At 42.2% G+C, this 121,896-nt stretch overlaps 1 protein-coding gene across 1 annotated transcript; it reads right to left on the bottom strand.

Annotated features, from left to right (window-relative positions):
- Positions 1–5,340: 5,340 nt before the first annotated feature.
- Positions 5,341–94,258, bottom strand: LOC124789283 (carboxylesterase 5A-like). Its single transcript, XM_047256589.1, has 10 exons — positions 94,103–94,258; positions 89,127–89,261; positions 73,421–73,697; positions 64,344–64,529; positions 34,940–35,139; positions 30,778–30,928; positions 23,630–23,811; positions 12,411–12,540; positions 7,297–7,429; positions 5,341–5,774 (listed from the first exon to the last, which is right to left on the bottom strand). The coding sequence occupies exons 1-10, from the start codon at positions 94,166–94,168 to the stop codon at positions 5,594–5,596; spliced, it is 1,641 nt and encodes a 546-aa protein (XP_047112545.1). The 5' UTR covers positions 94,169–94,258; the 3' UTR covers positions 5,341–5,593.
- Between the last annotated feature and the right edge of the window lie 27,638 nt (positions 94,259–121,896).

Here is a 121,896-nt window from a genome sequence, read left to right as displayed (position 1 = left end):
TTCCCCTGGGTCTCCGCCATAATCATCAACGATGGTCACCGCAGATAGTGAACAACTGCAATTCAGAATCGTTGAACGCAGTGCGACGCCATTCATAAACAGTCCACTCTTCTCTGTCACAGCACCTCTACAACACAGCCATTTCTGTTGTGGGGTTACTGGTAGTTACCTAGTGTGGCTGCTGCTAGTCTCTGACCAGCAATATGAGGTGACATTGAATGTTGCATGGAGTCATTCTCTGCTTCCGGATGGCTGGTGCAGATGTGGAGGGACTATGATGTGCTTGGTGCCCTATACGTCGATCTTACCTTGTGGTGGTCAGACATGGTGAATCAGAGCCTTCGCTACAAGTATGCAGGTCTCAAGCTCCCATGCCGTCCACTGGGTCACTGTCACGTCTGAATACCACACACATTTTGATACTGCACGATTCGACCAGCCAGTTAAATGGAGGCCCACAATGAGCTTCCTTTCAGACTTCGACAGGGCCGGCCGGAGTGGCTGAGCTGTTCTAGGCGCTACAGCCTGGAACCGCGCGACCGCTAGGGTCGCAGGTTCGAATCCTGCCTCGGGCGTGGATGTGTGTGATGTCCTTAGGTTAGTTAGGTTTAAGTAGTTCTAAGTTCTAGGGGACGGATGACCTCAGAAGTTGTCCCATAGTGCTCAGAGCCACTTCGACAGGTGTTGATAACGCTGTCTCACTGGAGACTGCGGCATCTTCGTGTTCTTCACTGAGATCACTCAGTGTCTGACGCTGTTCACTCGCTTTACTCTAGCTGTCCCAGGAGAAACAGGGACATGACAGTACAACTCATTTGAAGCAACGAACTTCATTTGGACGTATGCCCCATTCCGAATGTTTACATAGAACACATTCAGTGTACATTTTTTTCAGCTAGTGGCGCGCACTTCTATGTCTTACCTACCTAAACTCACTGACGTTTTATTGTAGCCAAACTCACCTCGTTGATCTCAACCTCTTTGCTCGGGATATTGTTATGGTGTTAGACTAGCCCGTTGAACACACAGTTGTCCGTTGCGTGTTCTGAGGGAAGTAGTGCGGGGGACTAAGTGTGTGTCAGCGAGAAGCATCGGCGAACTGCGTTTGTAAACTCGCTGGCTGAAATCCAAACATCTGCAGCAACGAAGAATATGCAGATACCGTGTATGTCTACGGCTTCTGGGACGGTTGTGCTATTGCTGCTGTCCAAAGCATGCTGTTGGCGCTTTGCGAGTATTTACCAGAGATTTCAGCACACTGGGTGAAACAGGTATTCTTACAAGTTCCCTGTTTACTTTTAATAACCTGTCCAGGAACAGCAGCTCATTGTTGAAATGGTGCAGCGCAGTTCTACTACCAGCACAGGGCAACTATGTGCACGTGTCAGTGTCCCATGAATAAATTTATTTTGAACCTTAAATGAGGAAAACTTGTACCCATTTCACGTACAGCATGTTTACAATCTTTATTGGCGACAATGCCACATGACTTGAATTTGGTCACTGGTTAAATGACAGTGGTCACTTCCTCAATTAACGTTATTCACTGACGAAGTCACGTTTACAAGGAATGGAATCAATAACACACGCAACGGTCGCAAGAAAATCCACACACTACATGGAAACCAATTTCCGAATTCGTTTTTCAATCGGTATTACAGGACTGGGGAGAGTGGAGGGTAAAAATCCTACAGGGAGACCAAGACATGAGAACACTAAGCAGATTCAGAAGGTTTTCGGCTGCGGTAGTTACTTGGAGGTGAAGAAGCTTGCACAGGATAGAGTAGCATGGAAAGCTGCATCAAACCAGCCTCTGGACTGAAGACCACCACAACATTATAGGGCTGCCTTTTTTTACGTTTGTCAAGTTTTGGTTTTGGATTTCTGTATATGGTTGTGCGCTGAATTAAAAAGTGACCTCTGTTCCTACGACCTTGTCAGAATTTTTTTCAAATCACAATTTGTCAAAATCACAAATGTACGAGTAGTACGTACTGAAAGATTTAAATACGTAGTAAATGCTTCTATCTGTCGGTTTATGACGAAAACGAAGCCTTAACATCACAAACTGGCAGATGGCAGCACTTTCGTCATTACTCGTGATGTACATCTCATCTGCCCGTGTTAGCATAACCGTTCGTACGTATCCTCTGTGATCCAATGCGTTTTGTCGAGAGACATACGCTAAAAAGCAAACATACACTGTTCCAAATGGCGTCAAGACGCTATAAAAATTCTGCAGATTGCTTTTGATGCATTTACGGCAAGTTAATGGTGGCAAGGCAAAACTTGTGGTGTCACCGCCAGACACCACACTTGCTAGGTGGTAGCCTTTAAATCGCCCGCGGTCCGGTAGTATACGTCGGACCCGCGTGTCGCCACTATCAGTGATTGCAGACCGTGCACCGCCACACGGCAGGTCTAGAGAGACGTTCTAGCACTCGCCCCAGTTGTACAGCCGACCTTGCTAGCGATGGTTCACTGACAAATTACGCTCTCATTTGCCGAGACGATAGTTAGCATAGCCTTCAGCTACGTCATTTGCTACGACCTAGCAAGGCGCCATTATCATTTGCTATTTATCTTGTGATGCATGTACCGTCAGACCGATGTTCACCAATTATGGATTAAAGTTAAGTATTCCAGAAGCTACGTACTGTTTTTGCTACTATAAAGACCTTGTCCTGTTCCAGACCTCACGCCATCCTGCATGAGCTTAAACGCGTGCCTTTCGGCTACCTGTCATAGTGGATTGGCTGTCTTGCCAGTCCACAACAAAACTGATGTATAAAATCGTTCGTATGGCAAGTGTATTCGCGTATTTAGGTGTAAAATTGGGAGAGGAAGACAAGAATTGAGCACACCACTACGTTTCCTATACGTGTGTTGAAGACACACAGTGGTCAAACGGCGTAAAATATACCTTCAGATTTGGCATTCGTTTGGTCTGATGAGAGCCACAGAATCATAATGTTGATTCTTTTCTTCAATCAGTCATCTTTGGGTTGAAGCTAATGTTCACGGTTTCTGTGTCAAAAACAAACAGAACATTGTCTATCCAGATCTGCTATGGACTTTACATTGTGCCTCTCATGGTCTAGACGTACCGTTGTCTATCCAAGCAGGTCATTTACCTGAAGTAGATGGTATTGAATCACGTGAAGAATCCTAAGGTAACGAAGAGAAGTAGAAACCTTGCAAATCTGCACCACAACCAAACGCATCATGTGTGGCGATCTTGAAGTACTACAGATGGTCCTTGGACAGCAAGGCGGCCAAACGAAGTTTTCTTCTTTCGTATGTGCGTAGGACACAAAAAGATGAAAGATGGTAAATGTTTCCAGTATATTTGCAACAAATTTCCAACCTTATTAACCGGAAAACTAAAAGAGGTTGTCTTTACGAGTTCAGACATTCCAAAACTTTGCAGTATTCTAAATTTTGAAAATAAAAATGAAATCAGGAAGAACTCATCGAGCCATGTTCGGAGCGCATTTTCTTTCGGAAAGAGAGTTCCTTGAAGGCTGTTCGAGACAGAGAGTGGAAAAAGTTAAAATCTGAGAGCGCAAGATCAGGTTAATAAGGTGGGTGCGGAATGACTTCCCATCCTAGCTCCTGTATAGCTTTTTTCTTCAGTCTAGTAGATCGCGTGCTTGCGTTATCATCGCGTAGCATCACTTCCTGGTCGTTGTTGTTGGTATGCTGTGAAAATGTGGTCGGTAAGTTGCTCCCCATGCCTCTCCTGCCTGTGACGTTAGTCCTGATGAAAATGTAAGGAGAGTCCCTGCGAGGATGCAGCTGGTCTGTGGCATCCTTATTGTGTTCATGACAGCAATTACCGTAAGATAGTCCTCTCAGATGACTACTGCCACCTAGGTGCTGTGTGTTTGCGCCTCATTGCGTAGCATCACTTCCTGGTCGTTGTTGTTGGTCTGTGTTTGCAAGGCGTCTCAGTTGTTGACAATGAATGTCAGCAGTGATGGGTACACCTTCTGGAAGCAATTTGCATACACTACGTCGTTCCTGTTCCAACAGATCCATAATATTATCCATTATCTATTATGGACGCGCGCAAGTGTTTCTAATGGTTGCTGCTATGTTTGGGCTCACCCATTCCTTTCTTTTTCTTAAGTCTTGAGAGACGAACCCTTCATCGTAGGTCTGATCAACAGAATGGAGGATTCTGTCCAGATACAACCCAATACATGAGTCAGACGTGTCAGCTGTATGTACATGATATCGGCTGCGGCGCGCGCGGCATGTGTGGGACGTATATTGGTACCTGGCTGCCTCCACATCCTTCTCCGACGATCAACAAGTGTCGTATATGTACTGCGCTTTCCAGTGAACTGGTGCCATTGTTTCAGGCTCCATTCCAGGTGTTCCCTTGTCCATCTTCTTCGCGCACCTCGGTGATGAGGAGTTTGTGGTATTTCTGGTAATGGATGCCTAGAGATCATTCTCTCTTGTAGCGTGAAGTGTGCGTCGACGCAGCCGTCCGAGCTACCTACAAGAAGACACCGCGGTTGCGATGCATTCTGCTGTGGGTGCAGCTGATGAAGGTGACAGCCAGCGACCATTATAAGACAGATCTTTCCATGTCTTACGTCTCACATCGTAGGACACTGCTCGGAAGACATCACTCTGGTTTACGCCGAGTCGGTGGACAACTTCGTGTGACAAAAGGAAAAAAAGAGCTTTTAGTGACGCTTCGAGGAATATTGACAGATAATAGACCTCAGAACCTGCTTTTTACCGTTGACGAATGGAGGCACAACACGCTCCCTTCAGCTGCACTTGGAATTCAGCTTTACGTTTACCTCTATTACACAGTTTTCCTAGCACATAAACACTATACAAGGCACAAGACTGGTGTAAAGCTTCAGCTGAGTGACACTTATTTTCATCTTTTAGTGAAAGTCGGGTAATTAGGTCTAACATGTTCAGAATACGGTTTTTTCATATTACAGTGGACAGTAGCATGAAACTTGATTTATATAGCCGCTATTCATCGATTTATTACAAACATTGAACATGTGGGTGACATCACTGTTTCACGCGTCGACTGCAGAGAGTTAATACTGTTGTTGATGCAGTGTTCAATACAAAACTTAAAGTTTCTTATGCATTTATGTATACTAATGGGGAAGCCGATTTATGTCGCTGATTCTACCGTCAAACAGAAAGAACATGTCGTGCACATGTCTAACTCAGTTCACTACCTTGTTAGCTATACGATTCTGTTTAAGAAAATGGATTTCAAGACAATCGTTAAATATGTTGATTACTGTGGTCGATGTTAGTGACATGCACAAAAGAATGCACAATAATCATTAAGCATAGGCTCCATCATAAAGATGATTTTACCGAATTTTTGTTGTCTTTACAGGGTTGTCTTATGCTAACTTAATCTGTATGGAAAAATGGAAACTTATTCGTCGCGTTACAGTTCATTCTTATGTATTAGGAACATAAAACTAGATAAGCAAACGACACTATATAATGAAGATATTTCATTTTTGTACACGTTATAGCATGATTAAGAAGGCAGTTATTTCTTCTTGAAGCTCAGGAAGCCTTATGTTGTGAGGCTTTACACGTATCTCCAGAAGTTATCAGCGTAAGGTTGTAGCGGAACGTTCTCGTGCCAGAAGTCCATCCGCTCTGCGTCTTTGTTGTGAGCGAGGGAGAAGTTGGATTGCATCAGCATGTAGCTGCGGGTCACATTGTTGTATGGCTCCCAGATAACTGGATCAGCTTCCGGGGTTGGATTTCTGCTTAGACACAAGAATGTGTGTGAATATGCTGATCCTCTGAAAGGGTTAAGCTCAGCCAAGAAATTACTTGTTTCTTCACTTTGAAATTTTTCACATTGACAAAATGGAAAGAGCGACCTGCAATTACTTGAAAAAACATTTTATGGACAAGATTTTATTACTTAGGATTTATTACTGACGACCAGTTTCGACAGTTGAAACTGTCATCAGATGATCCTCGTGAAAATATTTGTTTATAAATCGTGCAAATGGCTCTGAGCACTATGGGACTCAACTGCTGTGGTCATAAGTCCCCTAGAACTTAGAACTACTTAAACCTAACCAACCTAAGGACATCACACACATCCATGCCCGAGGCAGGATTCAAACCTGCGACCGTAGCGGTCGTGCGGTTCCAGACTGTAGCGCCTTTAACCGCTCGGCCACTCCGGCCGGCATAAATCGTGCACCATTATGAGTTTGTCACTCATGTCATGTCGTCATTATAGTTGAGAATCTACAGCGCATTACGCATAGGTTTGTGTAAGGGAAAACCTCATAGAGATAAAAAGCACCTCTGCAAACTGACATGTTTACACATGTTGTACTAACAAGCCGCATTAGAGTACATCTACAGGTAACGAGCACCTTTTAAAAATGAACATATTCACATAATAGTAACAAGCCTCAGAGGACTGCTACGTGTGTGAACATCCCCATTTACACAAGGTACTTTTTAAGAGTATATGGTTTTACTTTTGACAAACATATGCATAAAGTGCCATATATTCTCCAGAATAATGATGAGCTGGCATAAGTGATAAACGCGTAACGGAACACGATTTATAACCAAAGTCTTTTTTGAGATCAGAAGATGATAGGATAACAAAAAAAATTTTTGATATCATAAGCAGAACGAAATAATTAACTGTAAAATAACAGTAAAATAATATTCGTACACAGGTAACCTAATCAGCAATACCTCAATATACGGAGAGGCGAATTACGTATGTACTGTATACAAAATGAATGGTGTAAAAACACTTGCCTCTTTATTGTACGCGCTAATGCATTACGAAATGAGGGTGACAAACACGTTTCATCGCAACGAACAGAATGTCGATTTTGGTGACGAGAACATGCGACAAATGTAGTATATATTTATTTGTTTCTAAACCGTTGTATAAATACACCAGTTCCGGTATGACCATTATACGACAACCTCACGGCGTTTAATATAATATCTTTCAGCGTTTGTTAGCCATTTCAGTCGACAACTAAGTTTGTATGATGCCGAAAGGTGTCTCACTGAAGTACTTCGGAGCGATTCTATTCCCCCAAAATTTTAATTTGGAAACCGACTTTGAGGGGCTAGCGTTTACGCCATGTAGAAGTTGCTACAATGTTTGGTCAAGAACCGGAACTTGATTTAATTACCTACTGCAGACCGTTTAACTAACGTGCAATGGTGAAACATAGATTTCATAAATAATTAATTTAATGTGATGACAGAAAAAGTACTATTCGTAACTGTACATACCCATACTTAGCAAAGTTGGTCCAGTATCTAACCATATTCCTGCGGACTTGATCTTCCTCTGATTCTGGATCCAGGTTACACACCGTATCATCTCTCACAAAAAGCACGAATATATCACCGGCGTGATTTACACCTGAAAGAGCAGGTGTATATTAAAACAGTCGATAGTATATCGTTAACCTCATGTTAAATGTAAGTGGGAAATTGTTGATGTGTACTAAGGTGGTTTATGATTTTAATTATTTCAGTAAAAAGTGAAAGTATCTCGCCATATTTCTGTTTCTGCTATGACATTGTGTTATTGTTGTTTGGTACATGAGAGTGTGTATTCATACAGTCGCTTTCGTTAGTCCATCAGCTCATACAAAGTGGTTACTGATATTACATCGTTATATCTTTGAAACCAAGATAGTATATATTTGTGTTCATAAACACGGATTATATCGAAGAATAGTCTCCCAATGTCAATAGGTCTTCCGAATAAAACGCTCTCGATTTTGAAGCCGCGTCAATTCGAATAAAATCCAAGAGCTTTCGATGACCATCTCCGCCAGTTCAGTGAACTCCTGACGACGATGGCAGAAAGTCGATGATTTTATTCGAATTGACGCGGCTTGAAAACCACCGTCGGGAAAGACTCCGAGGATAATAGGCCTTCTGTTTTCCCTTGATGGTGAATTATTCGTGTGATACTTTTAGGAAACATAAAAAGCGACCCAAGTGATTTGAAAGTTACTAATTATCAGTTTATTTTACTGCCTGACTAAAGCATAATCATGGAAAATTCTTAAGAATTTTTAAAAAATTCTTGTAAGTTAGTAGAGATCCATGAAAATACGCGAATCACAGTGGTTTCGTATGCACCAACAGATGCCTTGGGAACACCACAACGATAGAGATGGGAGGTTAACTGAAAACTGACTTAGAGTGTGTTGCGACCCTTCTTCAGTACCATACAGAATGTCACCCTGAAGTGGCATCACGATGCACACAGCATGGCCTGCTGTAATGGCTCCCAATGGTTAACATGCGTCCTGCATCTGTTTTTAGGGAAGTAGTTCAAATGTGTGCGTATTCCTAATGGACCAAACTGCTTAGGTCAACGGTCTCTTGACTTACACACTACTTAAATTAACTTAAACTAACTTATGCTAAGACAAACACACACACCCATGCCCAAGGGAGGACTCGAACCTCCGGCGGAAGAGGCCGCGCAGTCCATGACATGATGCCTCAAACCCCGCTCCTTTCCGCGCGGCTGAAGTAGTTCTTCGGCCTAGAGCCTTCCGTACATTTTTCATCAGATATGACTGGCAAAGTTGTCGATTCTTTGAGGTGTAACGTCCTTATGTTGTAGGCACTAGTCCACCATGTCAACCTGTCCATCAGACGGAAATGTTGTATGAATAGCAGCACGTTCTATTGCGGTATTTCGATCCCGAGCACACAGCACGAAAACGATTCTGCACCAAAGTGGAACACTGACAGAACCATTTATCTCATACCTAACTGTCAATGTTGCTAGGCTCACTCAGAGCGGCGAAGATCGCACATTCGCCGTACATTCACAGTCTTTGCGCTGCTGACAAGCATCAGGCGCACATGCATTTCCAAAAGCAATAGTTCACAGTCTAGTAGTAGACCAAGGGGTTGCTGCGAGCTCTATTGAAGGGATACATGAACTCCTGCTTGGTCTTTCTCAGGCACCTCAGATAAGATAAAAATACTGGTTATGGATTGTAGCACGTATCCAGCCGTTGAATTTTTCCTACTTGCTAGATAAATGTCAGACAGTGCGCTGAGCCACTCGTCACTCGCCTCCTTTTAGAGTGGCGGTCACAGAGTTGTGCTCTTCCTGCAGTAAGGGTAATAACCCCGTCACGAACTTGTGCCAAAGACTGTATCTTTAATACTATACTCACTATGCTATCGACTGGACAAAGGAAGGGCTACGGATGTAATGGTCTTCATTTTCGGACGCTCTTCAGAGGCTTATTGTTAGCTTTTCGCAATTCTTGAGTGACTTTATCTCAAAGCATTCTTATCGTTGGGTCAGACACTCAGCATATAATTTGTTTCTTGCTTTTATAGCCGTATGTGTTCCTTAAATATCTGAACAATGGCATCATATTTCAAAGCACCCACAAGAGCAGCTTGGTTTAAGTGGTAAGATTTACTGACAGCCGTATTTGTCGCTATAAAAGGATGCTTTCAACAAACCACCAACGTAAATATGGAAAAATATGCTGGATCTGAAATGAATGATGTCGCATAGCGATTTGTAACGGACATGTCACAACAGAATTGATGAGGAGTGCTATACTTAACGTTGTGCAAGATCTCAATAACCCTACACAAGTAGTGCCCGAGGGGATACACATGTGGTTCTCTCGCACTTGCAGGGTCGCACAACCAAGTAATTTAACTTCAGTCAGGAAAAGGTTTTCTTCGCAGCAAATCAAGCATCCGTAAGATCAGTTCGACGACGTGTGGCACACCACGAACTAATAGAACATCGACGATTGGTGCAGCTCCATCTGACGTCCCAGCGAAGAGAGACAGAGGTGTGTCGGACAACACCGTAGACGAGTGGTGCCAAATCGTATATTCACATGAGACTCAGTTCTGCGTACAGCATCACTATTGGCGCATACATGTGTGGAGCGTCAAAGGCGAAGGAACACTGTCAGATTCCATTTCTGCCATCTTAATAGGGATCCAACACATGGCTTGGTGGGACCGGGTACCACTAGGTAAAAATTCCACGTTCTGGCCGCGTACGGCCCTACAGGGCCTGACCGATCACTGTGTCATCCTCTGCGAATGACGTCATTGTATGTGGTATTGAGGGGCATCTGATCAGCACAGAACTCTTCGGAATTTGTTGGATTTCTTGACCTTGGAACCGCTACTAATCGGTCCGATAGCTACTCAGGCTAATGAGCTTGAGAACAACCCATACAACTCCTCCCTCAAACTCTCTGGCAGTACTGGGAATCGAGTCCGAGTGCTCCACATGGCAGTCAGCGGTTTTGACCACTCAGCTACAGAGAGCGACATACCACTGGGTATATAACACTTCTGGCTCGCGTAACAGGTAATTCTGACAGCAGCCGTTACTCTTTTGACGTGTTAAAGCTGGTGGCTGTACTATAGTTTCGAAGACTATGACGTCATGTTTCAACGAGAATATCTCTACGGAGACGGTTGTCGGCTGGCACTCTGTTCATCATTCTCCAGACCTCACGTCCAAAGAAAATGTATTTTCTTGGCTGGGTGAGATACTGACACGCCTCCACTCGCCAGCCATGGCAGTTAATGACCTTCGGCGTAAAATTGAAGCGCCACGGAATGAGATTCTGAGATACCCACATCTGTCATATACGGTTAGTGTGACTCGATACAACTCCGGTCTGTAGTTACTACCAGATGTAGCAGCATTTCATGCGTCACGAGTACTCAGACTGAGTGTATTATCGAGACGATTGAGGGATATTTCAAAATTATGTTGCGTTTCGTTTTATTCTCATGACTACTGCTAATGCATCATGCATTGGAATAGTGGCTGGGCCTGGATCAGTGGAGCACCGGATATTTCTAAATACGAAATTAGCTGTGCTTAGTTCTCTTGGCACCATTCCTACATGTGGTGCTGCTGAGCAGGGGACGCTAGTGCAAAGGCACTCCTGACGGACACGTTGTAGTGCACATCTACCAGCCAATTGGACGGCTAGAAGCTGTGACGGAGGATACAGAGTGAGCTGACTAGTATCGCGGTGTCACTCTCTTTGCCTACCAGCATTCCTCCCAACCAGACGCATTTTCTAGCTCCTCTTCTCTGGCAACAGGCCCTTATTCTGGCTGTCACATCATCGCTGTATCCATTAGCGGTAAGACTTGAAGCCAACAAACTCCTGCGACACAAATTCTTCTGGTTATGGACTTCTTTTAAGAAATTTCGTGACAAACCTGTGTGCCCACTTCTCCCCTTCATCCTAACTCAACCGTACCTCTACAATAGTGTACTAATTTTTTTCACTCTGTATAACTCCAGTGATCTACAAATTTAATTATGCATGCCACCACAATCATTAAAATTTCTTTATTTCATATCGATGCAGTTATAATGACCAGAAGTATGTGTAGGTCCAGTCTGCATAAATTTAAACGTTAGTGGGTTTTAAAGTAGTGATCTGCTGGTGTAAATTGCTCCCACACCTCCACCACCCGCACTCTCAGTAACTAGCAGCACTCGTTTTTGGACTTGAGACTACCACCGACGCTATGAAAACCTCCACAGAAGTCAGTCCGATGTGTGGGCGAGCAGCTATAATCTCACCGAGCAGTATCATCAGCGCCGCGCGGGATTAGCCGAGCTGTCTTACGCGCTACATTCATGGGCTGTGCCGCCGGTCCCGGCGGAGGTTCGAGTCCTTCCTCGGGCATAGGTATGTGTGTTTGTCCTTAGGATAATTTAGGTTAAGTAATGTATAAGCTTAGGGACTGATGACCTTAACAGTTAAGTCCCATAAGAATTCACACACATTTGAACATTTAGTATCATCATCTGGTTGTAACTGCTGATTTAGAGCAGCTGGCTACGCCTGATAGTTTCTGTTCTCGAACAAATACCACTGAGAGAAGACCATTCCCTAGGTTTCAGGGTATGAAACCTAGGGAGACCTAGGTTTCAGGGTATGAAACCTAGGGAGAGGTTCTTCCCTAGAAACTCCGGCCAGTTACACATCTCTGTCAGCTATTCAGGCTGCGTGCACTTTACACCACTCAACAGTCTCAACACGCCACTGCGAAGTGGCAGCTGTTCTGTATTCTTAAAAAAGATCATTATTGTACACTGAGTGGTATTACCAGCCCACAGCATGGGTAAAGGTCATTCTGGGTCAGAAATGGCCGTCCTGATTAATAGTGGTGTCGGCAATGTTTGCGCTAGCCTTGGAGCGTCATCTAACGATGAGTGTGACTATTCTCGCTCTTACCAAATGTCTTGTTTCGATGACACTATGTTAATTTGGGAACGTGGCACAGTCTCAACACGCCGCTGCGACAGCAATCAGATATGTTTATGTTACATGAGGTAATATCTTTGTACTCACCCCAATTCGTAGATTGGACTATCTTCCCGCGATAGTCGAATTCATAATAGAACACTGGTGTGTCACTTAGCTCGGACACTTTCCTCACCAGCGCGTCCGTTGGCTCGAAAAATATCATGTCGTTGTTGAACTATAATAAGAAAAATTAATGTTATTAATGCTGCAGTAGTCTCACAATGGACGTATCAAGTTGTGATAAATCGAATTCTGTCTACAAAGACTAGACTCATCGTTATACAAGTGTGATTCAATACAGTAACGAAATTACCAACTTTCATGAAGTATGATCTTTCCTCTTTCAAATTTGTTACATTTCAGTTCTAATTTTCGGACACAATTTGACAGTTAAATTTGTTTTCTAAAGGTCTTCTGTATTCCTTTATAAGTAACGATCTTCTCTTTACTTGATCCCTAAAGTAGATGGATAACGGTATTTGCCACCAACAGACGTCACCCCTTGACACGTTTCCCGATTAAACATTCATCCATCTATTAATTTTAATAATTATTTACAGTGTTATCTACTACTAGATCGAAAGACCCTTCTCCAATGCTGCATCTTTCTTTCCAACTTTTTTCGTTCCATCGCCTTACTGAAATAAAAACTTCGCTTCCCAAATATCTTAAATTACAGACGCTGTAAAGTTTTTGTCCGAAGGGCCTTGAAATCTTCTCTGTTCTCCTCTAAAGGAGTGTACTAAATAAAACTGCATCCTTTATTTCTATGCGACAGTAAGCTTGTCTTTTCAAAAATTTATTACTCATACTTATATTGTGCAGACCTTGTGTTTATCGTCACTCTCTCTCTCTCCCTCTCTCTCTGGATTACATTTCCATACGACACCATAATGCGAAACAATGTTAATTTAAGAGGCTCTTTTAAATTCCATTCAGGTCGACTGTTGCTTTTTCTTTTCTTAATAGGAAAAATCCGAATTCCTTCATGGCTGTGTTTCTGTTTTGTAACTAGTTTGGCACTCTTTCTTTACTCTCTTTGATACTGCCGCACGCTGTGCTGCACGCAGCGTGGCGTAGCGGTTAGCGTCGCTCAATGATGTACAGCTGATCGCCAGTTCAGTCCCGGTCATCAGTTCTTTGTTATTAAGTGCTTAACATTTCTGGAAATTTCCCGCAACCTCTCATGTTTCTATATTCTGGAAAATTCAATGTTTATATAAATATTAGCAGTCTCCGTCCAGGAGATTAGGTCCGTTCTGGCTGTACGTTGGTGTTCGTAATAACCATGCCTTCAGTGTTACGTGGTCTACATCAATTGCGACCCTTCTTTCGATATGCTGGTGTTTCAGAAATGGGACTGTTTGTTGGAGAAGACGGTTACTTCAAAATAATTAAATCACCGTGGCAATGTAAAAGCTATCACCAACATGAACAGCAACCGGAACACAGGCAGTTCGTCATTCCCATGCTATATTCAGGAGATAATTGGATTCCAAAACCAGCTGCACTGAAGGGATTATTGGTCGCTCCGGCCGGTCACGGACAAATTTTCAATTTGCCCCATTAGTGTAAATCAGTGTCCACTGCAAGTTAACTTCTCTAATTCCTTTCTATCTTGATTCATGGCGGTTGCAGGACCAGAACGTTGTCCTTTCAGACGGGTCCAGAATAACAGACTCGACATACTTCATTAGGGCGATGATGGCCAGTGATCCCTTCAGTGCAGATACACATGAAGCTCGAACTCTTTCGGGAATCGGTGAGATGCCGCGTGTAATGAGGCTAATCATCAGGGGCACTTCATCAGTAGTGTGTGGAATAATTTGAGAATTTGGGTTTGACTGGAGGTGTGCTAGGGTAGTCCATGCTATTACCCTCTCCTCTGTGTCCAGATGGTGTAGGTTCAGCGCATCTGCGGAGTAAGCGGAAGACCCAGGTTCGAATTCCAGTCCGACACAAATTTTGCATTGCCCATTTGTACAAATCAATACCCACTGCCAGATAATTTCTTTAATTCCTTTGTGTCTTGATTCATAGTGGCTGCAGGATTAAAATAGTGTGTGTTCTTTCAGACATGTCTGGAGAGGACACAATATATATATCCCAGAAAAGGTGCACATAACACACACTGGTCAGCCAGAACATTATGACTACTGACCTCCTACTGATATAAACCCGTCCAGGGATAGCAGGGTCACCTGCTGTGTAGTGACTGCTAGTCGGACACACGCACACTGCGTGTAGAATCAGGAGCGTGCTGTCTGTGTGTACAATGGGGAAGGCGCGCGATCTATCTGAGTCTGACCAATGGCCAGTTGAGGCTCAACACAAGCGTTTCAGAAACTGCACGTCTTTCCTAGTATTCCAGAAGTGCTGTCGTGAATGTCTTCGACACGTGGCGACCCCAAGGTGAAACCCCATCAAGACATCATGGGTTTGGGCGGCCAACACCCATTACAGATGTCGGACATCGAAGGGTGGACAAACTGGTAAAAAAGGACAACTGGTGAACTGTGGTGGTACTAACATCAGACTTTAATGCTTGGCAGGCTGCAAATGTGTCTGAACACGCAGGGCACAGGAAACTCTTTACGATGGGACTCCATAGCCGACGACTCATGCATGCGCCAATGTTAACTCAACGATAACTGCAACTATTGGCATGTGGCAATTGGCACTGGTCTTTGGCACTCTGGCAGTGCATTGCACGGCCTGATGAATCACGACACCTTCTTCATGATGCTGATGGGAGGGTGCGAATCCGCCGTCTTCCAGGTGAACAGTTCCTGAACACCTGTACTGTGGAAAGGAGGGGAGCTGGCGGCGGCTCCATTGTCTTCTGAGGAACATTCATGTGGGCATCCGTGGGCCCAGTGGAGCTCGTGCGAGGCAGCATGACGCCCACAGAGTATTGTACACTTATAACCTGTTTCCCGACAGCAGTGGCATTTTTCAAAAGGATAATGACCATGTCACAGGGCCAGGAGGGTGACGGAGTCGTTCGAGAAACATAGTGGCCAGTTCCAATTGATAGGCTGGCGTCCCAGCGCCAGATCTGAACCTGATATGGCGAGTTGGGAGGCTAGCACATCAATTGGCACATTTGGGTGTGATTGAACGTGGTGTCAGAGCTCATCGCACCCCTCCCCGAAATTTACAGGAATTAGGTGACTTGTGTGTGCACAAGTGGTGCTAATTCCCTCGAACGCCATATCAAGGCCTCACTGCTTCCATGGCAAGACGCGCCGCCGCTGTTATCCGTGCCGAAGGTGACGTACCGTCTATTATGTAGGTATCATAATGTTCTGGCTGACAACTGTATACTGCTCTGGACGGTTGCTATCCATTAAAGGTGTTGTTTTCCCGCCGCTATCAACAAGACTAGTTCCAGTCGTCAATCGAGATGCTCAATTGAACTGTAAAGATTTTGTCGGTTACAAAAATCTACTCAGGCTCACAAAATAAATCTACATGCTAGCGGTGATCGTATGCACTGCAATTTGGAACACTAACTGTCACTAAGAGTCACAACTCAACCCCAGAGATATGTGAGTGGCTGCATTCGAACCAGTCCAGGACGGGTAGCTTGATGCCATCAAAGAAGAATCGTGCTCCGCTACCACTAGAGTCGACAGAGTGGAAGAGGCCGCCAATGAACTGTCAATAGGAACTGATCTGACCAAGATACGACGACCGTTCTGGGAAAGGTTTCAAATGATTTTAGAATCAAAGTGGTGGAAAGATAAGACGAGTACACCATATCAAGACTGGGGATCATCCACCAATTATACAACGCTTTAACAGTGCGTCGCCGACTGGTGTACGACACAAATAAAATACGAAAATTCGGGAGAAAGTGGATAAAATGCTGCACGATGACATCACTGAACTTTCAGGGGTCTTTCGTCCTGTCTTGTGATCCTTGTGAAGAAGAAGGATGACATGTGGCTTTTCTGTGTCTACTACCGCTGTCTGAAAAAAATAACAAAAAAGATACCTATTCGTTCCGGCACATTGAATTCACCCTAGACTTCCTGAGAGGATCAAAGTATTTATTAGTTTCGGACATGCAGACAAGGTACTGGCAGATCGAAGTGGGCGAGGGTGATCGGGAAAAGACTGTATTCATAACGCCTTACAACATCTAACGGTACAAAATTATGCCGTTTAGACTACGTTAAACCTCTAGGCACTTTTGAACGTATGATGGACAGTCAGCTTCGATGCCTTAAATGAAAGACATATTTTTGCTGTATGGATGGCATTGTCGTTAATTTGGAATAATTTGAAGAACATCTAAGTTGGCAGTCAACATTGCTGAAATGTGTTCAGGCTGAAGTTCTCGGCCTCTATACGGAAAAACAGCTCTTTAATGTCTAAGAAAAATATCTTGGGGCACATGGCGATGGAGTCCCACCCGATCCAGAGGATATAAAAACAGCCATTGATGTCCTGGCTCCTTGGCACATTGGTGATGTGAAGAGTTTTTTGAGATATGCTCTTACTACTGGCGACTGAGAAAGGACTCATGCATCAAGAGAAATCCCTTGCAAGAGCTCCTGCAAGATGAAGTCAGTCTTATCTGAAATGAGGTGCAAGAAAGATGTTTCCTTGTGCTTAAGAAGGCACTAACATCTCCTGCAGTTCTAGCATTGTATGATAAAAATAATAACAACGTTAATGGTTATGGGATAGCTAAGTTCTAGTACACATTCAAGAAGGTTTTGAGAAAGTGATAGCTTATGTTTCCAGAGTAGGGTTCAAATCCGAGATGAACTACTCAACAACCGACGAAGTATGTCTGCCATTGCCTGCCGGAGTGGCCGAGCGGTTCTAGGTGCTTCAGTCTGGAGCCGCGAGACCGCTACGGTCGCAAGTTCGAATCCGGCCTCTGGCATGGATGCGTGTGATGTTCTTAGGTTAGTTAGGTTTAAGTAGTTCTAAGGGCTAGGGGACTGATGACCTGATATGTTAAGTCCCATAGTGTTCAGAGCCATTTGAACCATTTGTCTTCCATTAGTCTGGCCCACTAACAAGTTCCGACTGTATTTATTTGGCAAACGATTGACCGCTGTGACGGTGTACAATTCTCTAGGTTAGCTGACTAGCCTGGAGGAACCACCGGGTCGTCTGGTAAGATGGGCTTCAGGAACACTACGTCACAATGCTGTACAACAACGGACGCTAAGAACGCCGACTTTCTATAAAGGAATAATCTACTGGAACACAGCAACGTATACGAAATCTGAGTAATCACTACATTAAATAGAATTGCTTTGGAACGGAGGGAAGCTCCAGCATTGCTGAAAACCATACAAGCCCTGAAGAATGAACAACAGGTCAAAGAGGAATTCCAGTTAAAGAACGAAACATTGTGTAAGAAATCAGATGGGCGGGAAGGGGCTGCTCATCATCCCAGCTCTTCTGCGGACGGCTGTCCAGAAGTTTTTCTACTTGTAATCTCGGCTTCATGAAGACTCAAGGGAGATACAGACTCGGGTATCACTGGCCAAGTCTCCATCTATGAGTTAAGACGCTTTGTGTGTCGCTACAGTGAATGACAAGGGTGGAAGCATATGCCAAATTTATCTCTGGGGAATCTGCTGCCCCATTCCATTAGAATGGAATAGAGTTTTTGGCGGATGTTCTCGAAGCCGACGATCGAGATTAGATGGCTATTAGTCTGCCACTACTAACATATCTGCGTACCCACCATAAAAGCTGTGCCACTGTCCGGAAATTACAAGGTTTCTTGTAGTAGACATCATTTTGAAGCAAGGTGTATCCCGTGAGACGATGTTCTGAGAGTGGAAAAGTTCTCCAGTGGAGACTAGTATCAGAGATAATTAGAAGTTGTGACGTCATCCCCAGGATGAAAACTGACTACCATCCGCCGATGAATGGTCTCACTGAACTCTTTAATAAGATGTTGGCAGCTAAGCTTTCGATGTGTGTTGATGTCGAACAAGCAGATTGGGATACAATACTGCCCACTGTGGCATTCAATTCGCACATTACACAACAAAGCAAGACACTATAGGCTTCACAACGTTCTTTCTCCTCTGTGATCGTGAGCCAAAAACGACAATGGACACACTGCACCCATTTTAACCGAACGACACTCAGGATGACTACATGAAATATCTCATCAGCAGGACCGAAGAAGCAAGGCAGCCGGCTATCAGACCCTGGAGGCACAGGAGCAACACAGAGAGCGCTGTAACGCCAAGAACAGAAATATACCAAGAGACTTGGTATGGAATTTCACGCCTGCTCGGAAGTGGGATTTTAGGAAAATATACTAAAGCACTACTCTAGGCTGTTTCGAATGCTTACCGCTTGTCGGATATTATATACTAACTCACATCAAGAAGATAAAAGCTCAGAGACGTCGCCCATCTCCTCCGTATGAGGAGCAGATCGACGATGGGGCTTCTCGTTCAAAGATTTTGAATACTCACTCGACGATCGCGCAGCTTCCATGTGCGGGGCTACTTTTGATGCTCGTCATAGTGAGGAGGAGGTGACAAAACAATCACAATACAAGGATCCAGCTAGCGCTACCACACAGAGGATCAATGAGAAGATCTAGACCGAGGTTACTGTAGTCAGCTCCCACGACAAATTTTGGAACTTCGGTTGGTAAACAGTGCCGAGCGTGGCTTGGCAGTTAGTATCGCTATCTGGAACGTGGCTGTTCGCCAGTTCAAATATGACAATCACCAATTGCTTGTTTGTTAGTAATCTTATTTGTCGTTCCTGCAAGGTTCTCGAAATTTCTTTTGATTATAATGTTCGTGCATTTTGGAATATTTCGTTTATCAATAGCAGCAGAGCAGAGCAGAGCAGGCAGGGATGCAGTCGTTTGCCCCTACTGCTCAATCTGTACATCGAAGAAGCAATGACGGAAATAAATGTTCAGGAGTGGAATCAAAATTCAAGGTGAAAGGATATCAATGATACGATTTGCTGATGGCATTGCTATCTTGACTGAAAGTAGAGAAGAATTAAATGATCTGCTGAAGGTAATGAACAGTCTAATGAGTACAGAATATAGATTGGGAGTAAATCCAAGAAACACGCAACTGATGAGAAATAGCAGAAATGAGAACATCCAGAATCTAACCACCAGGATTGATGGTCACGAAGAAGATGAAGTTAAGGAATTCTGCTACCTAGGCAGGAAAGTAACTAATGACGGACGGGTCAAGGAGGACATCGAAAGCAGACTAGCACTGGAAAAATTGGCATTCCTGAGCAAAAGAAGTTTGGTAGCATCAAACACATGCCTTAATTCGAGGATGAAATTTCTGAGAAGATACGTTTGAAGCACAGTATTGTATGGCAGTGAAATGATAAGGTTAGGAATAAGGAGGTTCGGCGCATAATCAGAGAGGAGAGGAATATGTGGAAAACACTGACCAGGAGAAGCGACAGAATGATAGGACATCTGTTAGGACATCAGGGAATGACATCCATGGTGCTAGAGTCAGCTGTAGAGGACAGAAACTGTAGAAGAAGACGGAGATTGGAATAGCTCCAGCAAATAACTGAGGACGTAGGTTGCAAGTGCTTAGAGGTCGGCACAAGAGAGTAATTGGTGCGGGCTGCAGCAAAACAATCAGAGGACTGATTACGCAAAGAAAAACAATTAGACTTTTGGGTGGTCGACAACTACAGTTTATTGTCGCTTAGGTATAAAATTTTATTCCCATTTGATATGTTTATATGTTGAGTTTCTAGATATTTGTATCTACTCTCTACCATAAGCATGCTAACATTAGATGTTCCTTCCGTTATTACCAAAGAAATTAATTTGATGTTTGTGAAGCCCAAGTAGAGTGAAGTCTGAAGTTGCGATACGGTCCAGAAAAGAAACGTAATGTATATGAGTTTTGATATTATCCAGAGAGTTATGGATTGGAGTTGACATGAAGATACGGAACAGAACATACTGTGACAATACAAGGCAAAATAGCGTAAAATTTACCCTAGTAAAAGGCAACAGTCATGACAGCGTAACTAATCACAATCCTTGTAGATCTTCTTTCTATTAAATACATTACCAAGGAAGGATTATTCTACCAGATTCCAAATCAGTCTTTGCCTTGCTAGGAAACAACAACGCAGAGAAAATGAATGTTCCCATAACACACGAAAAGTAGATGCAATACTGATTCGGCCTCTATTGGTGTTAAAAGGTTCGTCTAAACAATTGAATTCGCATTTCATCAGCGCCTTCTCCCGTTTTGGTTAATTTCAGAGTGGCTGTCAGTTATTTAAGCAGCGAGAAGCAAGACAAAAGAGGAAACCAGAATCTGCTCGGAAAAATTTTTCTCAAACTGTCTATCTGCAGGTTCCTCGAATGAAAATAGCTATTTGAGCTCTAATGGGGTAGGACTTAGTCTCCACCTGACCGGTGTTTATGTTTCGTAATTTTGATGTTTTAAGTTGCATCAAAACAAATCAAATTTCTGTACCCAGGAGATATATAGTGAATTAAAATACGTTTACACAATTGCCGTAGGCATAATATGACATTTCTTGCAGTTCTCTGGTCCTATTTTATTTCCACTTTACTAGCAAATCAAACATTAATAGCCTAGCAAAATACTGAAGTTATTTTTTTCGTCTTGCTAAAGAAATTTGGCTTTTATTAACCAACTAAAATGTACTGTTCTTGGCGGCTGAATAACAGTTAATTTAGATTCTACATTGCTGCTTAGTTTCAACTGTTGCTCAATTTTAAGTGCTCATTTTCATTTCCTCGTAAATATAGTCCTAACAGATTACATGTTATTACCTAATAAAGAACAAAATGACAGAGAATAGTCCAAGAAAAACTGGCATCTAGAAAACCACACTGAAAAGCTTAATACCAGTACTTTAGTGTGAATTTTTAGACTACACATTCCAGGAGTTATTTCGGTACTGTTGCTGCTGTGCCTAACTGACAGACATTAAATAGGAGTAACAAAAATTTAATAAGGCAGCAGATTAGTTTCAACTTGAAGCTGAGCAGAAAGAGTGATTTAGTGTATAATATAAGACTAGAGACTGACACGCTTCTGTCTCTGATTTAAAAGCGCAATATGTGTTCTGGTTACCTTCTTCACCAAGTTCAGGCATTATTCTCATGCATAAAACAGCAGTTAACAGCACAAAGCTAAGCAATGTAAGTAGAAGACATCTTCTTCCAATATTCACCAATTTTACATCTTATCAAAGGTCGCGTACTAAGATCATCTAAGTTTGTTGGAAGTAAAGACACAGAATTAATCACTATGCTCTTACAACAAAAGCCTTGGCTTTATAAAAATAGCCCTTTACTTTAAGGAATTCTAATATAAAAGTTGACAAAGTAAAACACATGCAATATTTTCCGCTATGCTAGAGCAGTGTGCTTGTTCTATGTGCCTTTTTGGAAGTACTTTATGACTGTTGCATAAGTGCAAGCATAGGATTCATGATCTAAAAGATTAAAAAAGTAACTTGTTTCGGGACTGTAAACAGAGATATACTGAAGATAACGCCTTTATACACTACCGTCGCATTTGTGGATTTTAAGTACATCGAGTAACCAAAAGAAAAAAGAAAAAGAAATCCAACGATATTTGAAGCATTCACGTAACTAAGCATCTCAATTTCCTTAGCGGGAAAATTGTAATACGACAACTACCAAACTCACATTATTTAGAATGACGGAATATAGCGTGTGGTAAAAATAAAATGGTTGTTGACAACTAGTGCCACAGATGACCAAGCACCGATATACCAAGGGTTACAACTAGAAATGATACGAGAAGCGTTTCAGCAGCGCAGACACCAGGCACAGGGATCATACACCATTGTAGCTGCGCATCCACAGTAACGTCTTTTCTCTGACACATGGAAGTAGTTCTCTGGTAGCTACTTAAACGAACCTAAAATGTTCTTATCAAACGTCTGTGATGACACTAAAAGGTACATATGGCATTCATTCTCCTCCTGTGTGCAGAAGAATTAAAAATTTATATATATCTAGTAGGTACATGCAATAAGATGAATCACTGTTAAATTGAGAAAGGAGAAACTCGCAAATCTGAATTTACCTGTTGATTTAACTGAGTTAATGTGGTTAACTATGACTGATTTTTATAGGTTCTCAGTGATAAGTATGTTGGTAGAATTTCTGTCAGTACTTTACATCTTTTTATTATCTAATTACGTAGGCCGTAGCTACCATTGCGTTTTAAACTATCTATAGTATTCTAATTTAACTTACATAGTACATTATTAGATACTGTTTAGCTCTGAACATTCGTTCCTAACAAGTTATAGCTCTCACTTTACTTAACCAAAAATATTATTTTCTTCCTACTTAAGACAGTTAAAAATATGCTAATAAATTTTACAAATTAACAACTGTAGACTAGAAACTGTACATAGATGGCTATTTGTGTAGGGACGTAAAAGCCAACACAAACAGCAAAGACAGGCGTGACACGTCATTAGCTGTTTGTACTGAGACTTTAGTCAGTAGTCATGATGATGTAAATCTGTTCAAGAAACAACCGGGCAATACACAAATGCTGAAAGACGCGAGGAGGACTTGTAGGCTAGTGCAAGGTTGGGTATGTTTTAAAGATAGTTGCATGGTCCCCTTTAGTGTTACAGAAATGTTGTTGGAGGACATCTTGAAATGATTAGAGTACGACAGTAGATAGGAGAGACTAAAGGTAAATACACAAGCTGGACAATTAAGACTCCTGTATAGGATGGATGTGAATGACAATGACCATTCACTTGACAACTTATCCATCGAAAGGCTTTTTCTTATACAACATCAAAATGTTCGCTTATATCTAAAGAAAACGCAATCTGAAAATTTAAAAGATATGCAGAAGAATATATATAGGTTTTCTGTCTCCAACGTGAATTTCGGTGGCAGCTCGTAAAAGAAATTAATGTAGTATGTTTCATAATGTTAAAATGCGGAAGAAATTTGAGGTGGAGCATAAGATCAACCACAAAATTAATTGTAATTATACATTTCAAAACTGTTACATGTTATAACATTTTCATCAGTGCATGATATTGCCGATCTCTAGTGAATACAAGAAATAAAACCTTCCGCAATATCAAATAAATGTGGATTGGTACTAGTAGAAGGAACCGTAATAGACCATATACCAAGTAGGGAAGGTGACCTTTCTCAATAAACTAGCACTCCGGTTGGCAGACTTGCCTATAGACTGAGAAAAAGCTTCTGGTTTACTTACGTCCACAACAGGGTCAGGATTGTCCACAGAGACAGTGCCATTACCGAAGTAGAACTCCCTCATTTTGAGAGCTGCCTCCTGCTGCTGCTGTGCAGTAGCAAGGTGCAAACAGGGTGCCACCGACTTGACAAATTGGTTGTTGAGTATCTCCACTTTCTCTGTGTCGTTAACCATTTTGTAACCTGCCAGATAACAATAGTTAAGTGATGCCCTTTAGACTATCGGTGCGATATAACTCTACTAGATCTACTAAAAAGGAAATACGAGTTATTAAATTTCAAGGGGCAGTGTCATCACGTGTTATGAGACTGGTTTCTGCAGAGTTCTTTTAGTGTGACAAGTTTAATAAATATCGATTCATTCAGTGGTAGCTAACAAATAGTTTTATTTCAGAGATTCATACAGTTCTACAACAGGACTATTGCCTGTACATGAATGAAAATAGAAATTTTGGATGAATTTGATCTTAGGCATGGTACTACAGCATTTTTATTTTCAAAAGAATTATCAAGTTCTTCAAAGGTAAACCTTTTACATATAAATTTTATACACATACAGCAGAGTGTGTGTCTATGTGAGTGTACGTGTGCGTGTCTGGCATCTCATCCCAAAACCCTGCGTTAATATCAATCAGATCTGGCAAAAAAGTCACAGATCTCAGACATATCAGCACTGTAGGGTCCCTGCATGACAGTGTGTTGTGTGGGAACAGTATCAGCCTGCCCAATCATCCTGCTCTGCATGGCAGCCTACATGACAGTGCAAGAGACGGTTTTATGAGGCCCAATATGTAGGCTGCCCTTCATGACAGGTCTCTTATATTGGAGTAGTATCATCACATTTTATTGAAGTGTGCTTTAGGAGCTACATATGCTATTGAGCTTGGATAGGGACGAGACAAATATGGGGATGAGTAGAGTGAGGTGGAGGAGGAAGTGGATACATCTACATCTACATGACTACTCTGCAACTCACATTTAAGTGCTTGGCAGAGGGTTCATCGAACCACAATCATACTATCTCTCTACCATTCCACTCCCGAACAGCGCGCGGGAAAAACGAACACCTAAACCTTTCTGTTCGAGCTCTGATTTCTCTCATTTTATTTTGATAATAATTGCTACCTATGTAGGTTGAGCTCAACAAAATATTTTCGCATTCTGAAGAGAAAGTTGGCCGCTGAAATTTCGTAAATAGATTTCGCCGCGATGAAAAAGTCTTTGCTTTAATGACTTCCATCCCAACTCGCGTATCATATCTGCCACACTCTCTCCCCTATTACGTGATAATACAAAACGAGCTGCCCTTTTCTGCACCCTTTCGATGTCCTCCGTCAATCACATCTGGTAAGGATCCCAAACCGCGCAGCAATATTCTAACAGAGGACGAACGAGTGTAGTGTAAGCTGTCTCTTTAGTGGACTTGTTGCATCTTCCAAGTGTCCTGCCAATGAAAGGCAACCTTCGTCTTCCCCACAACATTATCTATATGGTCTTTCCAACTGAAGCTGTTCGTAATTTTAACACCCAGGTACTTAGTTGAATTGACAGCCTTGAGAATTGTACTATTTATCGAGTAATCTAATTTCAACGGATTTCTTTTGGAACTCATGTTCATCACCTCACACTTTTCGTTATTTAGCGTCAACTGCCACCTGCCACACCATACAGCAATCTCTTCTACTGGTCTTCGGATGACCTTACTAGACGGTAAATTACAGCATCATCTGCGAACAACCTAAGAGAACTGCTCAGATTGTCACCCAGGTCATTTATATAGATCAGGAACAGCAGAGGTCCCAGGACGCTTGCCTGGGGAACACCTGATATCACTTCACTTTTACTCGATGATTTGCCGTCTATTACTACGAACTACGACCTTTCTGACAGGAAATCACGAATCCAGTCGCACAATTGAGACGATACCCTATAGGCCCGCAGCTTGATTAGAAGTCGCTTGTGAGGAACGGTGTCAAAAGCTTTCCGGAAATCTAGAAATACGGAATCAACTTGAGATCCCCTGTCGATAGTGGCCATTACTTCGTGCGAATAAAGAGCTAGCTGCGTTGCACAAGAATGATGTTTTCTGAAACCATGCTGATTACCTATCAATAGATGGTTCCCTTCGAGGTGATTCATAATGTTTGAATACAGTATATGCTCCAAAACCCTACAGCAAACCGACGTCAATGATATAGGTCTGCAGTTCGATGGATTACTCCTACTACCCATCTTAAACACTGGTGCGACCTGCGCAATTTTCCAATCTGTAGGTACAGATCTATCGGTGAGCAAGCGGTTGTATATGATTGCTAAGTAGGGAGCTATCCTATCAGCGTAATCTGAAAGGAACCTAATCGGTATACAATCTGGACCTGAAGACTTGCCCGTATCAAGCGATTTAAGTTGCTTCGCAACCCTTAAGGTATCTACTTCTAAGAAACTCATGCTAGCAGCTGTTCGTGTTTCAAATTCTGGAATAGTCCATTCGTCTTCCCTGGTGAAGGAATTTCGGAAAACTGCGTTCAATAACTCCGCTTTAGCGGCACAGTCGTCGGTAACAGTACCATCGGCACTGCGCAGCGAAGGTATTGACTGCGTCTTGCCGCTTGTGTACTTTACATACGACCAGAATTTCTTCGGATTTTCTACCAAATTTCGAGACAATGTTTCGGTTTGGAACCTATTAAAGGCATCTCGCATTGAAGTCCGTGCCAAATTTCCCGCGTCTGTAAATTTTAGCCAATCTTCGGGATTTCTCGTTCTTCTGAACTTCGTATGCCTTTTCCGTTCCCTCTGCAACAGCGTTCGCACCTGTTTTGTGTACCATGGGGGATCAGTTCCATCTCTTACCAATTTATGAGGTATGAATCTCTCAATTGCTGTTGCTGCTATATCTTTGAATTTGCTCCACATCTCGTCTACATTTGCATAGTCAGTTCGGAAGGAATGGAGATTGTCTCGTAGGAAGGTTTCTAGTGACACTTTATTCGCTTTTTTAATTAAAAATATGTTGCGTTTGTTTCTGGTGGATTTGGAAGAAACGGTATTGAGCCTAGCTACAACGACCTTGTGATCACTAATTCCAGTATCAGTCATGATGGTCCCTATTAGCTCTGGATTGTTTGTGGCTAAGAGGTCAAGTGTGTTTTCGCAACCATTTACAATTCGCGTGGGTTCGTGGACTAACTGCTCGAAATACTCGTAATTTTCGGAGAAAGCATTTAGGACAATCTCGGAAGATGTTTTCTGCCTACCACCGGTTTTGAACAAGTATTTTTGCCAACATATCGAGGGATGGTTGAAGTCCCCACCAACTATAACCGTATGAGTGGGGTATTTATTTGTTACGAGACTCAAATGTACTCTGAACTGTTCAGCAACTATATCATCGGAGTCTGGGGGTCGGTAGAAGGAGCCAATTACTCACTTAGTTCGGCTGTTAAGTGTAACGTCCACCCATACCAATTCGCACGGAGTATCTACTTCGACTTCACTACACCATAACCACTGCACCACCAGTTCTGCCTAATCTATCTTTCCTGAACACCATCTGAGACTTCGTAAAAATTTCTGCAGAACTTATTTCAGGCTTTAGCAAGCTTTCTGTACCTATAACGATTTCAGCTTCTGTGCTTTCTACTAGCACTTGAAGCTCAGGGACTTTCCCTGCACAACTACAACAATTTATTTTATTTATTTATTTATACATTTATTTTACCTGGCAAGATTAGGGCCTCCAGGCACTCTCTTACACCTAACCAGGCATACTCAGATTCAACAAATTTCAGTTTCTACAGAGCATTAAGGACATATAACATGTTATACAGTATTAAGCAAAACGAGGATAATGGAATGTAGTCAAATTAAATCGGGTGATGCTGAAGGAATTAGATTAGGAAATGAGACACTTAAAGTAGTAAAGAAGTTTTGCTATTTGGGGAGCAAAATAACTGATGATGGTCGAAGTAGAGAGGATATAAAATGTATACTGGCAATGGCAAGGAAATCGTTTCTGAAGAAGAGAAATTTGTTAACATCGAGTATTGATTTAAGTGTCAGGAAGTCGTTTCTGAAAGTATTCGTATGGAGTGTAGCCATGTATGGAAGTGAAACATGGACGATAACTAGTTTGGACAAGAAGAGAATAGAAGCTTTCGAAATGTGGTGCTACAGAAGAATGCTGAAGATAAGGTGGGTAGATCACGTAACTAATGAGGAGGTATTGAATGGGATTGGGGAGAAGAGAAGTTTGTGGCACAACTTGACTAGAAGAAGGGATCGGTTGGTAGGACATGTTTTGAGGCATCAAGGGATCACAAATTTAGCATTGTAGGGCAGCGTGGAGGGTACAAATCGTAGAGGGAGACCAAGAGATGAATACACTAAGCAGATTCAGAAGGATGTAGGTTGCAGTAGGTACTGGGAGATGAAGGAGCTTGCACAGGATAGAGTAGCATGGAGAGCTGCATCAAACCAGTCCCAGGACTGAAGACCACAACAACAACAACAACAACAACAGTATTAATGTTAAAGAAAAAAAATAGAGATTATAAAAGTAGCACAATGATAATTATAACAATCAAGAATAGTAATAATAATAATAGTAATGACTATGTATATGAAAGTAAACATATTTTTCTTTTATGAATGTCAGTCCTATTGCTAGTTGGGAATTTTCTTGTTATATTCTTGCAGCTTGTGAGTTATTCTCACCAAGCAGAGACATAAGACGATAGAATGGGGTGAATGAGATATAGAAGAGGTAGATAGGTTAGAGGAAGAGAAATAGAATGGTAAAATTCGAAGCTATGATGGAGAGGAGAAAGAAAGAGATAAGAGTGGCACAACAATGGTGGCTATACCGTCCCTAATAAGTAAGTCTTGAGTTCCCTCTTGAATGTTGAGTGGTTCTGGATAAGACGCAGATCACAGGGGAGCGCGTTCCATAGTCGTATGGCTGAGATGGAGAATGACAAGGAGAAAGATTTTGTGTTATGTAAAGGTACAGCCAAGATGCTAGACGTATCCGATCTGGTATTGCGGTTGTGGAATGATGATAGGTGTTTAATGTGAGAAGATAAGTATTGGGGGCACCAGTGACTAAGAAATCGATGAAGTAAGCACATCGTGTGGAGATCGCGTGCCTTATGTGGGCGTATCCAACCTAGCTGGGAGTATGAAGGACTGATATGATCATACAACCGTATATTGCATACGTATCTAACGCAAGCATTCATCACTAGCTCGAGGCATCTCGAATTTTCACTATTTGTGCCGTGTTGAACTACATCACAGTACTAAGATTAGGCAAGACTAGTGTTTGGACTAATTTTTGTTTAACATGGGTTGGAAATATTTTTCTAAATTTTTGAATTGCATGTAGGGAGGAGAGCGATTTCCGGCAAGCTGTGACTGTTTGTTCCTCCCAGTTTAGGTTTCATCCAAGATTATTCCAAGGTCTTTTACTGATTTTTGGTGTGGTAGTTGGGTACCATTGAGCAACTACAATTCCGACTGTTCCTTGATCCAAGCACGTCCTGTATTTGCCATGCACCCTTTGAGGTTGCAGCCCACCCCGTACTTTCCCGAGGCCTTCTAACCTAAAAAACCGTCCAGTCCACGCCACACAGCCTGCGCTACCCGTGTAGCAGCTAGCTGAGTGTACTGAACTCCTGACCTATTCAGCGGAACCCGAAACTCCACCACCCTACGGCGCAAGTCAAGGAATCTGCAGCCAACACGGTCGCAAAACCGTCTGAGCCTCTGATTCAGACCCTCCACCCGGCTCTGCGCCAAAGGTCCGCAGTCGGTTCTGTCAACGATGGCAGGAGGGAGGAGCCGCTTGAGGCAGGTGTAGGTGTACAGGGGTGGTAAGAATGTGGACAAGGAACAGGGGGATGTAGGGACAGTAAGAGAGAAGGGATAGGATATCATCCAAAGGAGGGGGAGAGGCAGATAAGGTCAGGGTGTGTGGTGGAGGAAATGGACAAAGAGTGGGGAAGGAGAATGAAGACAGAGAGTGAGCGGATGAGATGGACACAGAGACGAGGAGGAGCTGGAGGAGCAGGAGGTGTGTTCAATATATACGTCAAACACATAACAGGTGAAACTATGAGGAAAAGTTTTAAACACAAGACATTGAGGAACCCTTCACAATTACGTTTAAAATGAAATCTTACACTCATCTTTCATAAATGTTCAACATATACTCCAGCGAGTGTATCACAAGCATCCAGTCCACAGTGAATCTCGTGAGCAGGTCTGGAATTATTGCATTTACTTCTACTATACGGTATTGTAGCTCATCTAAAGTTGTTCCAATTGGAGGCACATGGACATAATAATTCACAACCCACCACAACAAATTAAACAAAGTGAAAGACGGGAGACCTGGAGTTCTATGGTGCAATTTGAGATATGTTTTCCCCTTGTCACTAAGCCTTCATTGAGGCTACGCTCCCGATATAGATGTAAAGTTTTTGTTCCTGTTTTATCGCCATCTCGAATCATCGCACATTGGCTTATGAAGGATCTAGCTGCACCAGAAGGACAACTAATGGGAATCACATTAATTGGCAAATTACAACTGGTGCCAAGAGAAACTTTTGTTTCGATGTGTAAGTTAAAATTCGCCCCAAATACCATCTAAATTAATGTAGAATGTAGAAGATACAGATTTGTGAAAACTGACATTTTGTAACATGCTGTATTGAGTAATCGCACAAAGTCACGGCGAGTGACATTCCATACACATTTTACGACACGGTCCAAGGACATGTCTGCAGTAAGCTGCTCATCTGTTGACACTTATTAATACAAGGTGGCCGATAGTTCCTTGGCAAGGCGATCGGTGTAATTTTTTTTCTTGCAGACGTTGTATGTGCGAAACTTAACTCTTGTAATGGCACAAATGTTTCTGCAATAGGATATACAGCCTCAGATCAGCGACATGGAAAATCAGTTATTCTTCAACCTACAATGCAACGTATCTGCAATAGCATATACAGCCTCAGATCAGCGACATGGAAAATCAGTTATTCTTCAACCTACAATGCAATGTTCACTACCTCAGCGAGGAGTGATAATCTATGGAATTGATTCACGTGGTAATAATTAACACTGAAATTGTAACACCAAAGTACTCACCCAGCTCTCCGGAAGTGACTCCTGTCATGATGGGTACTCTGTGGAAACGGCCGTCGATGAGCGTCTGAATTGATGACTCCGTGAGGAAGGCACCGTCGAGATCTGGTTCGACGTGTGGTGACCACACTTCATAGATGTATAAGACCTTCAGCTGGGATCAAACAGCAAGTATTCTTTAATTTCACTTTAAAAGTATCCTTTATTGATTACATTAGATATTATGTGTCTTATTTAATGGGATAAAATTTGCTGTCTGAAACATGTATACGAAAAAGGAACACACATTTGGTAGGTTAACTTTCTGGAGTGACAGCCCAAGTGCACATACAAAGAACAGCCTCACTTCGCTTTTTTTCGGTCTGAAGGTCTCATCTTCGTTTTACCTCATATGATTTCCATATAAATGAGTTATTCACTCTAGGAATGTGTAGATGGTTAGTTACTCATTGACAAGGATTTCATGATGGTATAAGATTGATAAGACTGTACAGTACTAATACCTGCCTTGCTATGTGACATAAAGGACCTTCTGGCAACAAAGGTAAGGTCCTGCAGTGCGGAGTGGCCGCCTGGTTTGAGGTGCCATGTCACGGACTGCGCGGCCTCTCCCGCCGGAGGTTCGAGTCCTCCATCGGGCATGGATGTGTGTGTTTTCTTAACATATGTTAGTTTAAGCAGTGTGTAAGTCTGAGGACCAATGACCTCGGTAGTTCATCCCCTAACAAATCCACACACATTTGAACATAAGATCCTGAAGCAACTTCAGAGTGTCTTCTACATAAGTTTTGATATGGCATTTCAAAAACTTTTCTCAGTTGTATGTACATCCTAGTGGACACCAAAAACATCTTAAATATCAGAAAATGTAGTACATTCATTTAGTAAGTGTACCAGCATTGTTGGGGAGATCCAGTTCCAATAAGTGTACTGCTGCTGACCTCACTTAAGTCAAAACTACCTTCCGAGGTGAGCAGTTAGCTGCAGTCTTCACACAGCGTTCCACTGTCACCATGGCGGATGCAATGGTTCTGTGTCACATTAGTGGGATAATATCAGACCTTGCAGCAGGGGACCAAGGATATATGTGTCCTCTGGCGTCCGTCAAACTACGTTACACTCAGGTATTACGAGGTCCTGCGACCATCCCCATTAGGGAGAGAGTTACTATTTCACACCAGTGTAATAATTCTTAATTATTGCGCACTTAAATACATGAAATCTCTCAATAACATATGCCAAAGATAAGAGACATTCATTTTCCGTGGGCCCTGGACAGAGTCGATGTCAAGGTGTATAATGGGTTCAAATGGCTCTGAGCAGTATGGGACTTAACAGCGGAGGTCATCAGCCCCCTAGAACTTAGAACTACTTAAACCTAACTAACCTAAGGACATCACACACATCCATGCCCGAGGCAGTATTCAAACCTGCGACCGTAGCGGTCGCGCGGTTCCAGACTGTAGCGCCTAGAACCGCTCGGCCACTCTGGCCGGCATATATAATGGGTAAGGCTACTAATGTGATGTTAAAAGTTCTTTGTGGGGCCTTTATTTATTATGGGCCCAGATATAATAGCAGCAGCTGCATCAATAGAAATAGTAGTAGAAGCAGTAGTAGTAATAATTTTATTCAGTTCATCAGTGAATCAGTCTTATAAGCATGCTCGACACGTCATGTTATTATACACACATCAAAAAAGGGGTTTTGCATCACCTCAGTTACGAGAGTTCCAGAACCTGTACAGAAAATCGGAATGTAGATCAACATCATTTCCGCCCTTTTTATTGCTCATGAAAACCGCATATTGCATGTTGTACCACCATACAGCGAGACCTTCAGAGCTGGTGGTCCAGATTGTTGTACATACCGGTACCTCTAATGCCCAGTAGCACGTCCTCTGGCATTGATGCATGCCTGTATTCGTTCTGGCATACTATCCATAATTTCATCAAGGCACTATTAGTCCGGATTGGCCCACTCTTCAACGACGATCCGGCGTAGATCCCTCAGAGCGGTTAATGGATCACGTTGTCCATAAACAGCCGTTTTCAATCTATCCCAGGTGTTTTCGATAGGGTTCATGTCTGGAGAACATTCTGGCCACTCTAGTAGAGCGATGTCGTTATCCTGAAGGAAGTCATTCACAAGATGTGCACAATGGAAGCGCGATTTGTCGTCCATGATGACCAATGGCTTGCCAATATGCTGCCGATATGGTTGCACTATAGGTCGGAGGATGGCGTTCACGTATCGTACAGCCGTTACGGCGCCGTCCATGACAACCAGCGGCGTACGTCGGCCCCACATAATGCCACCCCAAAACAGCATAGAACCTCCACCTTGCAGCACTCGCTGGACAGTGTGTCTAGGGCGTTCAGCCTGACCGGGTGGCCTTCAATCACGTCCCCGACGATTGTCTGGTTGAAGGAATATGCGACACTCATCGGTGTAGAGAAGGTGATGCCAATCCTGAGCGGTCCATTCGGCATGTTGTTGGACACATCCGTACCGCGCTGCACGGGGTCGTGGTTGCAAAGTTGGACCTCGCCATGGACGTCGGGAGTGAAGTCGCGCATTATGCTGCCTGTTGCGCACAGTTTGAGTCGTAGCACGACGTCCTGTGGCTGCACGAAAAGTGTTATTCAGCATGGTGGCGTTGTTGTCATGGTTCCTTTAAGTCATAATCCGTAGGCAGCTGTCATCCACTGCAGTAGTAGCCCCTGGGCAGCCTGAGAGAGGCATGTCATCGACAGTATCTCCTACATGCCCGAACAACATCGCTTTGGTTCACTGCGAAACGCCTGGACACTTTCCTGGTTGAGAGCCCTCCTGGAGCAAAGTAATCATGCAGACGTTATCAAACCGCGCTATTGACTGTCTAGGCATGGCAACTACAGACAACACGATCCGTTTACCTCCTTCCTGGTGGAATGATTGGAACTGATCGACTGGCGGACTCACTCCGTCTAATAAGCGCTAGTCATGCATGGTTGTTTACGTCTTTGGGACTGTGTCTGTGATACAATATCCACAGTCAACGCCTTTCTTCAGGAGTTCTGGGAACCGGGGTGATACAAAACTTTTCTTGATGTGTTTATTTTAAATGAAAATGAAAAAGTAATTCATTCTTACTTACCTTTTAGTCTGGTAAAGATGCGGCATGTTGTCGAAATGGCCTTCTGTTAGGTAATATCTTCACATACGTCTGAAGTAATTTATAGAAGCCAATGGAAACCTAAGTGAGGATGGAGGGATGGAGACTGTAGACTCCATTCCCGAATGAAAGACCAGCCTGTTTAAAACAACATATTTTGCCTGTGTCAGAAACGAGTGTAGATTGGGCAAGACGAGCGATACCAGTACATTTGATGCCACCCAAATGTTACGTGGGCACTTCATGAGACATACTCTGTCTCAGGTACCAGTTGTGTAGGTATGAGGACTTCACATGCTCCTGTGAAGAGTTATCAACAGGAACAATGTGATGAAAAGTTTCGCTGTCGATGACTGCAGGTTTTAACAGTGGATAGACAGGTCACGAAAATATGTGCCAGTTCACTATTGGACAGCAACAATTCGCCCAACAGCTGCACATTGGAGAACAAATTCCCGTTTCTGAGGTACGGAAGATGCCATCATTCATATGTACCTCTGCTCACTGAATGTGATGCTCGAAATATCAAAGAAAATCACTTGAGGAGTCGCGGGACACTTTAGCATCTGCTGTGACAGCATACGTGTATGCCGGAAACCAAGCCGGCCGAGGTGCCCGAGCGGTTCTAGGCGCTACAGTCTGGAACCGCGCGACCGCTACGGTGGCAGGTTTGAATACTGCTTCGGGCATGGATGTGTGTGATGTCCTTGGGTTAGTTAGGTTTAAGTACTTCTAAGTTCTAGGGGACAGATGACCACAGATGTTAAGTCCCATAGGGCTCAGAGCCATTTGAACCATTTTTGAACCGGAAACCAACTGAAACAAGAGTGAATCTGTTGTGGTACCTAGTTAGCATTTTGTAGGAGACTTTCAGCGTTCACTGCATCTGACGAAGGTGGTACGTGTGTGTGTGTGTGTGTGTGTGTGTGTGTGTGTGTGTGTGCGTGTGCGTGTGAGTGTGTGTATGTGTGTGAGTGTGTTTATCGCTGCTGGCAACAAGAAACATACCTCATCTGTCAGGATGACTGAGTTGTCCACGACAAGATCCGCCGTGTCGCGAGAACGGAGGAATTCAACCAGCTCCTGTGAGTTATTTGTTTCTAAACCAAGGATGGAACCCAGTCGGAAGGAGTTCCAGCGAGCGTACTCCAAGGGGTTTGGGTGTCCAATGAAGTTGCCGCTCTGGATGATGACCCTTGAGAAGAGTCCTGTACAAATTAGGATGTATGTCAACAGGAAACATAAAATGTCTAAACATGAGATTCACGAGGCAGCTATAACTATTTCTTGCAGTTACAGTGTCCATATCTAACATTTGAAATTCAGGATAAAGGATACAGTAAAATTTGTTTTATTTTGTGTACATCTGAGACAGTTTACTCAATACAGCACCAAAGAACTGTGATCAGCTGGCTGACAGCCTGTAGCTTTCTCACTTAGCAGTTGATACGAAAGACTTACTACAATATGGGCTTATGGTAATTCTCCCTTTCAGACACATGCTCATGCCGAGTTTGAGCGATAACCGATCGTTCTTGTATCATACCTTATTAATTTTTTTCATACGATGTATCAAAGATAATAATGATAGCAGTGCTCTGTAAACATTAATTTTTAGTAAATTCCTGATCACCCAGAAAACGTCGTACACAGATCGTATAAGACATTCATTACCACGGGATTCTCAGAGAACCAAATTTTAGAATAACTATTGTACCTGTTTCCCGAGATGTGAGCAAATGTTGAAGGCGCTGAAAGACACGAGCGTTCAGTTGACTGTAACGTGTGAAAAGTTCTTATATGACGACATCGGAGCTCATTGTAGTTTGTTGCTATTGCAATGTATGCAGGATTGCGCTCCTGGACATTCGGCCACCAGACCAGTGCATACGTTTGCAGGCTACGTACGATCATACCTCACCTCAGAGCAATGTACAGGTTACACTATACTGCGCTGTACTCGTAGGCATCTCTTCGCTACAGCGTGGTGACATGTCCACGTGACATGTACTTAATACGCCGCTTCGCACATTGACAGCCAGTTATGCGCTGGGCCCCGACCAATCATTAGCCACTATGAGTCTACATTACAGACCAACTGCGTGCCACAGCTACTGCCATCAAGGCGACGTCTCACCCTCGCCGTGAGGCCCGTACGATGCTGAAGTTCCGCCAGCCACTACAGAGGATGTCGCTTTGCTGAATCTACGTCCTGACTGCTTATGTGCCATCATCTCATGGGAATGTATCCTAATGGTACCTAGCTGCTCATCAGCCAAGTCCCAAGAACTCCCAGCGTAGTGAGACTGTGTCGTTACTTATCTTCTCTACTCTTCGCCACTTCGACGTTGATGGAGTTCGTCTTAATGGGCACCTGCTAGAAATCGTCAAGGATCGGCATTTCAGTTGTTATCAAGCTTCCTTAGTAGCTCTACTTAGTTTTCTTTTCATGTTAATAAACAGACAGCTGTTATTTGCAAAGTATGTAGCTCAATACTCTCTGATACACCCCTTGGCTAGGGACATACCAAATATGTTTCGTTCACAGAATGAATCCAATTTGTACCCCCTTGCTAAAAGGATGCGGCTACAGGATGTCATGTGGGCAAATCTGACCTGTCCTCTCTAAGTATAACTGCATCTCCCATTTTATGATGCCTGTATGCATCGCCAAGGTGAATAGATTATAACACAGCACTTTGACAGTGTATGAGTTGAGTTACTAACAATTGTTGTTGTTGTTGTTGTGGTCATCCGTCCTGAGACTGGTTTGATGCAGTTCTCCATGCTACTCTATCCTGTGCAAGCTTCTTCATCTCCCAGTACCTACTGCAACCTACATCCTTCTGAATCTGCTTAGTGTATTCATCTCTTGGTCTCCCTCTACGATTTTTACCCTCCACACTGCCCTCCAATGCTAAATTTGTGATCCCTTGATGCCTCAAAACATGTCCTACCAACCGATCCCTTCTTCTAGTCAAGTTTTGCCACAAACTTCTCTTCTCCCCAATCCTATTCAATACCTCCTCATTAGTTATGTGATCTACCCACCTTATCTTCAGCGTTCTTCTGTAGCACCACATTTCGAAAGATTCTATTCTCTTCTTCTCCAAACTGGTTATCGTCCATGTTTCACTTCTATACATGGCTACACTCCAAACAAATACTTTCAGAAACGACTTCCTGACACTTAAATCAATACTCGATGTTAACAAATTTCTCTTCTTCAGAAACGATTTCCTTGCCATTGCCAGTCTACATTTTATATCCTCTCTACTTCGACCATCATCAGTTATTTTACTCCCTAAATATCAAAACTCCTTTACTACTTTAAGTGTCTCATTTCCTAATCTAATCCCCTCAGCATCACCCGATTTAATTTGACTACATTCCATTATCCTCGTTTTGCTTTTGTTGATGTTCATCTTATATCCTCCTTTCAAGACACTGTCCATTCCGTTCAACTGCTCTCCCAAGTCCTTTGCTGTCTCTGACAGAATTACAATGTCATCGGCGAACCTCAAAGTTTTTACTTCTTCTCCATGAATTTTAATACCTACTCCGAATTTTTCTTTTGTTTCCTTTACTGCTTGTTCAATATACAGATTGAATAACATCGGGGAGAGGCTACAACCCTGTCTCACTCCTTTCCCAACCACTGCTTCTCTTTCATGCCCCTCGACTCTTATAACTGCCATCTGGTTTCTGTACACATTGTAAATAGCCTTTCGCTCCCTGTATTTTACCCCTGCCACCTTCAGAATTTGAAAGAGAGTATTCCAGTCAACATTGTCAAAAGCTTTCTCTAAGTCTACAAATGCTAGAAACATATGTTTGCCTTTTCTTAATCTTTCTTCTAAGGTAAGTCGTAAGGTTAGTATTGCCTCACGTGTTCCAACATTTCTACGGAATCCAAACTGATCTTCCCCGAGGTCCGCTTCTACCAGTTTTTCCATTCGTCTGTAAAGAATTCGCGTTAGTATTTTGCAGCTGTGACTTATTAAACTGATAGTTCGGTAATTTTCACATCTGTCAGCACCTGCTTTCTTTGGGATTGGAATTATTATATTCTTCTTGAAGTCTGTTGGTATTTCGCCTGTCTCATACATCTTGCTCACCAGATGGTAGAGTTTTGTCATGACTGGCTCTCCCAAGGCCATCAGTAGTTCTAATGGAATGTTGTCTACTCCCGGGGCCTTGTTTCGACTCAGGTCTTTCAGTGCTCTGTCAAACTCTTCACGCAGTATCTTATCTCCCATTTCATCTTAATCTCCATCCTCTTCCATTTCCATAATATTGTCCTCAAGTACATCGCCCTTGTATAAACCCTCTATATACTCCTTCCACCTTTCTGCCTTCCCTTCTTTGCTTAGAACTAGGTTGGCATCTGAGCTCTTGATGTTCATACAAGTGGTTCTCTTGTCTCCAAAGGTCTCTTTAATTTTCCTGTAGGCATTATCTATCTTACCCCTAGTGAGACAAGCCACTACATCCTTACATTTGTGCTCTAGCCATCCCTGCTTAGTCATTTGCACTTCCTGTTGATCTCATTTTTGAGACGTTTGTATTCCTTTTTGCCTGCTTCGTTTACTACATTTTTATATTTTCTCCTTTCATCAATTAAATTCAATATTTCTTCTGTTACCCAAGGATTTATATTAGCCCTCGTTTTTTTACCTACTTGATCCTCTGCTGCCTTCACTACTTCATCCCTCAGAGCTACCCATTCTTCTACTACTGTATTTCTTTCCCCCATTCCTGTCAATTGTTCCCTTATGCTCTCCCTGAAAATCTCTACAACCTCTGGTTCTTTCAATTTATCCAGGTCACATCTCCTTAAATTCCCGCCTTTTTGCAGTTTCTTCAGTTTCAATCTGCAGTTCATAACCAATAGATTGTGGTCAGAATCCACATCTGCCCCTGGAAATGTCTTACAATTTAAAACCTGGTTCCTAAATCTCTGTCTTACCATTATGTAATCTATCTGATACCTTTTAGTATCTCCAGGATTCTTCCAGGTATACAACCTTCTTTCATGATTCTTGAACCAAGTGCTCTGTGCAAAATTCTACAAGGCGGTTTCCTCTCTAATTTCTTAGCCCCAATCCATATTCACCTACTATGTTTCCTTCTCTCCCTTTTCCTACTGACGAATTCCAGTCACCCATGACTATTAAATTTTCGTCTCCCTTCACTACCTGAATAATTTCTTTTATCTCGTCATACATTTCATCAATTTTTCCATCATCCGCAGAGCTAGTTGGCATATAAATTTGTACTACTGTAGTAGGCATGGGCTTTGTGTCTATCTTGGCCACAATAATGCGTTCACTATGCTGTTTGTAGTAGCTAACTCGCACTCCTATCTTTTTATTCATTATTAAACTTACTCCTGCATTACCCCTATTTGATTTTGTATTTATAACCCTGTAATCACCTGACCAAAAGTCTTGTTCCTCCTGCCACCGAACTTCACTAATTCCCACTATATCTAACTTTAACCTATCCATTTCCCTTTTTAAATTTTCTAACCTACCTGCCCCATTAAGGGATCTGACATTCCACGCTCCGATCCGTAGAATGCCAGTTTTCTTTCTCCTGATAACGACGTCCTCTTGAGTAGTCCCCGCCCGGAGATCCGAATGGGGGACTATTTTACCTCCGGAATATTTTACCCAAGAGGACGCCATCATCATTTAATCATACAGTAAAGCTGCATGTCCTCGGGAAAAATTACGGCTGTAGTTTCCCCTTGCTTTCAGCCGTTCGCAGTACCAGCACAGCAAGGCCGTTTTGGTTAATGTTACAAGGCCAGATCAGTCAATCATCCAGTCTGTTGCCCCTGCAACTATTGAAAAGGCTGCTGCCCCTCTTCAGGAACCACATGTTTGTCTGGCCTCTCAACAGATATCCCTCCGTTGTGGTTGCACCTACGGTACGGCCATCTGTATCGCTGAGGCACGCAAGCCTCCCCACCAACGGCAAGGTCCATGGTTCATGGGGGGAGGTTACTAACAATAATGCTTGACTATTACTGTCATCTGAGATCAGCAATACCTCCTTTGTTTTAACTTGGACTAGCTTTCCAAAGGTTTCCCACTATAACTGTGCTCACTCATTGTTAACTAGAAATCGGATTTATACGTACAATCGTACTAGATCCGTTTAATCTCAGCAGTTGCTATGTTGCAACACAGTGACAGGTTTGAGTCGTTTGGTTCGATGATAAATTTATCTGCAACTCCTTCTGTACTTTCCACAGGTCTATCAGCAACTGATCCAGCGTTAACAAAGGTGGACTCAGCTGTCCTGGCACAACATGTAAAACTGCATCCTGCAACTTTGTCACCACCACGTGTGCATCCCATAAGTTATTTGTTAAGGACTGCATCTATCTTTCTATCGCCTTTCTGCACATATCTAGTGTATCCATCCAGGCCAGTATAACTTTCAGTTCCCACTTGACAATATCTGTGTGTGTGTGTGTGTGTGTGTGTGTGTGTGTGTGTGTGTGTGTGAGTGCGTGTGTGTGTGTGTGTGTGTGAGTGTGTATATGTGTGGATGCAAGTATGTGTGCGTGTGCGTGCGTGTGTGTTTTATCCAGTAGCCCTTGCTCCAGACTGGTTGACTGTGTGATGTGCCATTCCATGGTAAATTTATTCCCATTCAACACAATATTACCTCTCTCTGTTGTGACATTTAATTCCTCGATTTCACCGACATCCTCAGATCCAAAACCGTTTTCAGTCTTCTTCCACCTGTGTCTAACCAACCTCTTTCTCATTGACACACCATGTGCTGTACCACTTCCATCATCTACTGCATGTGCCTTCACAATTACTCATGGACAGGTGCATCTTACTTCATTTCTTTCAGTATATCTTTCCCTTATATCTCTTGCCATGATTAAACAAAAATATCCTCTAATCGTCTCAACTCACTGTACACTTTATAAGCATTCAGGGTGAACTGCAGACTGCCCTGATGCCTTGTGAATATCACATCTTCCTGTCCCATGAAAATTACTCCAGCTTCCACTGGAAGCACCCAAATCACCACAACTTCGCTCTTGGTGAAGAGGTGGAGCACTACCGAGACTCTTCTAACCTGCACCCTGACAGACAGCAAGCTGGGAACATGCATTTCCCATCATTCCCATCCCCCATTTGAAAGGTCTTCCAGAGTGTAGATACAGAAACGAAAATAACCATAAAATATCTAACTTACGTACAAATGAACACACAATCTTCCGGCTTGTAGATATATAAGACAAAACAAGCCTAAAATACCTAACTTACATATACTAAACACTGCACACTAAGTATAAAATGAGGCACAACTCATTCTCCCAGTTTTCAGAACCACTTCATCTTTTAATCACCTATGCTCCCCTAAATATCACTAAGTCCAACATAACTTTGGAACTGTGTACACGCTAACACAAAGTGTAAGCCATTCTCTGTTATACGTCTGCTTGCGTCGCCGTCTTCCGCAGCAGCTGTTAACATCTGTTACTATAGGTTATCGGTCTTGATCTGACTGCAACGTAATTAAAAAGAATTACACTAGATGCATTTCGCTTTTATTTATAAAGCATCTTCCGTGGTTATTGGTGTTTCTTTACATATTCTGCTCCTTCCCTCCTTACTAGCAGCTGTTGGTGTCGAAAGGCATCATTTCACATCTGCACTTGGCAGCTTTTGGCATTCTGTAGTATTTGGTGCGCTGCACTGCAGTACATTTCCTTAAACTGTTTCTCATTCTGCACTATTCCCGTATTCACTTATGTACGACAGATAAACTTAAAGGAGGTCAATCCGATTCTTTTTTTTTACTTTTTCCTACTTTGACGTTGCATGTTTTGTAAAGCTTCCTTCACCGAACTTGTCACTTCACTGTAGGCGTTTTTTTGATTGTGCCTTTTTCGTATCGTTCGTTAAGTATGTTTTTTGCTAAGCCACTTGTCTATTTACATCCACCTACTAAGGTCTCACGTGCATCTGTGATACGTATATACACTGAAGAGCCAGAAAAATTGGTACACCTACCTAATATCGTGTAGGACCCTCGTGAACACGCAGAAGTACCACGACACGACGTGACATGGACTCGAATAACGTCTGAAATAGAGTTGGTGGGAATTGACACTATGAATCTTGCAGGGCTATCCATAAACCCATAAGAGTACGAGGCGTTTGAGATCTCTTCTGAACAGCACGTTGCAAGGCATCCCAGATATGCTCAATAATGTTCATGTCTGCGGAGTTTGGTGGACAGCAGAAGTGTTTAAACTTCGAAGGGTGTCCTGGAGCCACTCTGTAGCAATTCTGGACTTGTGGAGTGCCGCATTGTTCTGCTGGAATTGCCCAAGACCGTCGGAGTGCACAATGGCCATGAATGGATGCAGGTGATCAGACATGATGCTTACGTACGTGTCACCTGTCGGAGTCGTATCTACACGTATTAAGTGTCCCACATCATTCGATGCAGCAGTCTAAGCGATAAGCTTTTTCCGTTCCTTCGTTTTGCAGGGTGCGTCAGCGACATAAAGATTCGTACAGGTTTGAAGTTACCTGTAAAGTCTGTTGGAAACTACTAAGTGCTTTCATTCTTCAATTCTGGGTGAGTGTATTCTGGGTAATTTTCGCGGCGTGACTTAGGATGGCTCAAGACATATACACTACTGGCCACTAAAATTGCTACACCACGAAGATGACGTGCTACATACGCGAAATTTAACCGACAGGAAGAAGATGCTGTGATATGCAAAAGGTTAGCTTTTCAGAGCATTCACACAAGGTTGGCGCCGGTGGCGACATCTACAACGTGCTGATATGAGGAAAGTTTCCAACCGATTTCTCATACACAAACAGCAGTTGACCGGCGTTGCCTGGTGAAAAACGTTGTTGTGATGCCTCGTGTAAGGAGGAGAAATGTGTACCATCACGTTTCCGACTTTAATAAAGATCGGATTGTAGCCTATCGCGATTGCGGTTTATCGTATCGCGACATTGCTGCTCGCGTTGGTCGAGATCCAATGACTGTTAGCAGAATATGGAATCGGTGGGTTCAGGTGGGTAATACGGAACGCCGAGCTGGATGCCAACGGCCTCGTATCACTAGCAGTCGAGATGACAGGCATCTTACCCGCATGGCTGTAACGGATCGTGCAGCCACGTCTCGATCCCTTAGTCAACAGATGGGGACGTTTGTAAGACAACAACAATCTGCACGAACAGTTCGACGACGTTTGCAGCAGCATGGACTATCAGCTCGGAGACCATGGCTGCGGTTACCCTTGACGCTGCGTCACAGACAGGAGCGCCTACGATGGTGTACTCAACGACGAACCTGGGTGTACGAATGGCAAAACGTCAATTTTTCGGATGAATCCAGGTTCTGTTTACATCATCATGATGGTCGCATCCGTGTTTGGCGGCATCGCGGTGAACGTACATTGGAAGTGTGTATTCGTCATCGTCATACTGGCGTATTACCCAGCGTGATGGTATAGGGAGCCATTGGCTACACGTCTCGGTCACCTCTTGTTCGCATTGACGACACTTTGAACAGTGGACGTTACATTTCAGATGTGTTACGACCCGTGGCTCTACCCTTCATTCGATCCCTGCGAAACCCTACATTTCAGCAGGATAATGCACGACCGCACGTTGCAGGTCATGTACAGGACATTCTGGATACAGAAAATGTTGGACTGCTGCCCTGGCCAGCACATTCTCCAGATCTCTCACCAACTGAAAACGTCTGGTCAATGGTGGCCGAGCAACTGGCTCGTCACAATACACCTGTCACTACTCTTGATGAACTGTGATATCGTGTTGAAGCTGCATGGGCAGCTGTACCTGTACACGCCATCCAAGCTCTGTTTGACTCAATGCCCAGGCGTATCAAGGCCGTTATTACGGTCAGAGGTGGTTGTTCTGGGTACTGATTTCTCAGGATCTATGACCCAAATTGCGTGAAAATGTAATCACATGTCAGTTCTAGTATAATATATTTGTCCAATGAATACCCGTTTATCAACTGCATTTCTTCTTGGTGAAGCAATTACGAGTATAATGGCCAGCAGTGTACAAAATTTCTGATTGTAGTGTCTGGGTTACGTGTTACAACTTTGACATTAAATTATACCTTTTAATGAGCAACTTATGACAGGATTTTAAATTTTTCAGTTGGATCAATAACACATGACACTCATGATATACAGTGAAAAGCAGTTTTTGTTGGCCTTGGAAACCGTTAGACAAGCAACCTGCAATTGCGGCTGTGCATTATGATACGTGAACAGCGATAGTCGTTTAGTGATATAGGTGTGTGAATTATTGGTTAAGATATTGTTTACATATATTTTAAATGGCACATGCTGCACTTTGTGGAAAGGAAGTATGCCTGCGACATTATGTAGAAGACCAATTAGCCTTGTATCTTGTTACAAGGCACATCAGAACATTGCATATTCGCCGCTCTTTCCTTCAAAAGCAACGTAGCTGCTTCGTTATCGATTTTCTATTCTGCCCTTAAATACGTTTATAGATATGTGTGCAAATGGCATGTGCTTTTCCCATCTAGAAATTTACTCTTCTGTGGATGTTTTACGGTATTCACACCAGGAGCAACTGCAGTGTCCTTTATCACACAAACCTATAGTCGTCTGCAGATGTACGGTCGATATGTTGCCGCCATCTCGCAGGTTCCATTATTACTAAAGGCTTCGAACAAGGTTTTATAATTTCAGTTGTTATTGAGGTTCTTCGTTTTCCCTACTAGACTAAATTATTTTCCAAAAGTGTGTGAACAAATAGTTGATAAATACTTTTAATCCCAAATGTTGCCTCCTTGCTCAACTCGTAGGGTACGAAGCTTTCACCTGAACTCTCCCGACGATGTTCCGAATGTTTTCAAAAATATTTTTTCGCAGTGTTTTGGTAAAAGAGGCCTGGAGTCTCTCTTGGTTTCTCATCCTAATCATGTAATTACAATTCATTCGGTTTTTCACTCCAGTTACCAGTGTTCCTGTATAATTACTTAGACAACAGTGAAGAAGTCAATAATGTGTTATTATCCGAACGTACAATTCGAAACACAAAGGTCTCTGCCTCGTGATGACTGGGTGTTGTGTGATGTCCTTAGGTTAGTTAGGTTTAAGTAGTTCTAAGTTCTAGGGGGCTGATGACCATAGATGTTAAGTCCCATAGTGCTCAGAGCCATTTGAACCATTTTTGAAACGCAAAGGTAAAAATACTGTTATATGGTATCCATCGCTACAGAAAACAGAGACGGTGATCTACTTATCCCTCGTGTGGTGGTTCGCCGCCGGGCACAAGTCTTTTTATGTAACGACACTGAGACGACCTGCGTCTCGAAGATGATGAAATGATGACGACTACCAGAGAACACTCAGTGCCCGACTGGAGAAATTCTCCAACCAGGCCGTGAATCGAACCAGCCATGTTGATCCCGCACTTGCCAGTGAAGTTAATCCACTCTTGCACCGATCGAAAGATCCATGTATTCAGTTCTTTCTATCTGAAACGTCTGCACAGCGACGTCAGTGAACAGAAAGGAGGTTACAGAGCTGGCTGTTACAATAGCGCCCCACTCGACACGCTGAATTAGTTAGTATGGTGTATAAAGTTGTCGTCCGAAACATTCTCGAAGCTGTACAAAAAATCTCTGTGGACCATGTGCGTGTATAGTTTTACAAATCCTGTTGTTGTGTGCGGTTTTCCCCAGCCATTAAAAGAGGAGAAGGTAATAACGGTCAGTTCTTTATAACGCTGCACTAACGTAGAAAACACTTTGGTGCCTAAAAGCCTATTATGCCTGTTCTTGATTTGAAAAGAAAATATCACACATCAAACACGCACTAAACAGGTACATAGTTTCGACGGAGCTGTTGCATAAGTATTCCTTTTACGAAGACTATGATGTTGTATCGTAGTCAGTATATGTTTCCAGTATAGTGCAAGCCGCACGAGATGCTGTCATCCGTTTGCAACCACTTGTTATCCGAACATTTTTTAGTCATCAGCCCTCTGACTGGTTATGGGGCCCGCCAGGAATTTATCTCCTGCACGTCTTGATTTCAGAACTTGCATCCTACGTTCTCAGTTATTTGCTGGATGTATTCCAATCTCTGTCTTCTCCCTACCGTTCTTTTCCCTCTGCAGTTCCCTCTCGTACTACGTAACATATTGCCTGATGACTTAACACACCTCCTACCATCCTGTATCTTCTTCTTGTGTTTTCCATATATTCCTTTCCTCGATGGTTCTCCCGAGAACACCCTCATTCCTAACGTTATCGGTCCACCTAAGTATCAACATTCTTCTATAATTCTCCGATTCTCCTCCGTTCCGGTTTTCCCACAGTCCACGATTCACTACCATAGAAAGATGTGCTCCAAATGTACATTCTCAGTAATTTTTCTTCAATTTAAGGCATATGTTTTATACTCTTTTTGGCAAGAAATGCGCTCTTTGTCTGTGCTACTGTGCTTTTTATTTCCTCCTTGCCTTGTCCGTCAAGGGTTATTTTGCTTTCAAGATAGAAGAATTCTACTTCGTAATAACCAGTTCTGATGTCAAGTTCCTCCCTACTCTCATTTCTCTGGCTTCTTATTACTTTCGTCTTTTTCCTGTTATATCTCAATTCATTTTCCTTACTCATTACACTCTCGAGTCCATTCAACAGATTCTGTAATTCTTCTTAACTTTCACCAAAGATAGCAATGTTATAAGCGAATCTTATTATTGATATCCTCTCGCCATAAATTTTAAAACCATCCTTCCACATGAATTTTATTTATACCATTGCATTTTCTATGTACAAATTGAACAGTTCAGGTAAATGCCTGAATCCATGTCTTACACACTTTTAGTCTGAGCACTTCGTTCTTGGTCATCTGACATTATTGTTCCTGCCTGGCTCTTGTGCAGTGCAACGTTAGAGCCACCTCTCTGGGGATGTTACCTTTCCTAAACCCAAACTGATCGTTATTTAACATAGTCTCGTATGTCTATCTTTTCTCCTGTATATTTTCGTGTCAGCAGCTGGGATAGATGAGCTCTTATGCTGATTGTGCGATTGTTCTCGTGCTTACTGGCGTTCTATCATCGGAACTGTGTGTACATTTTCTCCGGAAATCTATTGCTACGTCACCAGTCTCATGTACTCTACACACCAATTTCAATAGTCGTTTGCATGCCACATCCCCCAGTAATTTTAGGAACTGCGATGGAGTGTTATCTGTCCCTTCTGTTTTATTTGATCTCAAGTCTTCCACAGCTGTTTTAAATTCTCACTCTAATACTGTATCCCCTATGCCTTCCATTTCGATTACGATTTCTTCTTCTATCACATCGTCTCACAAAGAGTCTCTCTCGTAAAGGCCTTCAACGTACTCTTTCAACCTAGCCGAGTTTACCGAGCGAGCTAGCGCAGTGGTTGACACACTGGACTCGCATTCGGGAACACGACAGTTCAAACCTGCGTCCTGCCATTCTGATTTAGGTTTTCCGTAATTTCCCTAAATCTCTGCAGGCAAATGCCGGGATGGTTCCTTTGAAAGGGCACGGCCGACTTCCGTCCCCATCCTTCTCTAAGACGATGGAACCGATGACCTCGCTGTTTGGTCTCCTTATCCCAAATAAACCAACCAACCTATCCGAGTTTAAAAGTGAAATTTCTATTGCACTCTTCATGTTGTCACGTTGTATTTTAATTCGACAGAAAGTCCTTTTGACTTTTTCTTATGCTGAGTCAGCCCTTCTGGCGATCATTTCCGATATCTTCACATTTTTCTTGCAAGCATTTGCTTTGACTATCTAGCACTTCCCATTTATTTCATTCTCAAGGGATTTATACTGCTGTTGAACTGAACATTTCTGAATTCCCTTCTTTCGTTTTGGGTTGAATTATTTCATCTGTCTTCCAAGGTGTCTTCACAGTTACCTGTCTTGTGGCTACGATTGTCTGTTCAAAATCTGTGTGTTCCCTTTGTATAGATGTCCAGCCCTCATCAACTGAACTGCCTACTCTGGTACTCCATATCGCAGTACCGACATGCTTAGCGAATTTCAAATGTGTCTCATCATTCCAATGTACTTCAGTATCCCACTTACTTCCATTCTGATTCTTCTGGACGATTCTGTTAAACTTCAGCCTATAATTCATCATTACTAAATTGAGATACGAATTTATATATGCTAATAGGTAGTCTTATAATATAATATTGAAATCTCTGTCGGATCATGATGTAATCCAACTTGAATCTGCCCGTGTCTCCGTGATTTTTTGGCAAGTGTACCAACTCCTCCTGTGATTGTTGAACAGAGTGTTCGTTATTACCACTTGAAATTTGTTACAGAACTCCATTAGTCTTTCTCCCCTCCATTCCTACTACCAAACCCATATTCTTACATAATCCTTTCTTATGCTCCTTTCTCTAGAACCATTTTTCCTCCCCCATAATTATGAGATTTTCATTTCCCTTTACATAAGGAATTACCCATTCAGTATTCTTACATACTTTCCTTATCTCTTCATCTCCTGCTTGTGTTGTCGGCACGTATACCTGAACTATCGATGTCGGTCTTGGTTTGATGTCGATTATAATTACAACAAACCTATCACTGAACTGTTTCGCACTAACTCCCTCTCTGCCCTACTTTCGTATTCATAATGAATCCTACTCCCGTTGCATTGTTTTACGCTGCTGTTATTATTACCTTATATTAGTCTGACAACTTATCATTGTCTTATTTCCATTTCACTTCACTGACACTACATTATTCCTAGATCGAGACTTTGAATTTCCTTATTGACACTTTCAACCTTTCCTACTACACTCCTGGAAATGGAAAAAAGAACACATTGACACCGGTGTGTCAGACACACCATACTTGCTCCGGACACTGCGAGAGGGCTGTACAAGCAATGATCACACGCACGGCACAGCGGACACACCAGGAACCGCGGTGTTGGCCGTCGAATGGCGCTAGCTGCGCAGCATTTGTGCACCGCCGCCGTCAGTGTCAGCCAGTTTGCCGTGGCATACGGAGCTCCATCGCAGTCTTTAACACTGGTAGCATGCCGCGACAGCGTGGACGTGAACCGTATGTGCAGTTGACGGACTTTGAGCGAGGGCATATAGTGGGCATGCGGGAGGCCGGGTGGACGTACCGCCGAATTGCTCAACACGTGGGGCGTGAGGTCTCCACAGTACATCGATGTTGTCGCCAGTGGTCGGCGGAAGGTGCACGTGCCCGTCGACCTGGGACCGGACCGCAGCGACGCACGGATGCACGCCAAGACCGTAGGATCCTACGCAGTGCCGTAGGGGACCGCACCGCCACTTCCCAGCAAATTAGGGACACTGTTGCTCCTGGGGTATCGGCGAGGACCATTCGCAACCGTCTCCATGAAGCTGGGCTACGGTCCCGCACACCGTTAGGCCGTCTTCCGCTCACGCCCCAACATCGTGCAGCCCGCCTCCAGTGGTGTCGCGACAGGCGTGAATGGAGGGACGAATGGAGACGTGTCGTCTTCAGCGATGAGAGTCGCTTCTGCCTTGGTGCCAATGATGATCGTATGCGTGTTTGGCGCCGTGCAGGTGAGCGCCACAATCAGGACTGCATACGACCGAGGCACACAGGGCCAACACCCGGTATCATGGTGTGGGGAGCGATCTCCTACACTGGCCGTACACCACTGGTGATCGTCGAGGGGACACTGAATAGTGCACGGTACATCCAAACCGTCATCGAACCCATCGTTCTACCATTCCTAGACTGGCAAGGGAATTAGCTGTTCCAACAGGACAATGCACGTCCGCATGTAACCCGTGCCACCCAACGTGCTCTAGAAGGTGTAAGTCAACTACCCTGGCCAGCAAGATCTCCGGATCTGTCCCCCATTGAGCATGTTTGGGACTGGATGAAGCGTCGTCTCACGCGGTCTGCACGTCCAGCACGAACGCTGGTCCCACTGAGGCGCCAGGTGGAAATGGCATGGCAAGCCGTTCCACAGGACTACATCCAGCATCTCTACGATCGTCTCCATGGGAGAATAGCAGCCTGCATTGCTGCGAAAGGTGGATATACACTGTACTAGTGCCGTCATTGTGCATGCTCTGTTGCCTGTGTCTATGTGCCTGTGGTTCTGTCAGTGTGATCATGTGATGTATCTGACCCCAGGAATGTGTCAATAAAGTTTCCCCTTCCTGGGACAATGAATTCACGGTGTTCTTATTTCAATTTCCAGGAGTGTATATTCAAAGTTCTGCCATTCCGTATTGTGATTCGCAGAACGTTATCTCACAGTTCGTCGTTCCATCCTTTCTCCTGGCCACTTCTCCACTGGCAGTGCCCTCCCGGAGAACTGGATGTGGGGCTAATCGAGAACATTTTGCCAATGAAGAGATGATATCAATTACCGACCACATGTCCTGTGGATACACATTTTTTTCTTTTATGTAGTGGTTTTCATTGTCTCCTGCATTCTCATGCCTTTGATCGATGCCGATTCTTACGTCGTTTAGAGTCAGTTTCCCACCCCAAGGTCAACAGAGTGACCTGAATCTCTCTGTCCGCTCCTCTGCCCACGCAACCAATAGCTACCTAAGAGAAATTTATCTAGAAGCAGTGATCCCTTAATCTGATGGGTATCAAAAAACGTTTTACACAAAACGTAATGTCAATTCTGGCTTAAACGTTTCGGTATTCCAGCTAAGTCCGTGCTCTGTGAGCCTGTTTGTTCAAACAGAGAACAGACATCCACCTAGAAAAGAAGACGTCTCACTTCGAGTTAAATCTTGATGATAGTCACGAGGTTTTAGTTATTAAAATAAATGTTAAATGGTCCGCAGCAATCACCGTGAGTGAATGGAACAAGTTTCCTCAAAATAAGCACACGGAACATAGTATCGGTATTTCCACTATTGTGCAGATTTTTCTGTGCAGTAAAGGCAGAATGATAAATGCAGTAAGAGCTCGAAATATGCACAATTACTCTGTAACGATCTATCGAAAGCAACTGTCTATAACGCCATAATACTCCGAAAACATATTTGAAATATTGTCGATGGAGTTCGGCACTCGGTACCACTGTGACAGATCTTTCGGCAAATTTTAGATTCCAGTTTGGCGCTCAACCACTGCATTGTCATCGCCGTGTTGCGGTGCCACAATGTTGCTGAGCCACTCATCCAGCAGCCAACAGCAGGGGGCGGAGAGTCCAGACGAGGCGGCAGTGCAGTGATCATCCGCTAGCAGCAAGAACAATTGCAATCTGTAGGAGCGACTGTTGGCGATTGGGCAAGAAGCAACAGTCTCAGTTAGCTGAAGTTGTGACTCACGTCCAGTTTTTACACGTTTATCCAGTGATCTCGAAGCATTGTCATTGCCATGTTGCTGTGCCACAGTGTCGCTGAGTCCACTCATACAGCAGCCAACAGCAGGAGGCGGAGAGTAGACGAGGCGGCAGTGCAGTGATCATCCGCTAGCAGCAAGAACAATTGCAATCTGTAGGAGCGACTGTTAGCGATTGGGCAAAAAGCAACAGTCTCAGGTTGCTCAAGTTGTGACTCACGTCCAGTTTTTACACGATTATCCAGTGATCTCGAAGCACTGTCATCGCCTTGTTGCGGTGCCACAGTGTCGCTGAGTTCACTCATACAGCAGCCAACTGCAGGAGGCGGAGAGTCAAGATGAGGCGGCAGTGCAGTGATCATCCGCTAGCAGCAAGAACCATTGCAATCTGTAGGAGCGACTGTTAGCGATTGGGCAAGAAGCAACAGTCTCACATTGCTGAAGTTGTGACTCACGTCCAATTGTTACACGTTTATCCAGTGATCTCGAAGCATTGTCATCGCCGTGTTGCGGTGCCACAGTGTCGCTGAGTCCACTCATACAGCAGCCAACAGCAGGAGGCGAAGAGTCAAGACGAGGCGGCAGTGCAGTGATCATCCGCTAGCAGCAAGAACCATTGCAATCTGTAGGAGCGACTGTTAGCGATTGGGCAAGAAGCAACAGTCTCAGGTTGCTGAAGTTGTGACTCACGTCCAGTTTTTACACGTTTATCCAGTGATCTCGAAGCATTGTCATCGCCATGTTGCTGTGCCACTGTGTCGCTGAGTCCACTCATCCAGCAGCCAACAGCAGGAGGCGGAGATTCAAGAGGAGGCGGCAGGGCAGTGATCATCCGCTAGCAGCAAGAACAATCGCAGTCTGTAGGAGCGACTGTTAGCGATTGGGCAAGAATCAACAGTCTCAGGTTGCTGAAGTTGTGACTCACGTCCAGTTTTTACACGTTTATCCAGTGATCTCGAAGCATTGTCATCGCCGTGTTGCGGTGCCACAGTGTCGCTGAGTCCACTCATGCAGCAGCCAACAGCAGGAGGCGGAGAGTCCAGAGGAGGCGGCAGTGCAGGAATCATCTGCTAGCAGCAAGAACCATTGCAATCTGTATAAGCGACTGTTAGCGATTGGGCAAGAAGCAACAGTCTCAGGTTGCTGAAGTTGTGACTCACGTCCAGCTTTTACACCTTTATCCACTGATCTCGAATCATTGTCATCGCCGTGTTGCGGTGCCACAGTGTTGCTGAGTCCACTCATACAGCAGCCAACAGCAGGAGGCGGAGAGTCAAGACGAGGCGGCAGTGCAGTGATCATCCGCTAGCAGCAAGAACAATTGCAATCTGTAGGAGCGACTGTTAGCGATTGGGCAACAAGCAACAGTCTCAGGTTGCTCAAGTTGTGACTCACGTCCAGTTTTTACACGTTTATCCACTGATCTCGAAGCATTGTCATCGCCATGTTGCTGTGCCACAGTGTCGCTGAGTCCACTCATACAGCAGCCAACAGCAGGAGGCGGAGAGTCAAGACGAGGCGGCAGTGCAGTGATCATCCGCTAGCAGCAAGAGCAATTGCAATCTGTAGGAGCGACTGTTAGCGATTGGGCAAGAAGCAACAGTCTCAGGTTGCTGAAGTTGTGACTCACGTCCAGTTTTTACACGTTTATCCAGTGATCTCGAAGCATTGTCATCGCCATGTTGCTGTGCCACAGTGTCGCAGAGTCCACTCATACAGCAGCCAACAGCAGGAGGGAAAGAGTCCTGAGGAGGCGGCAGTGCAGTGATCATCCGCTAGCAGCAAGAACAATTGCAATCTGTAGGAGCGACTGTCAGCGTTTGGGCAAGAAGCAACAATCTCAGGTTGCTGAAGTTGTGACTCACGTCCAGCTTTTACACGGTTATCCATTGATCTCGAAGCATTGTCATCGCCGTGTTGCGGTGCCACAGTGTCGCTCAGTCCACTCATACAGCAGCCAACAGCAGGAGGCGGAGAGTCAAGACGAGGCGGCAGTGCAGTGATCATCCGCTAGCAGCAAGAACCATTGCAATCTGTAGGAGCGACTGTTAGCGATTGGGCAAGAGGCAACAGTCTCAGGTTGCTGAGGTTGTGACTCACGTCCAGTTTTTACACGTTTATCCAGTGATCTCGAAGCATTGTCATCGCCGTGTTGCAGTGCCACAGTGTCGCTGAGTCCACTCATCCAGCAGCCAACAGCAGGAGGGAAAGAGTCCAGAGGAGGCGGCAGTGCAGTGATCATCCGCTAGCAGCAAGAACAATTGCAATCAGTAGGAGCGACTGTCAGCGACTGGGCAAGAAGCAACAGTCTCAGGTTGCTGAAGTTGTGACTCACGTCCAGCTTTTACACCTTTATCCACTGATCTCGATTCATTGTCATCGCCGTGTTGCGGTGCCACAGTGTTGCTGAGTCCACTCATACAGCAGCCAACAGCAGGAGGCGGAGAGTAAAGACGAGGCCGCAGTGCAGTGATCATCCGCTAGCAGCAAGAACAATTGCAATCTGTAGGAGCGACTGTTAGCGATTGGGCAACAAGCAACAGTCTCAGGTTGCTCAAGTTGTGACTCACGTCCAGTTTTTACACGTTTAACCACTGATCTCGAAGCATTGTCATCGCCATGTTGCTGTGCCACAGTGTCGCTGAGTCCACTCATACAGCAGCCAACAGCAGGAGGCGGAGAGTCAAGACGTGGCGGCAGTGCAGTGATCATCCGCTAGCAGCAAGAGCAATTGCAATCTGTAGGAGCGACTGTTAGCGATTGGGCAAGAAGCAACAGTCTCAGGTTGCTGAAGCTGTGACTCACGTCCAGTTTTTGAACGTTTATAAAGTGATTTCGAACCATTGTCATCGCCGTGTTGCGGTGCCACAGTGTCGCTGAGTCCACTCATACAGCAGCCAACAGCAGGAGGCAGAGAGTCCAGAGGAGGCGGCAGTGCAGTGATCATCCGCTAGTAGCAAGAACTATTGCAATCTGTACGAGCGACTGTTAGCGATTGGGAAAGAAGCAACAGTCTCAGGTTGCTGAAGCTGTGATCCTCGTCCAGTTTTTGCACGTTTATCCAGTGATCTCGAAGCATTGTCATCGCTGTGTTGCGGTGCCACAGTGTCGCAGAGTCCACTCATACAGCAGCCAACAGCAGGAGGGAAAGAGTCCAGAGGAGGCGGCAGTGCAGTGATCATCCGCTAGCAGCAAGAACAATTGCAATCTGTAGGAGCGACTGTCAGCGATTGGGCAAGAAGCAACAATCTCAGGTTGCTGAAGTTGTGACTCACGTCCAGCTTTTACACGGTTATCCATTGATCTCGAAGCATTGTCATCGCCGTGTTGCGGTGCCACAGTGTCGCTGAGTCCACTCATACAGCAGCCAACAGCAGGAGGCGGAGAGTCAAGACGAGGCGGCAGTGCAGTGATCATCCGCTAGCAGCAAGAACCATTGCAATCTGTAGGAGCGACTGTTAGCGATTGGGCAAGAGACAACGGTCTCAGGTTGCTGAGGTTGTGACTCACGTCCAGATTTTACACGTTTATCCAGTGATCTCGAAGCATTGTCATCGCCGTGTTGCAGTGCCACAGTGTCGCTGAGTCCACTCATCCAGCAGCCAACAGCAGGAGGGAAAGAGTCCAGAGGAGGCGGCAGTGCAGTGATCATCCGCTAGCAGCAAGAACAATTGCAATCTGTAGGAGCGACTGTCAGCGATTGGGCAAGAAGCAACAGTCTCAGGTTGCTGAAGTTGTGACTCACAGCCAGCTTTTACACCTTTATCCACTGATCTCGAATCATTGTCATCGCCGTGTTGCGGTGCCACAGTGTTGCTGAGTCCACTCATACAGCAGCCAACAGCAGGAGGCGGAGAGTCAAGACGAGGCCGCAGTGCAGTGATCATCCGCTAGCAGCAAGAACAATTGCAATCTGTAGGAGCGACTGTTAGCGATTGGGCAACAAGCAACAGTCTCAGGTTGCTCAAGTTGTGACTCACGTCCAGTTTTTACACGTTTAACCACTGATCTCGAAGCATTGTCATCGCCATGTTGCTGTGCCACAGTGTCGCTGAGTCCACTCATACAGCAGCCAACAGCAGGAGGCGGAGAGTCAAGACGTGGCGGCAGTGCAGTGATCATCCGCTAGCAGCAAGAGCAATTGCAATCTGTAGGAGCGACTGTTAGCAATTGGGCAAGAAGCAACAGTCTCAGGTTGCTGAAGTTGTGACTCACGTCTAGTTTTTGCACGTTTATAAAGTGATTTCGAACCATTGTCATCGCCGTGTTGCGGTGCCACAGTGTCGCTGAGTCCACTCATACAGCAGCCAACAGCAGGAGGCAGAGAGTCCAGAGGAGGCGGCAGTGCAGTGATCATCCGCTAGTAGCAAGAACTATTGCAATCTGTACGAGCGACTGTTAGCGATTGGGCAAGAAGCAACAGTCTCAGGTTGCTGAAGCTGTGATCCTCGTCCAGTTTTTACACGTTTATCCAGTGATCTCGAAGCATTGTCATCGCCGTGTTGCGGTGCCACAGTGTCGCAGAGTCCACTCATACAGCATCCAACAGCAGGAGGGAAAGAGTCCAGAGGAGGCGGCAGTGCAGTGATCATCCGCTAGCAGCAAGAACCATTGCAATATGTAGGAGCGACTGTTGGCGATTGGGCAAGAAGCAACAATCTCAGGTTGCTGAAGTTGTGACTCACGTCCAGCTTTTACACGTTTATCCAGTGATCTCGAAGCATTGTCATCGCCGTGTTGCGGTGCCACAGTGTCGCCGAGTCCACTCATACAGCATCCAACAGCAGGAGGCAGAGAGTCCAGAGGAGGCGGCAGTGCAGTGATCATCCGCTAGCAGCAAGAACCATTGCAATCTGTAGGAGCGACTGTTAGCGATTGGGCAAGAGGCAACAGTCTCAGGTTGCTGAGGTTGTGACTCACGTCCAGTTTTTACACGTTTATCCAGTGATCTCGAAGCATTGTCATCGCCGTGTTGCAGTGCCACAGTGTCGCTGAGTCCACTCATCCAGCAGCCAACAGCAGGAGGCTGAGAGTCAAGAGGAGGCGGCAGTGCAGTGATCATCCGCTAGCAGCAAGAACCATTGCAATCTGTAGGAGCGACTGTTAGCGATTGGGCAAGAAGCAACAGTCTCATGTTGCTGAAATTGTGACTCACGTCCAGTTTTTACAGGTTTGTCCAGTGATCTCGAAGCATTGTCATCGCCGTGTTGCGGTGCCACAGTGTCGCTGAGTCCACTCATCCAGCAGCCAACAGCAGGAGGCGTAGAGTCAAGACGAGGTGGCAGTGTAGTGATCATCCGCTAGCAACAAGAACAATTGCAATGTGTAGGAGCGACTGTTAGCGATTGGGCAAGAAGCAACAGTCTCATGTTGCTGAAGCTGTGACTCTCGTCCAGTTTTTACACGTTTATCCAGTGATTTCGAAGCATTGTCATCGCCATGTGGCGGCGCCACAGTGTCGCTGAGTCCACTCATACAGCAGCCAAAAGCAGGTGGCAGAGATTCCAGAGGAGGCGGCAGTGCAGTGAATATCCGATAGCAGCAAGAACAGTTGCAATCTTTAGGAGCGACTGCTAGCGATTGGGCAAGAAGCAACAGTCTCAGGTTGCTAAAGTTGTGACTCACGTCCAGTTTTTGCACGTTTATCCAGTGATCTCGAAGCATTGTCATCGCCGTGTTGCGGTGCCTCAGTGTCACTGAGTCCACTCATACAGCAGCCAACAGCAGGAGGCGGACAGTCAAGACGAGGCGGCAGTGCAGTGATCATCCACTAGCAACAAGAACAATTGCAATGTGTAGGAGCGACTGTTAGCGATTGGGCAAGAAGCAACAGTCTCAGGTTGCTGAAGCTGTGACTCTCGTCCAGTTTTTACACGTTTATCCAGTGATTTCGAAGCATTGTCATCGCCATGTTGCGGTGCCACAGTGTCGCTGAGTCCACGCATACAGCAGCCAACAGCAGGAGGCAGAGAGTCCAGAGGAGGCGGCAGTGCAGTGATCATCCGCTAGCAGCAGGAACAATTGCAATCTGTAGGAGCGACTGTTAGCGATTGGGCAAGAAGCAACAGTCTCAGGTTGCTGAAGTTGTGACTCACGTCCAGTTTTTACACGGTTATCCATTGATCTCGAAGCATTGTCTTCGCCGTGTAGCGATGCCACAGTGTCACTGAGTCCACTCATAGAGCAGCCAACAGCAGGAGGCGGAGAGTCAAGACGAGGCGGCAGTGCAGTGATCATCCGCTAGCAGCAAGAACAATTGCAATCTGTAGGAGCGACTGTTAGCGATTGGGCAAGAAGCAACAGTCTCAGATTGCTGAAGTTGTGACTCACGAATAGTTTTTACTGGTTTGTCCAGTGATCTCGAAGCATTGTCATCGCTGTGTTGCGGTGCCACAGTGTCACTGAGTCCACTCATCCAGCAGCCAACAGCAGGAGGCGGAGACTCAAGACGAGGCGCCAGTGCAGTGATCATCCGCTAGCAGCAAGAACAATTGCAATCTGTAGGAGCGACTGTTAGCGATTGGGCAAGAAGCAACAGTCTCAGGTTGCTGAAGTTGTGACTCACGTCCAGTTTTTACAGGTTTGTCCAGTGATCTCGAAGCATTGTCATCGCCGTGTTGCGGTGCCACAGTGTCGCTCAGTCCACTCATCCAGCAGCCAACAGCAGCAGGCGGAGAGTCAAGACAAGGCGGCAGTGCAGTGATCATCTGCTAGCAGCAAGAACAATTGCAATCTGTAGGAGCGACTGTTAGCGATTGGGCAAGAAGCAACAGTCTCAGGTTGCTGAAGTTGTGACTCATGTCCAGTTTTTACACGTTTATCCAGTGATCTCGAAGCACTGTCATCGCCGTGTTGCGGTGCCACAGTGTCGCTCAGTCCACTCATCCAGCAGCCAACAGCAGGAGGTGGAGAGTCAAGACGAGGCGGCAGTGGAGTGATCATCCGCTAGCAGCAAGGACAATTGCAATCTGTAGGAGCAACTGCTAGCGATTGGGCAAGAAGCAACAGACTCAGGTTGCTGAAGTTGTGACTTACGTCCAGTTTTTGCACGTTTATCCAGTGATCTCGAAGCATTGTCATCGCCGTCTTGCGGTGCCACAGTGTCGCCGAGTCCACTCATACAGCATCCAACAGCAGGAGGCGGAGAGTCCAGAGGAGGCGGCAGTGCAGTGATCATCCGCTAGCAGCAAGAACCATTGCAATCTGTAGGAGCGACTGTTAGCGATTGGGCAAGAAGCAACAGTCTCAGGTTGCTGAAGTTGTGACTCACGTCCAGTTTTTACAGGTTTGTCCAGTGATCTCGAAGCATTGTCATCGCCGTGTTGCGGTGCCACAGTGTCGCTCAGTCCACTCATCCAGCAGCCAACAGCAGGAGGTGGAGAGTCAAGACGAGGCGGCAGTGGAGTGATCATCCGCTAGCAGCAAGAACAATTGCAATCTGTAGGAGCGACTGTTAGCGATTGGGCAAGAAGCAACAGTCTCAGATTGCTGAAGTTGTGACTCACGACCAGTTTTTACTGGTTTGTCCAGTGATCTCGAAGCATTGTCATCGCTGTGTTGCGGTGCCACAGTGTCACTGAGTCCACTCATCCAGCAGCCAACAGCAGGAGGCGGAGACTCAAGACGAGGCGCCAGTGCAGTGATCATCCGCTAGCAGCAAGAACAATTGCAATCTGTAGGAGCGACTGTTAGCGATTGGGCAAGAAGCAACAGTCTCAGGTTGCTGAAGTTGTGACTCACGTCCAGTTTTTACAGGTTTGTCCAGTGATCTCGAAGCATTGTCATCGCCGTGTTGCGGTGCCACAGTGTCGCTCAGTCCACTCATCCAGCAGCCAACAGCAGCAGGCGGAGAGTCAAGACAAGGCGGCAGTGCAGTGATCATCTGCTAGCAGCAAGAACAATTGCAATCTGTAGGAGCGACTGTTAGCGATTGGGCAAGAAGCAACAGTCTCAGGTTGCTGAAGTTGTGACTCATGTCCAGTTTTTACACGTTTATCCACTGATCTCGAAGCACTGTCATCGCCGTGTTGCGGTGCCACAGTGTCGCTCAGTCCACTCATCCAGCAGCCAACAGCAGGAGGTGGAGAGTCAAGACGAGGCGGCAGTGGAGTGATCATCCGCTAGCAGCAAGGACAATTGCAATCTGTAGGAGCAACTGCTAGCGATTGGGCAAGAAGCAACAGACTCAGGTTGCTGAAGTTGTGACTTACGTCCAGTTTTTGCACGTTTATCCAGTGATCTCGAAGCATTGTCATCGCCGTCTTGCGGTGCCACAGTGTCGCCGAGTCCACTCATACAGCATCCAACAGCAGGAGGCGGAGAGTCCAGAGGAGGCGGCAGTGCAGTGATCATCCGCTAGCAGCAAGAACCATTGCAATCTGTAGGAGCGACTGTTAGCGATTGGGCAAGAAGCAACAGTCTCAGGTTGCTGAAGTTGTGACTCACGTCCAGTTTTTACAGGTTTGTCCAGTGATCTTGAAGCATCGCTTTGACTGGGTCTTGGAGTGTATCATTAATTGTGGCGAAGTTTTTGCTGACGAAGTGGTATTTTGAACATTTTAATGAAATTTACATTAAAAATTCTGAATATCGTTCCAAATCATAATGTAAGAAATTACGCTGGCTTTCTTCGGCAGTAGACTCAGAAGAAGGCCAGTGTAATCAAGGCCGAAAAGTTGTTCTCTCTAGGTTTTGACTCTATGACGCGTTACGCTAGTCAAATAACTTTTATGTCAACTTACTATGACCGCGAAAGATTACCCAGTTATATTACAACAATCTCCCGCTCTTGGACATATGCGCACAGCTGCTGTTCTGTTTATCTGCTCTGTACTACTCTTCCTTGGGATTTCGTACTGTGCTCCCACCTTCGTAAGCAATGCCCAATTCAAAAAATATTATTTTCACTAATAAAGATTACTGACCTAGGCAAGGCTATTAAATGAACTTCACTTAAGGGAGTAGGCTTGTAGCTTATTCAGTCTACACAGATGCCACCTCTTCCTTAGTCTTCCTGTACCACTCTTTCCTTTAGGTCTATAGTCTATTACAAGTCTGACAATTCTTTTGACCTTCATTCCTCCAACATACTTCTTGCACTTTGTTATCCCATATTGTGTTCTTTCATTCATGGAAAATATATTTGATTCTTTTCTTGTTTAAGAATTCTTTATTGGATCTGTCGGAGTACATACCTTCACTTTCCTCAAAAATTTTATTTTGGATGACAGTAGCCCTCTTTGGTGCTTTCTTAGTTAATGTCCAAGTGTCACTTACATACGTGAAAAACTACTTCGTAGAACTTCTTTTATCTTTCCTGATTTTACAGTCTTATGTTATATGTACTGTACCTCATCTCATTTGAAACTTACAGAATTTTGATTTTGTGTCTTCCGGTTTTACTGGCTAATGTTCTATTTATTGTGCCACATCCCATTTGAAACTAATTACTTGAAGACTTCGTGGTATTCATAATTTATATCATAATCTAATAACTGATAATAAGATACCTGTTCAAATTGATTTTTTATTTAACGTTATTTTAGAACGTACTGGATATTTTCCCTTAAAAATGATCACTTTGGTTTTAATTTCTGATATTTTCAAGCTGTACAAGTTGTAGTGTTTGCCTATAATGTCCAAGCGATGCAGAGAAAATTGAAAATCATGTTCCATTTTTGTAAAATATTTTGGGCATCAGCATACAGTACAGCATTTCAATGTTTGTTTCTAAGAATTAATTTCATTCCAACATTAACTTTTAGTTTCCAATATCAAATAATATTGTCAATGTATGTATTATATAAAGTGGAGAAAAGACTGCCCCCTTGTCTTATTCCTCTGTTAATTGCTATTTGTCTCTTCTGTCTTTCCTGTAATAATTAAAATTTCGTTATTTAAATACAAAATCCGTACCACTTGTATTAAATGTTTAGAATAGCCTAGTCTTTCCTTTATGTCCCACAGCATATGCTTTTTCACTCTAACGAAGGCTCCATCATAATCTACAATTGATGCAAGATGGGTCTCCAGATAATGTTCTCGTGTCTTTTCAATTATGGGCCGCCCTATTGTAAAATTATCACTCATGACTTACGCATTTAAAATGGTTTATTGTACTTTTAGAAACGAAGGTCCTGGTTCTCTAGTGGTGCCGGCACGGTAGTTCAGCATGTTCGGTGAGAGGACTGGCTGTCCTCCGTTACAAGAACTAAGTGCAGTACTCAACGACCCATTTCATATATATCATGTGACGTCCAGTCAGACGCCAGATCAAATGCCGTGAACAATAACGTTCAAAATGAAGACAAGAAATTGGTAAAACACGTACCTGCAAACCGAGATTTCGCGAGATCGGATCTTAGTCAGGCCATTGAAACTTACAGTCCACCTATAAGAAAGGCTTCACCTCTCAACTATGGGAGGAATCAGCAGGATCGAGACGTGGTTCGGATTCCACTTTGAGCTGTAGGTCCCCTTTCTGCGGTTAGGTTAGTGAGTGTTGGATTAGGGACACACAATTCACCAAAGCGGCGTCCAATTTAAGTAGTTACACCCGGTGATTGAGCCATAGGAAATCATTATTTTCTTACGGATTTTAAGGATTCAAAAACAAAATTTACATTCCTTGCCAATAATGACGACTGTCTTAACATTGATAACGATAGATAAATCAAGAATCAGTAATAGCGGCCCCCATGTTACATGTTTACAGCAGTCAACCATTCCGCCGTTCCTTGCAAGTAAAATACCTTCCACTTCACCATCCAAAAGCTATCCGTGCCGTCACGAGAGTCACTACTCCGTGGCAATTTAAATGCCGCGACTGTGCGAGGTGCTCGCGGCGGTAATGAAGAGTGCCGCTTTGTTTCGCCATGTGATGGCACCCGTAAACTCGACTACGGGAGAGTGCTCTGAAAAAAGAGGGCGTTTGATGGTGCACTGAGCATTGGAGTGATTTGTCAGCTGCTCCCGTGTGAGGACGACGATTCGTGGGACACAGCGTGATGTCGACGGACCACAGGAGGCTGATTTCTTGAGTCTTGTGATTACTGTGCTGTCCGACTGCCTTATATGGTCGGTATATTTCACAAACAGCTCTTTTGCTTAATTCAAACATTTTTCTCTGTAATTACAGGATTCTATCGTCATTTCGATCGTTCTGATACGTAATTGTGACAAGACCTTATTTTGTGTATTCAATGATATTTTTAATGAAGCGTTAAAACTGTGATTGGTGTATCCTTATTTGAGTAATTGAGTAACAAATTTACTGATTACATTGCTGTACAATTTTAATTTTAATCGTTACTAAGTCCAAGTTATACTTTGTATCATTTGCCAAATTAATATGTAGTTACTGTATTTTAGTAATTATGGGACAGCTGACGACTGTTAACGTAAAACGCGTCTAACTTAAATTATTACGGAGATGCCTGTTAAATCAGTTAATAGTCAAATAGTTTTTTGCATAAAAGTATTTAGCGCTCAACTATGATATCAGTAGTGTTCCTTTTTTAATGTATGAAACTTATTGTTTGGAATGAAATATGTCCGAGATTAATATTCGCTCATATCCCAGGACAGTCCTAACACTAACATATCTCAGGATTTGCGAATTACCTACTGCAGGTTCACAGAAATGCTGTTACGACTTGCTTCTGTTTAAATTGGGTTAAAGGTGATAAGTTAATGGTGATTATTTTTGCATCTCTTTCACTAACAAAATAACAGGTTAATCCGTTACAATGTCGCACTGTATTATGTTCTAGTTATACCAAAAGAACTTTGGTGACGGAAAAAATACAGCCATTTTATTGTTTCATGCTTCTGAGAAAAAATAATTCAAGAACAGGAAATGTAAATACTGAAATACAAATTAAAAATTCACCATTCGCCAAAAGATCAGATAATGAGAAACTGTAGTTGTAGAAGTTCAACGTCAAGTAGGCATCACTAAGCTGCCATTATATTAAAGTAAAACTTTATCGATTTAATGCTCTAAGGGAATACATGATATTAGAATAAAGTTCCTTTTCTGTGAGCTCTGAGTTTTTATCTTTTGTAGAGCTGCAGAATGATTAAGGATTCGATGAGCTAACAATGTTAGGCCGCCAACATCCAGCCGTCCACCACCGTTCAAGTTCTTGCATGCAAGCTTTATTTGGTCAGATAATAATGAAGGAAGCTATTCCATTCCACTGTGGCCGGCTGGTACTGCAACGGCTTGTAATTATTTCAGATAGAAAAACAGTATCGGTCATAAAGTCATTTACTTCAATAACGCGTTTCACCCTTTATGGCATAATCAGATTGTTTAAAATAACTGGTTATAAAATCCACGTTTCATAGAATCGCAGATAAGGGATATGCACCTTAAACGCGCCAGCGAGCTTGGCCTTAGGAGCGCATGATTGGACCACTGTTACACATGAATACCTGCGGTACCAGCTGTGCACAGCATAACAGGTCCGTTTCACGCGCGTGTGGTCTCGAACCGGACCCGTATGATCAGATTTATATTTATGTAAGAGTGGTCCTTATGCCAGGCTGCTATGGTGAAGTTTGCTGGTGTGACCAAGGTCCTCCCCTCCGCAGCACCGGCAGATTAGGGAATTTTCTCTGTGATAATCAGCAGAGCGCGCCTGTTCCCATCCTTTCTTACGTGGTTCTGTGACTCTATGACGGATGGATTTCATGGCCGGCAACTTTCCCACGGTATTGAAATAAGTAGCTTTTCAACCCAGACTATTTTTCAACATTAAGTAACGAAGAAATATCACAGTTTCAATAGACGGGTTTTGTATTATAGGATAGATGCAAAAGGGTATAGGAGGGCTTTCTAGTAGCACAATTGCAATTGTCTTCTTCGAAGGTGTATTAAATAGCCACGCAAAAGTATGCGTTGCCAGTGATGAAGCCCATTTCAAGAAACTCACTGGAATTTCAAGGACCATAGATTACGTGCAAACACTTAGTGATTCAAGAGTTAGAGTTGAGTGTCAGCAGCACTCTGTACCAACCTGCAGACAGCGGCGACACCAGGTGGAAGGACACACACATGGCTCCAGCGCTCTCACCAAACAGAGTGACCAGCTGAGGGTCGCCGCCGAAGCTGGCGATGTTCCTCTGCACCCAGGTCAGCGCCAGCTGCTGGTCCTTGTTGCCTGCGTTGCCGGGAACTACCTCGTCACCCGTACTCAGGAAACCTGTAAAACACACACTGTTCCAATTTTTTACTTAATAAAACACTATGAACGACCTAAAGAGAAAATAAATTAAATCATTTTTCATTGCTTCAGAACTTTGTTTCCGTATAAAAAACAAAAGCAAATTATCGAATGTGGAAGTGTGGTGGAACATTCATCCAGAATGGCAGGCAGGTTCCTAAGCCTGGGTAAGGTTCGCCTCCCTGCTACTAGCAATTAATTCATGTTTTGGAAATCTTAATGGAAGTATCAATGCCTTTTCCTCATAATGTTAAATTTAACATATAGTATCCATTTTTCTCAGGAATTACATAAGATAATAAAACGAAACGTTTCCAGGATATTGAGTCACACCTTATACATTCACTGATCTACTATCAAGTATCTATCGTAGTTAGCAATCAAGATACAAATTTTTTAAAGAAAATTTTTAAAAAATATCAAATTTTTCAAAAAAAAATATATTTTTATGATGAAACTACGAGTGCTGTCTCTACCTTTGTAGATCCGCTGACAATAAAAATTAAAAATTTCGGAGCAAGTCAAAGTAGTTTCTGAGATAAGGGGAAGCGTTTGCAAAAATAGTAGTTTTTCAGAAATCTCATTTGAAATTTAAGTAAATCAAAACTCATTGTTGAATGAATAGACCATCTGAAACTGTCAAGTTCCCTAACATTTAACATCCTGAGGGTCAGCTGGATGCAGTCTCTTTTTTCCGTCTTAGGGATCTTGCTGCTTCTACGGAATTTTTTCTCATAATTTCTGCCTTGGAGACCCACTGTCTGTCCAGTTCTTGTAGGACTGCTTACTGCTTCTGTATTAGGGCCAAACGTAGATCCAAATTGCTTCAGAATACTTATTCTGCCTGCATTTCCATCAATGAAGTTGATCACATCATCGCTGCCCACGATATTCCGTGTTTTCAAGCCCACAAATACGTTTTTTTGGGTAACCTGTTTCATGGAACATTGTTGAAAGGCTCACTTACATTCTGAGGTCTTCATGTGATGCATTTCTTCAGAACATCTATTGATGCTAGAGCTGTATACACTGATGTGACTAAAGTCGTGGCATAGCGATATGTACATATACACATGGCGGTTGTAGAGCGTATAGAGGGTAGAAAACAGTAGTACACTGGCGGAGGCACGACGTTAATTAACAGACTTCGAACGCGGAATGGTATCTAGAGCTAGACACATGATATATTCCATTTCGGAAATCGTTATGGACTTCAATATTTCGAAGACTACAGTGTCAAGAGTGTGTCGAGAATACCAAATTTCAGGCATTACGTCTCACAACAGACAATTCAATGGCCGACAGTCTTCACTTAACGACCGAGAGCAGCGGTGTTTGCATAAAGTTATCAGTACTAACAGACAACCAACTCTCCGTAAAATAACATCATAAATCTATTTGAGAAGTACGACGAACTTATCCATAAGGACAGTGCGGCGAAATTTGGCGTTAATCGGATATGACAGCAGTCGACAGACGCGACTGCCTTTACTAAGACCACGACATCACCAGCAGCGCCTCTCCTGGGCTCGTGGCCACATCAGTTGGACCCACATTTGTGCATCCACGGCAATGTTCTGATAATACCTGAAAGTGAAACACCTTTCCTGTACCAAAACTTACAGTAGATGCGCAAGAAATTTTAGACTGATAGCCCCTTTTCTACCATGACCCATCAAATACTATGTAAATGTCGTCGTTACCATGATTTTCTTTAACTGCTTCCACTGCTCCAAATTACATTGACTCTTCTGCAATTATTTTTATTATTTTCCCGAAAGCATCTTGGAACATTAGTAGATTCATAAGAGCACACAAAAGTTTTCATCTCACGCCATAGTAATATCTGACATCCATCCAAAAAAGGTTATTGCTCTTACATTTTCGGGAGTCCATAATCCTTTATTACTCCAACAATTCGAACAAGACACTTCCAAAGTAAGAAATAACAATTTCTTTCGAACACGTTTCAGCAATAATTGCATCTCTCCACCACCCAATTATAGCATGCAGTTTGATTACACATTGTTTTTATTACACTTAAACGTAATATGAAACTGATATCACTGGCACCAATTTCACTGTGCACTTCATTATTGTTCACAAACTTCTTCTTGGAATCACTTAGTGTTTCTCGCCCTAATTCTCTGGGTGTAAACTTCCAGCAGGACATGTTCCGTGGAATCTATTTACCTTATTTCTTTTCTTCTTAATATTCCTTTTGGTGAAGTCATTTTAAAACAAGTCCAAATATACGCAACGATAGGTGTGATATGCCCCACAAAATGTGCATGATACATTGTACCACAAACAGGAAGTGACATAACAGCAACCAATGTAGCCAACTTATGCAGCAGAATGTTTACTATAAATCACGGTCTTCTAGAGAAGAGGGTATTCGAGACACCTTGCAATAACTGAGCAAGTGGTTGTGGAACCTGTAGAAATAAACTTGTAACGTAACAAGTTATTACGAAACAACATTCGATGCAGTAAGGCACGCAGCCGTGTAGCAGTCACTTCAGGATGGGTAAGTTTATTCTTTGCTCTGATTCACAGCGCAGCTTTCGTTACCAGCCGTGAGAACGAACTCAAGTAACATTCAGTCAGTACGCAAATTCATACCCTCTACGAATCTAAATAAACCATGGTTACTACTATCCGATTTTGTTCAAACTTGGTACACTGTCTTTTGTTATTAACGAAAGAATCCTGTCAAAATTTCAGATTTTTATCTATTATAGTTACAGAGACTGAGGAAAATACCTAAATGTACTAAAACCGACACTTATATTTTAAAACTCAGTTAAAAATAAGAACAGATTGCTTTTCATTATCAATAGAAGCTACAACAAAGTTTTCAGAGTATAAAATTACATAATTAGAATTTTCTTTCTTGCGTTATGTAATATAAAAATGATTCAGAATTATTATTTGCTTATTATTTTGTTGTGTGAATACATGGGAATGAATGAGAGAGTGTATGTGGGACATACATTAGAACTTAATGTTATTTTATGTAAAACCTTGTAAAACTGAACCGGTGGAAAGTTGTGTTGCAACTACGATGCTGATGACATATGTCAATTTTGTAAGAGAGCAGCCAGAATAAAAGTCTGAAGCGGAATAAGTTTCTATATTAATTTAAAGAACATTTTGCATTTCGTTCTATTTCATTAAGTAATATAATAGAAATTGAAATTGTAATGACATAAATGACTATCTGATTACTGGTTGGCTAAGGCAAGTTTTTCCACGAGAATGATCTGCAAGGATCACTCTGATTGGTCATTCAGATCAATAGCCAATCAGAATTAAGCGGTTCCCGCGCGCAATTACGCAGAGAGGGGAGGAGCATCGCGAGAGTCACTCACTAACCTGCTTCCGTGTAACACCATGCTAGATGTCTCTGTGAAAAGAGTATGTAAATTAAAGAACTAGAGAGATCATTGTGTTTATAATATGTCGTGACTAATACGGCTTAAGTTACGAACATTTTCATAACAAAATATCTCTCACTGATTTTTTAATCTTTAGAAGGCTTTTGATTGTTTTGATCATGTTACTCTCCAAGATAAACACATGTTTTATGAAATTGATGGATTTAATCACACTCAACAAACATAATGCAAAAGGTTGCCCTGAATACTTCAAAAAATGATAGAAGGGTAGAAAATTTTAGTCATTAAGGAGAAAACACAAAGGGAGTTCCACAGGATTTAGTTTTGGGTCCCCTTCTATTCCTTATATTTGTGAATGACCTTCCATTTAACAACCAACTTGGTACTTTTTGCAGATGATACATTACAATAAATCGCATTAGAGAGAAATCAATGTACGAGATTCTCATAGTAAATGATATTTTCCGAACAATTATAAACTGGTTCTCAGAAAATGGATTCTTCCTAAATTCTGAAAAAAAACACTATAATTGGATAGTAGAAGGGTACATTACTGGCGCTTACTTTCAGGAAATACTTCCTATCACTTAAATTTAAATTTGGTGTTGGAATATTTCTCTTTTGAAGAAAAGGTTTCCTTGCTATTGCGAGTGGGCATTTTAAATCCTGTTTACTTCTACTGTCGTTAGAGAGTTTGCTACCCCAATATCAATACTCACTATTTTTATTGTTCCATTATCTAATCTAATTCTTTCTGTTTCACCTGACTGAATTCAACTACATTCATTACTCCCGTTTTGCCTTTGTAAATAACCATCTTTTAGCTTCTTTTGACGACAACGGTTGAGAGGTGGCATGAACCCCCTCTCATATTTCTATCTTACTCTGAGTAATTCGATTTTCCTCTCTAATTGCATGCCGTGAAAAGTTGCTATTCCTTCACACATGGACTTCCCACGCAGCATCTCTCGTCACCTGGTTGGTCTGGTGACAGGCGGGCTCTGCTGATCTTGAAAGGGTTCAGTCGACGGGTGTGAGGGAGTTGAGTGGATACCTTCCTGACACCGACATTGTCATAAGAGCGGGAGCGACTCGCCCACACGGGCCTGAAGGAGTGGCTGGGCTAGAGATTCTGTTCCTTCACAGAAACGTAGTGAAAACACTTTTGGCAGGCTACCAGCGAGGCATGGGAATGACTTGTGTTCCCAGACGGTCTTGGCAAATTACCACGTTTTCTGCAAAATTGTAACTGTGATTGGCTTGCTCAGGGCATAGTTCTGTGACGTAGCAAAATCGTCGCAGAAATTGGCGCCAAGAATCTCCATTGGTGGAGTGGTAGTGCTTCGGCAATAGAGTGGAAGTTTCCGCCAGTTTTCGACTTGCTGATTGGAACGTTTAACCACGCCACTGTCGTGGGGGCGGGAATATTCTGTGTTTGGCTTGTACGGGTGCTCTTGAGAGAGTCTTCTCTCGCCTTTCAGTTGGGCTAGGTTACAAGACTGAGCTCTCGCTGCTCTGGCCAGTCTGCCTTCTGTTGGCTGTCTAATATACTTTCATTTTTAATTGTAACTGTTTCATGAAGTTGCTGAAGTTTCAACCTCAACGTAACTTTCTGAGTACAGTTGGCAATTCAGCATTCTGTGTACAAGCGGCCTATGTTGTCCATCTTGAGCAGTTTTGGCTAAAGTTGACTGTATCGAAGTTACTGTGTGACTTCGCTTGTTAAAATCAATCACTGTACCGTACGATCAGTGATTGTGTGGCGAACCTTCTCCGTGTCCCTCAGAGGCGCATTTGTATTGATAGGAAACTCGTCTGGAACAACCAGACTAGAATAATTTGTTTCGGGCTATACTCACGACATTATCATCACCACAACGGGATGTCGAAGCAACCAGCCATCGCTTCCGGTACGCCAGATCATGTTCTTGCAGTTAAGAAGACAGCTTGGTAATGTATGTCCGCAGCACCGGCAGATTAGGGAATTTTCTCTGTGATAATCAGCAGAGCGCGCCTGTTCCCATCCTTTCTTACGTGGTTCTGTCTTGGATGTTCATTGCCTGAGTTCTCAGTACTGTTGGGTTGGCTGGGTGTTTCTCTTAAGATTTGAGTTGCAAGGAATTGGCTCCACATACCACTTGGTCATAAATGTCACAATCTAGTTTATGGATAACCTCACCTTCACAGCGTTTATTTGAGTATCCAATTTGATGTATTGTAAATGTTTCATGTGTTTGTTTACTATTTTGAGTTTAGTCATAATAAATCAAATTGTTATTTTGGACAGAACTTTCATTCTGTTAATCTGTAGAGCAACCCTTTCATTTCTCACTACGTTAATGAAACTTTCCTTTATCTATTTAATTTCTATCAAATTAAATTATTGCAGGTGCCAAACTTTTTTCTACTCCACTTGCAGGGTCGTTTACAGTCGGTTCCCGTTTCTTCTTAATCCCTGTGCAACAGCAAAAGTCGGAGTTAGAAAAGGGGGGGGGCTTAGCGCATCATTTCCATATGAAGATTCTAGAAGAATTTAGTGTTACATACACTGCTAGCCCTGGCACCTCGCACAGTTATTCCTTTCAATTAATCTTTCAAAGGTTCTGCCACCTCTGCCGAAATTACAATGTCATCGGGAGACCATAAATTATTAATTCAGATCCCTGAACTTAATTTCCCTACAAGATTTTGTACCTAATCTACTTTATTGCTTGACTAATGCACACGCTGAATAACATAGGCTCACTCCTCAGTCACTGCCTGATTTTCATGAACTTCGATTTTTATGACTGGAGTTTTGCTCCATACAAGTAGTAAATAACTTTTTGCTATCTTTGTTTATCCTTTATAACTTCACATTTCCAAGGAGTACATTTCAGTCAACATTATCAAAAGGTTTTCTAAATCTACAATTAGCATAAATGTAAATTTATCTTTCATGAAACTATCTTCTAATAGCAGTCATAGGGTCACTATTGCCTCTCATGTTCTTACATTTCTCCGGAATTGGAACTGAAGATGCGGCACGCTAAAATAATATATACACATGTCGATAAAAATGCTTCTACTTAAAATCAAAGATATGAAACCAGTAAGCCCGCCGGTGTGACCGAGCGGTTCTAGGCGCTTCAATCTGGAACCGCGTGACCGCTACAGTCACAGGTTCAAATCCTGCCTCGGGCATGGATGTGTGTGATGTCCTTAGGTTAGTTAGGTTTCAGTAGTTCTAAGCTCTAGGGGATTGATAACCTCAGAAGTTAAGTCCCATAGTGCTCAGAGCAATAAAACCTGTTGATTAGTTTTTTCTGATACGTCCATTGATGTCAGTGGCAAATTAGATAGGAAAATACGTAGACAGAAGAGCAGACGAGATTCATCAGTGCTTTTACTAAACCCCATAAGGATTTTTTAATAGAGCTTCTGATGTTCCTGAAACCGAAAGCTTGCTATCAGCATCCTTAACGACGTCTGGCATGGACAGATAGACATGGGCTTTTAATGCGACGAACCATTTAAAACCTGAGAAGTATACAGCGAATAATAGAGAGACACGTCCTGGAGCTACTAGGACAAAAGCTTAGAAAGCAAGAGGATGACATTAGAAAACGTTTAACGTGGATAAAGGGATAAGTGTGACTGAAAAACGTAGCTGAAGTTAGTATCTATACCTGGGTCAAATAACCAAGTGGTGCAATGCAGTATGTTTACAGGGTAGTTGCTATGAATAACCAATCAGAGACTGAGCGGTGTCACGCCTTCTGTTCTGTTCACTTTTGTTACATCGCTTTGGTACCTCCTCAGATACCACAGTCAGTTGCAGACGATGCTTGATACCGATAACATAACTATTGTGATTTGTTTTCGTTCCTTTATTGTGTTTCAGTGTGGCATGTTTGTTTTACATGGATGAACATCCTAAACTAGTGACGATAGTGCGCAGGATAACTGACATGACCGCTGCCACCGTATTAAGCAATCGAATACTACACGTTATTGGGCAGAGCATGAACATATCCAGAAAGGAAACACCCAGCTGTAGCTGCCTGTGAAATATTGTGCATGCAGACGAATATCAACAGACAACGTCGCACTGTTCCTCCCATGTTCGACTGTCAAACACATTGTAATTTTGATTAGGGTGTAGAAGAGGCTTTCTGCTACTAGTGGATGTCAGATGGCTAATAGAGATTATGTAGTGTTGGATTTGAATGGAATGCGTATTACCTAGACGTGGTGCTCAATTTAACAATTATTTTATTTAGCATCAAAGTTTTATTTATCAAAATGGAAAATCACTTAGCATAAAACAACTATGTATTTTGTACCCTGAGAGAACTTCAAGTAGGCCGAAAATAATCACAGCATAATAATCATTTTAAGATGGTGGTGGTTGGTGGTTGTTGGGATGTTTAAGGGGGACTAAACAGCGAAGGTCATCAGTCCCCCAATCATTTTAAGAAAGCAGAACAAAGTTAACACAGAACAAACTCAATCTCGCCTCACACTGGACAACTGGCTAACATCATAACAATTTAAAATGCATCACAAAGTTAATAATTCCAGTAGAAGCAGCAGTAAACACCTGTTACCCTGTTCAGTCATTCATCATAAGGAATTAGAGCCTTTTTTGCGAATAGTGTACACCACTTGGGATTTGTGAGTGTAGTTCTTTCCGAATTAACTGACTCTTTCGTTTGGATAAGTGGCTGTGCATTGTATGACACTGGAGCCCACACTAATGTCTTCCACATCTGTGGATTTTGTGTTTTAACCAATATCGTGAAAATTATGACGCACATCGCTATGTACGGGCGTAGATCGACGAGCACCAAGACGAGTTTAACCCTGGCCACCAACCTTCCCGGATTTAAACTCACTCAAGAATCCACCTCGATCCGTCTGTTTGCAGCATGCATCCTCAACCAAGAAACTTAGCGTAGCTGGAAATGGTACTAGAGTTTGCATGGCTCCACATCCCTATTGATACCTTCCAAAACGTCATTGGATCTCTTCTTGCTGGTCTCGCAGCAGCCGCGTGAGATTAGCCGAGCGGTTTAAGGCGCTGCAGTCATGGACTGTGCGGCTGATCCTGGCGGAGGTTCTCAAATCCTCCCTCGGGCATGGGTGTGCGTGTTTGTTCTTAGGATAATTTAGGTTAAGTAGTGTGTAAGCTTAGGGACTGATGACCTTAGCAGTTAAGTCCCATAAGATTTCACACACATTTGAACATTTTGGCTCGCAGCAGTCGGTGCTGTAAAAGTTGGTTATTCAGGCTTTTGACAGGTGGTCCCATTCATATGACTGTACAGTGTATTACACGTCTGTGAACTACACCCTAAAGACAGGCATGGGTGACAGCGCAGCTATTTATACAATCTACCGCGATCTGTTACAGACAGTATGGGTATATCGTTAAGAATGAGACAAGTCATTGAAAATGTGACTTACCATCACGATAACAATACGTACCAAAAGCCCCCAGCCGGTAGTTTATGGTGACGAGTATGACACCGTAGGAGACGAGGAAGTCTGGTCCGTACTCGCGGGAAGAGCCCCCACCGCGTACATACCCTCCGCCGTGTACCCAGAACATGACGGGCAGTTTGACGCCCTCTTCTGGAACTCCAGGCACGTACACGTTCAGGTAGAGGCAGTCCTCTAAGCCGCTGCCGTCCTCTTGAATGCAGTCACTGCCGTACTGGGTGGCGTTCCGCACTCCATCCCAGCCTGCTGCTGGCTGCGGGGCCTGCGGCAGTTACAGGTTGAGGAACAACATTTATCAAGTCAATTTAAAACAAGACTTAGGTCATCTAAGGAAATCATTGTCATCGAATGGCAATGAAACAAGCTCAGTAGTCAGAAACTAAAAACAGCTGCAGCTAAGGATAACAGAGAGGATGCAACACCATGACAGCTGGTGATTCCGCCATACACAAAGAGCGCTATCAGTCACACTCGAAAGATCCTCCAGCGTAACAGTATAACTACATTTTGTTGGCATATACACTAAGGAGTAGCCGGCAACTGAAAAAAAAATTCAGTAACCAAGATCGCTAAAGAAACATTTTACTGGATGACCACTTTCTACAGAGTTATCCGTCACTATCGGACGAACATGAGGATGAACAGAAACTGATAAAAAAGTATTTTACAGGCATTACATTACTACTCGATTAATTCTTTTATGACACAACCTATGGAGCTATAACATTGAGGCGTGCACGGCTCATGTTCATGTCCTTTATTGTTTGTCATCTTCTATTACGGAACTGCCGTCTCGTTTTCTTATTCCATTTCCTGGTGTCACTGACTTCCTGCCTTACTTGCCCGTGAGCGGCAGAAGCAGCACGTATCGGTAAGTGGACTGTTGTACCGTCTCCGCAGCGACCGATAGTATTTCCGGATCGTCGTGTGTCTGACAGTCAGTTGGAGACGGACCAGCAGTGAAGTCGAGGACGGAGCGCCGGTGAGGCGCGGAAACCAGTGCTCGCCGACCGCTGCCTACACACATGAACTGTCCGAGAGAGGGAGATTGGAGCTGGACGACCGTTGGTTTGTCGTTCGGTTGGTCGTCTCTTCGGCCGACGTGTATTTGGTCCTTTCACCGTTTCTGGACCCGGACAATCGGTCGGTTGGAGTGAAGCAGCAAGTAAGTCTCCATCGCACGTGCTCTGGCCGGGGCCGCTGGCGGCGTCACGCGCGGTTGAGTGTGAGGGGCTGCTTGCGAGTGCTACGAAGTTCGTCGCCCACCGATCTTGGACATGAAAGTTGAGTTGTCACGTAACCTACTATCGAGCCTCAACTGTTTGCATTTTTTCGTTTGATCCTGGTTGTCGCCATTGGCACATTCCCGCGAGCAACAACGTGTGTGTATTCAAGTCGGCTAAGATTCCAGCCATCTTCCTATGGAGTTTAACTTAATTTATTTCCTGTTATTGAAGTTGCGCAGCGGTATCTTCTGCCTTGTGGCTGTTGACGTTCCAGTTACCTGCCCAGGTCGTTGACGTAATTTTAGGCAGTGTATTTTCCTCATCGTGTTGTTGCTGTCCAGTGCGGCGTGTAGTTCGACAGCTCAGGTGTTGTTGGTTGTTGTGGGCGCTAATATTCTGTGTGTCGTTGTATTGAAATCCTATGGTCGTTTTACTGGTTGCGTGGAGTGGAACTGATTTTGTTGATCGGTGAGTTGGCTGTCTATCGGTTGGGCTGCCTTCAGATTAAGAAGTCGTTGGACAGGCTACCTGTCTCACCTAAACGGGGGTTAGTGTTACAATCTCAGGCTGACCCCTGGAAACTTCTGAGCGCCTTTACTTGTGCACTATATAGTAATTTCCCTGTTTGGGTTTTAGTTATTTGGTTGATATGTGGCCCTCAGAAGAGTATCAATAGCTCTTAAATTAATGTTGTTGTCTTGCCCTCAAGGCATGAGACTGTTATAGTGGCCTTCAGCCGAATTTTATATGAAATGTTTAAAGATGTGGCCTTCTGCGTTTTAAAATTGAAACTCTTCTTTCTAGGGCTTAAGCCATTAAATTATTTGCTGATGTGCAGACTTCAGCCGAGTTTTAATATTCTTAAGTTAATTTTCTTGTCTTGCCCTTAAGACATAAGATTGTTATGCTTTTGTATGGGGCCTTCAGCCGAATTTTGCATCAAGTGTTTTAAGATTAGGCCTTCTGCCTTTTGATTGAAACTCTTCTTATTGCTTAATATGCGTCCTCCAGCCAAGTTCCTTTAAAATTAAATTGCTGAGGCCTTCATCCTGTTTAGATAGAAGATTTAGAAAATATTTTTGGGTGGAACCTTCAGAAGGACCTTGTATTTCAATTTCTTGCTTAGGCCTTGTCTTGAATTTGAGTGTGGCCTTCAGCCGATCTGAAGTTCATTAAAGGAGGTCAATTAAGGTTGTGAGTGTTTTGCATCCTTGTTGTAATATTGTGTGTTGATAAATAAAGTTTTTATGTTGAGTGCAACAGACAGCAACTTCTTTTGGTACCTTTCCACAACCTAATCCGCTCTCTCCTGCTATCCCAGGCATTTCAAACAGTGCTTACGCTTTAAAATATTATAACGCATCGTCCATCAGTACTGCAAGTCGTTTCCCATCGCATATACACTCCCTCTATCAAATCGACAGGACAAATGTCACATTACTTTGCACAGAAGTAAACATAGCTGTATTACGCCGAATACAAGTGTTCATGTTCACCACCAGCTGGCGCCTGATAGGAAAGTGGTGCGAACACAACGATCACTATATACACATGTCCACCAGGTGGCATTGTGGTGGTCGATTGGATTATCATCCGGTGTACGTACGTAATTCCATATAACTGTTAATGCTTTATTAAGGACCATTTTACTTACATTAATATATAGTCCAAATCGTAGAAATAAAACCAATTTTTAGAACAGCCAGAAAACAAAGACATGTTGCACGAAGATCAACCAGAACGCCTACAGACTGCAGTAGTATACGAGGTTAGGTGCAAGTATACGTAGGGAAGACAGAGCGTGCAGCTGAAGAATGTCTAAAACAGCGGGAGCGACATGTGCGCTCAAATAACCAAGAAGGTCGATCGTAACAGATCGTAGTGAAACGTGTGGTCGAGATACTGACATTTTTCATGTTTGCATTTTAGCGACGATGCAATTTTCCAGTAGAAACGTGAGGTCAGAGAACCCGCCGATGTTCCTGAACGCACGAACACTTTTAATCGCGACATCGTGACATCTTCTTTAGCCTGCTGGTGGTTTGGCTGGCTGTTCTCAGTACTAAGAGCACACCACCGCAGAATACAAACACAAACAAGTTGGCACACTTGCGATGTCTTCAAGCATCTGGTACACCGGGTTGTTCTTCAAACAATCACAGCAACGATACTAAATAGACAATCATCTACAGCAACGTTTATAAAAGCGAAAAATGTTACCTTAAATTTTCGGGAGGTTGACAGTGCGGCAGAACGTGCGGTCTTTTTCTGGAAGAAGGTCTCAGGAAGAAGACAGAAACGTGAGCCCCGAAGATACAGGAAAAAACGCGTGGCACTAAAACCCAATAGTTTTTACATCTGAAATTGTATTCAGTTACTTCCTATACCCATGATGTGACACCTTGTATTAGTAATTCAAATAAAAAAAGGTCTTTATTCCCACTTTAATACATAAAAGTTTACATAACGCAAAATTAACGGCATTTTATCACATAAATGAGCAATTTCATCAAATTTAATTGCCGAGTAGGCACCCGTGTTGTCCGGGTAGCATCTTTAATAATAACGACAAAGTCTTGGGTCCTTCATTCGAAGCTCACCATCGCATAAATTTTGAATGAAAATCATCAGCAATCGCGACCATAGATTTCCGGCTTATAATGTCACCCTCGTTCAACCAACGGCCTTGCCAAAGAGATCGGAGGAGCAGACAGAGGTTCAGGGCACTGTATTATCCCTCGGGTGGAAACCTGCCCATTTAGTACTGAAGTATCAGTAAATGAAAATAAAACAAACATTTCCGGTGAGACAAGTGATCAAGAGTAGTAGAAAATGGTATAACGGAAGCAGGGATCCTTATAAATACGGAGTTAGAAGAGGAGGTGAATTACGCAAAACAGTTCTATGACAGATTAGTTCTCATCAGAATCGACAGCAAACCAACACCGATAAGAATAGTTCAGCTACACATGTCGACGTCGCATCCAGAGGACGAAGAGATAAGAAAGTATATGAGGATACTGAAAGGGTAATTCAGTACGTAAAAAGAGGTGAAATTTTAATAGTCATGGGACACTGGAACGTGGTTATAGAGAAAGGAGAAGAAGAAAGGAGAACATGGGCTTCGTAGTAGGGATAACAGAGAAGAAAAACTAACTGAGACCTACAACTAATTTCAGCTAGTAATAGCAAATACCCTGTTCAAGAATCACAAGAAGTGGAGTTATACATGGAAAATGCTGGGAGATACGGAAAGATTTCATATTAATCGCAGATTGCAAAGCAACGTAAGTCACATTCACCTACTTTTAAGGGAAGTGAGAAAAACAATGTAAGTACTATATAAATTATTAGAATAAGGTTATCCTTAAGCTGAAGATTAAGTGGCACTCAACAGGTTTATTGTCAACATCTCACACGTATATGCTAACCCATTTGCATTGCAAAATTTTTTATGTTGTGGATTTAGGTTGTTTTTGCAATCAATACATTGAATGATAAAAAAATTCAAAAGATAAAGAACAAATTAACTATTTTTATTTAGAATAAAGTGCACTGTTCTTGTGTTTATTGCAGGGCTGTAAAACGACATACTTGAATCTTTTCGCTAATTAAAAGAAAAAACAAGTAACAAAACAAAATAGTATTTAATGTATAAAATAGAGATGTCCACCCAACGTTTATTGCATATTTTTTCTGTAGGTCAAGTTAATATTTCATTCCAAAAGGATGACACACTTTCACTATCAGGAATAAATCGTACACATTGTTTAATGTTTTCCATTTTCTTTACCCCAATAGGTACTTTCGTATCCTTCTAACCCTTTTCATCTGGCAACTGTGGTTTCTTCCTTTGGTCACATTTCAAGGAGAAGTTATCGGGGTGAAGCCCATTAATGAATTCCATTGCTCCCACAACTCCTGGCATTGATGATTTATAACAGAAATGATGAAAATTAGAAATATTTAGTGGTCCCTTGTCAGCCTTTGGAATGTCTGGTTTCGATATTTCAATAGAAAAGCTAGTCTTCATATAAATTCATGGCCACCACTTCTTGAAGTCTACTGTTTCATCTCCTTCCACCAATTGCACTATGAAATTACAGTTTTCCAGTTACTATAAGCTCCATTAATTCATGGACTGTGTATGTTCTCTCTACTTTCTTGCGAGCTCTCTTTGTTAACCAAATACCCTATCACATGGCAGGAATGAATGACCGCAGATAGGGTAAAAATGTTCAATCTAACTCCACAATACCTAAATGCAGGCGGATAATTGTGTTTGTTCTGTCCTGGACAGTAATAGGAAAACAGAAATATGTTTTCCACATCTTGGGCTATATAATCTTCGATGTAGCTTAATAGTAAAGTATAAACTTCATTGGGTCCTTTCTTCGCATTCCCTTCGTGACAGAGATAAAAAAACAGATGACCTTGTATGTGGATTATGTATACAACAGTCAACTGGCGCGACTAGAACAGCTCTTGCACCGGGAACGAACTTGAACATTTCGCATGCATCCGAAACACGAAGCACTAGTTCTAGGATTAGTCTCCGAATGTCTTTTCCCATCTTGCAGAGCAGCATAAAACTTCTTACATCTTCGGATATAGACTATCTTCTCTGCTATTGCTGCTCGTTTCGCTACCTCATTGAATGTTTTTCACTTAATCATTAACGCCAACTCTTCGCAGGCGCAGCAAGTGTCTACTTTAAGTCTTCCGAAAGCAAGTGAAAAGTTTTCACGAAAAAGATGATTATAGTACTCGTATTTCACTGGTGAGTTATGATGTTTAGCAATAAAAAGTTGGTGCATTTTTTCACAGGTAGTTCACAGCCAAGGTAGTGCATAGTGCGGCTGCCATAATGACTTTTCTTAATGGGGAATGATCTGATGTGATCTCTAATTTTGACAGTTTCCTCGACGGCATAGCATTGACAATTATACTTTTCCCTCTTCCGTCTTTCGGTGTCTGCCCACTACACAGCAGTTTGTGAATTCCTTTAACTCTCGCGTCAGTTACTGCATAAATACTTAGAAAAAATTTTCCACATACCTGAAATCGTTTGTCTCCAATAAGGACACAGCAGCTAAAAGACTTTTCACGACTGCACCCCTTCCTACTTCTCGGGCGGTGTCTTTTCACATCACTAGCTGTGATCAGTCCTTGCAGCGATAGGTGCTGGTCATTCTTGAATTCCATGTCCAGAAAATGTTCTAAAGCTCGAGTTCTGTTGTCTGCTGCAATAACACTAAAACAGCTTCTTCGACGCTTGCAGTCTTCTCCTGTCACCTTTTTTCGGAATTTCTTTGCTTCTTTGATTCACATGTTCCTCTCCATAAATTTTAGCTTTCTTCATAATATTTCTTTGATATTCCGGAGAATGTTTCACTCTTTTCTTCTCATAACTGCTGGTACACGCCACTACAACCATTTTCACAAGAATACTAAAATCCACAATGCCAATTTCTTCCATACAGCTGTACCGCACTTTACTGTAGTGCCAACAGTTGAGAAGAAAAATAACCGAAGTCCTGGACTTGGGACTTTCTGCACTCTGCTCAAACTTTTTATCTCTGTTTGAACGGCAACAAACGATAGCTTACTCTGTTTTCATGCACAGTCTGGTGGAGCTACGTGCAGAGTACGCATTTTTGCCTATAACTCAGTTTTCACCAAATGTGGCCGTAGGTTTTTGCAATCAGCGATTCATTTGGATTACATCATCGTCGGGCAGAGATTCCGATTCAGGTACTGAATTGTAAATAGTACCTAGGAGCAGATACAAACTCAGGTCACAATGTACTAATGTTGAAGAGTTGGCGTAAGATTAAGAAACTAGTCAGGTAGAATAAATGCGAGAAGAAGTGGGATATGGAAGTATTAAGGAATGAAGAGACACGCATGAAGTTCGCTGACGCAATTGATATTGCGGTAGTAAACAGCTCAGAGGGCACTTCAGTTGAAAAGATATCTAAAAAGTACAGTCACGGAGGTTGGAAAGAAAAACAAAGGCACAAATAAGGATACTGTGAGGAAACCTTGGGTGACAGAAAAAGTGCTTCAGTTGGTCGACGAAAGAAGGGAGCAGAATAATCTAAAGGGAAATGTAGGAATACAGAACCACACGTCACTTAGGGATGAAAGGAATAGGAAGTGCAAGGAAGCTAAGGCGAAACTGTTTCATGAAAAATGTGAAGATATCGATAAAGAAATGATTGTCAGCATACAGAAAAATTCAAACAACCTTCGCTGAAACCAAAAGCATGGTTCATAACATTAAGAGTGTAATGGGAATTCCACTGTTAAATACAGAGAAGAGAGCAGATAGGTGGCAAGCGTCTGATGACGTGACAGAAGAAGAAAGGGGAGTCGAGAGGCAAGAGATAGAGTATCCACTATAAGCATCAGAATTTAAAAGAGCTTTCGACAAGTTAAAACAATTAAGGCAGAATTTCTAAATTCATTGAGGGAAGTGGTAATAAACATTCATGCTGGTGTGTGGACTGTATGAGACTGGTGATACATCATCACACAACCTGAAAAACATCATCTAAACAATTCAAAAGCTTGCAACAGACGGTAAGTACGGAAATTATCGCACAACCAGATTAACGGCTGATGCAGCGAAGCTGCTGACAAGAATAATATACAGAATAACGAAAAACAAAGATGAAGATGTGTTGATGATAATCAGTTTGACCTTAGGAAAGGCAAAGGCATCAGAGAGGTAATACTGACGTTGCAATTGATAACGGCAGCAAGACTAAAGAAATTTCAGACACGTTCATGAGACCTATACAAAGCGTTCGACGGTGTAACGTTATGCAAGATGTTTGAAATTCTGAGAAAAATAGCGGTAAGCTGTAGGGAAAGACGGGTAATATACATAAAGTGCAAGAACCAAGAAGGATCTGTGCTGTCCTGAAGCATCGACTGCACCCCAACCAACTAGGCGCTGCGGAACGGCATCAAGAAGACGCTGACCCGCGTACCAACGGAAAGAGCGGGCAGCGCCACACCTCCGCGAAGACAGACTTCAGTGCCCCCCGCCTGTCAATGCTGAATTGGCTGGTCGTGCCAAGTTCAGTCGCAATCTTCGAGAGCATCAACACGGAGTGATAGGAAAACAGTTCTTAGCCTACGTTATGCTAGTAGTAATAGTGGATAAACATAATTGTACATAGGATGCACAAGAAATTAAGTCATGTTTCTTTTCTTTTCAGAAATAAAGGTTCCTATTAATTATAAAGTTTAATGTAAGAACAGTTTGGATTCCTGCCATCTGTCATTTCAACCTCTCTCCTTCCCTGTGTGTGTCGGTGCCGACTCCCACAGTAGCCAACACAACACGAACAACAAGAGTAGAAGACTAAGACGAAACGCTTGTATTAAAGAGGGTGTAAGACAGGGATGTAGTCTTTGAACACTGATGATGATTCAGTACATCGAAGAAGCAGTGACAGATATAAAAGAATGATTCAAGAGAGGGATAAAAGTTAAGGGTGTAAGAATATGTGCTAAGATTCGATGACGTCATTGCTGTCCTGAGTAAAAGTGAAGATGAATTATAGTATGTATTAAACGAAATGATCAGTCTAATGAATACAGAGTATGGACTGAGAATCAATCGCCGGCCGCGGTGGTCTAGCGGTTCTAGGCGCGCAGTCCGGAACCGCGCGACTGCTACGGTCGCAGGTTCGAATCCTGCCTCGGACATGGATGTGTGTGATGTCCTTAGGTTAGTTAGGTTTAAGTAGTTCTAAGTTCTAGGGGACTGATGACCACAGATGTTAAGTCCCATAGTGCTCAGAGCCATTTGAACCATTTTTTTGAGAATCAATCGAAGACGAAAGTAGTGACTGAGGATCACGAAGTTGAGAAGTTAACGAATTCTTTTACCTAAATAGCAAAATAGACCGTGATTGACTGAGCAGGGAAGACATAAAAGACATAAAAGACTGTCATTGACAAAAACTCATTCCTGACCAATAGAAGTCTACTAGCATGAAAGATGGGCCTTAATTTGAGGAAGGAATTTCTGAGAATGTACGTTTGGAACACAGCACTGTATGGCACTGAGACATGGTCTACAGGAAAACAGGAAGAGGAGAAAATATAAACATTTGACATGCGGTGCTACTGAAGAATGTTAAAAATTAGGTGGACTGATGTGGTAAGGAATGAGGAGGTTCCCCAAATAATCGGCGAGGAAAGTAACATGTGGGAAACACTGACAAAAAGAAGGAATTGGATGGTGGGACGCCCGTTAAGGCATCAGGATATAACTACCATACTACTACAGGTAGCCATAGGGACTAAACACTGTAGAGCAAATGATTGAGGATGGAGGTTACCAGTGTTACTCAGAAACAAGAAATTTCACACAGGAGTGGACTTCGTGGTCCACCGGGTCGAAGTAGTCAGATGACTGAAGACTCAGAAAAAGAAAAAAATATAGTTGATTCATTATCAGGAATGCCTGAGTTATATCTACAAGATAAACGTTCGTTTCATTATAGACTCCTTGTTGTACGTCATATTCAGAGTGGAAATGGAAAAGAGTTTAAGTGTCGTATTATCACAAAACGTGTTATCAGTGCAGTTGTTTGTCGGTACTCTCTTGCACGTCCTTAGACTTGACTCAGGTTGCGTACACCCATCATTGTCCGTTGTGTGTTAGCGAGCAGCGTCAAGGCGGCAATGGTTAACATATGCCCCGCCGAGCCAGGAAATAGTGAGTACGATAATTAGGCTCCTCAGTGCTCGAGTCTTGAAGAATGATGCCCTCGTGCTAGCGGAGGCGTTGGAGTGATTGATAAGTCAAAAATAACTTGATATCAATCCAGTAGCAACTTTGTGAAGGTTAAATTCCTTCGTGTATGTTGTCTTTTCCCCGATTTTTCGAAAATTTTGCGGTATTCGTCAGCCATCATGTAAGCCCCTCTTGCTGTAATGTTTGAGAGTGGGGAAGCTTGGTAGGAGGCAAGAACTTTTGAGAGAGTCGGGGATGGAGTTTTGAGCGATACCGGCGCTTTCCGTCAGAGGCAGGAGCTGCCGTCCATCTATGGCTTTTTTACAACACTCTGCTGATTTCGAGCAGAAGTAAATTTTCACAATCCATGGCAGAACAATCGGCAATCTGAGCGCTTCTCATATATTTTGGATGTGCAACTCAACTTGCTGACTTAATTACGATTTGAATTTAGATCTCTTATCTTGTATCAACGAGCTGCACACATAAGGATATCTTGGCGCAGTAGCTTCCATGCAGTCTCCCTTTCATAGGGTTCCTCTCAAAGATTTACTCTCGCCAACTTCTCAAAGCTTATTCGAAACGGTATTAATTTTATTCCTCTGTTTATGTTTGTTATGTTCGTATTCGAATATAATGTTCTACTAAAAGCAGATTAATTGTGACGTACCTCAGTTTCACTTAAAGTAACAAATTAAGAGTTCTGTTAAAGGCAAGTAACTTTTGACACGTCTTGTTCAAATTCAGACCAAATAAAAATTTTGCTAAAGCAAATTCGACTTCCACTACAGGTCTCTTAAGTGGTCCTATAGCTTTCCTGGATATGGAGGATAAAGATAACTTGGTATAGTATCAAGTTGTGGTATCCCGTGTCGGCGTCCCTCTTTATGTAGACATAAGGACATTAGGACAATGGTGCTTCACTTGCTGCAATAGAAGTAGCATGAGCACACACACTCTGCCAGGTAGTTAGAGACTGAGTTTACAGGTACCCCATTAAAGTCTGAAAAATGCGTTAGCAGATGGCAAATGGTTTTTTGTACGTAGCTGTGTTTTCACTCGAACTTTCAAAATTTAATCGCTAGCCATATAGTTTTCTATTAGTTAAAAACCTAACGCTGTATTTATGATTTGTATTACCATAAATAAAACGCAGTACCTCAATCTTAATGACACTTGCGACTAAATCTTTCTTCCTGCTATTTTATCGAAAACTGGCATGAATGATGCCGTGGCTGCATATAAAGTAGCAGCTGATTCTTTCCAATAAGAAAACAGTAACCGGCACTGTTAATAATGCTATCTATTTACGCTAACAGCACCGTTATCGGTTTCTAGCCGACAGGTTGATCTTTACATGCCCGTTAAAGTTTATATTACGTTTATTGTTCCTTACGCTAGTTATAGAAAAAAAAGAAAAGAACGTACAAGTAATGTGAATAACAACAAATCCAATACCAACGTGAACAGCAGCCTGAAGATGAGGATGTCGGTTCAAAACCAGTAACGGCGCTATTTTTCTAAATAAATAGCATCATTGGCAGTGGCTGGGTACTGTTTCTTCATTTACAAGATTTACCTTGTAGAATGTTTTTTATTTTCACTCGGAATCAGTCCGTTTTCTGGTGTGGCACATATAACATTCATAATAAAGTATGATTTTCTAATTCTTCCCACTTTTTTTGCGGTCATGTGGATAGTAGCATAATTCTGTGGTATCTGAATACCTTCTCAATTAATTGGATACGTTGGATACAGCTTGGCTGAACAGAGGACTGTCGAATGTTGGGGGTGGAAGGATGTTCATCATGAGGAGATACGTAATTCATAAAATTCACCAGCGGAAAAATACTTCTTTCGGAGCGTAAAAAAATCTATTACACTTTTTTTTGAAAGACTGACTGAAAGGTGGGGTACAAGCTCCCTCATTCTATCTTCCTCAACACCTTCAAAAATTTTGGCACGCCAAACTATTCGCGCTCTTTTAAACATGCAACTCACCTCTCACTGCAAAAAGCTGCTAACTGTAACTCGCTCTCACCCATTAGTCCAGCGAGGTAAGTCGCTGTACTTATTCAATCCCCCTTGCCCATTCTCACTCATTCGTTCAACCCAACTCATTGTCATTATCTTCTTGTATGTCACTGTCTCCTGTCTCAGAGCCACCGTTTCCTTCATTCCGTCCCACTTCTACTGTCTCCCTTTTTCTTTTTCTTACTGAAACTATCTCATTGATCCTGTACCACTATTGCTACCTCTTCTACTATCAGTGTCTCTCCCTTCCTCCTTATCATTGTCATAAATGGTCTGTCCTTGTCATTGGCTCTCACCCACTTCTCTTTATTCATGTCCCTCAGGCGCTGTCTCCTTCACTCCTTTCCCAGCACTGTTCTGTCCCTGTCAACTATGTTCCACTCCCACTGTGCAGGAGCATATTCAACAGGAGCATGTTCACTTTTTGTCTGCTCTGTTAGGAGCATTTTCTGTTGGATCTTTTTCCTGCTACAGCATGGCACGCCATTCACATGAAAAGCAGTTTATGTGAAAGTAAAATTTTGATAGCTTTCTTCGTGAAATTCAAAGAAGACCAAATTAATTTTACACCCCAGACCGGATTTTACGCGCATGTGTTTTGGTTGTACAACATGGTGCTCCCAGATCCCTTATGATGATAACGGAGGCACTCTACAACATATTCCTCCGCGATAAGTCACTTCATAAACTACGTTTTTGCCTCACACCCGATATTACGTGCGTATTTTACGTGAACAAGTAGAGTAAATTTGAACCTCCGTATTTCGGAAGCGGATAAAGACCCGCCAGGTTAGCCGAGAGCGCTAATGCGCTGCTTCCTGGGCTCGGGTAGGGGCTCCGGCCCCGGATCGAATCCGCCAGCCGGATTAACGACGAGGGCCGGTGTGCTGGCCAGCCTGGATGTGGATTTTAGGCGGTTTTCCACATCCCTCTAGGTGAATACCGGACTGGTCCCCACGTCCCGCCTCAGTTACACAATTCACAGACATTTGAAACATATCCGCACTTTTCCATGATTTAAACTAGATGCAGACAGATGGGGTACTCTGATTCCGTCCCGGGGGGTACAGGGTGGCAGCAGGTGGGGCATCCGGCCACCCCTTCACATTAACATGCCAAATCCGATTTAACCACGCGAACCCCGCGCAAAATGCGGGACAAAGGAACAAGCGATAGATTTCGAAAGTGGATAAAGATATCAAGAAAATTTTCCTGGTGTCTCGAGATCAGGATCTTAGGACTATAGGCCTATGGCAACAATTTCAATCATTTGCTGTGTTCAGCCATCTCGGAACTCAAAACCATATTTTTCAGGTTTTCTCAGGAATGGCTAATGAGCTAAATAGAGCCTCCACCAGCCCATTAAGGCGCACCATAGACCACATATAATGCGAAAATAATGAAACGATTGGTTTCGTTTCTTTAAGCTGCAGGAAGTGGGTAATATTCATACTTTGATCCCATACTCCCCCTATGATCTCCGTTGGTGGGGAGGCTTGTGTGCCTCAGCGACACAGATAGCTGTAGGTGCAACCACTAATGAATGGGCCGCAACCTTTTCATTAATTTCAGGGGCAACAGTCTGGATGATTGACTGATCTGGCCTTGTAACATCAACCTGTGTTGATGCTGCGAACGACTGAAAGCAAGTGTACACTACAACCGTAATTTTTCCCGAGGACATGCAGCTCTACTGTATGGTTAAATGACCATGGCATCATCCTGTGCAAAATATCGCGGAGGAAAAATAGTCCCCCATTCAGATTTCCAGCCGTGGAATACTCAGGAGGATTTTGTTATTATAAGAAATAAAACTTGCTATCCACTGATCGGAGTGTGAATTATCAGATCCCTTAATTAGGCAGATAGGTTGGAAAATTTGAATGGGGAAATGGACAGGTTAAAGTTAGATATAGTGGTAGTCGGTTAAGTTCGGTATCAGGGGGAACAGGACTACTGGTTGCTTGAACACAGGGTTATGAGAACAAAATCAGATATGGGTAATGCAGGAGTAGGTTTAATAATGAACAAAAAGTTGGAACGTGGGGAAGCTATTATGAATAGCATAGTGGAGCATAGTGAACGCATTATTGTAGCCGAGACAGACACGAAGCCCACTCCCACCTCAGCAGTACAAGTTTATATGTCAACTAGCTCCGCAGATGATGACGAGATTGAAGAAATGTGTAATGAGATGAAGGAAATTATTCAGATGTTTAAGGGAAGCGAAAATTTAACAGTCATTGGGACTGGAATTGTATAGTAGGAAAAGGGTGAGAAGGAAGGGTAGTAGGTGAAAATGGATAGGGGGAAAAGAATGAATTTTGCACAGAGCATAATTTAACCATAGCTAACACTCGGTTTAAGTATCGTGAACGACAGTGGTGTGCGTGGAAGAAGCCTGGAGACACCGGAAGGTGATTACGTAATTGTAAGACAGACATTTCGGAACCAGATTTTATATTGTAAGACATTTCCAGGGGTAGATGTAGACATTGACCACAATTTATTGGTTATGAATTGTAGATTAAAACTGAAGAAAGTGCAAAAATGTAGCCTCTTAAGGAGATGGGACCTGGACAAACACAAAGAACCAGAGGGAGTGGAGAGTTTCAGAGGGAGCATTAGGGACAATTGACAGGAACAGGGGAAATGAATACAATAGAAAAAGAAGGAGCTGCTCTGACAGATGAAATAGTGGGCAGCTGAGGATCAAGTAGGTAAAAAGACGAGGACTACTAGAAATCTTTGGTAACCCAAGACATATTGGATTTTCGTTGATGAAAGGAAAGAAATATAAAATTGCTTTAATGAAGCAGGCGAAAGCGAATACAAACGTCTAAAAATGAGATTGACAGGAAATGAAAAGTAGCTAAGCAGGAATGGCTAGAGACAAATGTAAGGATTTAGAAGCGCATATCACTAGGGGAAAGACAGTAACAGCCTACAGGAAAATTAAAGAGCCTTTTGGAGCAAAGAGAATCACCTGTAAGAATATCAAGAGCTCAGACGCAAAACCAGTCATACGCAATGAAGGGAAAGCGGAAAAGTGGAAGGAGTACGTAGAGGGTCCATGCAACGGAGATGTGCTTGAGGGCAATATTATGTAAATGACTTGACAGAAATGAAGCCACTGTACAAGATTGCTGGCAGCGGTCGCATATCAAGCAACAGCTCAAATGATTCCTTACGATACCCAAACCACGCTTTGAAATCACTGGGTCACTTCTCTCCATTACAACCCTCATTCTTGGGATGTTCGGCTCTTCCTCAATTTCCATATGTTCTTCGTTGTCCAGGTAATCCATAGAATTCGACACGTAGAATACAGAACTCAAAGGTCGCACCTTGCTCTCTTCCTTTACTCCCACTACAGCCTAGGAGTAAATTTTGGCCTTATTTCCTCCTTCAGTTACTAACGTAGTAGCGTAATTTTCAATGGTGCTCTCCACCAGTAATGGAGTGAATAAATTTACTTCGGAAGTAAATGAAAAATTTACTCCCGTAGTAATTTACTCCTTTAGTTCAGTACTATCGACTGAAAGTCACCGATTTTCTTCTCTCTCAGTAACTTACCACTTTATTTTCACTTACTCCTGGTTGGTGCTCGCCACCCTTAGTGTTAGTGAGCACCAGATTGTTACTTATCACTGTCTGCTGTCAGTAAACTCACAGCGAAACGCAGCGCTCCAAGCGGTGGCTCAGCGTATGGGATTCCAAGGAAGGCCGTGTACGTCGTGTTGTAGAGGCTGGTGGCCGTGGTTCCCAGCAGCGTGCCCTCGTCCACGGTCACCAGTATGTCCTCAGCCTGTAGGGAAATTACATATTTACTACAACTTATATAGGTGATTTACTAACAGCAACATTATCTTTATTCAGTGACATAAATGTAATATCTGAGAATAGGTATTTGTAAATATTGATCTCTAGTCCTGTACTTGATTGTACATCACGTTCTCCAGATTCATGTGGAAACTACTGTGGATCACTCTGTCACCCTCTGTAATTGATATCTACTGAATATGTCTTGGACAAACAATTTTATTAAACCTTTATTAGAAACTACCTTACAAATACGAGTGGGCTACAAAAAGTTCCACGTATGTCAATATAGATCGTTCAGCGTCGTTATAAAGACCTGTGGATTATCTTCTAAAGTTAGTCATGTGAAAAGTTTCACCAAATAAAAAAAGAAAAAAATCATCAATTCTCACTGATACTCTCTCTTAATTAAATAAAATATTCAGAATGTAAAAGAGACTATGCTACACCATTCCATCATTCTAGCCTAAAGTGGCTTTAATGAAACATATTCATAGAGGTAACAAGGGACATCTCTTCTAGGTTCACTGCCAAGCGATGTTTAGTCAAGGGCGCACTGATCGACATGCAGGGAGAAGGTACAGCCTGATGAAATGGTATATAATCGTATTTTTATGTTTTAACTCTGTTTAGAACAACGTTTGTTTGCACTAGCTAAAACGAAACGTGGAATTTGTTCCAGAATGGATTGCTTCACATGCAGTCTTAAGCTTTTAGAAGAATACGAATATTTAATACTGATATGTAATATGTATCTACACTCTGTATCAGGCTGCTTTTGACGAGACATTACTCTGATACGTAAAGTCATAGTGGTAGTGTAACGTCCCCTTAGAAAAATTAATGAATTACTATGCTGATGAACCACTTGCATTATTTGATTTTCAAACAGCTGAGCAGAACTGAACGTACTCAGACATTTCGCTTTTTACCTATTCTGATCAACACTAAACTGACACACAACATTTTTAGCGCAACGCAGTCTGACTTTGAAAAATCCCTACAAAAAAATGGCCCTGACTAACTATAACCTATACCTATCATAAATCACTTACCTCACAAAAATCTTCGTTACTCGAACTACTGAAATACAGCGAGCACCACTACTGCCAGCTAAATAAAAGATTCAAACTACTGAAGGCACTAACTACTGATAGGCATAGTTAGCAAATGAAAGATTTTGATAGAGAACAAACAATGTATTTACCTTAATAGTGTTCAAAAGTCATAATATATATAGCAGTTTATGACATCCAGTCTTACAAATTTACTGTGTCTCTGATGGACACACATCCAGATCATCCGCTCTCAAAATTCCGCCATCTCTCTCCCCCACATCCACCACTGCTGGCGGCTCACCTCCAACTGTGCAACGCTAAGCGCTGTTAACAGCCAACTGCCCAACACTACAATGGCAGACAATGTAAACTAGCCACAGACTGCACACAGCACAGCCAGTGATTTTCATACAGAGCGCTACGTGGCGTTACCAATAAGAAAACAAACCTAAACAGCCTGCTTACAGAAGGTTTATGTTAAAGCCATTTTTCATCATCAACCATAGTCAAAAAAGAGAAAGCCTGTAGCCAGTATGTTATCAGCATCATTGCATTTTTCACTAATTCAGTTCATTACCGTAAACTTAAATTTTATAACGCATTACGATAACAGGCAGTTTAGCGGGACTGAATGTCGAACCCTCCGTTATCGTTATGACATACAATAAACAGACCATTCAAGCCCAATGACATTATCTAAAAAACTCAGTATTCATTCTGTGACTTAACAGGGAAGAGTGCTCTCTATGTAGCCAAGACACTCAAATTACGCACTTAATAGAGAACATATTATCTAGGAAAGACAGGAAAATATGACACCAGCGCAATCTCAGGCAGAAAATGTGCAGCTTGAAGTCGAGGATCAATAAATTGACTCAGTATCTATATTTGAAACCTTGGCGATGTGTACCAACATTCAATCATGTTTCCTGAGGAGCTCCACATTCACATTAGAAAATAATGCCGTTTTCAGAAACATAACGAGTCGAATACGATACAGTTGAAGAGTACATACTATATTTAGTTCTTCCGTTTTGTTACCACAAGAAAAAAAAAAAAAAAAAAAAAACATGACACAAGCGGAGCATTTCAGCAATTCCATTTTATGTTTGTTCTCGTATGTGATTCCCAATAGCGGAAGGCAAACATCATTCTTATCTGGTTCTAGTCTTGTTGATACAGGTCTTTAAAAGAGTCGCGACTAATAACAATTATCTTATTTGGATGGTCTGTCAGCAACAACAATTCATCGAAAGCGGTTGATGATTTACAAGGCTTCTTTTAATTATTGGGATGACAAAATTCAAATGTGGCCATACTTTTCGTGAAGATGATACATGTAAAGATCGTTCTTGAACTTTAACAACAAATGAACCCACTGGGTATGTGGATATTAGGATTTCGAATTATCTAACGTCTTAAGGCATATTAGAAGAATGGATGCGGTTCATTTTAAAGGAATAGTTACCTTTAAGTAAGTTGTTGAAAGGTGGTTGCCATATGTTGATCAAAAGCAAATGAAAACCTGAATGTTTGCTCCATGTTCAGAAGTACTCATCTAAATATCACGGTGTAAAAGTGTGTCATATGCTTTTGTGCTGTGCTGACATGTGTTAATAGTTCTGGAGGTGCAAGATCAACATTAAACGAAGAACAGATTTTCTGTAATGACAAACCTTCTGAAACAAGACCGTCCACTACCCATGAAGATGCTTAAAAAATTTAGACGAAACAGGCATTTAAAAATAAAAATTCCATTTTTTCAGCAGAACTTAGATAAATAAGTCCATGTTTTCGTGGAGCTTTATGTTCAGTATTTTCTGAAGTTTATACAGTATTTTGCTTATTTTATTACCTTTGAAAGAGTAAAATAACAACCGCCAAAAGCTCAGATTTTTTCCAAATCAAGCAAACATCAAAATATGAGAGAAAAGATCTGAACCACAAAATACTAATCATCTTGTACGAGGATAATGCGTTTTCTGACGAAAAGCCACTGTGAGTGAGTTAAGAGAGGAATTATAGTATGAATTGTTGTAGAGTTTAACTTACTACACCCTTCGTTACCCAACATCAAAAAAAAAAAAATTTTGGAGTTGTTATAAAGCCAATGAAGAGGATATTGTGGTTCTCGAGGGATGTAATTTTCCGGAAAGACACTTCGCGACAGGAGTCTAGTCACTACAAAGTCTTCTATATCTAAAAGAGAATTACGTAGACAAATAAGGTACTATAGTCCATACTTTTCTGTACCAATATGCTTTTCAGTGAATCATACTTGCCTCTGCAAGAGCAAAATCCCACAATTTTACTCCTGGTCTTAGTGAGGAACACAGATACCTTTACTAAACATTAACGTATATCGTAAACAAATTGTTCATCGACTTTAGAGGTAAAGAAACAGGAAACACATGCTGCTACTAGTTGTTGCATGTATATATGTTATACGTATCAGACATACCTATTTACATTAATTACAACTGTGGCTGAGAATAGTTAGCGGAGACTGTTCGTTTAATTTTATGTATATTACATTGCATTACTGCATAATATAATAGAAGTATGATATAAAGGACATTCGACAGAGGGCTACCTTGAAATTTAATTCATCAGATAAAAATTTGAGGGATAGTGAGTTAGTGTCAGTAATAAAATAACCTCAATCACTTTTCCAGATGTTCTGACAAAGTACTTATGACTTCAATAAATTTACCACAAATTTCAGTTTACAGCTTTTTAATTAATCTTTTATACGCTTATCCTCATGTCTAATGTATATAATTTGTGCGTCTTCTGCAGCAGTTTTTCTATTACAACAAATAATTTGAGAAGTCTAGCATTTTATAAATTAAAAAAATTTTTATCAACGTAACAAAATAGTCAACAAAACTTTTCCTCCTACTATGCAGGTCTTTTATTGTTAAATGTGCATAATTTTAATAACTATCACCGTAAGTTTTCTGCTCCTCATACAGACGTTTGTACGTTCCATTCACATTTTAAAACTAAAACAAATATAATATATGCTGTCATACAACACAGTGAAGTCCTGTTATGTCCAGTACTTTAAACAAACAAGTTCTGGCAACTGTTTCGTACTTAATCTAGATATAGCCACATGTCTCGTAGCTATAAGGTGTGAAATGTGATAAAACACCATAACACATCACATACCGCTAAGAACAGATGCAATGTCTAGCGATGTTCAGCATTTTTTTACTTGAAGTGCTATTATGAAGAACGAATGGTGCTCCCCAGTAATATCAGGAATTTAAGTGAGTATTTTCTCGCCTAGTTGGTTTTAACGTTTGAAGTGTGACTCAGAACACAGATTTATTTGCGTTTAGTTATCAGCTGCTCATGACGCCATCCTTTACGGACGACATAATGAAGTCACTTTTTTATCTTAAAACCAACAAAAATTCCATAAGTCTTATCATAGATTTTTATCTCTACTCAGTCAGAAGCATTCTGCTTTTAACTACTCATACGAACATCCATGCGATTACGAAATTTTGACAGTGTGACATAACAGACTTTCGTTATTGAAGCATACAATATGTTGCTTTATTTTCGCTGCAATAGCCACATACTCATTATATTCCCTAAATTATATTTTACAGCACCTTATTTACTGTTCTAGGAGAGTGATACTACAGCACTAATCAGTGTGAAGTACTTCCATTTCCTCTCACGATAGGGACGTTACTATTGCCTTAAATTTAGTTTCACCTTTTCCGACCATGAAATTATCGGGTCTAAACCTTACCTTGCCTTTGGCGGCGAACCGAAGAAGAAGGATAATGCCAAGCAAGTTTCTAACGTGCAGCAGCATGGCAGTATCTTTTTCAGCTTCGCAAGCAGAACCCAAGATACACTACTTCAACTGTGGCTCATTCGTTAAATGTGCCTCAGCCTGCGGTCATGCCTCGTCTACTGCTGAAATTTCTTGGTAGCCTATTGTTTATACAGCTGCCGCACAGGTGTTCTTCACGTTCAAAGAGTACCACACAGTCACGAGAACTCAATTCATTATCTCTTGGCTGTGTTCGTGTGATAGTGGCTGAACTAAACTTGTAAACACAGGCGAGGTTTGGACCTCTGATCCAATGTTAGTCGAAAAGTGTTTACTTCTTTATTTTCTCATTCATTCAGAAATTTACTTATCTGTTCATCACAGAAATTGTTGTCAGTAATGTGTAAGGCAAATAACCTTCCTTGGATACGAAGCCATTCAGATTATTGATAGCCGGCCACAGTGGCCGAGTGGTTCTAGGTGCTTCAGTCTGGAACCGCGCGACCGCTACGGTCGCAGGTTCGAATCCTGCCTCGGGTATGGATGTGTGTGATACCCTTAGGTTAGTTAGGTTTAAGTAGTTCTAAGTTCTAGGGGACTGATGACCTCAGATGTTGAGTCCCATAGTGCTCAGAGCCATTTGAACCATTTAGCCATTCATTATTTGTAGATAGTTGCCACTTTTCGCCCAATACCAATAACATGTCTAATTGACTTTTCAATTCTTTTTGATCAACTTCCGTGAAAGATAAATGACAGCATTAGCTACAAGGAGTCTGAAAGGGCTGCTCAGATTGTCTCCTCAATCACTTGTATAGATTAGGAACTACAGGGGGCCTATTACATCTCCTTGGGGAACGCCGTATGTAATTTCTCTTTTAATCGATGATTTATTCTCATTTTCAAAACAGTGACCCTTCTGGCAGAAAATCACTAATCTATTCGCACAGCCGAGACTGTATCCATAAGCACGCTGTTTGCACGCAAGAGGCACCGTGTCGAAAGTCTTCTGGCAGCATGGAATAAAGTAGGGATCGTCCGCCGAGCGAGCTGTTGTATATGATTGGTAAGTATGGAACTATTACACTAGTATAATTTGAAAGGAACTTAATTTGTTTACGATCTGGGCCAGAAGACTTCCCTTTATTCTGTGATTTGAGTTGCTACTCTACATCTAGAAAAATCGCTTCTCAGTTCCTCCTTCTCCTGGTAGCTATGCTTGATTTGAATTCTGGAATATTTACTTCATTTTCTGTGGTGAGCTAATTTCGGAAAACAGTGTTCAGAACCTCCGCTTTAGTGGCACTGTCATTGGTAACATTAGCACTACTGTCGATCAGTGGTGCATTGATTGTGTCTTGCGCTGCTGTATTTTGCGAACGACCGAGATGTCTTTGGATTGTCCGACATGTTTCGAGCTACATTTTAGCTGCAGACACTATTAAAAGTAACTAGCATTGAAGTCCGCGCTTAATTTCTAGTTTCTGTAAAACGTAGTCATACTTTATTCGATGCTTCTGCAACAGTGTATTGACCTGTTCTGTTTATCATGGCAGAGCAGTTCCGTGTCTTGTTAATTTATATGACACAAATCTCTCAGATGGCGTAGGTACTATTTATTTGACCTGAAGAAAAATCTGCTCCAAGTTAGTTTTGGAGGAGTGGGGAATATCTCTTAGAAAGGTGGCAAGGGAATTTTTATCTCTTTTTAATATGTATTTTCGTTTGCTTTTGGTGTATTAAATACAAATTTTGTATGTTACGTTATTCAGTCTCGCTACAACTACCTCGTGGTCATTAGTGCCTGTAGCCGTTGTGAGGCTCCCTATTGTCTCAGGATCATTTGTTGCTGAGAGCTCAGGTGTTTTCGCTCCGAGTGGGCTCATGAACCAATTTCTCAAAATAACTTCCGGAAAAATCATTTAGTGCAATTTCGGACGACGTTTTGTGCCTTTGACCGACTTTAAACATCTATTTTCGCCAACGTATCGAGGGTAGATTGAAGTAACCACTAAATGGGGCTGTTATTTGAAATGAGACTCAGTTTTTCCTTGAACCGTTCAGCAACATTATCATCTATGTGGAGGGTCGATAAGAGGAATAAATTATTAAATCTTTTCGGCTGTCAAGTATAAACTTTATCCATATTAATTCAGTCATGTACACAATCATCAGTATATTCTGTTTCACGGAAACTTTCATGAAGGGGATCAGTCACAAATGTGGAAGGAGGAAACCAAAAGTTAAACAAGACACAACTGTTTCAAACTGTTTCTTGTGAGATTACGACTTAGAATGAGCGAGTGATGGGGGCGACTACAGCGGCTTTTACTTTCAGATTGAGCGTGGACTGAGTGTCAACAACGAATAGGTAGGCGGTCATCCGTTAGTAGGTATGAAATCTCGGTCTTAACGGTCTTGACGTGTTCCAGCTTACTGCATTAGACACATGGTGGCAGATACATTAAAATAACATTCCTTATTAAAGAAATTACTAGTACAGTGGTCTAATCTGTTTGATTTGTTGTCCACTTTGTTACAGGTACATAAAACCAAATACATTACGGAATCACTTCGACACTGATGTTAATAGATACAGTGACAAATAATGTGACAACAGTTAGTCACTCAGGGGCATCAATATTTTAGTGGCTTCCAAGCGCTACATACCTGCGTACCTACTCGAGAAAGGCAAAAAAGAAAAAAAGAATTAACTACAGAAAATTTATGTTATTGATTGCTTAGTTAGTTAGTTAGTTACATGTTCGACAGATCATTTGAAACATTCTTTTACCAAAATTATGTGGAACGAGTCACATTACAGGAACACTGATGAACACATCATTATTTAAGTAGGACTCTTGCAGCTACACATAAAGACGAAGTCTTTAATTATTAATTTTCTTGTACTCGCTAGCACTTTTCAAGCAAATATTCGTCAGCGGAATGGAGGAAGTAGTCCAGGAAAAATGATTTTAAGCTTGATTTTAAAAACTTGCTATGCTACCTGTCAGACTTTTTATGTTATTGTGCAAATGATCATAGATTTCTGTTGCTGCAGGTTGACTCCTTTCTGAGCCACTGACAGCTTTAAAAATGGACAATAAAGGTCATTTAGTGATGTAGGTATGGACATCACCGTTCTTCTCAAATTGTGATGGATTATTTATAATGAATTTGGCTAGCGAATATATGTATTGCGACGGCGCAGTTAAAATGCACACTCCCTTCAACGGGTACCTACATGAAGTCCGTGGATGGACGCCACACGTTATTTTTCCTTCTCACTGTTGCACAATCAACATTTTATTTCAGAGTGATGAACCACCCCAGAAGACTGTTCCATAATGTGTTACTAGTGGAAATATGCAAAGTATGTCAGGACATTGATTCGTTTGTTTCCAAGACCAGCATCTATACGAAGAGCAATAGTAGCTGAACTCGAGAAGCTTAGTAACGTGCTTCCTCCAGTTAAACTTTCCATCAGAATTTATACCCAAAAATTTGCAGCATTCTACTGACTGCTGCAGCATTTACTGACTGCTGTTCGTGTATTTTCCTTTTCTTTGAAAACATTGATGAGCGTCAAATTTCTAAGCATTACTCCATATTTCTTTGGAAAATATCATTTACCATCTCTTCTGTTGCTGAATCTCCAATGGAATTTTTATAACTATATCATTGTGTGGAAAAAACATCAGTTGTGCATGCTGAATATTAAGTGGAAGGTCATTCACATGTATAAAGCATAGGATTGATCCCAAAAACCAGCTCTGCGTAGAGCTAATTCCATGAAATTTCATTTTTTGTAAGAGAGTAACACGATCTCCGAAATCAAACAGTTTGAAAAAAACTGGTGGTTTTGTTATTTATAAGGTTTGTACTGTTTGATGAGTGAACATATAAATAGTATTCTTAGTCTTTCCCCTGTAATGAATATGTGAACAACAGAGTAAAAAAGCAGTTGATAGATTTAATGTTTATGATCAATCAGATAAGAAAACATTGTAGGTTCTACACTAATTATATAAAACGTTATCACCACTTGTGTGTAGGTGTACCTTCAGAACGCAATACAGCAGCGATTCTACGTAACATGGATTCGACAGTTCTGTGTAGGTTTTAGGACTATGTGGCACCATATGTCTACGAGCAGGTCAATTCCTGTAAATTACGGACCACTGCTTTGTGGTCACATATCTGGCACTCGATAGCGTCCCAAATGATTTCTATTCGGTTTACGTCGCACGACTTTCGTGATCAAGAAATCAACGGGAATTCACTATCGTGCTCCTCAGAACAGTTCAGTACGATTGTAATCTTGTGAGACGGATAGTTACCCTTCTGCAGGTGCCATCAACATCGGGAAAGACAACAAACATAAAGGCACGTAGGCGATACGCAATAATGTTCAACTGGTCCTTAACTGTCATTATTTCTTATCCTTATTTCTTATCCTTATATATATCCTTAACTGTCATTATTTCTTCGATTACTAGCACATTCCTAATGGAGGGCCAGGTGAATGACCCCCCCCCCCCCCCGGCATAATTCCGTCCCCATTGGCCTGCGTCCCAGACACAATGCATGTTTCGAGCAGCCTTGTCCAGGATAACGTCTCCGGATACGACCGTCGACCTGGTGAACAAGAAACGTGATTCATCCATTTAGGTGAGGCGACTCCATTCGCCCACAACACAATCTCGCTGATGCCGTGCACACTGCAGTCGTAATTGACGGTGGCATTGGATCAACATAGGATACACATAGGTATCGTCTGTTGTGTTGAACAGCGCGCGGTGGACCCTGTGCACCGAAGCACTTCTGCCTGTTCAAGTACTGTGCTGTTCTAAAAATCTGCTCGTTTACAGGGGTTATATCATAACAAACTGTCCTTTTTCATAGTCGTTTATCTCAGAAGATTTATCCACTTCTGGCTCGTATTATTGCTAGAATGATTATCCGTTCGCCACTACTCCATATGTATACGATTTTTACCGAGTCACGTTCCAGTAACGCAACCAGCTGTCATTGAGTTCCGCGATGGGTACGGGTCACAATGTTTTAGTTCATCATCGTACATTCAGTAATTATTTTCCTTCTTTATTTGCGGTTTATTGACGTAGTCTTTCGCATTCTGTTCTTCACAGGGTTATTCCAACAACGTCAAAAGGAAGACCACATCACACTGATGTTCCAGTTGTACTTTTCGTGCTATTTGGAAAGGTTTTCACCGTGTATAACATCAATCAGCAACACTAAAAAAGATACAGCAAACTTACAACTATTTTATTAGTTGAAAAAGAGTACATTTAAATATGCAGTTTAATGTATAGTTGCGTTTCCTAGAATTTACTACGTAAATTAATCTGAAGAACGTGAACAATTAAAATTGGTGGAAATGATGTCTGTGATTATAAGGTGCACCGTAGCTAGCGGCAATACACGAAAGATTTGGCGCTCGGAGTAGATAAATCAGCAAGGTTTTGCGGATGGACGTGATTTCCGAAGTTTTCAGTTTTAAATGTAGGAAAATCCGAATATAATATGGCATGAAATGACGATCTGAAGAGCTATCATAAAAACTTTGCTATCAAGAGAATTAAATAAAAAAAGTTCAAATGGCTCTGAGCACTATGGGACTTAACATCTGTGGTCATGAGTCCCCTAGAACTTAGAATTACTTAAACCTAACTAACCTAAGGACATCACACAACACCCAGTCATCACGAGGCAGAGAAAATCCATGACCCCGCCGGGAATCGAACCCGGGAACCCGTGCGTGGGAAGTGTGAACGCTACCGCACGACCACGAGCTGCGGTCATTTTATAAAACTTCGGACATTTGGAAAAACAGTGGCTCTGAGCTAATTCCGAAGCAAACAACGCTTGGAATTTCAAGTGTATTAACGAAAATGAATTTGTATTTATTTCGAGATTTATGGCTGAAACTTCCATTAGTTTGGTCAACGGATATAGTTTCATTATTGCACGCCTCAAGCCTTAGTTTAAATTCTTGTCAGGGGCTACATTGCAGGCACGTAGCGAAAGCTTACAGTACATTGTATTAATTTCTGTGTGACGTTTAAGAATATCCAGCGTAATGAAGTTCCGTTTACACGGACAGACTTATATTTAATGTGTTTGTTCAAATAACCTATACATCGAGTTTATTGGCATTTTTCTGAACATTTTCCGAACTTTTATATCACAATCCTAATTTAACCAAAATTATTAAAGCTACTATCTCTGCCACGAATTCTGATTATTGAGACCTTTTGTAGCTGTGTTTGGTCACCCCTAGACATCTTACTAGCGCATCAAGGACTCACATCCTCCTGACCATGGTAGGTTTGCGCAGCCTCACCTCAGAGACAATAATGTTTAAAGATCGAGTACAAGTTATCGTTTTGCAATCCGTAGAATATCTTAAACATTATTAAAGTGTTATACTGTATTTGTATTTCGAAATACTTCGTAATGGTATGCATTTATCATAAAAGAGACAGGGATAAGCTGTGTATTTTCCATTTGGATCAAAATGCAATTACTTTGAACGAGACTGATTTGAGAAGAGCTGTTTCCATTTGGATTATATAGTTATTGATTGTGCACTAAGTCTGGGTTAATGTTTACGTGAGTGCACTGGTTATTGTCTAAGAAGAATAGTCATCTGAATTCTGCAGGAACAGGGTCTGCTTTTGAGCTAACTAAGGTGAATATATGAACCTGAGGAAATTCTGAAACTGGTAGATCGTGGTTAAAGAGACTATTTTCCCTTTTTTCAGCACAAATACAGTTAATTGATGGAGCCAACACAAAAATCTATGGATTTATTCTATGACAGCATTTTAATACAGATGTCGTTGCTCTTGTAACTCAGTGATTTAGTTACATACACATCGAATGAAATTATGTCGCAAACATGACTGGAAGTAGTTGGCAAGGCTTATCTATAGCTTGTCTGTTATTACAAGTATTTTTTTCTCGAGAAAGAGTCGGGAAGAGGCAAAAGAGTAACAACTTCATGCCAGAAATCTAAGCGTTCGCCAAGCTTGTCGTGAGCAACCGAGAAGTTGCAGGTAAGCCGGGCTTGTCTGGTCCTGCGGCCCCCGTACTACAGGGTCCGCCTCTGGCGTTGGATTTCTGGAAAGTAAATACAGCTTCCATTATTGTACGGCATCACAGCTACTAAGATTTAATGTTCCATTTACTGTTCCCACTTAAGTCATTCACTGCTCAGTTACGTTAACGATATTGTTCAGTGACATGATTTGATGTAAATGAGAGAAGTATTGGGCCGCCAAAATATTCTTACACGCCACTGCTGAAAAGTACTGCATGCGCAGTTTTTATTCTCAATATCGCTTGGGGTACTACATGTCACGCATCCACAGTCGTCTTCTCCCCTTCGCTGACGTAAGTAGCAACCCTCTGCCGCTAGAGTTCTCCCAATTTTTAGCGTGTAACATGGCGTTGTCTAACGTAGCAATGTCGGAGAGTGAGAAACAGAAAGCTGTAATTGAGTTTATAACAGCAGGCAACGAGCTTCCAACTGAAATCCATAGAATTAAAAAAGCTGTGTTCGGTGAACATTGTATCGTCATTAGTAATGTGGTTTGTTAGTGGTCGTGATGATGCAAACGGTGCTGCAAAACTCAACGTGTGTGACAGAGCTTCATCAGTTTACAAAACTTAAATAACGCAGTCGAGGACTTTGCTTTGATAGTGACGAAGCAGTAGAAGCAAATATGAGGTTGTGACTTGTAACGACACAAGTATATTTCAGGTAGTGTAGCAATTGTTCCATTTCATTTCGTAAAAGTTGTTTCGTTAATCACTGTCATAACGTAACACATACGACCAGTAGAAGCGCAGTTGTAAAACCTGTATAAAGCGAGCAGTAAGATGATACAGTGCTGAGGTCGCATATGCCATCTAACGGCAGCAGGGTAAACTAAGGAACCAGGCCACTAAGGTGCTGCCACCAATAAAATGTAATTGTGTTTCGAATGTATAGCTGTAAATAATGCTTTTTTCTATTAATCTCTATGTATTGTTAAGTAGATCTTAGTTTTAAAAGTATTATAAAGCTTAATCATCACCATTTCATCCCCATCGACGCACAAGTCACCGAAGTGGCGTCATATCGAAAGACTTGCATCTGGCGAACGGCCTACCCGACGGGAGGCCCTAGTCACACGACATTTTTTTATCGTTAATCGGCCTTGGAAGATATGAAATTGTTGCTACACATATTATGATGAGAATTACGATTTGGAAGCCACTGTGTAAAAGCTGCTAAACTAACCATAGGTAGCAAAACTCGTGAAATACGTTGCTCAACACCACACAAGGACTAAAGTATTTATTTCTATGGTGAACTTAAGTAAATTCTGTTTTTCTTAGTGACGCTTTTTCTGTCGACAAAGTCAAACATTCTACAGTGATGGCATCAACAAATTGGTCTCCCATTGTTGAGAAATAAATTTGTAAACATGAAGAACAAAGATGTAGAATGGTAATAAAGTTTGTTTTCCTTAAAAAGCTTTACGAGTTTTCCCAAAGAAATTGGTGGAATCACTTTTCAGCATACTCTCGTAGATCACTGCATATTAACGTGGGCTTCCTGTAGGAAGGAAACAGAAAACAGTGTAACTGAAGAGTAAAATGTTATGTCTGTTTTGAGCACTCTCTGTAACAGTTTGTAGACACCTCAGGGATCTCTTATGTGCAAGTATTAGTTTTCACTTTGTATAGGGCATGTGACACACAGGCTACTTTGCCAAATCTTAATGCTGGTGTAGAATGACATTGTTCTTACTGCAATGCATTGTCTTAACAGAGCAGCAGCTTTGGAAGAGCATTTCTCCAGAATGAAGGGCACCTGCAACCGCACAGCCACATTTCAGTAGAAGTAAGATCGTTTTCCCCCTAATGAGAGTGATAGAGCATGAGGACGCAACTTCTTATAAAATGTTCACTAATGTATAATGAATGCATAAATAATTCAGTCAGATTCACTGATATACTATAGCTTCACATCCAAAGTGCGCAACTTTATAAAATAGTGACAAATTAGAAAAGGTAATTTTTACTGTAGTATTTTAAATTTTCTCTAACAAACAAGCATTAAATTAGATTAGATTAAATTAAATTCAGTTTTAGTTCCATAGACCCAAAAAGTGAGATGATTCTCGTGGGTGTGGAACATGTCAGAAAGTATATCGTAAAAACATGAAACATTTGAATGTAATACTTACTACCCTGATCATTTGTCAGGAGTAGTCGAAATAGGTTAATACAATGCAGTAAACTGGAACAGCTAATATTTACAGATTTAACACACTCTCAGAATGAAAAATTTATGCACTATTAGTAAATTTATCATACACAAAATACCTAACCTTGACTGTTGTGACCAAGTGTTGTCAAAACTAAAATCTAACAGATATTTTTACTTAAGCTGGAGTAGAAGGAGTTCCCTATCAAAAAGTTTTTCAAACTCTGTTTAAACCATGCTTTATCTGAAACCACGTTTTAATGGTTCCTGGCAATTTATTGAAAATGTGTGTTCCTGAATATTGGACCCCTTTTTGGACCAAGGCGTGTGATTCTAGGTCTTTATGTAGATTGTCCTTATTCCTAGTATTGATACTATGTATTGAGCTATTGGTTGGAAACACAGATTTATTACTTCCACAAATTTCATTACAGAATAAATACACTGATAAGCAGTAGATAGAATAGAAAGTTCCTTGAACGGGTTTCTACAATATGTTCTTGTATTTTCACTACAAATTATTCTTATCACACGCTTTTGCACCCTAAAAACGTTTGCTCACTTTGATGAGTTCTCCCTGAGTATGATCCCATATGACATAATAGAATGAAAGTAAGCAAAGTATGCGAGTTTTTTAATATCTCCTACATCTGACATCATTCTCACGGCAAATGCAGACTTGCTTAGGGGCTTAAGCAATTCTGTGGTGTGCCCTTCCCAACTGAATTTGTTATCGAATTGTAATCCCAGAAAATTAACACTGTCAACCTCTTCGATCTGCATGTCTCCATATGTTATACTCATGCTGGGAGGAAATCTCTTACAGGTTGTGAACTGCATATAGTGGGATATTCTCAAAGTTTAATGACAGTGAATGAAACCACCTATTAATGTCAATGAAAATTTGATTACCAGCTATTTCTAAATCTGTACTGCATTAGTAGGGAGCAGTCAGCTTTCGAGAAGACATTGACTGATGCATGTTTGTATAATAAAATAGCAACAAATAGTGAGAATGTTCCATGATTTTTTTATGCCAATGAGATTTTATTTTCAATTTTCAAGGGCAGAGGTTCGAATTTCACACTAAGACTGAACTACAGAATTAGTGGGACATTGCACTTACGGCTTGAGCCGGCATTCTTTCCTGATTTCCTACTAGGTAAAGTGTCAAAGTCAACCTTCAAATACCCCACTTGATCTAGACCAACTGGTAAGCTTAAAAATAGCGTAAGATTCAGTTTATATTGATTAGGAAAGTGGGACCAGGTTACATGGTTGGAAGAGATATCTAAGATGGCGGATCCAGTCGAAGACAAAGTGTTCATTGTTTTACAGATCTCCATTCTAGGGTAATTGTTTGTCTCCAGACTGGTAAATTATCACTTTTATCGACATTACTTCTTAATCAATTATAATGATGAGTATCAAGGAATTCCTCACCATCATCTGTCAGAAAAATAAAATAAAATGCTTACCTCCATCACTACCCTCAACTTCAGTCAGACAGTCTTTCCACTCATGTTATATCTCTTATCCTATCTGTACTCCTGTCCTACACACACACACACACACACACACACACACACACACACACACACACACACACACACACACACATATTGTTATGCAGTAGATGTGTCTTTAAGCCGGCCGGAGTGTCCGAGCCGTTCTAGGCGCTACAGTCTGGAACCGCGCGACCGCTATGGTCGCTGGTTCGAATCCTGCCTCGGGTATGGATGTGTGTGATGTCCTTAGGTTAGCTAGATTTAAGTAGTAATAAGTTCTAGGGAACTGATGACCTGAGATGTTAAGTCCCATAGTGCTCAGAGCCATTTGAACCATTTTTTGTGCCTTTATATGCAAGGGTAGTGTCAGTTTGACTGGTTTTGGGGTTGAAGGCATGGTTGACAAGTAGCAACAAGTAAATACAGTAACAAATTTTGTTCATAGGTAAGAAACCAGGGTTACTGTACTTCCAACCATCTAGTTTCAGCTACTTTTCAAGTTCATCTTACAAACTTCCCCACACAAACGAAACACATCAGAATCAACGTGAACAGACTTCCCTTTATGAATTTTGGCAAGACAGTGAAGAAGAAAACAAATTACTTAAAAAAAAATATTATAAAGTGGTGAATATATATTTACACACGGAAAAATGTAGTTCTTTATTTTTGTTTGGTGTGATTTTAACAACGCCCCATTTAATTTACTTTACAATTTAAACTACATTTTAATCATCTATTTATTTATCCAGCCAGTAACGGGACAAATACAAGGAACATATGATCTATATTTCCAATACATTGCCAGATTTTTTCCTGTAAACTATTTCTTTTACAGCTTTAAAAAATTAGTCTGTTCCTTGCTGCAATCCTTGTAACATAGCTTTTGGGAATTTCCCCTCTTATGAGACATATTATACAACTGTTAAATATTTCACTTAATCATGGCTCTACGACAGCATTCTCCTCATCCACGTTATTAGAGAACCTCCATATGCAACAATGAGTTTACAGTTTTTGTAAATAAGTTACCATCGAATCTTATTACTCCATCGGTTTCAAACTAATCAGATTGCTGTTACGTTGCCAGGTACACAATGTTAAGTCCACCACATTTAGAGTAACTATAATTAACCTTTTAAATACATCCAAATGGGATTGTATCTTTAATTTTTGTTTCCTTTAACATAATAAATCTGCTTTAATTCAAAATTTTTGGCCAGTACTCTAATATAAGGCCACTTACCATTGGTATTTACAGTAAATACTGATACTTTACATCCACCAGTTGTATCAAGATTAATCCATACACTGTACTTAAAGTTTTTGTAAGTGTGACTTGCACATCTGCTATCGTTTCTTCTTTTTCCTACTGAGATTTTTTGTATGCTAGCTATTTTCGTTTTGTCTCAAGTACATATAGTGTTGAGAATCAGTAGACAAAGTTCAAAACCATCGTACAATATGCGTTAGATGAGTATGTGCCAAGCAAGATCGTAAGAGATGGAAAAGAGCCACCGTGGTACAACAACTGAGTTAGAAAACTGCTGCGGAAGCAAAGGGAACTTCACAGCAAACATAAACATATCCAAAGCCTTGCAGACAAACAAAAATTACGGGAAGCGAAATGTAGTTTGAGGAGGGCTATGCGAGAGGCGTTCAATGAATTCGAAAGTAAAGTTCTATGTACTGACTTGGCACAAAATCCTAAGAAATTTTGGTCTTATGTCAAAGCAGTAGGTGGATCAAAACAAAATGTCCAGACACTCTGTGACCAAAATGGTACTGAAACAGAGGATGACAGACTAAAGGCCGAAATACTAAATGTCTTTTTCCAAAGCTGTTTCACAGAGGAAGACTGCACAGTAGTTCCTTCTCTAGATTGTCGCACAGATGACAGAATGGTAGATATCGAAATAGACGACAGAGGGATAGAGAAACAATTAAAATCGCTCAAAAGAGGAAAGGCCTCTGGACCTGATGCGATACCAGTTCAATTTTACACAGAGTACGCGAAGGAACTTGCCCCCCTTTTTGCAGCGGTGGACCGTAGGTCTCTGGAAGAGCGTAGTGTTCCAAAGGATAGGAAAAGGGCACAGGTCATCCCCGTTTTCAAGAAGGGACGTCGAACAGATGTGCAGAACTATAGACCTGTATCTCTAACGTCGATCATTTGTAGAATTTTGGAACACGTATTATGTTCGAGTATAATGACTTTTCTCGAGCCTAGACATCTACTCTGTAGCAATCAGCATGGGTTTCGAAAAAGACGGTCGTGTGAAACCCACCTCGCGCTATTCGTCCACGAGACTCAGAGGGCCATAGACACGGGTTCACAGGTAGATGCTGTGTTTCTTGACTTCCGCAAGGCGTTCGATACAGTTCCCCACAGTCGTTTGATGAACAAAGTAAGAGCATATGGACTATCAGACCAATTGTGCGATTGCATTGAAGAGTCCGTAGATAACAGAACGCAGCATGTCATTCTCAATGGAGAGAAGTCTTCCGAAGTAAGAGTGATTTCAGGTGTGCCGCAGGGGAGTGTCATAGGAGCGTTGCTATTCGCAATATACATAAATGACCTTATTGATGACATCGGAAGTTCACTGGGGCTTTTTGCAGATGATGCTGTGGTGTATCGAGAGGTTGTAACGATGGAAAATTGTACTGAAATGCAGGAGAATCTGCAGCGAATTGACGCATGTTGCAGGGAATGGCCAATTGAATCTCAATGTAGACAAGTGTAATGTGCTGCGAATACATAGAAAGTTAGATCCCTAACCATTTAGCTACAAAATAGCAGGTCAGCAACTGGAAGCAGTTAATTCCACAAATTATCTGGGAGTACGCATTAGGAGTGATTTAAAATGGAATGATCATATAAAATTGATCGTCGGTAAGGCAGATGCCAGTCTGAGAGTCTTTGGAAGAATCCTAAGGAAATGCAATCCGAAAACAAAGGAAGTTGGTTACAGTAGGCTTGTTCGCCCACTGCTGGAATACTGCTCAGCAGTGTGGGATCCGTACCAGATAGGGTTGATAGAGGAGATAGAGAAGATCCAACGGAGAGCGGCGCGCTTCGTTACAGGATCATTTAGTAATCGCGAAAGTGTTACGGAGATGATAGATAAACTCCAGTGGATGACTCTGCAGGAGAGACGCTCAGTAGCTCGGGATAGGCTTTTGTTAAAGTTTGGAGAACATACCTTCACCGAAGAGTCAAGCAGTATATTGCTCCCTCTTACGTATATCTCGCGCAGGGACCATGAGGATAAAATCAGAGAGATTAGAGCCCACACAGAAGCATACGGACAATCCTTCTTTCCACGAACAATACGAGACTGGAATAGAAGGGAGAACCGATAGAGGTACTCAAGGTACCCTCCGCCACACACCGTCAGGTGGCTTGCGGAGTATGTATGTAGATGTAGATAAATATATTCCACTTTTCCCTTTTTCAATTAGATATTTCAATTTTAAATTTTATGTTAATATCAATAACACACTAACTGCACACAAGGGGATAGTTTCTGTAATATGGAATGGGTTATGTTTATTATACACAACAGATCTATTTATTAACATCTGTGGAACAAAATTTTTCATGGGAATCAGTCTATATTACATAGTATTGTAAAGAATTACGTTCTGAATTGAGAGAATTATGTTCTCTCCAACCTTAATAAAATTTTTCTTTGTAATACTTAGATCTTCTTTATTGGAGTGTATATAACAACCTCTACATGAAACTTCCTGGCAGATTAAAACTGTGTGCCCAATCGAGACTCGAACTCAGGACCTTTGCCTTTCGCGGGCAAGTGCTCTAACAACTGAGCTACCGAAGCACGACTCACGCCCAGTACTCACAGCTTTACTTCTGCCAGTATCTCGTCTCCTACTGGAACCTCTACATGGTTTACAGATGATAATTATAATTTTATGCTGCAAATCATAGTTTACTGAACTTTCTCAGTTTTGGCCCTCTGGAAGATTTCATTCCACTCCACTCAATTTTCGGGTGTCGACATTGGCCCAGTAGACAAACAACAAAACTTTGTTAAATACCACACAGCAGCTACTCTGTAAGTTATTCCTTTGCTGACATGATATAGAAGTAGTTAGCATGGAATACAGTGGAACACATTGTAAATGCTGTTTGTTGACGCTTAATACACTTATGCAGTCTTGGACACAGTCTAACACATTATTTGTTCTGTAAGTGTATATTGTAGCCTTAAGTCATGTTGTTCAGCCACGGGAGACGTTGAAGTTTCTCATAGATGCATATCTGGATATTTGATAATATTGATTAGATGGTTACCAATAACTTCGTCCACTACGATGACTGTTATTTAACGTATACAGGGTGTTACAAAAAGGTACGGCCAAACTTTCAGGAAACATTCCTCACACACAAATAAAGAAAAGATGTTATGTGGACATGTGTCCGGGAACGCTTGGTTTCCATGTTAGAGCTTATTTTAGTTTCGTCATTATGTACTGTACTTCCTCGATTCACCGCCATGATTTCATACGGGATACTCTACCTGTGCTGCTAGAACATGTGCCTTTACAAGTACGACACAACATGTGGTTCATGCACGATGGAGCTCCTGCACATTTCAGTCGAAGTTTTCGTACGCTTCTCAACAACAGATTCGGTGACCGATGGATTGGTAGAGGCGGACCAATTCCATGGCCTCCACGTTCTCCTGACCTCAACCCTCTTGACTTTCATTTATGGGGGCATTTGAAAACTCTTGTCTACGCAATCCCGGTACCAAATGAAGAGACTCTTCGTGCTCGTATTGTGGACGGCTGTGATACAATACGCCATTCTCCAGGGCTGCATCAGCGCATCAGGGATTCCATGCGACGGAGGGTGGATGCACGTATCCTCACTAACGGTGGAAATTTTGAACATTTCCTGTAACAAATTGAAGTCACGTTGGTACGTTCTGTTGCTGTGTGTTTCCATTCCATGATAAATGTGATTTGAAGAGAAATAATAAAATGAGCTCTAACATGGAAAGTAAGCGTTTCCGGACACATGTCCACATAACATATTTTCTTTCTTTGTGTGTGAGGAATGTTTCCTGAAAGTTTGGCCGTACCTTTTTGTAACACCCTGTATATTTGTAATCTAGCTGTACAGCTGGAGCACACCCCCATTAAACAGTCTACTCAAAACTTATTGTCACCGAATAGGGAGGCGCAATGGTTAGCACACACGACTTGCTTTCAGGAGGATGACGGTCCAGATCTGCAGCCTGTCATCCAGGTTTAAGTTTTTTGTGATTTCCCTTAATATCTCAAGGTAAATGCCAGGAGGGTTCCTTTGAAAGGGCACAGCCGATCTGCTTCCCCATCCTTGACACAGTCCGAGGTCGTGCTCTATCTGTAATGGCATCATTGTCGATGCGACATAAAACCCAATCGTCAACATTATCGTTATTTTTAATCATATTGCTCCTTACTTTATGGTCTCGTCGCACACAGAAGTCATTGTTTGATATTAAGTAGCCACAAATCTCGATTTTGTTAAAAGTTTCAGTAAAATCTAGCATTACCGTATATCAAGATACACAACGCAGTACTTTCTTACACGAAGTTGCTACACTAGATATTTTCTCCATTATTGTACCCATTTTAGCGTCAGGCAGTTCCACTTTATATGGTATAGCTACAGGATTTTTAAAGTTGCCCGAAATGGTTACTCACGATTCCCTGCGGAATTCTTCCGAAAGATCTTGCCGTCACATTGTCGTTCCCATGTAGCAGAAGTGGTAGCTCCACCTCAACGCCATGTCTCCCAGAGATAAACTTGAAGCATTTACCACGCAGATAGCTATTAAAATCAACCACACATTTCTTTCCTTAACATTGCCTATCACCTCTTTTCTAATTGTGCTTGAGAGTCCACAGATTCTGACTAACATTATGTTGTCACAGAGGGGTATTCTAATGGACGAAAGTAAATTTAAATTTTTCCTGCTAAAGAGTGTACAATTTCCGCTGCAAATTATGTTGCCAGTGTCAGTATCATGACTGTCCAGGTTTCCCAATAATAATCACATACCAAACCGTCATACAATTGGCCTCATGCTGACGCTTTCCGTTACGACAAACGACTGATCTGTTGCAACTGTCAAACCCTGTTCTATAAAAATCCATGGTGGTGCATTTTAAATATCCTCGTACATGCAATCCAGTCCCTAAATTTAAACAGCTATGCAGATAAGAGATTATGAACTATATTCTGTCTGTCTATAGTTTCAATTATTTTGCTATAAACGAAGTGGATATTCCTGTGTGGACTACAACCAAAAAATATAAGTATTATACCAAGGGATTTATTAAAGCTGGATAAACATGATTTTCTCAATGTAGAGCACTGTTTCTCCACAATACTACCTAATATAGATATTACTGAGTTAGGACAGATTTCTACGAATAATATTGTCACACACCTCGGAACCAATGTGTCAAAAGGACTTAAATCACTCCGTGTTACAGGAATTAACCCTTTCTGTACAGTTAATGTGTTATGGCTATGCAAAACACTACTGTAAATGAAATAAAGCGAACCAAAAAAATGAAAACTGGGGTATGGGACGATAACTACTGTTATAAAGAAAGAAGATAAATTGCAATAGGAAATAGAGAAAACTATTGCAAATATGAAAGCCAAGCTTGCAGATTAGTTTAAGTGAAGTGTAAGGAAGAGCCTGGATACAACTGAAGAATATAAAACATCAGTATTTACTATAAATAGCAAGGGAAGTGGACGTACCCTGATGTACTGACGAAAAATGATGAATTTCGTCATGTTTATGACGTTAAAGAAGCACGAAAATCTGTAGAGCTCCAATCCCATTTGGATCTGTGCCGGCCGTGGCGGCCGACCGGTTCTATGCGCTTCAGTCCGGAACCACGCGGCTGCTACGGTCGCAGGCTCGAATGCTGCCTCGGGCATGGATGTGTGTGATGTCAGGTTAGTTAGGATTAAGTAGTTCTAAATCTAGGGGACTGATGACCTCGCGCCGGCCTGAGTGTCCGAGCGGTTCTAGGCGCTTCAGTCAGGAACCGCGCTACTGCTACGGTCGCAGGTTTAAATCCTGCCTCGGGCATGGATGTGTGTGATGGCCTTAGGTTAGTTAAGTTTATTTCTAAGTTCTAGGGGACTGACGACCTTAGAAGTTAAGTCCCATAGTGCTCAGAGCCATTTGAACCATTTCACTCATGACCTCAGATGTAAGTGCCATAGTGCTTAGAGCCATTTGAACCATTTGGATCTGTTTAAAAAGGGTGTTTACATTGAGTATAAATGTAGTGTACTAGACATTATAAATCTAGTAATAAAGGAGCCAGTTGAAAAGCAGGAAACCAACGGAGTAACAACATTTAACACTTACTCCATTGCAAACACTGTAAACGTAAAGTTTCATTTCACTGGAAATTTCATCAGAATATGGAGCAGCAGGTTTGCCAGCATACACCCAGGAGGATGTGAAATATCTGAACGACAGTGTAATGCAGGCAATCAGATGCAAATTAAAATTCCTGAACGCTTCCGCTAGAAGCTAACACTTACAGTCATGAAACAGATATACACAGAAAAATATCAGATATTTATTGAAATTCGACAGTATACTGTATTTGTATTTGTCAAACTAAGCTGGAGAATGATTTAGAAGATTCAAATGTAGATTTCAGTTATGAGTTAAAAATTAAACTACACCAAACATAAATAAAGAAAGAGTTGTTTTTCGTGCGAAAATGTAAATATAAAATTTAATGAATTCCTTGCCTCTATTTACGTTATTCTACATGTGGCTTTTAGGTCGGGGAAGTGAGTAGTTGGATGTCCTTGAAGAGCAATTGAAACTAGTTATTTGAAACTATAGTAACAGTCGTTTCTTGCCTATTTTGTGGTTAGTAAGACCAATGGAAACTATTTTTTTGGACATATGGTGGTGGTGAAATCTTTGACGGTCATTTTTAGATAATGTATCACTATAGTTAGTTAATAAATTATGTAGTAAAAGTGACAGGTTATCAGTTTTAAATAACACCATGCCCTACAATGGAAATGAAGGGAACTATGCACCCTTTGTCCCCAAGTGGATCTGCCACCTTGCATTAATCTGTCAACCATGCAGTTGATGCAGCCTGGTTCTCTCCTGACCAACGGAAATACTTCATTTTGAATATCGTGCCATTTTTGCTCTACCCAGTTGGCCTACATCAAGTGGGGGCTGCAGGCACATTGCGTCACTACTTAAATATTGTTACACCACGGGTAGAGTTCACTGAAATGACAAGTGAGTATCTGAATTGAGTAAATGCTGTGATGAACGATTGTACAGAGTGGATTTCGGCTGGCATTGTAGAGAATAAGTAAGAAATGCATGAAAAGGTGATATTAAAATGGGTGCCAATAAGGATACGGACCCTCTTACATAGCACTGATGGAGGCCACCAAGCTTTCGATGCTTCCCATGGTCAGATTACCAACAGTAGCGTCACATGCGCCCACTTTATGAGATGCTGTGGAGCAGCTTAGGATTTAGCCTGGAAAACTGTCGTGCTGTATGGTGACTAGAAAGAGTACAACATTGTGATTGAAACAGGGTGTTTTCGATTCGTGTTTCATCACATTAATATACTTTAGTGACCTCGACTGTAGGGTCGACAGTTCTATGAAAGTAACGGAACTATGGCGTCGACAGTTTCTATGAAAGTAGCGCAAAAAAGAGTTTTTGGCCCCCAGTATTTACACAGTTCTAAACAAGAACAAATCGACTGATATCTTCATTATGCAACTCTGATTGGGATGTGGGCTGTCTATAGTCAAACACATAGTAGTAGATTGGTAAGTTGGAGAGCGATATAACTTTCCTCACTAAATCGTCCGTCTTTTCGAAGATGCTGATATCATCCATGAATCTACATCTATACTCCGCGAGCCACCTTACGGTGTGTGGCGGAGGGTACTTATTGTACCACTATCTGATCCCCCCTTCCCTGTTCCATTCACGAATTGTGCGTGGGAAGAACGACTGCTTGTAAGTCTCCGTATTTGCTCTAATTTCTCGGATCTTTTCGTTGTGATCATTACGCGAGATATATGTGGGCGGTAGTAATATGTTGCCCATCTCTTCCCGGAATGTGCTCTCTCGTAATTTCGATAATAAACCTCACCGTATTGCGTAACGCCTTTCTTGAAGTGTCCGCCACTGGAGCTTGTTCAGCATCTCCGTAACGCTCTCGCGCTGACTAAATGTCCCCATGACGAATCGCGCTGCTTTTCGCTGCATCATGTCTATCTCTTCTATTAATCCAACCTGGTAAGGGTCCCATACTGATGAGCAATACTCAAGAATCGGACGAACAAGCGTTTTGTAAGCTACTTCTTTCGTCGATGAGTCACATTTTCTTAGAATTCTTCCTATGAATCTCAACCTGGCGCCTGCTTTTCCCACTATTTGTTTTATGTGATCATTCCACTTCAGATCGCTCCGGATAGTAACTCCTAAGTATTTTACGGTCGTTACCGCTTCCAATGATTTACCACCTATGGCATAATCGTACTGGAATGGATTTCTGCCCCTATGTATGCGCATTATATTACATTTATCTACGTTTAGGGAAAGCTGCCAGCTGTCGCACCATGCATTAATCCTCTACAGGTCCTCCTGGAGTACGTACGAGTCTTCTGATGTTGCTACTTTCTTGTAGACAACCGTGTCATCTGCAAATAGCCTCACGGAGCTACCGATGTTGTCAACAAAGTCATTTATGTATATTGTAAACAATAAAGGTCCTATCACGCTTCCCTGCGGTACTCCCGAAATTACCTCTACATCTGCAGATTTTGAACCGTTAAGAATGACATGTTGTGTTCTTTCTTCTAGGAAATCCTGAATCCAATCACAAACCTGGTCCGATATTCCGTAAGCTCGTATTTTTTTCACTAAACGTAAGTGCGGAACCGTATCAAATGCCTTCCTGAAGTCCAGGAATACGGCATCAATCTGCTCGCCAGTGTCTACGGCACTGTGAATTTCTTGGGCAAATAGGGCGAGCTGAGTTTCACATGATCTCTGTTTGCGGAATCCATGTTGGTTATGATGAAGGAGATTTGTATTATCTAAGAACGTCATAATACGAGAACACAAAACATGTTCCATTATTCTACAACAGATTGACGTAAGCGAAATAGGCCTATAATTATTCGCATCTGATTTATGACGCTTCTTGAAAATGGAAACGACCTGCGCTTTCTTCCAGTCGCTAGGTACTTTACGTTCTTCCAGCGATCTACGATAAATTGCTGATAGAAAGGGGGCAAGTTCTTTAGCATAATCACTGTAGAATCTTAAGGGTATCTCGTCTGGTCCGGATGCTTTTCCGCTACTAAGTGATAGCAGTTGTTTTTCAATTCCGATATCGTTTATTTCAATATTTTCCATTTTGGCGTCCGTGCGACGGCTGAAGTCAGGGACCGTGTTACGATTTTCCGCAGTGAAACAGTTTCGGAACACTGAATTCAGTATTTCTGCCTTTCTTCGGTCGTCCTCTGTTTCGGTGCCATCGTGGTCAACGAGTGACTGAATAGGGGATTTAGATCCGCTTACCGATTTTACATATGACCAAAATTTTTTAGGGTTCTTGTTTAGATTGTTTGCCAATGTTTTATGTTCGAATTCGTTGAATGCTTCTCTCATTGCTCTCTTTACGCTCTTTTTCGCTTCGTTCAGCTTTTCCTTATCAGCTATGATTCGACTACTCTTAAACCTATGATGAAGCTTTCTTTGTTTCCGTAGTACCTTTCGTACATGATTGTTATACCACGGTAGATCTTTCCCCTCGCTTTGGACCTTAGTCGGTACGAACTTATCTAAGGCGTACTGGACGATGTTTCTGAATTTTTTCCATTTTTGTTCCACATCCTCTTCCTCAGAAATGAACGTTTGATGGTGGTCACTCAGATATTCTGCGATTTGTGCCCTATCACTCTTGTTAAGCAAATATATTTTCCTTCCTTTCTTGGCATTTCTTATTACACTTGTAGTCATTGATGCAACCACTGACTTATGATCACTGATACCCTCTTCTACATTCACGGAGTCGAAAAGTTCCGGTCTATTTGTTGCTATGAGGTCTAAAACGTTAGCTTCACGAGTTGGTTCTCTAACTATCTGCTCGAAGTAATTCTCGGACAAGGCAGTCAGGATAATGTCACAAGAGTCTCTGTCCCTGGCTCCAGTTCTGATTGTGTGACTATCCCATTCTATACCTGGTAGATTGAAGTCTCCCCCTATTACAATAGTATGATCACGAAACTTCTTCACGACGTTCTGCAGGTTCTCTCTGAGGCGCTCAACTACTACGGTTGCTGATGCAGGTGGTCTATAGAAGCATCCGACTATCATATCTGACCCACCTTTGATACTTAACTTAACCCAGATTATTTCACATTCGCATTCGCTAATAACTTCACTGGATATTATTGAATTCTTTACTGCTATAAATACTCCTCCACCATTGGCGTTTATCCTATCCTTGCGGTATATATTCCATTCTGTGTCTAGGATTTCGTTGCTGTTCACTTCCGGTTTTAACCAACTTTCCGTTCCTAATACTATATGCGCACTATTTCCTTCAATAAGAGATACTAATTCAGGAACCTTGCCCTGGATACTCCTGCAGTTTACCAATATTACGTTAACTTTTCCTGTTTTTGGTCTCTGAGGACGGACATTCTTTATCAACGATGATAATGTCCTCTCTGGTAAGCCGTCAGGTATTTTATCGTTTCGCCCAAGAGGGGGTCCCTCTAACCTAAAAAACCCCCGTGTGCACGCCACACGTACTCTGCTACCCTAGTAGCTGCTTCCGGTGTGTAGTGCACGCCTGACCTGTCTAGGGGGGCCCTACAGTTCTCCACCCAATAACGGAGGTCGATGAATTTGTAACCATTATAGTCGCAGAGTCGTCTGAGCCTCTGGTTTAGACCCTCCACACGGCTCCAAACCAGAGGACCGCGATCGACTCTGGGCACTATGCTGCAGATATTAAGCTCAGCTTGCACTCCGCGTGCGATGCTGGTTGTCTTCACCAAATCAGCCAGCCGCCGGAAGGAACCAAGGATGGCCTCAGAACCCAAGCGGCAGGCGTCATTCGTTCCGACATGTGCTACTATCTGCAGCCGGTCACACCCAGTGCGTTCAATAGCTGCCGGAAGGGCCTCCTCCACATTACGGACGAGACCCCCCGGCAAGCACACCGAGTGCACACTGGCATTCTTCCCCGACCTACCCGCTATTTTCCTGAGGGGCTCCATAACCCGCCTAACGTTGGAGCTCCCTGTAACTAATAGGCCCGCCCTCTGTGACTGTCGGGACCTTGCCGGAGAATCGGCCACTGGCCCAACAGGCGAGGCATCCTGTGGTGGCTCGGAAACGATGTCATCACCACTAGGAAGCACCCCGTACCTTTTGGAAAGGGGTAAGGCAGCTGCCACGCGGCCAGATCCCACCTTCGCCTTTCGGCCAGGCACGCGCGAGCCCACCACTGTCCGCCATTCACCCTGGAGTGATGGCTGACCGGTAAGATGCTCACTGCCGGAAGACGCAGAGACATCAGGGGTTCCATGTGATTCCAAGGCCACCGAAGTAGGCATAGGTCTCACAATAGTTGCCCCAACGCCACCACGAGCCGACGCCTGCGCCTCGAGCTCGATGAGCCTAACAGACAGCCTCCACCTGCCCCCGAAGAGTGCCAATTCTCCTTGCGTCCGCTCACAACAACCACAGTCCCTACACATGACTATGTTTACCCTGCTCTATACGGTGACAAATTCCCAAGATAATCTTCTGATGAGCTACTCTGATAATCAAGAAACACTCACTGAAATACGAGACGCGAAAACTACGCTAGGTTTTCCCAGAAAAACTATTTAAAAGCTAAGCGCAGCAAATAAGTACAAAAACGCTTTATACAAACAGTACTCGCTGCTGCTGGTGCTCTCGCTCTGGCTGTCACAAGACAACTGCTGATTCAAGTGACTAGTGGCTAACGGCCGCGAAACAAACAAAAGACGGTTTTAGGGCGCTTTCTGTTCTAAACGATCAAGAAAACACTAAGAAATCTAACACGAAAACTACGTAAAGTTTTATCAAGAACTGTTAGTTACTATGCAGAGCAGATAAACACAAATAGAATCCCTTCCTTAGTGGAAGGTCGTAAACAAAATGCAAAATAAACGCTTTATACAAACAGTACTCGCTGCTGCTGGTGCTCTCGCTCTGGCTGTCACAAGACAACTGTTACTGTAAAACCTCATCTGTAACCAACGTTAAATAAGGAAATACCAGACTTCCTACAGATTATTACTAGCTATAATTTTACCACATGCTACCCCATTTAGTGACTCTCGATTTTCATAGCTGTAAGTGTCAGTGTTACCAACTAATGCTTGTCATTCACTTTTAAATACAAAGTACTGCACGTGAACAGAAAAAGCCACACATGAACAAACAATTTAAATATTTGTCAGACCAGTTTTTTCTTTCGTAGAGCTCTTTTATTAATTTTTATTTATTTATTTATTGTTCCGTAGGACCAAATTAAGGAGAAGTCTCCATGGTCATGGAATGAGTCAATACATGAAATTATAACATGATAGTAGAAACAGATAAAATGAAATATAAGTAATATATTCAGGAGACAATTCGTAAGTTTAAATAAAGGAAATCAATAATGTGACAGTGGAATTTGCTTAATTTTTCAGCTCTTTCAGGAGCTCCTCGACAGAATAGAAGGAGTTAGCCATGAAGAAACTCTTCAGTTTAGACTTAAAAGTGTTTGGGGTACTGCTAAGATTTTTTAGTTCTTGTGGTAGCTTATTGAAAATGGATGCAGCAGAATACTGCATCCTTTCTGCACAAGAGTCAAGGAAGTGCATTCCACATGCAGATTTGATTTCTGCCTAGTATTAACTGAGTGTAAGCTGCTAACTCTTGGGAATTAGCTAATATTGCTAACAACAAACGACATTAAAGAAAATATATATTGTGAGGGCAATGTCAGAATTCCGAGACTATTGAATAGGGGTCGACAAGAGTTTCTCGAACTTACACCACACATAGCTCGAACAGCTCGTTTTTGAGCCAAAAGTGTCCTTTTTTAATCAGAAGAATTACCCAAAAAAATAACACCATATGACATAAACGTATGAAAATATGTGAAGTAGACTACTTTTCGTGTTGAACTGTCACTTATTTCAGATACTGTTCTAATGGTAAATAAAGCAGCATTTAGTTTCTGAACAAGTTCCTGAATATGGTCTTTCCACAACAGCTTACTATCTATCAGAACGCCTAGGAACTTGAACTGTTCCGTCTCGCATATAATACGCCCATTCTGTCTGACCAAAATATCGGTTCTTTTGAATTGTGAGTTAGAAACTGTAAAATCTGAGTCTTACTGTGATTTAGCATCAAATTATTTTCCACAACCCACGAACTTATTTCATGAACTACATTATTTGATACTGTTTCCATATTACACACAAGATCCTTCACTACCAAGGTGGTGTCATCAACAAACAGAAATATTTTTGAATCACCTGTAATACTAGAAAGCATATCTTTTATATAAATAAGAAACAGCAGTGGCCCCAGCACCGACCCTTGGGGAACGAGCGATATAACATTTCTCACAAAATCGTCTGTCCTTTCGTAGATGCTGATATCATCCATGAATTGTTACTGTAAAACCACATCTGTAATCAACGTTAAATAAGGAAATACCAGACTTTCTACAGATTATTACTAGCTACGTTGTGGACCCACATATGAACGAAATATTTAAGACATTTTGAATCACTTTTTATAATATGGTGAGTACAGCGGCACTAGGTTCTACGTGCCTGGCTACAGTTCGAAGTGTGTGCGAGCACTAGTCTGCTGATGGCTAACTGAAATATAACCGACCGGATAATTTACGTGCGGCACTTTTCACGCTTTCTATAAAGGATTTCACAGCGTGTGCGTTTGATATGGCTAGATGACAGGAAATAGAATTAAAATTTTACCTAAACATTTCCCTATAATCTCCAGCCACATATTCTCAGATCGTATTTATCTCATTAGACATTATAGAGAGTTTTATTGTAATTCAAAGGTCGCTATTATTGATGTAGAGGCTACGATTTCGAATTATCTTCCATTCGGAATTTATCATTGCATTGCGATTTAGTTCTGTACCACATATTAGGAGCACCTGGTTACATTCAATGAGTGAAAGTAATTTTGGGACCTTACTTCCGTCATTGGTAGGTTCTAATCCTCCGGCCCACAATGATTTTTATTCCCTTCCATAGTGAATATGGATCTTACTGCACGTAGCTACTTGGCACCACTACTAAGTGCTCACTATAACTTAAGAAACGGTCATATAAACTCCACGCGAATCTGCTTACCAAGTAGATGCTTCCAAGGTGTAGAGCACGCCTGCCCATTAAGGAGCCTTACATTTTTCCAAGCGATAGTGGTCAAAACATTTGTACCCAAGGTTGTGAAATAACATACGGAATCAACCTTACTAAAAGAAAGGACACACTTTGCCACGTGTTTTAAATCGCGAGGTGTATTTTCATCCCGCGATTGAGGCTGGTGGCCTTCACCATTTTAACGAGCTATCGAAAGCAAACGAGAATAGCCTGTGAGCCCCGGTGACAACATGAGACATGGCGTGCAAGTGTTTGCACTCATTGTGTTGAACAGCTGCTGGTAGTTCTTCCTCCGTATCTCGGTGTCTGGCATCGCTGATACTGGCATCAGCTGTAAGCGTCTTGCCGGCCGCTGGTGGCCGAGCGGTTCTGGCGCTACAGTCTGGAACCGCGCGACCGCTACGGTCGCAGGTTCGAATCCTGCCTCGGGCATGGATGTTTGTGTTGTCCTTAGGTTAGTTAGGTTTAAGTAGTTCTAAGTTCTAGGGGACTTATGACCTCAGCAGTTGAGTCCCATAGTGCTCAGAGCCATTTTTTTGTTTTGTAAGCGTCTTCTACACCTCGAATGAGACCCTAGTAAGTATAATAAGTTCACAATGGATCTATTCCCGACCTAGACTAATACTGCAGCTTCTGATAATCAGCAACACTAGAGTTCGTGTCAGTATAAACTTGCACGAAGATCAGCCATTCTCCCATGATGAGTCTGTTGTAATATTAGTAAAGGGTAACATGTCACATCCCGTTGATAAGAGGGTACCTACCATATTGGTGTCTTTCGACGGGACAGTGACGGTGCAGTGTAATAACTTCAGAAGAGGTTATCGATCTGCAAACGTTTCCATGTGGAATCGTAACGTACATATGTAAAGGTGGCATCGTAGGTGCTTTAGATTGAAATTATTTCGATGACAACATCGTCTGACGCAACGTCACTCTAGCACGTTCACCGCATACCGTGGATGAATACATCCTACAACAAATTATTCATCTCGTGGAGAGCAGAGGACGACGTTCGTACATACATAGCCAAACAAGTATGGATAGATATTTCTGGAGTTTTAATCTGGAACCCTGCCTTTAGGGAGCAATATTCTTACCGACTGCTCTATCCAGGCACTTTCTGAACATCAAAGAAATTTTCGTTTACAGTTTGCGGGAATAGCACTATTGGAAGAAACAACTATGTGGTGAGATAGCTTAACCATATCCTAGGAGACTGTTAACAGAACTAATCTTTCACCCTGCAACGGATTTTGCTCCATTTTGAAATTTCCTGTCAAGTTACTGGTTTCCTGCCCTGCGGTTGCACGAAAATAAAACCTGCCAGGAAATTTCAAATCAGTGCTTACTCCCCTATAGAGTGAAAATCTAATCGAGAAACAGTCCCTTAGGTTATGCCAATACTCGGGAAAGTAGTAGAGAGATGCTGGTTGTACCTGAATAACTCAGTCTG

Source organism: Schistocerca piceifrons, chromosome 3, assembly GCF_021461385.2.
Source record: "Schistocerca piceifrons isolate TAMUIC-IGC-003096 chromosome 3, iqSchPice1.1, whole genome shotgun sequence".
Taxonomy (NCBI): domain Eukaryota; kingdom Metazoa; phylum Arthropoda; class Insecta; order Orthoptera; family Acrididae; genus Schistocerca; species Schistocerca piceifrons.
The sequence above is the reverse complement of the archived record's forward strand: the minus strand, read 5'-3'. Positions and strand labels throughout refer to the sequence as shown.

Excerpts from the sequence above, each read along its gene's own strand:
- LOC124789283 (XM_047256589.1), bottom strand. The coding sequence starts at position 94,168 with ATGCTGCTGCACGTTAGAAACTTGCTTGGCATTATCCTTCTTCTTCGG. Across the intron at positions 73,698-89,126 it reads TTGGAGCGCTGCGTTTCGCT|GCCCCGCAGCCAGCAGCAGG; the intron begins GTGAGTTTACTG and ends TAACTGCCGCAG. Across the intron at positions 30,929-34,939 it reads CAGTCATCCTGACAGATGAG|CTGAAGGTCTTATACATCTA; the intron begins GTATGTTTCTTG and ends GTTTGATCCCAG.